Source organism: Mustela erminea, chromosome 3 (genome assembly GCF_009829155.1).
Source record: "Mustela erminea isolate mMusErm1 chromosome 3, mMusErm1.Pri, whole genome shotgun sequence".
NCBI classification, from domain to species: domain Eukaryota; kingdom Metazoa; phylum Chordata; class Mammalia; order Carnivora; family Mustelidae; genus Mustela; species Mustela erminea.
In genome coordinates, this window is record NC_045616.1 from 26,137,578 (window position 1) to 26,281,756 (window position 144,179).

Genomic DNA, 144,179 nt, shown 5'->3' on the forward strand with positions numbered 1-144,179 from the left:
ATAGAGTGGTTGGATTATGGACACTGGGGAGGGCATGTGCTATGCTGAGTGCTATGAAATATGTAAGTCTGACGATTCACAGACCTGTACCCCTGGGGCAAATAATACATTATATGTTAATAAAAATAGTTTAAAAAAAAATGTCAGATGGACTTCCACAGCATTTGATTTGCAAGGGTACCTGATGTACATCTTTTCTTATGGAATTAAGACAGTCTATGTAGAGCATCCATCTACTACCCTAGCTTTACAGCTGGCAATCTTGAGGAAATGAAGTGACTTACCCTGGGCCACAGAGCTAAAACATTTTAATACTAGGACAACTGACCTTGAAAAGCATGGGTTTGAACTGTGAGGGTCTATTTACACACTGATTTTTTTCAATAACTATAGTACCCGTACTGTAAAAGTACTTCCTCTTCCCTACAATTTTCTGAACATTTTCTTTTCTCTAGTTTACTTTATTTTAGGGATACAGTATAAAATACACATAACATAAAAATATGTGTTGACTGTTTATGATATTAGTAAGGCTTCCGGTCAACAAGATACTAGTAGATAAGTTTCTGGGGAGTGAGTTTTAGACATGGGGTTTGAATGTGTGGGGGTTAACCCCCACCCCATGTTATTCAAGGACCAACTTTACTAGATATAGAAGCATTCTTATTTATTTATATGGATCTTAAACCTAGTTAAATAGTGTCTTGGCAGCAGCTAGTTATTCATTAAATTTTAGCTTGCCCAATCTTGGAAAGGTCTCAGTACATCAAATTATAATTCCCATTTTCAGATCTATGTAACACTGAGTCAAAAAGCCAGTTTAACTTAGATTCGTTCTGTATTTCCTTAATTCTGCATTTTTATGAGAATTCATTTAATCCACTACTCAATCTACCTTTATGCTCACACAAATCCAACTTTTTGTTCATCTTCTATTATTAATAATAGTCTTAGCTATTAAGAAAGCCTGCCTTTTTTTTCTACACAGAATGTTATGAATGTAGCCTCATATTCAATCCCACCCTGCACTACTACATAACCCTGGGGCACAAAAATTTCAGACTAGTCTATATTAATAGCCTGGATATTCTGCTAGATGCTGGAGAATAAATAAGAAGCCAAACTACCCCTGGAAAGTGTCAGCCCTGACACTGAGGAGACAGATACTAGACCAGCACAGTAATGGTCATATGATTTTAAAACTTATTTAAAGGAAATAACAAGTCTAGTGAAAGCACACAATAAAGACTTGCAACAAATGTTTATTGAATAAATTTGGAGGCAAAGATCATATACGGTGACCGTGAGGACTGGTAGAAAGAGATGGTCAACTTAAGCTGTACCGCATTGTCCAGGATCTTAAATAGCAGGCTAGGTGCTTACACTTTGCACAACAAAATGTGTAAGTAAAGTGAGCCATTAAAGATGGTAAGTAGAGGAACTACATAATCCTATCTACATTTTGGGAAGAAGACTATGATAACAGTGAGATGGTGACATGCTTAGCTAAAACTAGAAGCAGGAAGATAGGTTTGCTAGTGATTGCAAGAGTTCAGGTAAGAGGTATTGAGGGCCTCAATTTAATAGTGAGACAAGAGGGGCAGGAATGAATTTGAAAGACATTTCATGGATACTTATAACATACTAGTAACTAATACTCTACTAAAATGTCAGGGATAAGAGAGATAAGAGATTATAGTTAACCAAATGTTTCTTGGTTGGATGACTAAGGCTATGGCATTAAATAAGGGAGAACAAAGAGAGATACTATAAAAAGATCAAAGAAAGAAAAAAGTACCTCCTGGTATAGAAGACCTGATCTGAAACACACAGGTTGGCCTGAGTGTTACTAAAAGTCCATCTGATGCCCACAGCTAAACTATAATCTGCTCATGGACACTAAGGATCTCACCAAATATCAACATCGAACAAGGCAACCCTGAGACTATGACTAAGATAAAAATATAACTACTGTGAAACTCACAAAATACCAAAGAGTTCCCTCCCTCAGCTACTACTTATTTACAAATTCCAGTTTATCCTCACTCTAATTGGCCTTCCTCTACATAATTCAAATTTACTGAGCTACCCAATCACAGATATTTCCCTGCTTTCTGAAAGTACCCAATCTATAGCTCTGTCCTTGCTTCCTTAGATCCTCTCCAAAATTACTAAAACTAAACCCAAGTGCAGTAAGTTACTTCTAACATCCTCTTAGTGAGACATACTGCATTTCACTATGTTGTACATTGTCCCTTACTGAAACCAGTAATAGGCCCAAATTTTTAAACAACTAAGTGTACTTCAGTGGCCTTTGACTTGAGTGTACTTGGGCCTAATACTGAACAATAGAGAGGAAATTCTAGGGATATAAGAGAGAGTTGGAAATTCAGTTTTGGGGTTCACATAATAGGAAGGAGCCAATATACATAAATGTATACTGGGGAGTTACCAACTTTTTTGCCAATATTTCCCAACTAGTATATACAGTTTCAGTAGATTTAATAAATGTAACATGATATGACTTGTACTCCAAAGAGGTTGGAGAAAACTAGTTTAAATATGATTGCAAGGGTCTTTTAATTTAGAATTATCATAGGATTTACTTTATATTATAAATGTTACTTTACATTGTGAATCATACAAAATTTCTATTGTATTTCATTATAGAACCATTTTTCTAGCCAGACCGATTACTGCAGTTTTACACAGAATATAATTTGGAAAATGTTTCAAAAGAAAGTTGAAAAAGCAAAACTGAATTATTGGGACTTCATCAAGATAAAAAGCTTATGCACAGCAAAGGAAACATTCAACAAAACTAAAAGACTACCTATGAAGTGGGAGACAATATCTGCAAATGATATATCAGACAAAGGGCTAGAATCCAAGATCTATAAAGAACTTATTAAACTCAACCCTTACAAAACAAATAATCCAGTCAAGAAATGGGCAGAAGACATGAACAGACATTTCTCCAAAGAAGACATACAAATGGCTAACCAACACATTAAAAATGCTCAACATCACTTGTCGCCAAGGAAATACAAATCAAAACCACACTGAGATACCACCTTATACCAGGAAAAATGACTAAAATTAACAAGACAGGAAATAAGAGATGTTGGTAAGGATGAAGAGAAAGGGGAACCCTCTTACACTGTTGGTAGGAATGCAAGCTAGTACAACCACAATGGCAAAGAGTATGGTGGATCCTCAAGAAGTTAAAAATAGAGCTATCCTACAACCCAGCAATTATATTACTAGGTATTTACACCAAAGATACAGATGTAGCAAAACAAAGGGGCATCTGCACCCCAATGTTCATAGCAGCAATGTCCACAATAGCCAAACTGCAGAAAAAGCTGAAATGTCCTTCAACAGATGAACGGATAAAGAAGATGTGGTGTATATATACAATGGAATATTATTCAGCCATCAGAAAAGATGAATACTTACCATTTACATGCAGGTAGATGGAAGTGGAGAGTATTATGTGAATGGAAATAAGTCAGTTGGTGAAAGACAATTATCATATGGTTTCATTCACAGGTGGAACATAAGAAACAGTGCAGAAGACCATAAGGGAAGGGGCAGAAAACTGGATGAGAAGAAATCAGAGAAGGAGACAAACCATGAGACTGTTAACTATTGGAAACAAACTGAGGGTTGAAGGGAAGGTGAGTAGGGGATGGGGTAACTGGGTGATAGCCATTAAGGAGGGCATAGGATGTGATGACCACTGGGTGTCATACACAACTGATGGATTGTTGAACACTGTATCTGAAATTAATGATGTACTATGTGTTGGCTAATTGAATTAAAAAAAAAAAGTTGAAACATTAAGGGTAGATGAGCTCCCTCAATAAGTAAAAATATACCAAAAGGAGAAAAAAACTAAGAATATCTTAGTTTAATATCTTCATATCTTAATCTTCTGTAAAACATAGCCATTGTTAACAGTTAATTAAAATAAAGTTATCAGTAAGCAAACTATAAAAGAAACAAAGGCAACGGATACTCAAAATAAAAATACATACCCTTTATAATTTTTTTTTTTTTTACCACACCACATTATCATCTATGCTTCTGAGATCATGGCTGTCTGATCTACATGGCAGATTCCATAAAACAGTGTGCTACTGCATATCTTTTTTGACTCCCCCCAACTCAGTGATATCTCCTTAGTGGCTTGAAGTGGGTAACAGTGGAGTAACACAGTGAGTAATAGCAAATATCACAAATCAGGGCTTGACTGTTCTATTGACTGACTCTAACTTTATGACAATGAAGCAGAAAAAAATGCAGATTAGAAGTTTGCTGTGTCGGGGAGGAGTCAAGATGGCAGAGAAGTAGCAGGCTGAGACTGCTTCAGCTAGCCGGAGATCAGCTAGATAGCTTATCTAAAGATTGCAAACACCTGAAAATCCATCGGCAGATCGAAGAGAAGAACAGCAGCAATTCTGGAAACAGAAAAACAACCACTTTCTGAAAGGTAGGACCGGCGGAGAAGTGAATCCAAAGCGACGGGAAGATAGACCCCGGGGGGAGAGGCCGGCTCCCGGCAAGCGGCGGAGCAACGGTGCACAAAATCAGGACTTTTAAAAGTCTGTTCCGCTGAGGGACATCGCTCCAGAGGCTAAACCGGGGCGAAGCCCACGCGGGTTCAGCGTGGCCTCAGGTCCCGCAGGGTCACAGAAGGATCAGGGGTGTCTGAGTGTCGCAGACCTTGCGGGTATTGGAACGGGAAAGCCGGCTACAGAGACAGAGCCGACAGTAAGCTCACAGCTCGGTGTTACCTTGAACTGGTCGCAGGCTCGGAGAGCTCGGAGCGCGGCCGGAGGTCAGGCAGACGGGAGTAACTGGGCGCTGTTCTCTGAGGGCGCACTGAGGAGTGCGGCCCTGGGCTCTCGGCTCCTCCGGGCCGGAGACCAGGAGGCCGCCATTTGTATTCCCGTCCTCCGGAACTCTACGGAAAGCGCTCAGGGAACAAAAGCTCCTGAAAGCAAACCCGAGCGGATTACTCACCCCGGCCCCAGGTAAGGGCGGTGTAATTCCGCCTGGGGCAAAGACACTTGAGAATCACTACAACAGGCCCCTCCCCCAGAAGATCAACAAGAAATCCAGCCGAGACCAAGTTCACCTACCAAGGAGTGCGGTTTCAATACCAAGGAGAGCAGCAGAATTCCAGAGGAGGAGAAAGCCAAGCACGGAACTCATGGCTTTTTCCCTGTGATTTTTTTTTAGTCTTGCAGTTAATTTAATTTTTTTCTTTTTCATTTTTTGTTTTTTTTTTTTCTTTTTCTCGCCTTCGGGTAAAATTTTTTTTTTTTTTAACTGTTACCTTTTTCTTTTTTAACGATTTTTTACTAGTTTATCTAATATATATATTTTTTCTTTTTTACATTTTTCTTAGGTGTTTTCCTTTTTTTTTTTAATTCTTTTCTTTTCTTTTTTCTTTTTTTTTTCTTTTTTTTTTTTCTTTTTTTTTCTTTCTTCCTTTTTGAACCTCTTTTTATCCACTTTCTCCCCCCTCACGATTTTGGATCTCTTCTAATTTGGTTAAAGCATTTTTTCCTGGGGTTGTTGCCACCCTTTTAGTATTTTACTTGCCCCTTCATATACTCTTATCTGGACAAAATGACAAGACGGAAAAATTCAACACAAAAAAAAAAACAAGAGGCAGTACCGAAGGCTAGGGACCTAATCAATACAGACATTGGTAATATGTCAGATCTAGAGTTCAGAATGACAATTCTCAAGGTTCTAGCCGGGCTCGAAAAAGGCATGGAAGATATTAGAGAAACCCTCTTGAGAGATATAAAAGCCCTTTCTGGAGAAATAAAAGAACTAAAATCTAACCAAGTTGAAATCAAAAAAGCTATTAATGAAGTGCAATCAAAAATGGAGGCTCTCACTGCTAGGATAAATGAGGCAGAAGAAAGAATTAGTGATATAGAAGACCAAATGACAGAGAATAAAGAAGCTGAGCAAAAGAGGGACAAACAGCTACTGGACCACGAGGGGAGAATTCGAGAGATAAGTGACACCATAAGACGAAACAACATTAGAATAATTGGGATTCCAGAAGAAGAAGAAAGAGAGAGGGGAGCAGAAGGTATACTGGAGAGAATTATTGGGGAGAATTTCCCCAATATGGCAAAGGGAACGAGCATCAAAATTCAGGAGGTTCAGAGAACGCCCCTCAAAATCAATAGGAATAGGCCCACACCCCGTCACCTAATAGTAAAATTTACAAGTCTCAGTGACAAAGAGAAAATCCTGAAAGCAGCCCGGGAAAAGAAGTCTGTAACATACAATGGTAAAAATATTAGATTGGCAGCTGACTTATCCACAGAGACCTGGCAGGCCAGAAAGAGCTGGCATGATATTTTCAGAGCACTAAACGAGAAAAACATGCAGCCAAGAATACTATATCCAGCTAGGCTATCATTGAAAATAGAAGGAGAGATTAAAAGCTTCCAGGACAAACAAAAACTGAAAGAATTTGCAAATACCAAACCAGCTCTACAGGAAATATTGAAAGGGGTCCTCTAAGCAAAGAGAGAGCCTACAAGTGGTAGATCAGAAAGGAACAGAGACCATATACAGTAACAGTCAACTTACAGGCAATACAATAGCACTACATTCATATCTCTCAATAGTTACCCTGAATGTTAATGGGCTAAATGCCCCTGTCAAAAGACACAGGGTATCAGAATGGATAAAAAAACAAAACCCATCTATATGTTGCCTCCAAGAAACTCATTTTAAGCCCGAAGACACCTCCAGATTTAAAGTGAGGGGGTGGAAAAGAATTTACCATGCTAATGGACATCAGAAGAAAGCAGGAGTGGCAATCCTTATATCAGATCAATTAGATTTTAAGCCAAAGACTATAATAAGAGATGAGGAAGCACACTATATCATACTCAAAGGGTCTGTCCAACAAGAAGATTTAACAATTTTAAATATCTATGCCCCCAACGTGGGAGCAGCCAACTATATAAACCAATTAATAACAAAATCAAAGAAACACATCAACAATAATACAATAATAGTAGGGGACTTTAACACTCCCCTCACTGAAATGGACAGATCATCCAAGCAAAAGATCAGCAAGGAAATAAAGGCCTTAAACGACACACTGGACCAGATGGACATCACAGATATATTCAGAATATTTCATCCCAAAGCAACAGAATACACATTCTTCTCTAGTGCACATGGAACATTCTCCAGAATAGATCACATCCTCGGTCCTAAATCAGGACTCAACCGGTATCAAAAGATTGGGATCATTCCCTGCATATTTTCAGACCACAATGCTCTAAAGCTAGAACTCAACCACAAAAGGAAGTTTGGAAAGAACCCAAATACATGGAGACTAAACAGCATCCTTCTAAAGAATGAATGGGTCAACCGGGAAATTAAAGAAGAATTGAAAAAAATCATGGAAACAAATGATAATGAAAATACAACGGTTCAAAATCTGTGGGACACAACAAAGGCAGTCCTGAGAGGAAAATATATAGCGGTACAAGCCTTTCTCAAGAAACAAGAAAGGTCTCAGGTACACAACCTAACCCTACACCTAAAGGAGCTGGAGAAAGAACAAGAAAGAAACCCTAAGCCCAGCAGGAGAAGAGAAATCATAAAGATCAGAGCAGAAATCAATGAAATAGAAACCAAAAAAACAATAGAACAAATCAACGAAACTAGGAGCTGGTTCTTTGAAAGAATTAATAAAATTGATAAACCCCTGGCCCGACTTATCAAAAAGAAAAGAGAAAGGACCCAAATAAATAAAATCATGAATGAAAGAGGAGAGATCACAACTAACACCAAAGAAATACAAAATATTATAAGAACATACTATGAGCAACTCTACGCCAATAAATTTGACAATCTGGAAGAAATGGATGCATTCCTAGAAACATATAAACTACCACAACTGAACCAGGAAGAAATAGAAAGCCTGAACAGACCCATAACCAGTAAGGAGATTGAAACAGTCATTAAAAATCTCCAAACAAACAAAAGCCCAGGGCCAGACGGCTTCCCGGGGGAATTCTACCAAACATTTAAAGAAGAACTAATTCCTATTCTCCTGAAACTGTTCCAAAAAATAGAAATGGAAGGAAAACTTCCAAACTCATTTTATGAGGCCAGCATCACCTTGATCCTAAAACCAGACAAGGATCCCACCAAAAAAGAGAGCTATAGACCGATATCCTTGATGAACACAGATGCGAAAATACTCAACAAAATACTAGCCAATAGGATTCAACAGTACATTAAAAAGATTATTCACCACGACCAAGTGGGATTTATTCCAGGGCTGCAAGGTTGGTTCAACATCCGCAAATCAGTCAATGTGATACAACACATCAATAAAAGAAAGAACAAGAACCATATGATACTCTCAATAGATGCTGAAAAAGCATTTGACAAAGTACAGCATCCCTTCCTGATCAAAACTCTTCAAAGTGTAGGGATAGAGGGCACATACCTCAATATCATCAAAGCCATCTATGAAAAACCCACCGCAAATATCATTCTCAATGGAGAAAACCTGAAAGCTTTTCCGCTAAGGTCAGGAACACGGCAGGGATGTCCATTATCACCACTGCTATTCAACATAGTACTAGAGGTCCTAGCCTCAGCAATCAGACAACAAAAGGAAATTAAAGGCATCCAAATTGGCAAAGAAGAAGTCAAATTATCACTCTTCGCAGATGATATGATACTATATGTGGAAAACCCAAAAGACTCCACTCCAAAACTGCTAGAACTTATACAGGAATTCAGTAAAGTGTCAGGATATAAAATCAATGCACAGAAATGAGTTGCATTTCTCTACACCAACAGCAAGACAGAAGAAAGAGAAATTAAGGAGTCCATCCCATTTACAATTGCACCCAAAACCATAAGATACCTAGGAATAAACCTAACCAAAGAGACACAGAATCTATACTCAGAAAACTATAAAGTACTCATGAAAGAAATTGAGGAAGACACAAAGAAATGGAAAAATGTTCCATGCTCCTGGATTGGAAGAATAAATATTGTGAAAATGTCTATGCTACCTAAAGCAATCTACACATTTAATGCAATTCCTATCAAAGTACCATCCATCTTTTTCAAAGAAATGGAACAAATAATGCTAAAATTTATATGGAACCAGAAAAGACCTCGAATAGCCAAAGGGATATTGAAAAAGAAAGCCACAATTCCGGACTTCAAGCTCTATTACAAAGCTGTCATCATCAAGACAGCATGGTACTGGCACAAAACAGACACATAGATCAATGGAACAGAATAGAGAGCCCAGAAATAGACCCTCAACTCTATGGTCAACTAATCTTCGACAAAGCAGGAAAGAATGTCCAATGGCAAAAAGACAGCCTCTTCAATAAATGGTGCTGGGAAAATTGGACAGCCACATGCAGAAAAATGAAATTGGACCATTTCCTTACACCACACACAAAAATAGACTCAAAATGGATGAAGGACCTCAATGTGCGAAAGGAATCCATCAAAATCCTTGAGGAGAACACAGGCAGCAACCTCTTTGACCTCAACCGCAGCAACATCTTCCTAGGAACAACGCAAAAGGCAAGGGAAGCAAGGGCTAAAATGAACTATTGGGATTTCATCAAGATCAAAAGCTTTTGCACAGCAAAGGAAACAGTTAACAAAATCAAAAGACAACTGACAGAATGGGAGAAGATATTTGCAAATGACATATCAGATAAAGGACTAGTGTCCAGAATCTATAAAGAACTTAGCAAACTCAACACCCAAAGAACAAATAATCCAATCAAGAAATGGGCAGAGGACATGAACAGACATTTCTGCAAAGAAGACATCCAGATGGCCAACAGACACATGAAAAAGTGCTCCATATCACTCGGCATCAGGGAAATACAAATCAAAACCACAATGAGATATCACCTCACACCAGTCAGAATGGCTAAAATAAACAAGTCAGGAAATGACAGATGCTGGCGAGGATGCGGAGAAAGGGGAACCCTCCTACACTGTTGGTGGGAATGCAAGCTGGTGCAGCCACTCTGGAAAACAGCATGGAGGTTCCTCAAAATGTTGAAAATAGAACTGCCCTATGACCCAGCAATTGCACTATTGGGTATTTACCCTAAGGATACAAACGTAGTGATCCAAAGGGGCACATGCACCCAAATGTTTATAGCAGCAATGTCCACAATAGCCAAACTATGGAAAGAACCTAGATGTCCATCAACAGATGAATGGATCAAGAAGATGTGGTATATATACACAATGGAATACTATGCAGCCATCAAAAGAAATGAAATCTTGCCATTTGCGACAACATGGATGGAACTAGAGCGTATCATGCTTAGCGAAATAAGTCAAGCAGAGAAAGACAACTATCATATGATCTCCGTGATATGAGGAAGTGGTGATGCAACATGGGGGCTTAAGTGGGTAGGAGAAGAATAAATGAAACAAGATGGGATTGGGAGGGAGACAAACCATAAGTGACTTAATCTCACAAAACAAACTGAGGGTTGCTGGGGGGAGGGGGTTTGGGAGAAGGGGGTGGGATTATGGACATTGGGGAGGGTATGTGCTTTGGTGAGTGCTGTGAAGTGTGTAAACCTGGTGATTCACAGACCTGTACCCCTGGGGATAGAGTATTATGCCTCCATCAGAAAGGATGAATACCCAACTTTTGTAGCAACATGGACGGGACTGGAAGAGATTATGCTGAGTGAAATAAGTCAAGCAGAGAGTGTCAATTATCATATGGTTTCACTTATTTGTGGAGCATAACAAATAGCATGGAGGACATGGGGACTTAGAGTGGAGAAGGGAGTTGGGGGAAATTGGAAGGGGAGGTGAACCATGAGAGACTATGGACTCTGAAAAACAATCTGAGGGTTTTGAAGGGACGGGGGGTGGGAGGTTGGGGTACCAGGTGGTGGGTATTATAGAGGGCACGGATTGCATGGAGCACGGGGTGTGGTGCAAAAATAATGAATACTGTTATGCTGGAAATAAAAAAAAATTAAAAAAATTAAAAAAAAAACAAATAACAAAAAACAAAAAACAAAAAACAAAAAAAAAAAAAGAAGTTTGCTGTGTCTACAAACACTCATTGTGGATAGCACAATGTTCTTTGGTATTCAAAAATCATATCCGATTCCGCAAAGAAGTGCTCTTGTCATTTCTGAGCAAATGAAGTTCCAGCATTTGTCTTTGGGTTTTCACTTTCATCTACTCATTAATGTAAATTAATATACCAATCAATATTCATGTCAAAATTACACACATTCATCAACTAAAACCATAATACTTTTTAATTATGTTAATGTATTACAAAGGGAAAACTTATTACTAGAATATTGGTCTGTCAGGGCATCCATTGGTAACATTACTATTTGCATTTTCAAGCCTGGACCTCTGCATATTTGTCAAAAACGTCATAAAAAATTTACCTTCATCTATTCATGTTCACTAGGTAACATAGCCAGATTTGTCAACTTCTCTTTACTTCTAGCTCAAGAATGCCTCTAAATAATTTTATCATCTTTCTTACATATGAAGCAACATACATGCTACCACTGGGAAAAAACCTTAAACCTTAGAAAATATATGGTGGTGATTCCCATTCACAATAAATTTTAGAAACTGTAATACTATCCATGTCCTTTTTTCTCCAAGATGTATGCCAGTGGTTTCAGTCAAAATTATTTTCACTAGAATATTTTCACATTTCAATTCATCATTTCTCTAATACTGGTTATGGCTACACATATTTTTTTCTTCTGCAAAAATCAGAGAAAATGGGGGCACGTGGGTGGCAGAGTCAGTTAAGCATCAGACTCTTGGTTTCAGCTCAGGTCGTGATCTCAGTGTCCTGAGATCAAGACCCTCTTCAGGCTCTGTGCTCAGTTTAGAGTCTGCTTGGGATTCTTCTACTCTCTCCCACTGCCCCTCCCACCTTTCTCTTTCTCTCTCTCAAATAAATAAATATTTTTAAAGTTCAGAGAAAATGGCTGAATGATAACCAATTGGGCATTATTTAAATCACTGCTTTAGAACAAGCATCGATTCTTATTGAAAACCACAAAGGCAATCATCTATAGTTACTACAGTTTTTTTTTGGGGGGGGGGTGTAGTGGCAATGTAATACTGGCATCTTGCTGTTGTTTCTTTTGGCATTCTTCTTTGAAACTTTTTTTTCTATGTGAATGTCCACTTTCTTATTTTTTTCATTGTTGATGTTACATGGTATCTTTTCCACATTTCCTATGTGCCTCCCTTCAAGAAATGATTTTAAAGCTTAGTGTTTCACTGTACAATGTTCAAGGATGATTCTAGCTGTCTGCAAACTTTTTATCTGATAAACTTCATCAAAAACTTCACACCAGAAAAAAAAGAGAACTACATAAATCACAAACAGCCATCATTATTTATTTTGAATAGCTGTAAATGCAGGAATATGAACTCTCACAGAGTAGCAAATCAACTCAGTTGAAAAGTGAGCTCCAAGGATTCCAAACAATCACAAACTTCACTGAGGAGGGGTCTCTGAGTCTATGTGTATCACAGGCCAATTATGTAATGAGCAGCCCTCCAATTTACCTCCATATAAAATACAATGTTGGGGCGCCTGGGTGGCTCAGTGGGTTAAAGCCTCTGCCTTCGGCTCAGGTCATGATCCCAGGGTCCTGGGATCGAGCCCCGCATCGTGCTCTCTGCTCGGCGGGGAGCCTGCTTCCTCCTCTCTCTCTGCCTGCCTCTCAGCCTACTTGTAATCTCTGCCTGTCAAATAAATAAATAAAATCTTTAAAAATAAATAAATAAAATAAAATACAATGTTTATTAATGTTAATAACGCTAATTTTGGAGCTTACGTCTATATTTTTATGACTCACTAGTAAAACTGAGGTAATTATTTGGAACTTAAGCTGACAATATATTCATCTGGTGAGGAGAATTTTACCACCAATTTTTTTTTTTTTTAGAATTTCTAATGCAAGGTGATAACAGAAGCAGGTTAACTTTTAGTCAGGATTGCAACTGATTTCAAATTCTCTCCAGAAAAATCCCTGCCCCTCCTTCATTTCTTGCATCCAGAGGTGGCCTCTCCCATAACCTGGCCTTTGCTTGGTACTTCCTGTGCTCTCAGGCAGTTGTTACAGATGTGAGCCTAGAGCAGTTCTCAACCCCAGCACTATCAGCATTTGGGCTGGATAATTTTCTGTTGAGTCAACAGTGTCCATACAGCTAAGGTCAGGTATGAAAAAGTCTGGTAGGAAGCAACACTACAGAGTAAACCTATCTGGTAAGGCTTCTAGATCAGACAAACAGAAATGTGAGGAGACAAAGGAGGAAGAGGGTCACTGGCTCAGCCAACACATTCAGGCGAGTCAATCCTGGCAACAGAAAGGGGTGATACCTCATACCCTGAACACTCTAAGGTATATCTGAGTACCTGGGAGGTCACTGATGACCTTGACAAAGATAGTTTCAGTGGAGGGGTAACAGGAATTCAAAGAGCAGAGCCTTGAGGAATAGGTGAAAAGTGAAGAAGCAGAGATAGCACTTTCAAAATCTCAACTACGAGTTGGGGAAAATAACAGAGATTAAGGAAGCTCTAACCCTAATCCTTACCAGTAAAACAGCACTGATTTCCTTCAAAGAGAAGCTAAACGAGCAGACAAATCTAACTCCCCACTCTATATACCTCATCTCTCTCGGCCCCAATGGACACGTGACCCAAAACATTTGCTACAAATCCCTTGCTCCTTAATGGTCATGATCATATTAAATATATTTTCTCTGAACAGGCTTTTACATCATTCGCTTGATCCTGTCCCAAATTTCCACCTTATTGTTTAAATATAACTGCTGCAAATTTTCCTTTAAAGGCATAAATCCTCAGATGTTTTGAGACCCACTTCTTCTAATATTAAGTTCCAGAATGTTAGATTTTTGCCTTAAAAGATTTTGCTTCACTTTTTAAAACCTTTAGTAACTTAAGGGAACTATCATTTTTGGGGTGTGTCAGGGGGCAATATATTTATGAAACTTAAAAAAGCTCTGGGATGCCTGGGTGGCTCCATCAGTTAAGTCTCTGCCTTCGGCTCAGGTCATGATCCCAGGGTCCTAGGATGGAGTCCTACATCAGGCTCCCTGCTCAGTAGGGAGCCTGCTTCTCCCTCTGCCTGCGGTTCCCCCTGCTTGTATACACATTCTCTTTCTCTCCCTGTCTGACGAATAAATAAAACCTTAAAAAGAAAAAAAAAAAGACATTTAAAGGCTTTTAACTTCCACATCTAACAATGTTTTTAAAAACTTCAAGAATATGTGAAAAATCCTTTATATTACTTTATGAAATAAAATGTCTTTTATTACCTTGTTTTTATATGACAAATTTCCTTAGCTGAGAATTTTCTCCCGATCCTCTATTGCTTTTTTAAGCATCAGCCTTCTTTCAAAAAAAAGAACACAAAACTTATCTCCTCTAGGAAGCCTTCTCATTGATTTGTTCTCTTTCTTCCCTATGATACTCTTTCCACAGCACTTAATACAGTTGGCCTTGGTGTTAGAATTATTAAAGTCATTACTCTGTAAATCCCTGGTGAACATGGACAGGACAACATCTTAATCATTTATCTCCTACTGAAACCACTATAATGCTTTGCAAGGTAATGTTCAAAAATGTTGATTAAAATGAATCAAAGCCATATACTGAAAATTAATATACTGGGCTTTAATAACATTTTCTGGACTTAAATTAGTATAGGCTTTGTTGCATAATCTTGAGCTTATCTTGGGTTAACTGAAGAATAACTAAAAGAAACAAATCATATATAAGAAGGGATATATATTTTATAAAGTGCATTCATTCATTAGTTACTGATCCATAAATAATTAGGTGAATGGGAAAGAACAGCACAGTAATCATAAATTATCAATGTAATTTATACTTTCATATCATGAAATTGTTATAAAATTGCCATCAGTGATTTTATGTCAAGAGACTTGGATTGCCCTCTTATTACCTCTATGACCTCAGGCATATTTGTTATTCCTAAGATATGACTCCCTCTTATGTACTATGCCTATCTCACAAAGTTACTGTTAAGATCAAATGAGGTAATGGAAAATAATAGCAGTTTAAATTATTGAGAGGTAAATATTCACTAAGAACCTACACTGTGTTTTTGTTTAATCATCACAACAATCCTATGAGGTTGATTATCATTCCCATTTTTATAAAGAAAACTTGTCACAGAGCTTACATAATTTGCCCAAGGGTACATAGTTATTAAGAGGTAAATTAAAATTTATCAGATAGTCTGACTCCAGAGCCAAGCCTCTTAGCCAAAATACTACATTGCTAACTGTCAGCTCCATTCCTTCAGATTTTGTAAAACTTGGCTATATAACATTAACTATCTTTTTCAAATCTTTAATATCCAAAATTCCTAGAATGGAAATTTTTCTTTAGCTTTCCTAAAGATATAATAACAAATCTAACCAAAACTCTCACAAAAATTCAAATGAAATTTAGGCAAAAAAAAATCTGTCAGAGGATTAATTTAGTATCTTAGCCTAATGACTTGCCAATTACTGTCTTCTACACAGTAACTAGTTACATTCTTCAGTATGTTATATATACCTTTATATATATATATATAGTTATTTTTTATTTATATATAAATTTATTGAAAGATATAGACTCAAATCTTAAATAAATCCACTGGTAGTTCACCCAGAGGGTTGATTACTGCATAGTAATTCACTCCAAATCAAAAGTTAAAAACTGAGGGGTTAGTCTTAGGCATTAAATAAATACAAAAATCTGATAGATCCAACAATTTTCATGCTATCATAAGCCAATTACTTAGACTACTTTCTTGAACCTTCCAAATTTCAACTGTAATGTGAAATCTGGAGAACAACACTGCCATCCAGGGATAGAGAACTGAAGGTGCAGAGCCGGAAAACGAAACACTTAACACGGTGGTTCTCTGTACTGAAACACTCAGCTGTATAGCTATCTGTTGTGAGGGAATTGCTAACTGTTCAAGTACAAGAGATTACGAATGACACCATGGGCTTAAAAAAATGACAAGACTCCCCAAAGCTTCTCTTTCACCGACTCATTCAGTTAATAGAATGGTGTAGAACTATAATCACTTTATTAATACCAGCCCATAACTTGCCTTTTAAAAGCACTTTACTGAGGTAAGAATGATATACAAAAAGCTATACACAATTAATATACTCAACCTAATAACTTTGGAGGGAACTATATATCAGGAAACCATAACCACAATCTAGGCCATTAGTATATCCATCACCTCCCAATTTTTTCCTGCTCTTTCCTACTGCATACTGCTTTTCTCTCTCTCTCTCTCTCTCTCTCTCTCTCTCTCGGATAAAAACACTCAACATAAGGGGCTCCAAGGTGGCTCAGTCCTTAAGCGTCTGCCTTTGGCTCAGGTCATGAACCCAGGGTCCTGGGATCTAGCCTCGTGTTGGGCTCCCTGCTCCACAGGAAGTCAGCTTCTCTCTCTCTCACTCCCCCTGCTTGTGTTCTCTCTCTCTCTCTCTCTCTCTGTTAAATAAATAAATAAAATCTTAGAAAAAAACCCACACTCAACATAAGAGCTATCCTCTTGGCAAATTTTTAAGTACACAGTATTGTTAACTATAAGCACTATGCTGTGCAGTAGATCTCTAGGATTTACTCAACCAAATAGCTGAAACTCCTTACCCTTTGACTAATACCTCCCCATTTTTCCCTCAATGGCAACCACCATTCTACTCCTTCCTTCTCTGAATTTGACTGCCTTAGATTCATGTAAGTGTTTAAGTAGTATTTGTCTTTCTGTATCTCATTATTTCACTTAGTGTAAGGTCCTAATATCAATTGATAACTTCATATCTAAAAATAGAAATGGCAGTCATCAGGAATGTTAGATAAAGAAAAGATTATTTTTGAGATAATTTTCTTTTCTCAAAGAAAGTGTCCTGAATTGTGGGTCCTCCCCTCAATCCTTATACTGAAGCTAAAATCCCCAATGTGATGGTATTTGGAGATAAAGTCTTAGAAAGGTAATTAAGATGAAGTTATAAAGGTAGAGCCTAAATCCAAAAGAATCATTATTTTTAAATGAAAATCAACGGACATCAGAGAGAGAGAGAGAAACCAGAGAATTCTCTCTTTAGGTGTATACACTGTAAAGGCCATCTGAGGACACAAGAAGAAGGCTATGTCTGCACACCAGGACGAGAACCTTCACCAGAAGCAAACATGATGGTACCCTGAACTCGGACTTCCACACTTCAGAACTATAAGAAAAAAATTTCTGTTGTTTGAGCCACCCAGTATGTGGTATTTTGTTTTGGCAGCCTGAGTAGCCAAATAGATTGGGATCTGACAAACTCTTGAGAAACCTGAAACTGGAAAACTGGATTCCCATTCAACATAATGGATCCTTATTTTCACTAAAAGAACACTGTAATAAGGAGGAAAGAGGTGTTACTCTTAATGATAATAAACTTGTTGTTTCTTATATCTGACACCATTTAACTGATCCAGGTTAACCCTTAAGAAGGAAAAGGTAAAGGTGGTTTGATGCGTTGCTTTCGAGAGAAACCTATAGTTCCTTTTTTTTTTTTTAAGATTTTATTTATTTATTTATTTATTTATTTGACAGAGAGAAATCACAAGTAGGTAGAGAGGCAGGCAGAGAGAGGGGGAAGCAGGCTCTATCCCAGGAACTTGAGTTCATGACCTGAGCTGAAGGCAGAGGCTTTAACCCACTGAGCCACCCAGGAGCCCCCCTATAGTTTCTTTAATACAAAAACATTGTTATTACTAGAGGAAATGTGAATAGCTTAATAAGAGCAGGTTAATAGAATCATCTTTGCAAAGAATCAAGATAACAAGATATCAGGGACAACGGAAAATTACTCTTCACTTTTAAAATAAGCATCTAAGTTTGCCAAGAGCTTATATTATAAAAGAACAGTCTTTACAAAAAAAAAAAACCCAAAATTAAAGTTAAGCTATTTTAAATAATATAAAAATGAGATCTGCTGATGAGAAATTAACTTCTGTTGAGAGCTACAGAAAGGATTCTTTAAAAGGATGGCTGGAACTTAACCTAATCTTAAAAAGTAGCCATTGAGAAAGCAGAGCTGGCAGTGGGAAAGGCCAAGAAGAGAGCCTGGGCTAAGAAAAGATAGAAAACAAACCCTGACCTGAGAAGACTGTGCTGGCTGGAGAAGTGAGGTATTGGATAAGAGGGGTGGTCCACAGAAAACACTACAGAGACTTTAAGAGCCACAGACAAATATCACATTAAGAACACATTTACTGAAGTATCATGGAATCATAACAACTTTCTCCCCAGTGAGAGGACACATTTTCCATAAAGCTCTCCGCTTATCTTTAAGGTGCCCTTTCCCACGTATCTATGAATGGAGTGTCTACCACCTACCTGAGTTGAAGAAGCCATTACAGTCCAGAAGCTCAGCTTTAAGAAGGAGAGGTAAATGAATAAGAAGACAATTACAATGCAGTGCATGGCTTGTTAGTGGCAAAACTACTTTTGTGCAACATTCTTCAAATAGGAAGTCAACTATCAAGGCATTTGTGCCCAAATCACACATTAAACTAAAAGAATACCAACCCAAATGCAAGTATGATTTAAAGTAATTTAACTACAGAATCATGACTTACGAAAATGGGCTCTGGGTATGACTGATAGAGGCTCATAATGAGGCCTAGCTTAAATGTTCTTTCATCGGTCCTGAAATTATTCATTTTATCTGTGAATCTGAGTTTTGTATGTGAAGTCCAGAGAGACAATGAAGCTTATTTCAAGGGTTCAGTCTCGGGTCATCTTTGGCCCTGCCTCCTACATCCTCCACTTGAGTACTCTGCCTTCTTATTTTCTTGTCTTTGCCCAGCAATTGCTGACATCTTGTTCCAAAACACGCATTCACACTGAGTCCTGGGGTGCAGGTCCCCGGTACCTGTAAGGGTCTGCAGTAGACCCACCCACATCCCTGTGCTTGAGAGACCACATTAAACACCAAATAAAAACACATGGCATGTCAAGGGACACCACGGAAGAAACAAAACAAAACAAAACAAAAAACTCTTTCCTACTTTTTGAGTGAGGGGTCTTGCAATTTCACTTTGCACTGGGCTCTGCAGATTTGTGTCACCAATCCCGCAGTCCTGTGGCAGTGGTTGGCCTCAGCTGGACAATTACTGGTGAGACACCTGCCTCCTGGCAAGTCAGTTTCCCCATCTGTAAAATAAGAATAGTTCCTATGTCCTTACATTTCTGTGAATATTTTGGAGATAATCATGCAGAGTTTCTGCCCCAGACTTTGATCCATTTTAACGATCAACACTACTGGTGTTAACTATTAATTAAAAGATTACCTAATGCAGATTTACTCCCAAATGTCTCCTCTTTCTACAGGCTAATACTTCAAAGCAGCTATTCCCATAGGCAGTTGCAAATGTGCTTTAAACGTTTTTGCTTTAAAGGTTCTACTTTTAAACCTTGGTTTTCCCCTATTTTTTTAAGATTTTATTTATTTATTTGACAGGGATCACAAGTAGGCAGAGAGGGAAGCAGGCTCCCTGATCAGCAGAGAGCCTGAGGAGGGGCCGGATCCTAGGACTCTGAGATCATGACCTGAGCCAAAGGCAGAGGTTTACCCCCACTGAGCCACCCAGGAGCCCCCTTGGTTTTTCTTTAAATTTAAACATTGATTACCTAAATTTAAACCTTATTACATTGTGCAGAAAAAAATATGTTCGTGCTTCAGCTACAACGGAAGCCTAGAGAGAAAAAGCTGTATCCAACAAGGACTGCTTGTTAAAAGCACAGGAATCTTCACAAACGCTAGATTAAAAATTCAGAGCAAAATGTGGTCACTCAACTCTACTTTCCTAAAAGGGCTTTCACCTCCCCAATGGCACACAAAAACATGGTCCTTACAGAGCCGGGCCACGCCTACAAACGAGTATAATAAAATCAGCATCTTAAAGAACTTCTAAACTTGGCAACAGCTACGGGGCGCCCTCCGGGCCACCAGCCCGCGCCTGGTTTCCACAGGAACGCGCAGTTCCATCTCCTAACACTCTCCTCCGGAAGTTGTTCTCATTCACTTCCGTTCTCGATCTCCTTATGGCTCAAGCATCGGCCCGAACGCGCCGCGGATGAGTTTTGGGCCGCAAAGGCTGCCGTAGAGGGGCGTGGTGACGGAGCCGCGATTTCCCGGTTCACGTGCCTGCTGCCGCGGGGTCTTCTCAGACGCACCATGGCTCAGCCGGGGACTCTCAACCTCAATAACGAGGTAGGCGCCGAGGCCCGGGGGAACCTGTGGGGCTGCCCTTCAGGACCGCCACAATGGCTTCTGTGTGTCTTTCTGACAAGCCCGTGGTGTCCTGAGGGCGAGGGTGGGGAGTGCGGCTGGGGCAGCTTCTGGGTGGGCCCGGGCGGCTTTCGCGGAACTCGGAACCTGGCCACAGTGACTTCGCCTCACGGCTCCCAGGTGGCTGCAGCAAAACACCTGTGTCTGGTCCTCGCGCCGCGTGAATTTTTATGTGTGGGATGTTGGGAAGATCATGTAATCTTAATATTCAGTGCCCTCGTCTGTAGAACGAAGCTCCTCAGAGTAGCCTCTTTGCAAGGTTGTTGTGAGATTTAAGTTAATTGGACTATGGGAAGCGTTTGCACAGTGCCAGACCGCTAATAAACTCTCTACGCGTTTCCTGCCTTTTGTTGGTTGCGGGAGGTGAAGCGGAGGGCTTGAGAGCTCTTTACTAAGGGACTGCTCATCTTCAGTGCGGTCGTGTCGCTTCTAAGATGGACGCCCGCGTTTCTTACTCCAGCTACTCTCCCATTTCTTTCTTCCATGGACGCAAAGTTTTTAGAAAGAGTTGTTTATACTTTCCCCTCCCTAATGCCTCTTCTCTCCTTCTTTCTTAAATTCGGTCTGAAATCAGGTGTTTCCCCTTATCACTGCTAGCAAAATGTCGGTGTCACTAGGGTACCATTTCTGCCTCTGTCCCCTTTCCACTTTGTGGTTCTGTTTACGGAAGTCATTAGACACCTGAAGACTTAAAGTAAGCTGAAAAAGCAAGAATCAGATGAGGCCCTCGCAGCTACTGCAAAGGAAGTTCTTTATCTTCTTTATTCGGTGGCTTTTCAAGTGTTTGCCGTGACCAGGACATACTGTTCTTGTCGTACAGTTGTGTGGAGACCTACTTTCTGTTTCCAAGCAACCTATGCTCACTTAGTTGCAGTCCGTGATTTAGTGGAGGAATAGAAAGCATTCCAGACAGGGACTGGTATAAGGCAGGAAGAGGTGGTAGGAGGAAACCCGTTGGGTGGTATAGGGTTAGATAACTCTCCATTGATGAGAACTTCTGGGATTCAGTAGAAAATGAACTAAATGGTGTTCCTGCCTTGGTGCCAAGTTAAATAGTCTGAATTTCACTTGAAAGTGGAGTACAGAATATAGAGAACGGGGGAATTCTGAAGTTTTTTAACATACGTGCGTCAACACAGATTAAGTGTGTGCTACTTCCAGAAAACATTTGGTGGGCTTTTTCTCATTAGTTTGCCTAGAACGTAAAATACAGCTTCTTTGGAGTGAATTCTTAGGCATTCTTTGAAATACGAGGGAGCGTCCTATTCAATTTTGAAATTGCCGTGAGAGTACTAATGAGAATCCTTTAGCCCTCTTCACTTAAGGTGTTTTCTTTTTCCGCTTAGCTAATTCTCAGTCCTCTTTTTAAAGCAGTTAAAATTTGATCTTCAGGAATTCCTCACAAATTCACCTCAGTCTGGGTTGCATGTCTGTTCTTTGTGCAACCACTTTCTACTCTTTTTTTTTTTAGATTTTATTTATTTATTTGACAGAGAAATCACAAGTAGGCAGAGAGGCAGGCTCCCTGCTGAGCAGAGAGCCCAATGCAGGCCTTGATCTAAGGACCCTAAGATCATGACCAGAGCTGAAGGCAGAGGCTTAACTCACTGAACCACCCAGGCGCCCCACTTTCTACTCTTGAAACATTTGTCTACCTCTTTCTCTGTTTTTACACATCTGTCTACCAATGTATGTGCTTCATGGTAATGTTTTCTGGCGACTAGATGAGCTTATCAAATTAGGAAGCGTATATATCCCATGTTAAAGTAAATCTTACACGTTCTCATATGAAGGTAGGGAAAGGACAGCAAAAGTGGAAATGATGGAAGGTGTTATAATGGGAGAAAAATGACTACAAAGGGAAAAACAAATATAGATTTGTCTACATAAAAACTGTGAAACATCCCCAAATTTTAAAAAGACAGTCAATTAGAAAGAAATATATAGCAAATATGACAGATAAGTGGCAAATGCCATTACTATAAAATAGTAATTGAGAGAAACTGCCTCTTAGAACATTGGTAAAAGAAATGAATTAACAACTTCTCCAAGGAAGAAATGTATCTGCAAAAAAGTTCACATTTATTTATTTAGTTGACAAAAGGAATGGATCCATTCCTTTTTCATTATTGTCCCATCCTAGTCCAAGCTACGACGCTCATCAGCACTACGCTGCTGGCCTTCCAACTACTGTCCTGACTCCTCTCTCTCTCTCCAGTCTGATGTCCACCCTGCAGCTGGAGTTCTGTCTTCAAAAGAGAAATCTAATCTTATGACTCCCTTGCTTACAGCCTTTTTGATGGTTTCCTGTTGCTTTTGGTAAAGACCAGTCTAAACAAGGCCAGTCTCGTCTCCCCCTTAAGGTATACTCCTGCTTCCCGCCCTCCCTCCCCACTTTTGATGCTCACTGGCCTTCTCCACCAGGTAGCATAGCACTGTTACACCTCCTTTGCACAAGTTCTTCCTTCTACCCAGAACCCCTTTTTCTTTCAGTCCATTTCATATTTCTCCTTTACTTGTTATTTTCTCAGGGAAACTGGGTTTGGCTTTCATTTTACCCCTTCTACAAGCTTCTGTAACACCTTTTACTTATTTTTAGCACTTCAAAGAGTTGCTGAGAGTATGTGTGTGGTGTGTGGATGTGAGACATTCCGTCTTTCGTCCACCTGTCTTTAAACTTTTGCTCAGTATCATATCCTCAATACTGATGTGTTCAGTGAGAAACTTGAGAAACTTTAGCCATCATTTTATGATCCTTAATAACTTAAATTAGCTCTCCTTAACTGGGATTTAGGAATTCTGGGATCCTGTAACTACCTGATATTATCTGTAAATTGGTGTTTGTGTGTGTGCCTCTTGGGGGAAAAGAGTCCATAGGTTTCATCAGATCCTCAGACATTTATAAACCTCTGATATTACCTTTGGAATATTGGTACTCATTATCTGTGCTGATTTTTAATTATGGCTTTTTCTTTTAAATAGTTCTGTGGCCATCTACTTTATAGCACATTTAATTTCCCAAAATGTCTGTTTTGAACATAAAAAGCCTGCCTGCACAGGCACCTATTACATTGTGCTAATTTTCAGTATCTTTTACCTTTAATATTTTTATTCTTCTCGAAAAATTTCCAAGGAGAAAACCTGACATTTACAGATGACTTCCTGATTCTAAGTTCCTAAAGTAACATTTATTCTTGAGTATATAAAATCTTACCTTTCTAATTTTGCCTTTATTTTTCTTAAAAAAAAAAAAAAGATCATGTTCACTTCACCTTATGATTATTTATTGCATTTTCTTATTTTGACCAGTACTTTACCTGGACTTTGAAGTGAGAATATTTAACTGACTTATAGCATGTTCCCTAGTCTCAAGCATGGGATCTTGTTTACAGGTAATAATGAGTAAATAGCGTTGGGTAGATGAAACTATGGACAGCTCATCTTGAGTTACTTTATGTTCACATGGTGGAGGGAAATCTCCTAACTGTACGGTCTCTTTTTCTCCCTTGCCGTTAGAATTAGGGAAAGGATGCAGAATTGGAAACAACAGCACCATAGCATCTAGTAAATAAAGAATTTGTTAAACCAGAGCTGAATTTGCTCCGGTCATGTTTCGTTAGGCAGCAGTGAAATGCAAAATCAGCACTGGGGAGTGAACCCGTCTAAACATGTACTTTAATTCTGTAGGAGGGCCAAGGACCTTTATATGAAATAGACATTGCTAATAGCAAATTACGAAGAAGCCCACTCGCTTTCCACTTTCTATAAGATAGTAAAGGTAGAATCTAAAGTGCTGGAGAAGGTCACCTGGGTGGCTCAGTGGTTAAGCCTCTGCCTTCCGCTCAGGTCATGATCTCAGGGTCCTGGAATTGAGCCCCACATCGCGCTCTCTGCTCAGCAGGAACCTGCTTCCCCCTCACTCTCTGCCTGCCTCTCTGACTACTTGTGATCTCTGTAAAATAAATAAACAAAATCTTAAAAAATAAATAAATAAAGTGCCGGAGAACAAAATGATTTGCCTCCACATATTGTAAAAGATAAGAATGTCAAGAACTATATTTGTGTGTGCTTTTGAAGTTACATAGCTCCTATTTCATAGTTGAGTATGTAATACTTTTTAATATTTTTTTCCCCAAAGTAATAAATCAGGGCCTATCCTTAAGAAGAGAACCATTTTCTCTTTGATTGTGAAATTATTCTGGGAAGTTTTGCTAGGTGGCAGCATATGCTCAATAATGATTAAGTTGTAGTTAATCACCAAGCATTCTAGCATTTTTTAAAAAAGATTTTATTTATTTAGTTGACAAACAGAGATCACAAGTAGGCAGAGGCAGGCAGAGAGAGAGAGGGAGAGGCAGGCTTTTCGCCAAGCAGGGAGCCCAGTGTGGGGCTTGATCCCAGGACCCTGAGATCATGACCTGAGCCCAAGGCAAAGGCTTAATTCACTGAGCCACCCAGGTGCCCCACATTCTAGCATTTTTAAATTGCTGCTCATCAAAAGTAAAAAAATATAAGTCAACAGTAAGTTATCATCCAAATGGCCAAATTAGAATCCTTCTCTATAATTAATACCACAATAATTAATAATAAGTAATTATACAATAATTAATTTTGTCAACTGTGATGTAGTTCAATCATATAAAAAATAATATAACAAATGTCTTTATGATCTACTTCTTGTATTTATCAAGTGTCAATATTTTGCTATATTGTAATGCTTAATTCCACCCACCTTCTCTGTCTCGGAAGTAATTCTTACTCATTCAGTGTAATTTTCTCATCCACAATTTTTTTGTAATTTAGTAACGTATATCAGCATTTATTATGTTATGTATGCCCATAGTATTATGCTGTATGTGCATATGTTACTGTATTAATGACAGTGTTATACCACAAGTATCATTATAAAAGTTACTTTTCAGGGCACCAGGGTAGCTCAGTCCATTAAGCTTCAGACGTTGGCTTAGGTCATGATCTTAGGGTGCTGCAGTTGAGCCCCACATTGGGCTCCATCTTCAGTGGGAGTCTGCTTGTCCCTCTACATCCCTTCTCCTGCATGTGTGCATGCTCTCTCTCTCAAGTCAATAAATGAAAGCTTTAAAAAAAATCCTTAAAAGTTACTTTTCACCACACAATTTTAGGGTTTACTCATGATAATACATGCATATCTCCTGCATTGATTCTAGAATACCACATTGCTTGTGCTTTATTTATATGCATTATTGTATCTCTTGTGCAGTGTTTTATAAAACTCCGCAGTGAACAGTTTTATTCATAGTCCTTCCCTGTTGCTGGAGGTATAGCTTCTGGGTGGATTCCTAGAAGTAGGAATTTTGTTAGATGTTGCCAGAGTTTCCCAGAAGGAGTATACCAATTTGTATTTCTATAAGCAGTATGTGAAGAATGCCTGTTTTGTAACAGCCTCATGGACAGAATGTTGTCTTTTTTTTTTTTATTTCAATCGGATTGATGAGTAATAAGCAACTAGAAGTTTTAATGTACTCCAAGAAACTTAGGTACACTCAGGTTTTTTTTAGCACTCTAAGCTAAAGGTCTTGGAAGAATTGTTTTCTAACAACTATGGGATTTTTTTAGAGATTAATTTAAATGCATGGCAGAGTCAATGAATTACCAAAAGTGGCTATCTAGTTGACTGGCTCTTAGATCGTTAACTGTCAGTTCAAAGTAGTATTTACTTTTGTCATTGGACCATAGTTTGCTCTCAGCTTCATAGATCAGAAACTTGCCATCCTTGTCACCCCCAAAACATAGCTCATTCTTTCAAAGTCAAATTCACATTAACCATAGCTTATAAGAGACTATAAAAATGAGGAAGCTAGTTTATTAAATATATCTAATGTAACACAGTAATGCTTACATTGTAAAATATTCTTTTACTGAATACTGATCTACCTTGACTACTTGAAATGTAGAACCATAGAAAGGGGTTTTAGTTATATAGTTCGTTGTTGGGCTGTGATACATTTGTCCTCATAATTGAGTTACTCCAGTACAAACTGGATTTCTCATCTCTGAACTGGGGAACAGTTCTTACTCAAAAGGCTTGAATCAGACAGTGCCAGCTTTTGCTCTTGTGACTCCCTTTCCTGTGTTTATATTGACCCTTCCCCAGATGCCCACATGGTCTTTTCCCAAGCAGGTATATTAGCTTTCCACTTAATTTAGATATGATCATATTTTTGTACTGTCTACCCAAGAGGTGATCCAGGTTACATTACTGGGTTGAGATTTTACCCTTACAGAGGGCATCTGCTTATGTAGGTTCTCAATGACCCCTCACTTTCAGCACATGTGTTGTGTGTCTGTGTGTCTTTTTTTTCTGCTCTTATAGATTAAATGCATTATTTTGCTACTTGGAAGCCCTCAGCTTGGGTTTGGCAGTCTTACTAATGACTTGAGATTTGTCCTTCATTTTCTTCTTCAAACTCCCTTTCACTTTTTTTTTCATTTTTTTTTTCATTTTGTTTGTCAGCACATTTCATTATGTTATTATACCTCTGTTTTCTCCTTGCTGTCTTTTCTCTTTCCCTCCTTCCTTCCTTCCCAGACAGTATCCTACCCATTTCACATTTCTAACAATGGTAGTTCTCTTTGCTTTTGGTTGGGAAACCAAAGCACATTGCCCCTAAGTAGTACATTGGCCTTCTGACAGTATTGAATGTTTTAGGCCTGTTTGTTGACTTGTGGGTTTTCTGTCAACCTACTTCCTAATTCCTAAGTGCAAATGAATTTTGAAACCTAACTGAGAGGCTCTTGATACCTGTTTGTCAGTTTTGCAAAAATAAAGTTAAATGCTTGAAGAAAGGTAAGTGCTTGGGGTGAGCAGTTGTGAGAAAAATAAAATATTTCCATTGTTACATAAAATGAATGTACTTATTTTTCTAATATATTAAACTTAATCAAATTTTCTTAATGCCTGCACACAAATACTGGAAAAGTCAAAAAAGTTGAAAAGGATTTTTTTGGTTTTGGCATGGAACTACATACATAAAGCATTCCCTTTTCTTTTAGAATTCCCTTATGCAGTAATGACAAACATAGTACTTCTTAAATTGGAATTTTAAAATTGGAGTTTAGCTTTCCCATGATTGGAATGCAACTGAGGAACAGCTCTGCTAACTGCAGTTTATTAGTTCAGTTCAGTTGACAGCACTTAACAAATATCATATCATCATCTTATGTACCTGTGGGCTACAGCAATTAGAAACAGTTGCTAATATATTTTAGTGCATACTTTATAACTCACTATTAATTTATCTCATAAGTGACCCTCAAGAAAAATGTGTTATAAATCCCCATTTTGCTGCATATGAAGTGTAGCAATTTTGGTACGTGGGTGGCTCAGTCAGTTAAGGTCTGTCTTCAGCTCAGGTCATGATCTTGGTGTCCTAGGATTGAACCCTATGTCTGGCTCCCTGCTCAGCAGAGATCCTGCTTCTCTCCCTGCTTGTGTGTGCGGGCTCTCTCGCTCTCTCTCTCTCTCTCTCTCTCTCAAATAAACAAATTTTTTAAAATGTTACAGTTTGTTTGTTTGTTTCCAGTTAAAATCTAGTCTGAATGGCTTTTTATTATGCAAGTATGAATTTTTTTTCTAAACCGAACTTCAAAATAAATTCCAAACAGGTTAGTATATCTGGTAGGAAAGAAACCTGATCACTCTGCACTTTGTTAATATATTAGGCATTTGAAAAAGTGAATGAACAAGTGAGTATTACAATCTTTCTGGTCATTTATTTAACAAATACTTATTGAAAACTCATACTGTACCATCACTATGTTAGGTGTTACGATGTAATGTTGAGTAAAACCAGACACTTGACCTTCATGGAATTTATAACCTACTGGGAAGAAGACACATCAGATTGTATTCAGATTACAAATAAAATGTTTAACTTAAAATAATTGTCATGACAAGTTCTAGAAGCACTCCTAAGTACTTATAAAGGGGAATTTTAACACTGTCTGAAGACAGAAAAGATTTCACTGAGAAGTGGCATTTGATCCAAAATCAGAAGGATGAGAATAAAGAGTGTTTAAAAGCGCATTCCTACCAGAGAGAACAGCAAGTGTAAAGACTTGGTGTAGGTGGAAGCATGGTGGAGATAAAGGATTAAAAGTAGGCCCATGTGGCCATCCTAAGACAAACTGCAAACAAAGAGAATTAAGTAAAGGTCTGTCATCAGACCTTTGTATTAAAAAATGTATTCTAGGGCGCCTTGTGGTTCAGTTACCAAAAGTGTCTGCTTTTGGCACAGATCATAATCCTGGAGTACTGGGATTGAGTCCTGAATTGGACTCCCTGCCTACTGGAGAGTCTGCTTCTCTCTCTCCCTCTGGTGCGTGTATGCACACTAACTCCCTTTCTCTTTCTCTCCCTTTCTGTCAAATAAAATCATAGGAAAAAAGTATTCTGAGTTGTGAATAACTGGTTGGAGAGGGGCAAGAATGGATGTAGACAAACCAGTTACCAGTAACTCACCCACGAGAATGAGGAGGTCAAGATAGGGGGAAAAGTGGTACAATTTGGGATATAATTGGAGGTAAAATTGACACAACTTGGTAACAGATTGATTGTGAGGGATTTAGAAAAGAAAGCTACTTAAAATGAGCCCTAGGTTTATAATTGAACAAAAGGATTGTTCTTTTCCCTGAAATATAAAACAACAAAAAAGGAATCCATTTGGGAGTGAAGAACATGGGTTCAAGTGTGTGTGGTAGATGATTTTAAGCCTGCTGAAAAGGAAATACCAAGTAGACAGTTGCACATTTAGGTCTGGAGCTAAAAGAGAGTCTTAGCTGAAAGCAAGAAACTATTGAGTCATCTTGTTTAGGTGGGAAATTACAATATACACAGGTAAGATCACTTAGGTCTAAAAAATATGTTGTGAAAAGAAGAGTTGGCTCAGGACCGCCTTTGAACTTAAAACTGGCTAGGGGTGAAGGAGTCTTCAGAGAAGAGCAAGGTAGAGTGACTAGAGAGGATGGAGGAAATCCTGGAGAGTATTCTAAGTGTTCTTTAGAAGGAGAAAGTGGTCAACAGTGTCAGATGCTGCCGAGATTGCAAGTAAAGTGAATCCTGAAAAATTCCTGTTGGATTTGAGGTACTTTTGGAAATCATTGATGTCTTGTGTAATAGCTTTTAGTGGAGTGATGAGAATGGAAATCCAACGGGATTATGTGGTAAGTAGAAATGGAGTTAGGGACTTTGAGCCTCTCTGTAAGCTTGGCTCTGAGGCAGTTGTAGAGAGAGGGTACTCCTAGTGATCTTCATAGTGAGAATGTTTGTCTTGTCTCTAGTGAAAATGAATTAAGCACGATTAAAAATCAGTAGAAACAACCATGTAAAAGATCGACAGTGCAAGAGTAAAGGGGTAGTGTGTAGTAAGGGTTCTAAGAAAGCAGAAAAAGTGAGATCCAGAATACAACTAGAAGATGAATGTCACACATTGGGTAGGAGAATAGGTTAATAGAGGAGAGGAGGTGATAAAAGTAAATTTGCATTCATTGTAGTGGAAAGATGATGGTTCCCCTTTGATGTTCATTTTCTCCATAAAATTGGAAAGAGAAAAGAGGAAGGTCAGGTGTTTTAGAAGGCAGGCACAGGTTTAAAGTAGTCATTGTAGAAGGAATTGAAAAAAAATATATAATGGGTTTCCTAAGAGTGTATAGAAGCCCATTTCGTGTTAGTTATAATGAATTTAATGTAGATAGAATGTCTCAAGTATTTCCCAGCTCTTGCGGGCTGCAATAAAGAACTCAGGATGAGGGGTTCCTGGGTGGCTCAGTTCGTTGGGTGGCTGATACTTGGTTTCAGCTCAGGTCATGATGTCAGGATCCTGGGATTGAGCCCCTCATCTGGCTCTGTGCTTAGCACAGAGTGTGCTTGAGGATCCTCTCTCTCCTCCTGCCCCTCCCCCTGCTGGCTTTCTCTCTAAAATAAATAAACGAATCTTTGGGGAGGGGGCAAAAAAAAAAAAACCCTCAGGATGATTATTTCATCCAGGATTAGCTAGAGTAATTGCTAACAGGAAGGATAGGACGGTTTAAGGTATTAGCAAGTATTGATCATGTACATAAACTGAATAAAAGGAAAATGGAAAAGAACACGACCAATCATTTGAGAGAAAGTATGGGGTCAGTGAACTATTGGTCCCAGTGAAGTAAAAAATGGTGGTGGTGTGTTAAGTTGAAAAAGGAAATAGGCATTTTGATCTCAATGTAGACTATTTATATTAATGGTTATAAAAATGGATCCCTTATGAGTGATAACAAGGACCACAGTGTTACCTTGGACGTGGGTGCTGAGACTGAATAGATAAGGTGATGAACACAGGACGTCAACAAGTGAGGATATGATAATGGATAGGTTATATTACATGAATATTACATGGACATCTACGTCACTCACAATGGTGGGAAAAGTTAGGACGGAGGTAAATTGTAAGCCGATTGACAGTATCTTCACTGAATAAGGGGGTGAAATAGACTGAGGGTAAGAGACAGGATTATAGCCAAATACAAGAGCCTTGAAGAAACAGGATGATGTTGATGTTGCTATTTTGGCAAGGAGAATTTGAGGGATCGTATGTGCCAGACACTCCAGCAATGCTCAGAAAAAATGATTTCGGTACCACAAGGTCCCGTCCTCTAGGAGTGCCCAGACTATAAAAAAAGATGGCTACATGAGCAGTCAGAGACTACAGTAAGATAGATACTGCCTGTAAAGTATAGTGGGAGTGTGAAGGTTGGAGGAGTTATCTCCATCTGAAGAAGTCACTGAAGACTTCTCAGGAATATCTTAATCTGAATTTTATGTGGTCCTTAAAGTGGAGAAGGGGAAGAAGAACATTCCAGGAGGAAGGATGAGATATTTGACTAGTAATAGCAACAGACAAAATATAAACTCAAAATGATAGCATCCTGATGTACTAAGTACTGTTATAATATGTAGTTCTTCATCATTCGATTATTTCCATTTTTTGGACAGTCTTTCTGGGGTTTTTTGGTCTCAGAGTTCAGCACTGTTGTCTAACAGGATGATTTAAAGCATCTGTCAGTGTGCGTGCGTGTACGCATGCACCCTGGTGTTTCTCACATCTCTTTTAAAGTTAGGCTTGAAATTTATTACTAGAAACAAATGGAAGGGTTGCTGTGTAAATAAGTAAAATATTATCACTTTCACACATTTGCTTTTGGTAACGTAAACGTTCAGTAAATTACTGCCATTATGGGTAAAGCTCTGTTTTAAATTGCAAGGGTACAAAGATGAATGTGATGCTCTCTCATCGCAGGGAATGCAACCGTTTATTATGTTCAGGCACAAAATATAAGTGCACTATTAAAATACTAATCACTGAGAATGCTGTGACCTTTTAAAAAAATCATAGCTTGTTTCTCTTAAGTCTTCAGGCACATTTTTAGAATGTTGATTTATTCTCTTACAGAAGAAGTTTGGTTTCATCAAACTGAATATGGTTGAAAATTTGGTTGAAGTGATTATGACTTAACCTGTTAATATTAAGACTCAAAATAAAGTGATTTTCATCTCAAATTAAGAGAGAACCTTTCTAATTTTGGTTTTATTCCTCAAAGGTTGTGAAGATGAGAAAAGAAGTGAAGAGAATCCGGGTGTTGGTTATCCGAAAACTTGTCAGAAGTGTTGGCAGACTGAAGTCAAAAAAGTTAGTCACTTGAAGTCATGGTCCTATGACTAATAGAATGTCAGAAGTTGTTTTTATTCAGTATTTACAAAATCTGAGGGTGGGACCAGGAGGAATAATTATCTTACTCATATAACACTTTTTTTTTTATATGGAGAGAGGATCTGAGTGGGTTACAGTGTGCTGTGTCAGCATGTCCTTGCATAGTTTGGGCCACATTTGCTTAAAAATCACAATGATTCTGCTGTTTTTTCAGAACTCTCCTTCTGGTCTTTTCAGAATGAAAGTCCTTCAGAGTTATTTGTGTATTTTGTGTTATTGGAAGTTATTTTAAGATGTTGAAAATACTGTAATAAATCTAGTAATACCTTGAATAAGTTAGAAAGATTTTATATCAGTTTATTCCTTAAATTGCTAAATCATTGGAAATCTTCATTACCTTGTGGAAGTGTTTATGAAAACATTATGTTCCATCTATTTTTAATAATATTTTGTAATTTCCTTATCACTAGGATTAGAGTAAGCATGTTGTAGCTTTTACACTTTCAGCATACTTAGTTTTCACATATATTTTGTTCCTGATTAATTTCTTGTTCTATCATAAATAACCTTTCTCTCATATAATCAGATATTTCTTTTTAGGTATTCCTTTAAACCAGAGAACAAAATTTTATTTAATAAAATTACATCTGACCTTTAACTATAGCTTATGAAGTTACATTAAATGCAGTGTGCCATTAAGCAGTTGATTAAAATCTATTATTTGGCTATCCACTAAGGGATTTGAAGGCCCGCTGTGTCTCAGTAGTAATCATCATTAATATAATGCCAGGTAATGCTTCTGTGTGCCAAAAACTTGGGTTTGTTGATGGAATTGGTGTTGGACAGTGGGGTTGTTCAAGGCAGTGCAGGATGACAGTGTTTGTTATTTACACATTATGCTTTTCTAAAAGAAATGAAGAGACTTTTAATTATGATTGGACTCTAAAATACATGCTTTTCCTGGCTGTATATTTTCACGTATTTTTTACAGGGGTACCGAAGATGCACTGTTAAAAAACCAGAGGCGGGCACAACGACTGCTTGAAGAAATTCATGCTATGAAGGTAGGCCTTGTGTGGGTGTGTATACATAGGTGTGTTTCCGTGTCTCCTCTCAGCTGTGTGTGTGTGTGTGGTGTTAGTTATTTGAATATTATTGCCTGTGTGTGTGTGTGTGTGTGTGTGTGTGTGTGTGTGTGGTGTTAGTTATTTGAATATTATTGCCAGTTGACTAAGATTTAATTTTATGGATCTGTTTGGTGAAGAATGTAGCACATTTAGAAAATTGTAATGTGTTTAAGCTTGCATTTTTTTCTATGTCTTTTACTGAATTTGTTGAAGCTCTAGAATAATTTACATGGAAACTATGCCAAACTAAACTCATCTGTGTTTAATAATGCCTCATGCCTGAGATTTTTATTTTTACTCTAACTTCATACATAAAAAGTCTACGTTAAGTTCGAGAATGAAAGCGTTCTTGCTATTTGGTAATGCGGACGGTGATATTGGTGGCTGACATCATGCTTTTCCTACTGCCAACTCAATAAATTTTTGTGTGGTGGTGTCAGAGTTTTATTCAGCTCTGTAGTAACTTGAAATAAAATTAGTGCTGGACCAAAAAGATCCATATTTTTGTTTCTTTCAGCCAGACTCTTCACTAGCATAATTTTTAGGTCTTCTCACTGCTCTTACTTTGTGGAAACTTTCATTTACCAAATGACATACTATTAAATGTCTGGGAGACTGTTTTATTGCAGAACTTAAAAACAACATTTGGTACCAGCAATTACCTTAATTGCAGGGTCATTTTGCATGTATGTTTAACTATTACATTTTGGTATAACTTCCAAGTTTTGAGATAGATAAAAGGGCAAGAGAATTCCCTAACAATATTTTAATTGAGTTAGATCATCAAAGCTTTTCACCATTTTTTTCCTTTGGAAGGGATGATACAGTGTTTTATAGGACAAAGTTATCACAGTTAATCTGAGTAGAAATAGAGGTGGACATGATTCTTTGTGTGAGTTTTTTGTTGGGTCTTTTTGTTTTATGTTCCCAGATCTGCAAAATTCACAGAATCCATTCAATGTATCTTTTCTTTCTCAAGGATTTAATCCCCTTTTATCTAGTCATTCGGTCAAAATATTTGTGAGTCTTTATTATTGTTTGTGTCAGTATGGATCACACATAATGTGGGCTTTTTCATGTACCTTTTTTTCTGTGAAATTCCTCTGAGAAATACAATCTTTATAGAGATTTCTGTTTTGAGTGCAGCACTGATGTAGAAAATTACGATTTATCCCATTTTTTCTTTCACTTTCTCTTAACCAAGGTCCGTCCTTAATTACATTCCTTACCTAAATTTTTCCCTGTAATTTCTTCTGAATAGTCATTTTTGCAGCCCTAAATTATTCATATGCTTTGAACTACTGTGTAACTGCTGATTTTCTCTTACCCTAGAAAGGATATATTATATACAATAAGCCTATATACAAAGAGTTTGAAGTTAAAATATATTTGTTACCTTTCTATAGCTCTTTATAGTGAATTTGATTTAATTCGAAAGAAAGTCCTGTTTGATCTGTATGTGAAAGTTGTTTTCTCTTATTCTTAAACCTCATCAGCAACAGGAAAGCAGGCTGAATGATAATTAAAGTTTATAGGTTCATAAGATTGCAGTGTTGTGACCTTGTTTGTTTGTTTTCCTAGTTTACTATGATTATTTAAGACCATTATGGGATTATTGCCTCATAGAAAGCTAAAATTTGTAACCTGTATATTCCTTGCATTTAAAATTAATAGTATATATATATGTGTATATATATACATATATATACTTTGAATTCTTTTTAGTAGTGATGTAGATTGGATACTTTTATATCAACTTCTTTCATAGTGCTATTTAAAAACTGGATTACATTTAAATGTAAAAGCCAGAATAAAAAGTATACTAAAAAGACTGTACACTTTTCTTACATTTGAAATTTTATTTCTCATTCATGATTCTTTTACAAAATTAAGCTACTTTTCTAGAAGAATCAAATGCATCGAGGATTTTTGAAAATTGAAAGGTCATTTGTGATTTCTTAATGAAGTGTTCATCATCTACATGGGAGTATCAAAGAAATAGTCACAAACAGAGCAGTCTCAAATAAATTTGGAGAAGAACCTCTACTTATTTGTTTTTCCAGATGATTTTTTTCTTTGGCCCATATACCACTAGATTTTTACAGAGTTGTTCATGACATATTGTCCTATACTTGTTTTCTATGATAATAGGGTATTCTGTTGCAAGCTGACTTCCTCAAGAAAAACTTGAGATATTTTTAGAAATGGGAGTTGGTGTTTTCTGACCAAGAAAAAAAATGCCCTGATCTTTACGATACTATAAAATCATAGGTTCTAATTTTATAGACTGTAATGTATGAATACCAAGTCTTTGCTGCCTTTTCTAATAGTATTCATGCTTTTTACTTTGATGTTAGTATAAATACTGTCTTCCTAAACAGTTCTTTTTTCTTTGGAAATTAATGTAGCTTATCAATTTTTACTGATTCCTTTTAGCTACAGAAGGAGATGGTAAAATTGAGACATACACTGAAGTCAATCTAAATGTTTAAGAAATTCCTTCTTAAATAGTAAATAAAATGACTGGCTTTTAGTAAGCATTTACTATGTGCCAGGTAGTATATTGTGTGTTTTATATTCACGATCTTGGGAAGTTGGTATCATTCTTGTCCCAATCTTAGAAAATACGAAAATACAAAAACAAATACAAAATACAAATACGAAATAGAAACTTCTTAGAGAAGTCAAACAGCTTTCCCAAGGTCAAATAGTTACTGGGTGGTGGGCTTCCAAATAGATTATGAAGTGAATGTAACTAACTACTTAATTGTGCTGCTTCAGTAAGGCAAGAATTTCCTAAAATGTACCTAGATTCTAGTGTCCTAGAGATTGGATGAGAGAATATAATAATGAACAGGATACTTATCCTACAGGGGACAAAGGCCTAGAGAGTTACAACACGTTTTCAAATTCTTTAATTCCTCGCATCTAAGTATATTCAGTTACCTCTCTCTGCTTACTTTTCCTTACTTATTCCTCACTGAGGCTATTACTCTTCCATATGTTGGTTTTCCTGTGCACTGAGAGTGTATGGGTTCTGTGAGACCTTGCTCTGCTTGCTACCCTTACATCTCTATTTTAAATCTTCCTAATTTTGTTTCCATCTTCCTTTCTATTGATGTGCTCAGATCTCCTACTCAAAGCGAACTTTGAGCTTGCATCAGCTGTTAGGATTGTCTGCTCTCATGCCCCTTCATAAACTATTTCTAAGTAGTTCGCATTAGTGGAGTACAAATAGGAAAAACGGTTTAGTTTATGATAATATTTATATCCCGTCATTTGAATTTCACCCCAACTCTGTAAATTACACAGATTCTTATTTCACAGGACATGTTTAGAAGAGTTCTGGGCTGCATATAACCACTGGGTTATATGTTTATCATCATATATTTTCATATATTAATTAACATTTTGTGCATTTCTGGTTGTATTTGCTTTTTAAAAATTTGCTGAGAAATTTCTCTGTAATTTCATATGCTTTTGGTTGTTTTCTCCTACGAATTCCATAGGGTAAAAGATGCCTTATTTTTCCTGGAAGGATACTGTGCTAGTTAGTTGTATCAAATTTACAGTTAGTTCACTTATCCTGCTAAACTAACAGTATTAAGTTCGTCCTAGATCATAATTGTTTTTGACAGTTTCATCTTTTGCCTGTATGCCAATACAAAAAATCAAATCAGACACATATTAGAGATCTTACCTACAGTCCAGCTTTGCTGATAGTTTCAGGGCTCTGCTATGAAATGCACGTGAAGCAAGGAGAGAGATCCAGGAATCTGGGTGATTCCACATGTCCTTTTTACATCAGACAGGCACTTTCTGGGCAAGAGTAAATGATTAGGTCTCTAAATGAGGAAGTGTAGTTATTTTCGTAGCAAATAGCATTTAGGTTTTGAAACTTCTCCGTTCTGTTCCCCAGGGTTAGATGGCTTAAATGATTTTCTCCGGTGGGTCATGCCTCATAAGTCTGCAGATTTTTAAGTTTGTTTACTGTAGGCATCCTTACAAGGGACAGCTTCCTAAGAGCATTTTTCAGATAAGGACTTTCCTCCTAATAAAAATCATTAGTCGGTTCACCAGGAGGACCAGTTAACAACATATATATATATATATTTTTAAAGATTTCATTTATTTATTTGACACAGAGAGAGTTCGCAAGTAGGCAGAAAGGCAGGCAGAGAGAGGGGGGAAGCAGGCTCCCTACTGAGCAGAGAGCCCAATGCAGGGCTTGACCCCAGGATCCTGAGATCATGACCTGTGCCAAAGGCAGAGGTTTTAACCCACTAAGCCACCCAGGCGCCCCAAGATTTGTATTTTTAATATAGCATATACTTTCCAAGTTTTATGGTTGTTGCTGGGGCAAGTGAGGGACAATGGGGTTAATTGTATGATCTGTTAGTATCTTAGTCTCTCATACCCAGAAAACAAAGTGTGCAGAGTTGGAATTAACTGCATGTAGCCAAGGAAAGAGGCCTGATCACCCCAAGACACTGTAGATTTAGATCTTAGCAAGATGAAGAAGAATAAGTCAAAGAGATTGAAAAAGTGTAGCCAGAAGAAGAAAAAGAGCCAAGAAAGTGTAATGTCTAGGAAACCAAGAGACTGCTTCAAGAAGGGAGTGACGAACTAGGTGGCTTTGGTGGTGGTAGTGTTTTCAAAGGTAGCAGTATTATTTTCAATGGGCAAACCCCTTTCTTTGATCATAATGATTGATGGCTTTTTAAAGTTGTAGTTCCTCTGTGCCCTCGCCTTATGTGCTGAAAGGACCAAAATGGTTTTTGTTCTTATGCATTTGATCCTAAGCATGCCTTCCCTCCTCCCCATCCCCATCCTGTTTCTTATCACTAAGAAGGTGTCTGACAAACGCTGAAGGCTCAATTTGTTTCAAAGTCCCGTTTTCTTTCTTTGTCTCTAAAACCTAGAAGCTGCAGACAGTGGTCCAAGTACAGAAGAGGTGTAATATTTCTCTTACTCGTCTAGTTCCCAGATTCCATGAGCATATGTGCATTGTGATCTTTTATGGCTGTAGGATCCTCAAGAATCCATACTATGACTTACAAGTCCCTTTCATAAATCTCTACTCTTTATTTAGATTATTTTTCTCTAGTGCATTCAAGAAATCAAGTAGTAAATAATTAATTGAAACCTTTAAGTTATCTTTAAAGATGCCCAGTAGAAACTCAGCATGGTATTTTTACCAAGAGGGTAAAAAACAAGTAATGCCCTTCTCTGGAAGAGTGGAGTCATCAAGGTACCCAGGAGGGTGGTACCACCTGCATGACTATTGAATTTTTTTCCTTTATTTCTACTTGTCCTATCACATTTTCTCTTCTCTTTTCTCTCCCTTTTCACTTTTCTCTACTATAGTTACTGGTAATACCTATTTTGGTGGATACTTTATTAAATCAAATTAAATTATTTATTTATTAAATAATTATTAAATTAATAGCTCATACAACAGGTGAAGGGATAGACTGAGCAATGTAAAAATCACTGGCCCTTAGACTAAGATGAATCTGAAAAATATATCTTGTTGGAGAGGACGTCCTGACATGGCAGGCAGTCTTACTCACTGTTGGTGGGCATAAAAGGTCAAATGCCCTTTGACGCAGACATTTGACAAAATGTCTAATGTGTTTACTCTGTCTTTTAATTGCAAGGCTACAGTTGACAAGTTTTTATATATTATTATAATATTACTTACACTTCCTAAATTCTTACTTTACTAAATTGCCAGTTACTTATTTATTTTGTATTTTTGGTAGAGTAAGGCCCTTCTAGACATTTACCCCTTTAGCATCTAACATTTAGTAATGTTAATAATTGTTTTCAATACGATCTTCCTTGTATTTTGGTATTTTAAGAGTGAGATGTGGTGAAACTCTCTAAGGTTTAAGTCTTTGTTTCTTCGGAAACTAAACCTAGACTGTTATTTTTATTCTTACTGGTCGCCGGGGGAGGGGGGTATGTAGGGGACGGGGCTGGTTTTTCCTTTCCCCTGCTATTCAAGGCCAGTCCCTCTTGATTTGCCATGTTCCTTTCTTTTGTCTCTTTTATTACTTATGCCTTATCTCACTGATAGCTTCAGACTTTTTCTTAATGTGGGTGTTCCTCAGCTGATAAACTTGTTTAGTTTGTGCCTGAACACCCATCATCCTCCTTTAACTGACTCTCACAGTCTCCTTTTCCTTACTGGAATAGCTTCTTTGTTCCTAATAGTATAGCCACTGCGATCTTGACTTCCTCATTTGCCATTCCCTTCGCAAGGCTGAGTTTAGCTCCTCCCTATCTGTTCATCAATATCCTTGAATAGGATTAACTCTTACCTGTACGCTGGTGTTCCCCTTCAGTTAGTTCTTTAGCTTCTCACACTGTACTCTCCATTCTGGCCACTCAAAGTTTAACTACTATCACTATTCTGGACACTGTAATCTCTCTCTAAGGCAGATCTTTCCCATAAGATGTGCTCTCTTAGATTTAGCTCCACTTATGTGTTTGCACGTGCACCTGAAACTGAGCATTTTTACCTGACTCACTCAGCTAAGCTGCGGAGGACTGTAGGGTTTCTTAGGTCTAAGTGCAGGACCTCAGTTTAACCTTGCCTGCAGATGGTCAGGATGTAGAGAGCTCTCAGAAACTTAGCTGGTTCGTTTAGGTGTTTCCTTCTTGTTCCTTTTCTCTTCCTTTTGTGCTCCTCTCTGCTTTTCTTCAGTTTCCACCCCAGCCCCTCTTCTCCCTCTCTTTCTCTCCAGCTCCCCAGACAGCTTTCACTCCCTAGATGTGTCCAGGGCCACCTTACAGTGGCAGCCTTGACTCTGTAATTCTTGCATCTTCTGTTCAAGGGAAGACCTGTGCTGGTTGAAGTCCTCAGCCTGTCCTGGATTAATGTCCATCACCAGTCTACCACCTGGGGCGCTGGCTGTATGGTACAATAGAGAAGAGATAGTGAACGAGCAGTTATTCTGAAAGATACCAGTATCTGAGTATTGGCCCTAACATTTTATAACTCACCACGACCCTCTTTTTCACATGGTCTTTTCTTCTCTTCCTGGTTTTGGTTTTGACACTATTTATCTAGTTTCCTAACCCAGAAAACTAGGAATCACTTTGCATTCCCTTCTTCCTTAGCTACCTGCTACTCCAAAATTTTGTTTGCCAAATCTATTAATTCTTTCTTCTAAATATGTAACCACGTATAGTATAGGTGCTGTTTCTTTTTAACATGCATCTGATCAGGAATCCCTCTGGCATGGCATACAAAGCCCTGTGTGATCTGTACTCTGGCTCCTCCCCTCTACTTCTCTCTTCCATCAACCACATACTTTCTGTGCCAGCTTTACTGAACCCCAGACATATCAACCTATTTCCTGCCTCCTTGCTGTTGATCAGGCTTTTTATATATGTCTGTCACCTGAACAAAGACTTACTCTTCACTTCAAAAACCCTTATAAGTTACTTGCTTTTGGAAACTTTCCCTCATACCATCACTCTGACCCCAGACTTGTTCTCCGCCTCCTCTGAGCAGTCCCTTACCTTGCATCAATTTCTTCTGTCATATAGCAGTCTCCTTTCATGCCATTCCTTCCTACTATTTAGACCTTCTTTAGAAAATTGGTGGTTTTACTCAAGTCTCTGTCCCCGGCACTTAGTAATGTGTCAGGTACATAGTGGATGTTGTCTAGCTAGCTGACTGAGTGAATTTTAAGCAATTTTTATTTTGTTTTATTTTTTACTTTTATTGGCCTTATTTAGAAGATCAAGGTTGTGGGGCACCTGGGTGGCTCAGTCGGTTAAACTTCTGTCTTCAGCTCAGGTCATGATCCCAGGGACCTGGGATTGAGCCCCGCATGGGCAAAGCCTGCTTTTCCCTCTCTCTCTGCCTGCTGCTCCCCCTGCTTGTGTGCTCCCTCTCTTTCTCTCAAATAAATAAATAAAATATTAAAAAAAAAAAAAAGAATGTCGAGGTTGCTCTGCATCTCCACAGATAAGTGGACTACTGACCCGTGACTGACTGAGGAGAGTCTAAAACCAGTCATCGTTTTTAATGTTAAATGTCAGCAACTGAAGATGAATAGGCTCTTCATTTCACACTCACCTTAGCCATTGCTCTTAGACCATTTGCCTTCTAATTTACTTTTTTTAAAGGCAGAACTCTTACTGCTTCTAAAGCAGAGTAGGATGCCCAGATTTAATAGCCTTCTGTACTCAACTTTTGACATTTGAAATGATAAACAGGAAGTCCTAGCAGTGTTTTAGAAGATCAGTATATACTGCTCTCCTCACACTCATGAAACAGCATTTAGAAACAGATCATCACATAGGAATTTCAGTTTGCTTCCCAGCATGTGGTTTCTGTGGCTTTAAGCCAGCATTCTGAATAAGTTATATTCCTGAAGCCCTTAACGGTATTGCATTATTAAGCTGTGTTGATATGAAGATATTTTATCAAGTCTCTGGTAGCCTTAAAATACTTTCATCTATTCAGTAAGAGCATTTGTGGCAGATGAAAGTAGTACCCATCCTCGCTTTGAACCTGTGTGCTTCTGTGTGAAAACAAAGGATGAGTTAGAGGTCCTGGTTGGCCCAAGTGATGAAAATGGGATTAGCATTTACTGATTCATTACATACACAATAAAAAAACTGACTTTGGAATTGTTTCAGTTGAGATCAGCCTAGTTCAAAGAGAAGTGAATGTGTAAACAAGATTGAGGGGTAGGAAGTAAAAAAGGAGTATCACATGGCCTTTTAAAAAATATTTTGTATTTCTTTTTGTATTGTTTTTATTTAATTTTTTAAGTTTTGTAATTCTGGAAATTTGAACTTAAACCTTGGCAGAACATTCCTACTAACTGTGAAAGTACCCAAAGCCCTTTTCAACTATTAATTTTAAAAATTTGGACAGCCAATACCACTATCGTAATTCCAGTACAAAATAATGTGGTGTTTGAGAAAAGAGGCAAATATTACAACATACTTTGTTGGAAATCCACAATGGGAGAGAACAGGCCCTAGGGAAAACAGCAATAACAACCGTAAATAACTGGTCTTGCAAAATAGGATTTTCTTTTTTATTTAACTGAATGTCACCTGAATTTTGGTTAAATGGAGACAAATTACATTGAAACATTTACAGTTATTAACTTGAACACATAGCCTACATTATTAGATTCCTGTTGTAATGGAATCCATGTATGCTTTCTGTTCTTTCCTGTATGTTGGAATAGCTAGTATTAGTGTTTAGGCTACTCAAAGAATTATTTCTTGATAACAAAGCTTAACAGTTTCTGTTAAGGCTCAGTATATTAAAATAGAACTTGTGGGTTTGGGTTTAGTAACCAGTAAAAATTATTCTACCGTTCATCAAAATCTACAATAGCATCCTAGTTTATCCGTGGTCTTCTTAAAATCCATAAGCTTTTCAACCAGAAAAGAAAAACAAGAAGTTAGAAGTGAAAAAAAAAAAAATTAGGAATTTCCAGAACAGCTATTATAAATTATTACATGCTCAGGTTAGTTAAATACATTTTAATTTAGAACTTACTGCTATGTATATAGATAAACCAGTTTCTCCTGTCAGGGAACATACTGTTCTGTGGGAAACAAACAAGCATATGAATCTATTTAGGATACATCCTATACCAGTATTATAACCACATAGTGGTAGAAACCCAGGACGGGATCAGTTAGTATAATTACTTATAGGACTTAGGGAAGACCTTAGTGAATGGGGGATACTGAATTGCGGCTCTAGGAATAGATATGATTCTGCTTTGGAAAAGGCAGTCTCTGTAAAGAGAGCACACCAAGAACAAAGCATACAGGTCTGAAAGTACGTAGTGCGATTGGGAAGGAGAGCTCAGTTCTCTTTTCTTTTATGGTATATAGCACATTGAACTGTGATTATTTCTTTATATGTCACCTTTTTTGAGAATATGTTATTACCCAGTGCTAGTGCATTAATTGGCAAAAAGCAGACATTCAGCTAATATTTCCTTGGTGAATTAATAGCCTGGGTGGAATATGGTATGAATGGAATCACAAACAGTTGACGATAGTGACCAAAATGGTAAATGAAATTAGACTTGAAAGCCTTTTAGGAAGTGTAGATGGTCAAAGGTTTTTCAGTCATCATATTTGTTTTCTGGCAAGGTAAATCTGAAGGACTGTGGAAGATTGATTTAGAGGGGAAAAGGCAAGATAACTAGATAGGAAGCAGTGACTGACTTAATTTTTTTCCTGCACGTTTATTAAACTTGTCTCTGTGGCAGGTCGTATACCATATGTCTCGTTGTTCCTGCTCTGGAAAAATCTGACAGTATCAGAGAAAGAAGCTGGTACACACAGTTTTAAAAAGAAACTGGTTTTAGCTAGTAATCAGGGAAGGTTTCCTGGGAAGAGTGACCAGTTTAATAAAAAATATTAATGTTATTTACCAAATTGAGTATTTCCTCTTTATTTTCTAGTTGTATTCCAGTTAGATAGCAGGATACAATGCAACAACTTCACATCCCAGACTTACATATTATTTCTAGCCCAAGGAAATTCAACCTCGTATCTTAGAACACTGCGGCTCATAAACAACTTAATTAATAATCTTAGTGGTTGTTGAGCGCCTCCTCTGTGCCAGACACTCTGCTGCAGCCTACTTGTATTCTTCCTAATCTGCATAGGAGCTCTCCAAGGTTCCTCTTTAGCTGCGTTTTACTGATGTGTAAACTGGGGGTTTACGGGATAATGGCTTTGCTTAAAGTCACATACCCTTGATCGATAAAACCAGAATTTAGTGCAAATCTATCTGAATCAGTGGTCCATATTCTTTACTAACCTTAACCCCTTTAAGTATTAAATGTATAATTTTATCAAGAATAACTGGGTATTATGAAGAATGGTGCTTTTGCATTATAATTTTAATGATCACTATTAATAGAAAAGCGAAAACAGTGATCAAATAACCTATCACCATTGCTTCTTGGGGAAAAAAGTAGAATCTGTTCATAATTTGACATAATTAGAGTAGTTGGGTCTTTCTAAAAGATAAGAGTGCCTTATTATCTATAGAAGATTTTGTGTGTGATTTTAGTATTTAGAAGTATTAAACACCAAAATAATTGCCTTGGAACCTGAATTACAAGCAGTGATAAGGTTTCAAAAAATTTCCATTTCTTGGAAAATTTGGTATTATATTTTAAACACATTCGAATGTAATGTGATTCTAATATTAATTGATAAAGACTTTTTAAATTGTTAACACACGGAGATATGATCAAGAAACAAATATGGGGGGCGCCTGGGTGGCTCAGTGGGTTAAGCCGCTGCCTTCGGCTCAGGTCATGATCTCAGGGTCCTGGGATCGAGTCCCGCATCGGGCTCTCTGCTCAGCAGGGGCCTGCTTCCTTCCCTTCCCCTCTCTCTGCCTGCCTCTCTGCCTACTGTGATCTCTCTCTGTCAAATAAATAAATAAAATCTTTAAAAAAAAAAAAAAAAAAGAAAGAAACAAATATGGATTTTATTATATGCCCTTAAAAAAGATTATAGAAACTTGAAGATTGTAGAGAAAATACTTTGAAGGAATAACAGTTTGTCTTCCTTGGGACTTTGGAATATTTTCTTTTACATTTTTTAGCTAAAGACCACTCTCAGCACATTCCTATATTCCTCTTAGCACATCTCTATATCTTAGTCATATTTCCAGAATTACAGGAAAAAACTGGCTCAGTCACGTAGTGTAATTTCCCTGAGGCTTTATGATGTATTCCCAAGTTGATTCACTGTGAGGGGAAAAAAATGTGCTATGGGCTTAGGTAATTGTCCATTAATTTTGAGGGTTTGTTTCTGGTTGTAGTTGGGCAGAGAAAACTAGTAAATATATGTAGTTGAAATATTTTAGGAATAAAAATGCAAATATAGTATTTCAGACCGAGCTGTAATTTTGTCCTCTTTTTATTTGATGTACTCAGTAATAAACTAATACCTCTATACCTGCCACCTCCACTAATTTTTTTTGTTCTTAACATGTTATCCTGAAAAAACATAAAAATTAAGTGGTTTCAAGCCTTTCATTTGCTCCTTATAAATTCGCCACAGTATGTTTTTTTAAACAAATGCTTAGGTTCTGCATCAGATACAGTAAACTTTTCTCCCCAAGGCCAGCCATTTCTTTAAGAGATTCTCTAGAATGAAGAAACCTGTCCCCACTGACTTCTCAGAATCTTCAGGTTGAAGTAAATGCTGGACCTTATCTCTGCCTACCTCTTTAGAGTTAATAGAAGTGCCAGGAACAGTGTAGATTTCTTTTTTTTAAATGATGAAAAAATGTAATTCAGTTTAATCAGTTGGGCTAAACAAGCAATTTTATCTTGTTTTCTGAAAGGTATTTTTACTGTGAAAGGTGGGGCTATATAATGACACGATGGTTTTGGAGCTTCATGTGGCTGAATTATTTGAAATCTCCCGTGAGGTGAAATCCAGACTTCGAAATACTGAATTATGTAAGTTGTGTTCAGTGTTTGCCCATTGAGATTATAATCATTTTCATATCAGTAATTGTCTTCACCAAGATTTGATGTGAAAATAATTTATAGTAGAAAAATGTTCACAGTTTAGTTGTTAGAATATGAAGATGTAATTTTAAACATGAAAGTCAACTTGGAACTGAAGTGAGACAGTGCTATTTTTAGACATTTAGTAATTGCCTAACTGGCTGCCAGCAAAAACCTGACACTAGTAAAATTTCCTAGTAGTAAAACTACTTCGCTTTATTATATCACTCTCCTGCTCAAGAGCCTAAATTCGCTTCCTATTGTCTCCTACACCCAGTCTAATTCCTCATGAGTATTAAAAGCTTTTTTGTCACTTGGCATCTCTCATACTGAGCAGCTTTCTCTTTGATCCCTATTTTCGTCTGAATACTACAGGCAACATTATATTTCTTGCATGTAAATATGGATTCCTGTTTTTATGATCCTCTAGCTCTATCTGATTAGGCAGCAGTCACCACCACTTCATGTATACTCTTAGAAAACTAGAGTGAATCATTGTTCTAGCCTTCATGAACCTTTAAAACAGTGGTTTTGTTGGGGGAGGCAGGGGGGGTAAGTGCATGAAAATTCATGCCTGGGGGCATAGATCATAATGGATGGGAGGTATATGTGCAATTTGAGAAAAGTCCTGTGGTAATTTGTATCTTTTTATTGTACCCACCATTGAGAAGTACAGCACTAAATAGAAGTTGCCTTGCTTATTACTTCATCTTCAAATATATATTCTTAGCTAATGAATTTTTAACAGTCTGTTGCATTATATCTTCCTTTGTGTTATTAGGAGGATTATTTTGAAAATTAAACTCTACTCTTTTGGGTTTTTTTGTTTGTTTTTTGATGGAAGTATAGTTGATGTACCTTATATTAGTTTCAGGTATACAACAGAGAGATTCAACATTTGTACATATTATGACACAATCACCATGGTAAATCTAGTTACCATCTCTTGGCATACAAAATTATGACAAGTTTATTGGCTATATTTCCTATGTTAAACTTTTCTTCCCTGTGACTTCTTTATTGTATGACTGGAAATTTATACCTCTTTTTGTCCCTCCACATTTCCTTTATCCATTCATCTCTCAGTGGATACCTACACTATTGGTCTTGGTTATTTTAAATAATGCTCTGATGAACATAGGGTGCATGTGGCTTTTCAAATTAGGTTTTCATTTTCTGAGCGTAAATACCTAGAAGTGGAATTGCTGGATCATATGGTATTTCTGTTTTTAATTTTTTGAGAAGCATCCATCTGTTTTTCACAGTTGCTGTACCAGTTACATTTTCACCAAGAGTGCACGAGGGTTCCCTTTTCTCCAGATCCTCCTTAACACACTCCTTATTTTTATCTTGATAATAGCCAATCTGACAGGTATGAGATGGTATCTCCTGGTGGTTTGATTGTCATTTTCCTGATGGTTAATGATTTTGAGCATTTTTTTATGTACCTTTTCGTACCTTAGGGGAAAATCTCTCAGTTTTTTCCCATTGAGGATGATTTTTTTTTTTTTTAAGATTTATTTATTTATTTGTCAGAGAGAGAGAGAGAGCTCATGAGCACAGACAGACAGAATGGCAGGCAGAGGCAGAGGGAGAAGCAGCCTCCCTGCTAATATTGTTTAAAATCTGGGAGTGTGATACCTCCTGTCTTTGGCTAATTGGGGTCTTTTGTAGTTCCATTCAGATTTTAGAATTATTTGTTCTAATTCTGTGAAACGTGCTATCTGTATTTGGATAAGGATTATGTTGAATCTTGGATTGCATTGGGTAGCATAGACATTTTAATAGATTCTTCCAATCCATGATGATGCTCTAATTTTCCTTTTATTTGTTCTATCTTCCATTTTTTTCATCAATGTCATAGTTTTTCAGAGAAGATCTTTCACTTCCTTGATTGAATTTATTCTTAAGTTATTTTCTTCTTTTTGGTACGATTGCAAATGGCATTGTTTTCTTAATTTTTCTTTCTGATCATTGTTATTAGCATGAAGAAATGCAACAGATTTATTATATAGGCATACCTTGTTTTATTGTGCTTCTCTTTATTGCATTTCACACATACTACATTTTTTACAAATTGAAGGTTTGTGGTAAACCTGTGTTAAGCAAGCCTATTGGCACCATTTTCCAGTAGCATTTTCTCACTTCATGTCTCTATGCCACATGTTGATAATACTTTTGAGATTTCAGACTTTTTCATTATTATATTTGTGATGATGATCTGCATTCAGTGAATACAACTTGCTGAAAGCTTAGATAATGGTTAGCAATTTTTAGCAGTGGCTTTTCTAAATTAAGCTATGTACATTATATTTTAGATACAATCTTCTTGCACACTTAGTAGATCACAGCTTAGTATAAAGATAACTTTTATATGTGCTGGAAAACTAAACTATTTATTTGACTCCCTTTATTGAGATACTCATTTTATTTCAGTAGTCTGGAACCAAATCTACAATATTTCTGAAGTAAGCCTATATTGATTTTGTATCCTGCAACTTAAAGGTTTCATTTAGTATCAATATTTATATCAGACTTTAAAACAATAGCTGTAAGAAGAAAAAAAGGGGCATTACAACTAACAGTGAAAATACAGAAAGCGAAATTAGAGAATCAGTTCCATTTACTATAGAACCAAGAACCTTAAGATACCTGGTAATAAACCTAACTAAAGAGGTAAAGGATCTGTACTCGAGGAACTACAGAACATTCCTGAAAGAAACTGAAGAAGACACAAAAAGATGGAAGACCATTCCATGCTTTTGGATCAGAAGAATAATATTGTTAAAATGTCTATACTGTCTAGAGCAATCTATACTTTTAATGCCATTCCGGTCAAAACTCCACTGGTATTCTTCAAAGAGCTGGAGCAAATAATCCTAAAATTTGTATGGAATCAGAAGAGACCCCGAATTGCTAAGGAAATGTTTAAAAACAAAAATAAAACTGGAGGCATCACGTTACCTGATTTCAAGCTTTACTACAAAGCTGGGATCACCAAGACAGCATGGTACTGGCTTAAAAACAGACACATAGACCAGTGGAACAGAGTAGAGAGCCCAGATATGGATCCTCAACTCTGTGGTCAAATAATCTTCGACAAAACAGGAAAAAATGTACAGTGGAAAAAAGACAGTCTCTTCAATAAATGGTGCTGGGAAAACTGGACAGCTATATGTAGAAGAATGAAACTCGACCATTCTCTTAAGATAAACTCGAAAAGGATAAAAGACCTCAACGTGAGGCAGGAATTTATCAGAATCCTAGAGGAGAACATAGGCAGTAACCTCTTTGATATCGACCACAACAACTTCTTTCAAGATATGTCTCCAAAGGCAAAGGAAACAAAAGCAAAAATGAATTTTGGAGACTTCATCAAGATCAAAAGCTTCTCCACTTGAAACAGTCAACAAAACAAAGAGGGAAACCACAGAATGGGGGAAGATATTTGCAAATGACAGTATAGACAAAAGGCTGATATCCAGGATCTATAAAGAATTCCTCAAACTCAACACACTCAAACAGATACTCATGTCAAACAATGGGCAGAAGACATGAACAGACACTTCTCTAAAGAAGACATACAAATGGCTAACAGACCCATGAAAAAATGTTCATCATCACTGGCCATCAGGAAGGTTCAAATCAAAACCACATTGAGATACCACCTTACACCAGTTAGGATGGCCAAAATTAACAAGACAGTAAATAACGTGTGTTGGAGAGGATGTGGAGAAAGGGGAACTCTCTTAACACTGTTGGTGAGAATGCAAGATGGTGCAGCCACTGTGGAGAACAGTGTGGAGATTCCTTAAGAAATTAAAAATAGAGCTTCCCTATGACCCTGCAATTGTACTACTGGGTATTTACCCCGAAGATACAGATAGAGTGAAAAGAAGGGCCTTTTGTACCCCAGTGTTCATAATAGCAATGGCCACAGTCACCAAACTGTGGAAAGAACCAAGATGCCCTTCAATAGACAAATGGATAAAGAAGATGTAGTCCATATACGCTGGAGTATTATGCCTCCATCAGAAAGGATGAATACCCAACTTTTGTATCAACATGAATGGAACTGGAAGAGATTATGCTGAGTGAAATAAATCAAGCAGAGAGAGTCATTTATCATATGGTTTCACTTACTTGTGGAGCATGAGAAATAACACGGAGGACATGGGGAGATAGAGAGGAGAAGTGAGTTGGGGGAAATTGGAGGGGGAGACAAACCATGAGAGCCTGTGGACTCTGAGAAATAACCCGAGGATTTTGAAGGGGCGGGGAGTGGGAGGTTAGGTGAGCCTGGTGGTGGGTATTATGTAGGGCAGGTATTGCATGGAACATGGGTGTGGTACATAAACAATGAATTCTGGTACATTGAAAAGAAGTTAAAAAAAGTAAAAAGAAAAGGGTATTACATAGTGGTAAGGAAGTCAACCCAACAAGAAGATAGAACACTTGTAAATATGTATGCACCTGACATAGGAGCACCTAAATATATAAAGCAAATATTAACTCACACAAATGGAAAAATTGACAGTAATATGATAACAGTAGGGGACTTTAATATACCACTTACACCAATGGATAGATCAGGCAGAAAATTAATAAGGAAACATTGGCCTAGAGTGACACATCAGAGCAGATGGACTTAATAGATTAAGCAGAACATTCTATCCAAAACAAAAGAGTTCACATTCTTTTCAAGTTCACATGGAACATTCTCCAGGACAGATTGTATGTTAGGCCACATAACAAGTCCCAATTAATTCAAGAGAATGAAATCACATCAGTCATATTTTTCAACTATAGTTGTTTGAAATTATAAATAACTATGAGAAGAAAACCGGAAAAAAAAAAACCACACAAATATATGGAGACTAGATAACATGCTATTGAGCAACCAATGGGTAAAGCAAGAAATCAAAGAAGAAATTTAAAAAAAATACCTTTAGACAAATGAAAATTGAAACACAGTGCTCCAAAATCTATAGGATACAAGGGAACGCAGTTTTAAGAGGCAAGTTGATAACAATACATTCCTACCTCAGGAAGCAAGGAAAATCTCAGAAAAGCTAACCTTCGCGAGAGCAAGGAAGAGGAGGAGGAGGCGGCGGCGCCACTGCTCCCCCAGAAAAACTAACCTTAACACCTAAAGTACCTAGAAAAAAAACAAAGCCTAGAGTTTGTAGAAAGGAGGAAATAATAGGGATCATAGTAGAAATAAACAAAACAGAGACACAGTAGAAAAGATTAATGAAACTAAGAGGTGGTTCTTTCAAAAGATAAATAAAATAGATAAATCATTACCAAGACTTACCACCAAAAAAAGGGACAACACCCAAATAAAATAAGAAGTGGAAGAGAAATATAAAATGCAAAGATCATAAGACTGCTGTGAACATTTCTATGCCAACAAATTTGACAGCCTATAGGAAATGGATAAATTCCTAGAAACATATAATCTTTCAAGACTGAGGAAGAAATAGAATATCTGGACAGACTAATTGCTAATAGTGAAATTGAATCAGTAATCAAAAAACTCCCATCATGCAAAGTCCAGGATCAGATGGCTTCACAGTTGAGTTCTAAACATTTAAAGAAGAGATACTTCCTGTCCTCCTCAAACTACTCTAAAAAATTGAAGAGAAAGGAACTCTTCCAAAGTCATTCTATAGGACCAACCTTACTCTTTTGCCTAAACAAAGACACTGTGTAAAAACATACAGGCCAATATCCCTGATGAAGAAATAGTTGATTCAAAATATTAGGGAACCAGGGGTACCTGTGTGGCTCAGTGGGTTAAACCTCTGCCTTCGGCTCAGGTCATGATCCCACGGTCCTGTGATCAAGCCCACATTGGGCTCTCTGCTCAGCGGGGAGCCTGCTTCCCCCCATCTCTGCCTGTCTCTCTGCCTAGTTGTGATCCGTCAAATAAATGTCTGTCAAATAAATCTTAAAAAAATATGTTAGGGAACCGAATTCAACAGTACAGTGAAAGAACTATACATCATGGTCAAGTGGGACTTATTCAAGGGATGAAAGGGTGGTTCAATATCTGCAAATCATTCAGCATGATATACCACATAAGTAAAATGAAGAATAAAAAGCATGGTCATCTCAAGAGATGCACAAAAAGCATTTGACAAAATTCAGCATCCACCTGTGACAAAAGCTATCAGGTGGGTAAAGAGGGAAATGTACCTCAACATAATGAAAGCCATATATGATAAATCCACAACTAACATCATACTCATTGGTGAAAATTTGAAACTTTTCCCTCTAAGATCAGAATAAGACAAGGATGCCCACTCTCACCACTTTTATTCAACATGGTACTAGACAAGAAAAAGGAAAGGCATCCAGATTGCAAAGGAAGAAGTACAAATTGTCACTGATTATTGTTGTTATGGTACTATATGTAGAAAACCCTGAATCCTCTAGCTTGTGTTTTAAAGTCTATTTTACCAAGTTTTGCTACCCCAGATTTCCTTTCGTTTCTCTTTGCATGGATTATCCTTTTCTATCCCTTCACTCCATCTATAGGCCTAAAGTAAGTCTCTCCTATGCAGCTTATAGGGGGGTCTTATTTATTTTTTTTTTATCCATTCATTCATCCTCTATCTGTTCATTGGTGTATTTAGTCTGTTTACATTTAAAACAATTATTCGTAGGTATGTACCATCAATAACTTTTTATTGGGATATTTGTCTTTTTACACAGTGCCTGGTGTTCTGCACAGTGGAAAGCTCTCAGTAACATGTTTCAAATATTAATATGTACATCTAAATAAATAAGTTTTTAAGAGATTATATAGTAAAGAACCATTAGATTTTTCTAATCAGATTGACGATAAATCTTTATCATAGTTACTGGTGAATTTTTTAGTTTACTTTTTTTAATCCTTCGTCTAACAGTAATGCTTGAGACTTTGTTGTTCATTTTTCATTTCAGGTTTAAGAATTTGAATTTCAAAATAAGTTCAGTGTGTTGATATATTTTAAGATACAGAAGAGTGCAATTAAAAAAGCAAAGAAGAATAAAGCTACTTGTGTCACATCCTAAGGTTTACAAGTCGGGTTGATAACCTTTTTTGTACTCTGCAATTGTGTGTTAGTCTGTTCCTTTATCTTAAAACTGGAAATATTTCCTATTTGACCTCCTTGCTGTGGGGATTATATCCATAATGGAATCCTGAACCTTCAGGTAGGGTAATGGCTGTCCACAGGAGGGAACCAAATTCAATAGACAGTACAGGAGAAAAAGCAAAATGGGGATAGAAACATAACAGAAGCATGACGAAGAGGCCCACAGTGTTGGATGACTCTGAGCTGTCTCCTCTGAGCAGCAGAGGCTGGAGATGCCATTAGTTGCAATAGGGAACACAGAAATAGGTAAAGGAGGAAGACAGAGATATTTTATTTGGAAAAAAAAAAAAATCCCTTGGCAGTATGATGACAGAGTATACCTTATTGAAGTTCCATCTGGTAGAACTGTATTTAGGAAACAGTAGAACAATATTTAAGAACAGTTTTGTTGTCACTGTAGGGTAACCATAATGAGATTTCCATCTGTGGAAAAAGCATGAAGATTTGCATGTCTGTAGCTCTCTCACGAGCTATTTCAGATTCTGTATTTCAGAGAAATACATTTCTTGCCTCATTTCCAAGTAGACCGCCCCCCAAAAAAAATCTCTAAGAATTCAGACTTCTGTCACCCTTTAATTCTTTGTATCTGGTTTTACCCCTCATAACCTAAACATACTCCAATTTTAGTCACATTTTGTCTTCTATTTTATGAAGTTAAAAGCTCTACCTTAATGAGAGCCTCTTGGAATTAAAAAAGTCAGGGACGCCTGGGTGGCTCAGTTGGTTGGACGACTTCCTTCGGCTTGGGTCATGATCCCGGAGTCCCAGGATCGAGTCCCGCATCGGGCTCCCAGCTCCATGGGGAGTCTGCTTCTCCCTCTGACCTTCTCCTTGCTCATGCTCTCTCTCACTGTCTCTCTCTCAAATAAATAAATAAAATCTTTGGGGAAAAAAAAAAAAGTCAGCATGATTACTGCCTCCAAGTTACTTTTTGTCTTGACTCAGTCTCCCTGCCCACAGTGTGATTTGGAACGGTTTGATTGCAAACATACTTTGCCCACTGACTCAGAGACAACACTACAGTGGTTATCTAGTCACGAGTCAGAAGATATGGGTCTCAAAAGCCTCTGGAAAAAAGGAAAGAGAGATAGCCCAATAATCACAATTGGGATTACCTCATTCCAATTAAATTCACCATTTTGAATATAAGCAAAGCAGTAGTATCCAGCATAATGTGGAATAAAGGAACTGGAATATTCTGATGAGTCTTGCTATTAGTGAATGACTACTTTTCATGTAGGAAACTTGAACAACTTTACTTGAATGTGATAAGGAAGGAATGAAAACCATTTCTGATTTATCATGACTGACAACAGAATATGGCAAAAAGCACAATGTGGGGTTTCTAGGCCCAGCCTTGTCATAATACCTTGAATGGATCTCTTAAACTTTCTTGGGTTAACATTTCCTTTTAGGCTCATTGGTTCACTGGAAGGATTCACAATACTCAAAAAAAGCTTTTATTCTCACAGTAATATTTTATTACTGTTCAAGGATACACAAAACAAACTGAGGGTTGCTGGGGAGAGGGGGGTTGGGAGAATGGGGGTGGGGTTATGGACATTGGGGAGGGTATGTGCTTTGGTGAGTGCTGTGAAGTGTGTAAACCTGGCGATTCACAGACCTGTACCCCTGGGGATAAAAATACATGTTTATAAAAAATAAAAAATTAAAAAAAATAAAATGACAATAGTGACTGTTAAAAAAAAAATCAGCAAAAGGAGGGGCACGTGGGTGGCTCAGTGGATTAAGCCTCTGGCTTTGGCTCGGGTCATGGTCTCAGGGTCCTGGGATTGAGCCCTGAGTTGGGCTCTCTGCTCAGCAGGGAGCCTGCCTCCCCCTCTCCTTTTGCCTGCCTCTCTGCCTGTTTGTGATTTCTTTCTTTCTCTGCCAAATAAGTAAATAAAATCTTAAAAAAAAAAAAATCAACATGGCTGTCCTCATCAGTGACTCAGACTTAACCCTTCCAGAGCATAGACATAGCCACCCTAAGTCACGTTGTTAGCTCAACTATCTGATCAAATTGGTATCCTGTGTTCGAGGGCTCAGAACTCATCTCCAGAAGCTGGCCAATGGCCAGTCCTAAAGATACACCTTTTTCAGTTATGTGCAGAGTTTGAGCAACCCAGGCCTGCTGAGTTAACCCTTTTCTGCATGGGGGTAGAATTACATAATAGCTTAAGTGTCTTGCAATTTTAATGTTTTAGCGAATGGAGTGCAATTCCTCTCATATAAATTATAAGGAATTTAATGCTTTGTTTCATCTTTGAGATGGATTGGATAATTCTGATTATTTGAAAGCTTAAATAAAAAAATAAATTATACTGATGCTAGAAAGTAAAGCTGGATTGCATCTCTAACAATGAAAGTTGTGTTTTACACAAGTCAACACAGAGCCCTGCTCACTGATGAGTAAACTCCCAAATGAAAAAAATCCCAAGATTAAGATTTTCAGACTTGAGTCATAAGGAAGTCAAGGAAAAGAAACTAAGCCCGGTTTCAGAAGCTCAGTCAGCATTTAATTAGTAAATTACTGTTATTTTTCTATTTTCCTTGCATTGGTGATAACTTTTTTTTTAAGTGAAAAACACTTTATAGGATTTCTCTACAATTGAATAAAATTGCTCAGGTTTTACTTGTCTAATTTAGCATGAATCTTTTTTAGAGTTGTTTAGTGCAGTATTCCATATTTCGCATCTGTAATTTAACTCTGGTATTTTCGTTTTCCTATTGTTTATCCTTGATTCATGGTTTTGTAGTTGCGAATGGCTTTGTGTTTTTGCTACTTATCTTTTTTTTGTTGTCACTTAATGTGTTTGCTCATATTTATTGGATTTTAAAATGTTAAAAAATTTCTTTTCCTAAATTGAAATGTATCTAGGTAGTTTTTTCCCTACATCGATAATGTACAACTTTGGTATAAAATTTGCAAATTACCACATGGAAAAATGCTAATTGTTCTACATTTGAAATTGTTGAATATTTGACATAGTTATATTCAGTTTATTTTTTTTTAAGACTTTATTTATTTATTTGACAGGCAGAGATCACAAGTAGGCATAGAGGCAGGCAGATAGAGAGAGAGGTGGAAGCAGGCTCCCTGCTGAGCAGAGAGCCCAATGCAGGACTTGATCCCAGGATCCTGAGATCATGACCTGAGCCTAAGGCAGAGGCTTTAACCCACTGAGCCACCCAGGCGCCCCAAGTTATATTCAATTTAAAATAGTGAAAAACCTTTCTAAGATTTAAGAGAACTACTTTTATGTGGAAAAAGGCTTTAGAATTAATTTTATATAAAAGAAAACTGAGTGTTCCTGTCTGGTTAGTCGTTTTATTTAGAATTAACTCCATACACTAGAAATTGCGAAATGCGCGGTTATCCCACAAGCCCTGAACTAGTAGTGTCTTTTCTCTCACATTGTTAATGGATATTTTCTTAAGCAGGTGCATGAGGGGACCAGATAACCTTTCAAAAGTAGGTACTTATAAAATGACTTTGGAATGAATAAATAGCTGCTATGTAAAATGTCTGCTGCAGGGTCTAGAAATGGACCTTAGTTTTCCATTTGGCTTAAAATCTTTTCTGAGAGGGAATAAAGTCTTACCTTTTAGCTGCCACCTGCCTAACTTATTAGCTAATGTGGTTCCTACCCATTCACAACATAAATGTATGTTTCAGTGACTCCTTAAGTAGTAGTATTTTACCTTCTCTGGTTCCTTTTTTTTATTTTTTTTTTTAAGGAAGTATATTAATGTACAATACTTTAGAACAGTAAATGCTCCACCTTGCAAAACCCTAGTCGTCCTCCTTGCCATCCTTTCCAGAATTTGTTCTCTTCAGCTTTGCTTCATAAAGAAAAAGCCCACATTTGCAACTAAATAGTTGTTGGCAAATCCTGAATTTGACTTTTCTATTGATGAGAGACTTTACTGATCTCTTTTAGGTTTTCTCCTTTCACACTTAGAAATAGGCATTTTAAATTTCTTTAGTCTGATCCAGTTCTGTTCAGTAAATGTTTTGTACTGGGGTCTAATAGGCAGAGGTAGATAAAACACCTTTCTTACCCTTGAAGAAACTACACTCGAGGCTTTTCATCCCATTTCTATATCAAGAAAATGGAAGGCAAAGGTTAACATAATCATAAATTATTCTGAGACTTTTATATTGTACCTTAGGCCATTTCAGTTTGACTAGATAGCTTACTGCCTGACCATGTTCAGGTTTGTTTCCTTCCCATGCTCTTGAAACAAAACTATCCCCAACAAGCTGGTTGGTTATAGTGTACCTCCACTTCTGAATTGTTAGGCAGAAAACTGAAATTGTTGGAACTCTTTATGGTTCAAGCCTCTCAGTACCATTTGTCTTTCAGAGTTCTTTCCTTTTTACCTAAATTAAGGCTTTTTGGAGTTTTATCCGCAAACCTTGCAATTTTACTTGCTTTTAGAACTCTTGCAGGGAACCATTCATTTATAACAAAGATAATAGATGCATTCAGGTAAGATAGTACAGCTGGAAATCATATGAGCTATCAATCATCCCAAGTATTCTTTGAAAATTGTGAATTACTTCATGTTTTAAAAAAAAAAAAAAAAAGTCCATTCCTAGTATCCCTAGTGAACCTTAATGAATCTTGGTATAGCAGCTAACTTTCATAACCCATTTGCAGGGTAATTTATTCTTAAAATATGACTAAAATTGTACAGCCAAATTATAACCCATTGTTTAGTTTTTCACTCAATCCAAGAAAAATGAAAATGTTTTTTAAAACTTCTTCCTTTGAAATTATATTAGATATCCTGAGTCAGAATGTACATAAATCTAGAATATAGAGAAATAAGAGACAGTTTGTGAATTCTGAAAGTTAGCGTGAACTTCCCAAGTGGACTCCACAGTGGACTCTTAGAAGGATTCAGAAAGGCTGTGGGTTAAATTTCCTCTTGCCTCCTGAAGGGAATACTAACATTTGAGTTGCTTTCGATTCACTTATGACAGTATATCAGGAGTCTTATTCTGAAAGCAGTACCTGATCCCTTATGAGTAAACATACAGGGAAGGAGGAATAACTTCATAATATACTGTATTTATTTCCGTTTTTGCATTGTCTAAAAAGACATTTGATTTATTAGCTTCTCACTGTCTACTTATGTTAGCACTTGGTATAGCATTCCTAGCTGTACAGTTTTGCTACTTAAATACTATTTAAAAGTATTGTATGAACTAAACTTAGGAGATAGCATCCCCTGTGCTGTCATGTGCTTATATTTAAAACAAAGGCAATAAACAAGCTGGCTCCAAAATATCCAAGAATGAGTGTTGTCATAAGGAATGCTTAAGTCATTCATCTGCATCTAAATCTTATTTTGATAATATAAGGTAAATATTTTACTCTAGGCATTATGGTACAGAGTGCTTGTCCAAATAATACAGCATAATGAATAATATGAAGATTGGTAGGAGATAGAAAGTATTTTAGCTTCTTAGTGCTGCTCTAAAAAATTATCATAAATTTAATGGCTTAAAACAGCAAGGATATAGTATCTTAGAGTTCTAGCAGTCAGAAGCCTTAAAATCAGAGTGTCATCAAGGTTGTATACCTTCTGGAGAGTCTAGAAGAGAATCAATCTCCTGCCATCTTCAGCTTTTAGAGGCCACTGGGATTCCTTTGCTCATGGCCCCTCCTTTCATCTTCAAGGCCACCAGGGTAGCATCTTCAGGTTTCAGTCTCCTGCTCTTGCTCATTTCCTTTCTCCCTCCCCCACTGCCACCCTGTTCTCTTTATCTAACTCCTATTCTCTGCCCGTCTCCCATGAAGACTCTTGGTTACTTTAGGACCATCTGGATAATTCAGGATAATACACATATCTTAAAATCCTTAATTTAGTTAAATCTGCAAGATCCCTTTGGCCCTGTAAGGTAGCACACTCACAGGCTCTGGGAATTGGGACATGGACATATTTGGAAAGCCATTCAACCTAGTAACCTAGTACGTAATGTGCAAATAATAGTTACTTATGTTGTAAAAGTAGAGGTTATTATAATCCTAATTTGTGTTGCTGGTTATACTGCCAAAGTAAGAATGTAAACAGATGCTTTTCCCTTCTTCAGTTTAAGAATATGTTCCCTGCTTAGTAGCCATTTTTCAGAGGTATTACATTCCTTAAAGGCTTCTTTAGTTTTGATTGTGTGGATAATTTAAGTTTATTGTCTACTGTGTGTCTAGGGTTTTTGAGTTTTTTCAGAAAGAACAGATGAGATAGAGAGCAGGTACTCTGGCACTTGAGTAGTAAACCACTCTTTATCTCAGGCCCAAGAGTTTTATGTCTTCTGCTTGCATCTTTACTTTCTTACAGTAAGTAAACCACATGTCAGGCTTACTAACTTTCAAACCCTTCACAGATCTTGACGGTGCCTCCTGCTTGTAGTTTACCCAAGAAATGCCCAGCCTTTTTTATTGGCACTCATGTTTCTTTAAATATTCTCAACCTCATTGAAGTCAGATCAATTTCAGTTTCCCTGTTAAACGTATTCTGTATTTTGAACCTTTATAACATTTTCCCAATGTTATTTCTGAAAGACCACATAAGTTGCCAGAATTAGGTGCTGGGGTTGCTTAGTGCCTCACACTTGTTAAAAAACACCTATTTTTTGTTTGTTTTGAAAGGTATAATAAATAAGCTTCTATAAATCATTTCTACCTACTTTAAAACTAGAAGGTTCTGGGGCACCTGGGTGGCTCGTGGGTTAAAGCCTCTGCCTTCGGCTCAGGTCATGATCCCAGGGTCCTGGGATCGAGCCCCGCATCGGGCTCTCTGCTCCGTGGGGAGCCTGCTTTCTCCCCTCTCTCTGCCTGCCTCTCTGCCTACTTGTGATTTCTCTCTCTCTGTCAAATAAATAAAATCTTTAAAAAAAAAAACAAACTGGAAGGTTCTTATACCTAGAAGATTCTGAACATGTTCAGTGCACATGACATTGTGAACCATGAGATAGAGTTTAACTTTTGTGTCAGTTTTTATATCAATGCTTTAAATATGGTGGAAATCTTTTGGATTATATCAAAGTGGCAATAAAATAGATTATGATCCAGTAGATCATTAATTAGGTCAGTTATTAATTAATTAATTAATCTTTAATTAATTAGGTCAGTCTTACCACCTACTAACAATAGGACCTTGGAAAAATCACATGATGTGAGTCTTCCTTTCCATTTGAGAAATGAAGAATAAAGACAATTTAGGTTCCTTTTAGTTGACTATTCATTTACTTTCGTTGCCTTATTTATATACTTGTCTCAAAAATCAAGAAATGGGCAGAGGACATGAACAGACATTTCTGCAAAGAAGACATCCAGATGGCCAACAGACACATGAAAAAGTGCTCCATATCACTCGGCATCAGGGAAATACAAATCAAAACCACAATGAGATATCACCTCACACCAGTCAGAATGGCTAAAATAAACAAGTCAGGAAATGACAGATGCTGGCGAGGATGCGGAGAAAGGGGAACCCTCCTACACTGTTGGTGGGAATGCAAGCTGGTGCAGCCACTCTGGAAAACAGCATGGAGGTTCCTCAAAATGTTGAAAATAGAACTGCCCTATGACCCAGCAATTGCACTATTGGGTATTTACCCTAAGGATATAAATAAAAACCACTTTCAATGTGTCCCACAGATTATGAAATGCAGTGTTGCCTTATTAATTTTCAGAAACCCTGAAATTTCTGTTTATATTTTTCCTTTCCCAAGAGTTGTTTGAAGTTTTTGTTGTTTTGTTTTGTTTTAAAAATTCTGGGTAGATAAGCCTTTTTGTCTGTTGGTTTTCTTTAATTCCTGCTTTTTCACTGGGATCAGGGAATGTTGTTTTTAGCATTTTACTTGATGAACTTACTAATACCTACTTTGACTTACTATACGATAAATTTTTTAATGTTCAAAATAAATATAAGACAGATAAAATGTTCAAAATAAATCTGTAGGATAGATTCAACTTATTAATTATGTTAAGCTTTTCTAATGCTTTCCCCCCTGTTTTCACTGAACTGCTGTATAAAAGTCTTCTGTTAATAGTATGTTTCCGTTTTTCCATATCTTGGAAATCTCCTGTGTCTTATTTCATTTTTTTCTTTAATTATTCTTCCTCTGATACATGACCTCAACTCCTGTTTTCTTTTTTTTAAGATTTTATTTATTTATTTGACAGAGAAAGATCACAAGTAGACAGAGAGGCAGGCAGAGAGAGAAAGAGGAGGAAGCAGGCTCCCTGCTGAGCAGAGAGGGACTCCATCCCAGGACCCTGAGATCATGACCTGACCCGAAGGCAGAGGCTTTAACCCACTGAGCCACCCAGGTGCCCCTCAATTCCTGCTTTCTTACTGTTACTATTTGCCTCATATATCTCGGTGAATTTCTTTATTTTTAGCCTTTTTGAATTGCTGTGTTTTTTGGGTATCATATATATAGTGTAGACTTAAGTTTTGCTTTTAGATCCAGTTTGGAGGTCTTTTTCTAGTTATCAACTTCCCCAGTATCTTAATCTTCTACTCCCTGTTTCTCTGTGCAAGTTTGTAATGCAGTGAGTGCTAGGTTGAGTTGGTGTTAGTTTCTCATCTTGGAGATACTTTGAAGTTTATTGTATCCTCTATCCCCTCATAATGATGAAGGCACGGTTCACATAGTCCTTGTTGAGTTTATTCTTTTGGAGGGAGTATGAGGATTGGTTGAAATTTAAGCAGCATTATCTTCTGTACATATTAATTTCATATTTGCAATAACACTAAACTGATTTACTCTTAGAATGATTTTTTTTTACTTACAGAGTAGAAAAAGATACTTATAGCCAGCCAACAAAAAAAAATTGGACTTTAAAGATTTTTTCATTTATTTATTTGACAGACAGAGATCACAAGTAGGCAGAGAAGCAGGCAGAGAGGTGGCCGTGGGGCGGGGGGTTGGGGGGTAGGCTCCCCGCTGAGCAGAGAGCCCAATGCGGGACTTGATCCAGGACCCTGGAATCATGACCTGAGCTGAAGGCAGAGGCTTTAACCCACTGAGCCACCCAGGTGCCCCAAATTTGGATGTTTTTAATTATAAATAGTTTTAGTGACTTTAAACTGACAGGGAGGCCATCTTTCAAATTAGCTCATTAGTTTCTAAAGAGATACTACACACACAAACACATTTTAAAGAGTCCATTATTTTCATGCTCTTTATATACATTTGTTTTACATACACAGTTTTTCCCAGTTGTATTTCTGTATACAAAATATTCTGTATTCTCAGAAACTGTGCTTTCTGATCTGTCTGACATTGGACCATTAATATCAGTATTGCTTTTTTTTTTTTTTTTAATTCAGTTCATCTTCCAAAAGCATAGTATAGCTCTTTACTACAGAACATGTGGTAATTTTTCAGGAGTTATACAAATCAGCATATACAAGGATAGTTACTCCATTCTTATTTATAAAAAGATTTAAAAAATCAGAAAACATACTAATGTCCAATAATAGGTTGGTTAAATAAATAAGGACCGCTATGTAAGAGAATAGAAAGAAAATGGATAGATATTTGCTCTGTCATTAAATGATAAAACTAGTTTACAAAATGCTATGGTCCTGGTGTGTTTTTTTTGTTTTGTTGTTGTTTTTTTAAGATGCATTTGTTTATTTGAGAAGGAGAGAGAGAGAGAGTATGGCTGCAAGTATGTGAGTGGGGAGAGGGACCGAGGTAGAAAGAAAGAGAGCAGACACCCCGCTGAGAGGGAGCCCTAGGCAGGGCTTGATCTCATGACCCCTTAACAGGGACTGAGCCAAAACCAAGAGTTGGAGGCTCCACCAACTCAGCTCAATCCTATTTTTGTTTAAAATATAATTTGGGGTCACCTTAGTGACACAGTCAGTTAAGCCTCCAACCCTTGGTTTTGGCTCAGGTTGTGATCCCAGTGTTGTGAGTCTGAGCACTGTGGTGAGCTTCATGCTCAGTGTGGAGTCTGCTTCATACTCTCTCTCCTTTTTTCTCTGTCTCTGTGTCTCTCTCTCTGTCTCTAAATAAATCTTAAAACTATATATAATTTAAATAATTTTCACAGAATAGTTTCTTTTTTTTTTTTTTTTTACCATATCACACATTTATCTAACTTACTGTCACTCGGTGTTATTTTAAAACGAACTATCTGATTTTATTTACCTTTCTTCCAAATAGTATTTTGAAAAAAATACACAAATGTCTATTGTAGTTTTTCATGCATGGTAGCATAACTTGATAACTGTTAAGAGAAATTTCATTTTTGTGGGATCTAAAGCTCTCATTCTTTAGTGAACTATATTATCAAACTTAATTCTCTTAAAGAAGCATATAAAAGGGTGTATATTGAAATTACAACCATGTAAACACTGTTAGTAATTTTACTTATTTTTCTCTGCTTTTCTGGTTTTAATTTTCTAAAATAAATTTGGATTAATTCTTTGCACAATGTAAAAGTCTTTTGTAGGTTAGATTTTTTTTTTTTAAGATTTTATTTATTTATTTGACACAGAGAAATCACAAGTAGACGGAGAGGCAGGCAGAGAGAGAGAGGGAAGCAGCCTCCCTGCTGAGCAGAGAGCCCGATGCGGGACTCTATCCCAGGACCCTGAGATCATGACCTGAGCCGAAGGCAGCAGCTTAACCCACTGAGCCACCCATGCGCCCCATAGGTTAGATTATCTAATCATTAATTAAAAGTATGCATTTCTCCGGGTGCCTGGGTGGCTCAGTGGGTTAAAGCCTCTGCCTTCAGCTCAGGTCATGATCCCAGGGTCCTGGGATCAAGCCCAGCATCAGGATCTCTTGCTCAGCGGGGTGCCTGCTACCTCTCTCTCTCTCTGCCTGCCTCTCTGCCTACTTGTGATCTCTGTCTGTCAAAAAAAAAATAAAAATAAAAGTATGCATTTCTTTATAAATCTTTACATTTCTCTATAAAATGATATAATTGCTAATGTCCTGAAATGTCATTAAAATAAGGTAATACTTTCTTTGAAATGTAGAAGTTTTAAATTAATATTTTGAGTAATATTAATCTTATTTCCATTAAAGAACTGTTACTAAGCTGGAAATTTCATGGCACATGAAATTTGCTGGCTTCCATGGAATCTGATTGTACTTGTCCTAGGAGGATTAGCTCTTAAATTCATTTTGCTGTGGTTTTTCATAGTATGATAATTTCATACTATGTGATTGAAGTTGTTCTCATCTAAAATTAAGAACTTATTTAATATCAGATTTCATAAAAGCAAAACATGGGAAGTATTAAAATAATGAATGATGCATTAAATACTGAATGGTGCATTAAAATTAGACGCATAACTGCGTGCCTGGGTGGCTCAGTCGGTTAAGCATCCTACTCTTGATTCTGTTTGAGGTCATGATCCTCAGGGTCGTGATAGAGCCCCACTTAGGGCTCCATGCTGCACATGAAACCTGCTTAAGATTCTCTCTTACCTCTCCCTATGCTCCTCTCCCACAAAAATAAATAGGTAAGTAAGATTAAACTCATAACTAAAATCCCCCCCCCTTTTTTTTTTAACAGGAATTGAAACCTGATGTAGTAACTAAATCTGCGCTCGGTGATGATATCAGCTTTGAAAAAATCTGCAAAAAGGTGTGTCTGCAATGGATTGACTTTCTTTTAAAAAAAGTTACCTCTTTATATGGTTGACCAACTTTTTCTTACCACCTTTTTCCTTGAAGAAAAAAACTTAACCCAGTTACTATTAGAATATGATGATTTTCCCCACTTAAGCTCTGTTATTGCCGTCAAAAAAAATTTTTGTGGTAATTTACGAATTTTGCTTTGCTTATGATAGCACACCTTCAAGGTCCGTAAATGTATGTTGAACTTAATGTGGCATTTGTGTGTTAGTAACAATTCATTTGTTAATTTTAATAATCATAGCAAGGAATATTTTTATTTTTTCCAAATAATTTTTATGACTATTTTATTTAATCTCTGTACTTAGTACTTGTGAAAGATTATTTTTACCCTCTTTTTACAAATGAGGGAACTGTAGGTCAGAAAGAATGAAGTGAGCTGAGTAAAAGTATACCAAATGGCAGTTGGGACTTTTACCCAGTTCTCCTGCTCCTACTATTTCCCTTTTTTCATTTCTGCCTGCTTTGCTAATGTCTACATAGGACAGTTCCAGCCTAAGAGCGGATTTTGGATTAATGGATGTTTCTGTGTTGCTTCTCTGTTTTCACATTCATTGGCATTTGCTCTAATGTATATTACTTCATGTTTCTTGCATTTATGTCCACTTTGCTTTTTTTTCTAGTTTCTTAATGTGGAAACTTCAGTTACTGATTTTAGAGATTGCTTCTTTTCTAACAAGCATTTAGTGTTGCAAAGTTGCTTTATGTAAGCACTCCTTTAGCTGCACCCTTAAATTTGATAGGTTGTATTTTCATTTTCTTTTCTTTTCTTTTTTTTTTTGTATTTTCATTTTCTTTGAGTTCACAGTATTTTAAATTTCCCTTGAAACTTTCTATTTCACCATGGTGTAGTTAGAAGTATGTTGTTTAATTTCTGAACAGTTAAGGGGTCTTCTAGGTATGTTTTCATGACTCTTTCCTTTGTGATCCATGAGCAGACTTTTTATGATTTTTGTTTGTTTTGTAGTCCAGAATGGCTTATATTGGTGACTATTTCATATGCACTTGAAAACAGTATGTTTTCTCTTGGCATCAGTGTCCTAAAAATGTCAAGTAGATCTCTTAGTTTTTGGTGTTGTTTAGGTGATTTATATCTTTACTGATTTTCTGCCTATTTATTTTATTGATTATCCAGAGCCTTATGTTAGAATATCCAACTATAAATGTCAGTTTGCCTATTCCCGCCCTGAGGAAAGGATGCTCTGATTCTTTGTTTTTATAGACTAGCACTGACTTTTCTGCAAGTGATATGAGACATGTTAGATTTTAAAACATTTTAAGAAAGCCAGAATATGAAAGGTTTTTATTTGTTTGAGAGAAGGGAGAACTTGTTGGTGCCATTGTCCTGATGAGAAAAGCCACACTAAATCCCTGAACGTGATTTTACAACAGTTTCTTTATTTTGTACTAGAATAATTCTACAGTAAATATTCTTATTTCAAGGGATTTTTTCATAAAGAGAGGAAAAACTAAACTAAAACTAAACTGGTTTGGTCTGTATCTCAGACAAAATAATGATATGTTAAATATAATAGTGGTAATGGAATAAAAATGTTATAGAATTTTTTTATCTTGAGAGTTAAAAAAAAATAATAATAATCAGGGGCACCTGGGTGGCTCAGTGGGTTAAAGCCTCTGCTTTCAGCTCAGGTCGTGATCTCAGGGTCCTGGGATCGAGCCCCCATTAGGCTCTCTGCTTAGCAGGGAACCTACCCCCCCCCCGCCTCCGCCTGTCTCTCTGCCTACTTGTGATCTCTGCCTGTCAAAATAAATAAATAAAATATTTTTTTAAAAATCAGTTTTCCATAATAAATTTTTGAGCTTTCTAAAGGTTGCTAAATTTTAAAAGTATTCATTAATGTTTAATTTATGGTTCAAGTGAAAAGCATCTTCTCTGCCAGATTGTTTTCACTTTGGAAGATTAACATTAGTGTATGTGTAATATTTATAAAATCTGTTTTTTAGGGTATCTTCTTCCATTTACACCCCTTCCTTCAACTTTCCAGTGTGTGGAATGTCATTTATCCAGAAAAAAAATGGGCAACAAACATCTGTATTAGCTTATCATCATTATTTTATATTAGTAAATTCATTTGCATATGACAGGATTTGTAGTCATGAAAATTTTTTTAATGAATTTATTTTAGGGAAACAGTGCTCGGGTGCCTGAGCAGGGCCTGAGAGGCAGTGGGGGGCGGAGAAGAGGGACAAGCAGACTCCCTGCTAAGTACAGAGCCTAGAGGGCTAGATCTCAGAACCCTGCGATCTGAGCTGAAATCCAGTTGGACACTTAACTGACTGAGCCACTGAAGTCCCCCTATAGGGGTGAGATTTTTAATACTAATTCAGATAAAAAGTTTAGGATCTTGGAGCGCTTTGGTAGCTCATCCAGTTACTCAGCTGCCTTGGGCTCAGATCATGAACCCAGGGTTCTGGGATCCAGCCCCATGTTGGGCTCCCTGCTGAGCAGGGAGCCTGCTTCTCCCTCTGGCTCTCCCCCTGCCTCTTCCTGTGCTCATGCTTACTCGCATGCTGGTGTGCTCTTGCTCTCGGAAAATAAATAAATAAAAATCTTTTTTTATAAAAGGAAGTTTAGGATCTCACTGTCAAGGGTCAAGTGAAACCTGGTTACATTTCTGCTGTTTATACCTTCCTCTAAACAAAAGCAAGGAAGGAAGGGAAGCTGGAGAGGGAGGAAGGAGAAACAGTTCTGTTTCATCCAAGTTCTTGAGGGAACCCTGGAGGAATTTAAAGCCAAAGGAAACTGCCCTGCTTAAAAAATCATTTCAGATTCCTCCAAAGCTATTTGATTTCACCTATTTTGTTGGTGTTTTATTTCATTTGGGATATTCTCCCATTGGATTCAGGTTCTTCTGTTTGAAAACCTGTTAATAAATTAAACCTCTAAAAAATGGTGCAGGCAACAGTGTTGTTGTGAAGAAAGGATTGATGGCTCTTCAGTGTGTCATAGGAAGTGAGCTCAGTGAAAGATAACCTCACAGAAATGAAGCCTGTTACATAGAGCTCTGTACATTTGAGGCTGTCTGTTGATCAGATCAGAGCAGAGCAAAATAATTTATGTAATATCTTACAGCTTGCACAGTTCTTCCATACACATTCTTATCTCAGTTGATCTTACAACAGTGATCTCATCTAGAAAGCATTCATTTGCACATATGTGCACACAGTGTGTGTGTGTGTAGTATTTTCAAATGCAGAAAAGGGGTAGAAAGGTTAAGTAGGCAGCATTATAATATGTGTATGATGAAAGTTGAAAGCTAGAGAGTGGAAGAATGAGAATTTTGACATTTCCAGACAGCTGGGGCCAGGATTTCAGAAACTTCTCAATTCAAAACGTGTTGCACACGAAGCACTCAGCTAGGCGGTGGACGATAACAAAGGGAATAGGAAACTCAATATTTTCCAGAGGAATATATAATCTAGTAGGGAGTATAAGACAGGTATATTAAACAACTGCTGGATAAGGGGAAGCAAATTAATATTTGTGAACATCTGTTAACAGTTGCTGACTCAATTAGGTGCTTTATGTATGTTAGCTTTCTCAGGGAAGATGATAACTCCATTTAACGAAGCACATATTGGCCCAGAAAGGTCAAAAATATACCTATAGGCAGACGTTAGCAGATAACAGATCTAAGGTCTAAACCCTGGTCTCAGCCTACAAAACAAAGGTTTAGGAGAAAAGGCTCGAGTGGGTCCCTATTTTGTAAGACTCCATTTTAGAATCCTGGTGTCTCAGGGATTACAAGAACCCAACCAATGCAAAAAGGTCTCCTGTTGCCTTTAGTGTGGGTTCTAAGCCATAGGTTGCCAGAGTTCTTCTAATCCAGCTGAATGGACTGTTTCTTATTACCTGCCTACTTATTTTTAGTAAATGGACACATATATCTTTAGGTGAAACTAGAATTGAAGTTAAGTATAAAAATTAAGAATACTCTGAGTGCTGTGAAGTGTGTAAACCTGGTGATTCACAGACCTGTACCCCTGGGGATAGAGTATTATGCCTCCATCAGAAAGGATGAATACCCAACTTTTGTAGCAACATGGACGGGACTGGAAGAGATTATGCTGAGTGAAATAAGTCAAGCAGAGAGAGTCAATTATCATATGATTTCACTTATTTGTGGAGCATAACAAATAGCATGGAGGACATGGGGACTTAGAGTGGAGAAGGGAGTTGGGGGAAATTGGAAGGGGAGGTGAACCATGAGAGACTATGGACTCTGAAAAACAATCTGAGGGTTTTGAAGGGACGGGGGGTGGGAGGTTGGGGTACCAGGTGGTGGGTATTATAGAGGGCACGGATTGCATGGAGCACGGGGTGTGGTGCAAAAATAATGAATACTGTTATGCTGGAAATAAAAAAAAAAAAAAAAAAAAAAAATTAAGAATACTCCTCCCAGCATTCTGCCTCTACCAGTTCACTCTGAGTCAGGTTGTTGTAGGCGGCTTTTCACAGGAAGGAACACTGCATGTAAGAGAGCTTTTTCATTTTTAGACTGTTGTTTGTATTCACATGTACATTCTCAAGATTCTTTTCAGAATTGAACACCCAATGCTTGTGTTCATAAAAAATACCCATATACCAAAATAAAATTTTTCCATAAAAAGATGAGGTGTTTTCCTCTTTTTTACTTAATTTATTTGAAATGGAAGAAACTGGAGGTGTGTGAAAACCACAATTTCCTGAGAATTTTCCATGGCAAATGTTGTGTCAATGTTAAATAAGGAAAGCTGTGGTTCCCTCATACCCTCTAATATTATGAAGACTTTTTTCATGCAGGTGTAAAAAGTGTTCATAGAGAATGCTTAGCCTTTAGTCAATTTTTGTTAATTTCAGGTATATGACTATATTCAGATTTCTGTAAACCTCTGTAACATTTTTCATCTTTTTTTTTTTAAGATTTTATATATTTATTTGACACACAGAGAGAGATCACAAGTAGGCAGAGAGGCAGGCAGGGAGAGAGGGAGAAGCAGGCTCCCTGCTTAGCAGAGAGCCTGATCTGGGGCTCGATCCCAGGACCCTGAGATCATGACCCGAAGCAGAGGCTTAACTCACTGAGCCACCCAGGTGCCCCCATTTTTCATCTTTCCAGTGAAGTTTATCACATTCTGTCTTGGATGAATTCATTGTTCATTTCTCAACCTTTTAAATTAGAGCAAGATTGTGAGCCTAAAAAGATGATGTTCATGTCCTTCTGTGAAGACCGTGTGTGTCCTTATGTGTAAGACCATTTATTTAGGCATGTTTATATAAGTATGAACATCAGTGAATACAAAGTGGGAAAAAGTGAGTGAGGCAGGAAGGTGAGCAGTAGTGAAATAAGGAGGAGTAAAGAATTTGAAAGGTCTCTTGACCGGTTCTGCTCTGCTTACTCTTGTGTGTTCTTACCCTCTGCCCAAAGACTTAAGCAAACTGTAGACACAGCAGACAGCTGCCGAAACCCAAAGCACAGCCAAAGCTTCAGACCTCCTCCCACTTACTTTACAAGGCTCTCTTTTATGCTTATATTTCATTTCTCTCCAAAGAGATTTGAAAGGGAGGGCTTGGAGATGAGTCACAGAATGAGAGAAAGTTATCTCAAATAATTTTAGAAGAAAACTGCTTGAGAAAGACTGAATTCAGAAACCCGTCTGTCATTTGTCACTTCTGTTCCCAGATGGCTAGGTAATCTGGAAATAAGACTGTTAGTCTAATTATTAGATAAAATCGATGGTCTGTATTCCCCTTTACCTCTTGTTAAAATTTGAAGTAAAAAAATGCATTCAATGATTTCAAATTGCTTTGTTAAGAAAAAAATCAAGCAAGTTGAAAATATTTTATTTGACATTGTTTACTTAGGAGAAATAAGGGTTATTTAAATGATTGTTGTCATTTATAAAACATGATATTTTAAACTAAAACTTCCATTAAATCAAACATTTTAAGAAATACATGTGTACTTTTTTTTGGTCCTTGAAGAATGAAAGCTGAAATCCTTAGTATTTGTAAAGCATGCCATTAACAGTTTTTCCATTTGCAGCTTTTCCCCATTAGAATATTTTTTTCTAGTCCGCAAATCCTAAATTACTCAGATTTGCAAATTAGTAACTGACCATCAAGAACAGATAAAAATTAACTTAAAAAACTAGCAATTAAGCATCAAACAAAGTTTGAAGAACTAGATGTATCTTAAGAAGATCTGTACAGTGCATTCTATTTGCAAAGATTGCTGGTTAGCAAAGGAAAGAGGGCTTAAATTTCTAGGAGTTTCTGCATTCAGATTAGTGTTGCTTTGCCATTAGCTGCCTGACTTCAAGCAGTTCACCTACTGTCTCTGGCTCTTGCTTTTTTTTTTTTTTTTTTTTTCCATTTCTCTAATAAACTCTTGAAGATCAAACATTCTGGTAATGTATTTTTGACCCCCTTCAAAGGCCTTATTGTAGCAGATGTAAAAATAACACGGCTTATCCTTTCCGTGTTCAATTTCATTTTGCCAAAAAATGGTTTTGTGCGCCCTCGCATACTCAAGTTTTATGGCATTTATTTGCTGTATTATCTGTTGATGTTTTAGTTTTCTTAAAAGACTATGACATTTTTCATGTTTCAGTATAACAAGAATAGTTGTTCTCTAAGACTTTGGTGATGGTGTTGAGTAGCCAACTTTAACAAAATTTCCAGTTTATAAAAATTAGAAGCAATAAGGACATGCAGTAATATGTATTCGCAAATATCATAATGCTACAAAGTAGGTTTGTCACATATCTGTAAGACCACATTATTGTTAAATAGATTGCCAGCTGAATGCTGAATGAATGATAATTTGAGAAGCTATTTCTTTGCTTTTTGGCCCTAACGATGCTGATATATTAAGTATTTTGGTAAAAATTTTTGTGTTTTTTGTTTCTAGTTTTATTGAAATATAATTGACATACAACAAACATTGTGTGAGTTTAAGTTATTATATAGCTTTATGGTTTGATACACGTATATGTTATGAAATATTACCATAATCTTAATTATCACATCTATCACCATATGTATAATTACAATTTTTTGTGGTGAGTGCCTATGAGATGTACTGTCTTAGGTGCTTTCAAGTATTTAATGAAGTATTGGTGTCTATAATCACCAGACTGAATGTTCGATCTCTAGAACTTACTCATCTTTTAGTTGAAAATTTGTACCCTTTGACCAAAATCTTTGTATTTCCTCCACTACCACCTCAAGTCTCTGGCAACCACCATTCTGCTCTTGCCTCTGTGAGTTTGGTTTTTTTAGATTCCATGTATAAATCATACTATGCAGTATTTGTCTTTCTCTCTCTGTTTCTTTCACTCATAGTAATACCTACCAGATTCATCCATGTTGAGGATGGAAGGATTTTTTTCTTTCTCGTGGCTAAATAATACTCTTTTACACGAAAGTATTTGTGTATACACCTTGTTTTCTTTTTTCATTTCATCTGTCTGTGGGCTCTTGGTTGTTTCTGGGTCTTGGATATCATGAATAATACTGCAGTGAGTGTGGTATCTCTTTAAGATAGTGATTTCATTTGCTTCAGGTGTATACCTGGAAGTGAGATTGCTAGATCATATGTAGCTCTAGTTATAATTTGTTGAGGAACCTCATCTTTTTTCCCTCTTGTCTACTTGTCTGCATTCTCACCAGCAGTGCTGCAGGGCTCCCTTTTCTCCACATACTCGCCAAACTTGTTAGTTCTTGTTTGAGAGTAACCATTTTAACAAGTGTAAATAGTGTCTCACTGTGGTTTTGATTTACATTTCTCTAGTGATTAGTAATGTTGCACTTCTTTTCGTGTATCTTTTGGCCATTTCTTCTTTTGAAAAATAACTGCTCAAGACCGCCATCCATTTTTAATCAGATTTTATATTTTTGTAGTAGATAATAAATGGTAACTTTATTAATGATAAGAAAGAGAATAAGTCTCTTCTACATAGTCACCATTGAGATTTTATATTTACTTGCTGTTGACTTGTATGCGTTCCTTCCATATTGTGGATATTAGCCCCTTATCTGAGATACGGTTTCCAACTATTTTCTCTGATTCTATAGATTGCCTTTTCACTTTGTTGTTGTTTCTTTTGTTTTGCAATAAAGTTGTAGTTTGATGTAGCCTCACTTCTTTACTTTTGCTTTTGTTGCTTGTGCTGTCGGTGTCAACATCCAAAAAAACATTCCCAAGACCAGTGTCAGGGAATTTTTTTCCCTAAGTGTTCTAGGAGTTTTCTCTCACATTTAAGTTTTTTAGTCCAGTTCAAGCTGATTTCACTGAGTCATGTAAGATATGGATCTAGTTTCATTCTTTGACATACCAGTGTCCAGTTTTTCCAATACCATTTATTGAAAAGACTCTCTTTTCCCCTTCGAGTATTCTTGGCCTTCTTGTCAAATAGCAGTTTACTGTATATGCATTTGTTTATTCCTGGACTCTCAGTTCTATTCCATTGCTGTGTATGTCTGTTTTAATGTCAGTGCCATACTATTTTTATTAGTATAGCTTTGTACTATCATTTGAAATTAGGAAGTGTAATGCCTCCAGCTTTGTTCCTTCTCAGGATTGGTGTTGTGGCTATTTGGAGTCTTTTGTAGTTCCATACAAATTTGAGGAATTTTTTTTAATAATGTGTGAAAAATGCCATTGTGATTTTGATAGGGATAATTTTCAATTTATAGATAACTTTGGGTATTATGGATATTTTAACTATATCAGCTTTTCCAATCCATAATCATGAGATCCCTTTTTGATTTTTTGTGCCCTCTTCAATTTCTGTCATTAAAGTATTACAGTTTTCAGTGTACAGATCTCTCTTTGTTGTATTTATCCCTAAGCATTTTATTGGTTTTGATGATATTGCTTCTCCATCTCCCTCTGCCTCTCCCCACCATTCTTGTTCTTGCTCATTCTGTTCTCTCTCTCTCTCTCAAATAAATAAATAAATAATCTTAAAAAAAAAAAAAAGGCTTTGTTGGGGGAGGGGAAGTACTCTTAGCAATAAAACACTTTGAACAGAATAATATAATTTTTATTTACTGATGACATTTACTGCTTTTTTAAACACACACACACACACAAATTGCATTTAATTACAAAAGTAAAGCTGGGGTTTATATAATTCTTGATATTAAATTATTAAGTAATTATACCTGATTAGTAACTGCTTAATTGTATATATCTGTATAGCTTGTAAATTCAGGCCTTTTATGTTCTTTGAACTCAGTACTGTTACATATGGATGCATAAGCTCTGTGCTGCACACTCCCATTGTGATGGCACCCCTGGTGTTATGCAATGCAATGACCTTTTTTTTTTTTTAAGATTTTATTTATTTATTTGACAGACAGAGATCACAAGTAGGCAGAGAGGCAGGCAGAGAGAAAGGAGGAAGCAGGCTTCCTAATGAGCAGAGAGCCCGATGTGGGGCTCAATCCCAGGATCCTGGGACCATGACCTGAGCCAAAGGCAGAGGCTTTAACCCACTGAGCCACCCAGGCGCCCTGCAATGACCTTTTTTTAAAAATCAATCTTAACTTCTTGTTAACCTGATATTCTCTTCAAGTTAAGTCCTCCATGAAGGTTGCAGTATGAAAGCACAGTTATAAGGGAAGGCATACAACATCCAAGGATAATGATGTCTTCATTTATTAGAGTAATAACATAATTTTAGAATTATAAATCCTATTCTAGGGCCTTTTTTTAAAAAATAGAATTTATTGAAGTCAGAGCCCTGAGTCACAGTTACTCTGGGATATCTTACAGGGCATTGCTAAGTAAACTTGATGATAAAATGATTTTTAACAAAATAGTTTTTACTTAGAGTCAGCACTAAACATGCAAGTATTATCAGTGGTCTTCTAAACCTTCTTACATCTAGGATGATGGGATGTAATTAGCTCTGGGAAAAAGAATACACAGTTCATCAGAGCTTTTAATATCTTGTCAAAGAAGGGGCGCCTGGATGGCTCAGTTGGTTCAGCGACGGCCTTCAGCTCAAGTAATGATCTTGGAGTCCCGGGATCAAGTCCTGCACCAGGCTTCCAGCTCCATGGGGAGTCTGCTCCTCTCTGACCTCCCCTCTCATGCTGTCTCTCTCTCTCTCTAAAATAAATAAAGAAAATCCTTTAAAAAATAAAATAATAATAATAATAAGTTGTCAAAGCAGAGATTTGGAACAATAGTAGTTATGTTTTCAAACAATTTTTTATGAACACAGTCAAATTATTTAGGATTCCCATAACTTCTTATCCAAAAGATATGAAATCAGCTTATGATTAGAACAGTTATTTTCTAGTTTATCTGTTTTACAAATACAGTTCATATTTTAGGGATTATCTCTGAGGTGAGTTATTAGTAGCTACAAAGTGGAAGTACAGTCAGTGAAAGAAGCAGTTACGGAGTAACAGCTGCTGTTGGAGGGTCTTCTTTTTCCTTGTAAGGTGGGGGGTGGGCAAGCTCTTGGGACTTGTATATTTCTCAGAACTAATTGGTATTGTTGTCATTATTTTTACATTTAAGTCTACTGAGATAAGTAAGTCCTGGCAATTAAAACATTCTGCTTTTTCACTGAATACCAAATTTTATCTATTAAGCCAAAATCTCAAGCTGTGTCACCATTTAGGAAAAACAGTTAATGCTTTAAGACTATAACTTGTTGCTTTGATATGGCAACAAAAGTCTGTTGTGATAGTGTTTTGTTTTATTTCTTTTTTCTTCTTAAGATTTTATTTTATTTATTTAGAGAGCACATCTGAGGAAGGGTAGGGGCAGAGGGAGTGGGGGAGAGAATCTCAAGCAGACTTCATGTGAAGCACAGAGCCTGACAAGGGACCCAGTCTCATAACCCCATACCATGACCTGAGCCAAAACCAAGAGTTGGAGGCTCAACTGACTGAGCCACCCAGGTGCCCCTGTTTTGTGTTTGTTTGTTTTTTGGTTTTGGGGTTTTTTGAGGGTTTTTAAAAATTTCTTTTCACTGTTTCAGAATTCATTGTTTGTGCACCACACCCAGTGCTGCATGCAATATGTGCCCTCCTTAATACTCACCACCAGGCTCACCCAACCTCCCACTCCCCTCCCTTCCAAAACCCTGATTGTTTCTCAGAGCCCAAAGTCTCTCATGGTTCGTCTCCCCCTCCAATTTCCCCCAACTCCCTTCTCCTCTCCAGCACCCCATGTGTTTGTTTTAAATTTAACTTTAGAACATCATGAACCTGCCAGAAATTTACTTCGTATTTTTTCCTAATTTTTTAGTTTACGCCCACCAGGGATTCTATTTGTATATTATTAGAGCAGGTGTCACACTTTTTCTGTAAAGTAATTCTGTATATAATAAGTATTTTAGGCTTTGCAGGCCATATATTCTCTGTCACCTCTATTCAGCTCTGCTGTGTGACATAGTAGAGCTGTAGACAGTATGTAAATGAATGAATTTTGCTGTGTTTCGCTGAAACCTTATTTTAAAAAACAGGCAGCAGGTGAGAACTGGCCCATGAGCCAGTTTGCGAACCACCGGTTTTGAGAGTCAAGTATTTCTACAAGACTTTTTTGTGAAAATGACAGTTCTCCATTAGTACTTCCTGACTTTGAACTTCAGTTGGTTTTCAGGGGATTTTACTCCACACATTAATAGGTCACTATTAGTATATTTTAAGTATTAGCTATTAACTTCCTATGATGGTTTATAAGCATTTAGATCTCTTTCCTCTTCCGGACCTTTTGTCATGTATGTACCTTCCTTACCCCTTCCATCCTCCTAAGGCACTTGGGTCAAATTCAGATTAGATGAGCATTTAGTGATTTTGTCATTTTGACTAGGAGTCATGTCGTGAGTGATGATTATTTTTCCTTTTCTGCACAATATTTGTTTCCTATAGTTTATTTTTCCTTGGTAGTTTCCTGTCTTCTCTCTAGTGTAAAACCAAACTGCTCTTCAGTTACTGAAATCTCTGAAGATGTTTAATACACCATGGATGCTTGGGTGGCGCAGTTGGTTAAGGGTCTGACTTCAGCTCAGGTCATGATCTCCGGATCCTGGGATCAAGCCCCACATGGGGCTCTCTGCTCAAGGAAGAGCCCACTTTTCCCTCTCTCTTTGCCCCTCACCCCACTCGTGCATGTTTGTGCTCTCTCTCTCAAATAAATAAAATCTTGGGGCACCTGGGTGGCTCAGTGGCTTAAAGCCTCTGCCTTCAGCTCAGGTTATGTTCCCAGGGTCCTGGATGGAGCCCCGTATCAGGCTCTCTGCTCAGCAGGGAGCCTGCTTCCCTTCCTCTCTCTCTGCCTGCCTCTCTGCTTGTGATCTCTGTCAAATAAATAAAATCTTTTAAAAAATAGTAAAATAAAATAAAATCTTAAAAAAAAAGAAAAGTTGTTTAATACACCAGGTATTCTAAATCTCCTTATCATCATGCATCTCCCATTTCTTATATCCCATACATTCCTCGTCCTTTATATCCTTCTTTACTTTATGGAGCTAGTACCTTCTAAGGAGAAAGGCTCAACAGATGTAAGCTTTTTTAAACCTTGCATGTCGGGAAGTATTTTTTATTCTTCCCTAATTTAGGGATCATTTTCCTACAGAATTTTTATTCAATTATCTTTGACCTCCAATTTTGATTCCTGATTTTTTTATTTATTTATTTTTTAGTAAATTTTTTCTCTCTCTGGAAGCATGTAGACTCTAGTATTCTGGTGTGATTCTCAATTTTCTCTCTTTTTTTTAAGTAAAATTTTACTTATTTATTTGACAGAGAGAAAGGTCACAAGTAGGCAGAGAGACGGGGCCGGGGGGCAGGCTCCCCGCTGAGCAGAGAGCCCGATGCGAGCTTGATCCCAGGACCCTGGGATCATGACCTGAGCCAAAGGCAGAGGTTTAACCCACTGAGCCACCCAGGCGCTCCTAATCCTTGATTTTCATTATCATGTTGGCCTTTCCAGCATGAAAAGTAATGTCCCTCATCAGGGGTTCTGTGTTACAGCTTTTAATATACAGCCTATAAAACTAAATCATACATATTTGACTTACATGTTCAGCAGCCCATCTTGTTACTGAGTGACTTAGGGTACCCGCACTAGGTTTTCTTCCCAGATTTTCTCATGTATCTCCAAGGGAGATGAAATAGGTAAGAAGTCCCGTATTAGACTTCAGGAAACCCCACAAGGTATTGAAGAAGCAAAGGCTTATCTTAATCCTGTGTATAATGAATAGTCTCCAGATGGCCTACGTTTCTTGGACAAGATTAAACAGAGGCAATATCGAAGAGCCTAATTGGTGTTCCTGGGTGGCTCAATGGGTTGAATATATTCCTTGGACTCAGGTCATGATCTCAGGGTCCTGGGATTGAGCCCTGCATCGGGCTTTCTTCTCAGTGGGGAGCGTGCTTCCCCCTCTCTCTCTGCCTGCCTCTCTGCTTACTTGTGATCTCTCTCTCTCTCTCTCGCTCTGTTAAATAAATAAATAAAATCTTTAAAAAATATATATCTAAGAGCCTAAGAAAATCAAAGTTTATAGTTACCCTAAGGCTGCTAAAGTACCACTAGGTGCTTTAAAACAACAAAATGTATTCTGTCATGTTTCAGGAGGCTAGAAATCTGAAATCAAGATGACAATAGGGCTAAGATCCTCGAAAGTTTCTAGGGAAGAACCCTTCCTTGCTTCTTCCAACTTGTGGTGAACCATGGCTTTTGGCAAGATAACTGCAGTCTCTGCCTCAGCCTTCTTCCCTCCCTGTGCCTATATCCAAGTGTCCCCCTGATGAGGACATCAGTCATATTAGATTGATGGCCACACTAATCCAGCATATCTGCCTTTTAATTATCTCTGCAAAGACCCTGTTTCCATGTAAGGTACATTCTGAGTTTGTAGTTGGATATAAATTTTAGAGGGATATTCTTTAATATACAAGGTAATTAGACCACAGATATAATTTAAAAAAGTTATTCTCTGGGTAACATTGCCTAGATAAGCCCTCCAAACACAGTAAACTTCAGACAACTGTCATCTTGTATTTACTAATGTCCTCACGTTTGTATTACTAGGAGGGAAAAAAGTTTTATAGTGGGCTATTAACAGTGAAGAGAAATTTAAAATAAAGACACTTGAAGCTGACAGCTCTATTTTCACACACACTGACATGTATTCATTTGTTTTATGGGATATTTATTGAATGCAGATTGTTACCATTTATTGTTCCAAGCCCTAGGTCTATAGGAATGAGGAAAACAGAGCCCCTGCCTCATAGATGGGAAAGTATCTGTGCTGGCATGCGATGTTAAGTGATAAGTAGATAAAGAGTTATGGGAAGTGTTGTTCAGATACCATGTGAGGATATATGTGAATAATAAGAGATGATCGATCATGTATATATTGGGGAGTACAGTGTGGAAAGAAGAGCTTACAGTGACATAGCCTAAACATCAGAAGGCAGTAAAGCTTAAAGAAGAACAGAGAATGGCATATCTTAATCTGGCTACCTTTTTAAAAACTCATTGTGATGCTCTATGGAAAATCAGGAGTGGGGGAGCAAGTGACCAAGTTTGAATGTAACACATAGGTGCTGCGGGTGAGACATGTTAGTGAATTGGTCAGAAGTTCTAAGAGTAGAAGTCGTAAGAAATGACTGGTCCTGAACATAGTTTTGCATTTAGATCCACAAGATTTGCTAAAGGACTGATAGTGAGCCATGAAGGAGGAGAAATGTGATAGAAGAATTCTTAAAAGTTTTAGTCCTCAGCAACCAACAAATGTGAAATTACACATAGTAATATAGGAAAGACTAAAGAAGTAAGTTTGAGAGAATATCAGAGAATTCTCGGGGTGAGTGGCTCAGTGGGTTAAGCATCCAACTCTTGATCTCAGCTCAGGTCTCCATCTCTGGGTCATGAGTTAAAGTCCCTTGTTGGACTCCACACTGGGCATGAAGCCTACTAAAAAAAAAAAAAATTTGTTTTTAGTATGTCAAGTAGGAGGTTCATATACGAGCCTTGAGCTCAAGTTAGAGTAGCGATTAGAAATTTAGAAGTTGTCAGCCCACAGAAGATACTTAAGGAAATTATCCCAAATCAAGAATTTTCTATATTCATAAATATAATAAATACATAATCAGTCCCATCAGATATTTATGAAGTGTTCGCTCTTAGCCAAGCGTTGGTAGAAGGTTCTGAAAATACAGTAGAGATACTAGACTTTCAAAATACAAATATTTAACACCAGATAATTTACATCTCTATTAACTGGAATTTCAAACATTACAGTAGTTACCAATTGTATCACCCAGCTGAGCACTCTCATGTTTTTTGATTCATATTAATTTAGTCTTTTTAACTAGATAATTTAACCTCTTTGAAAACACAAGCTATATTGCATTTTTTATATATCTCACAGGGCGCCTTCCAGAGTTCTGGAAAGATACTAAGACCCTGAAGAATATTTGTCGGTTGATTACATGACAAATTAATTTATTTCAGGGGCAGTTGTATTTTGCATTATGAGTTTTCTTTTTCTTTATCATAGATTATACAAGTGACTTATCTAATGAGAATAGTATCAAACTCCTGTTTCCTAACTCTCATTTTTAAAAATTATGATACATTTTCTTTTATTCACTTAATAGCACTCTTTTGTTTTTATTCCCATGTTTGTTGTTTCAATTTGCAGCCTGATTCCACTGCAGCTGAAAGAGCAGTTGCCAGACTAGCAATGCATCCTCTTCTGAAGAAAAAAATAGATGTGCTAAAAGGTTTGTATTAAATGACTTTTAAGGCATGTACTTAAATGCACTTGTGTATATGACTTTGAATACATGGCTACTTTATTTCTTTGGGAGTTTTTTTGTTTGTTTTGAGAACCTTTTATAAATACCTCCTTCAAATATTTTTAAATGTGGCAAGGTGCCTAAAAATATGGAAGTTATATGAAGTCTAATTAAATCTGTGTTCTTAGAGCCTATTAGAACCTAAGTTTTAATATCTGAAAACATTTATATTATATATAACACATTCATGGTAATATTGAATATAATTGATTTGCTAAATATTGATGTAATGCATGTATTGCTTTTTATATTGCCACTTAGTCACATAATTTTCATGTGTGAAAATAATCTGTGTTGAAAGAATTAAATGTTACTGTCACAGATTAGAATATGTTTTTATGTCTGAAAACATAGTTTATAATGTACCATAATCATATCACTATGTTATTGCTAAAGAAATTAAAGTTGCCATTTAATTTTATTTATTTATATTCAAGTGAAGGTTTTTTTTTTTAAGATGTGTCCATTTTTCTTTCCTTTTTTTTTTTAAGACTTTTATTTATTTATTTGATAGGCAGAGAGGCAGGTGGGGTGGGGGGGAAGGGGCTGAGCCGGCTCCCTGCCTAGCAGAGAACCCGATGTGGGACTCGATCCCAGGACCGTGGGATCATGACCTGAGCTGAAGGCAAAGGCTTTAACCCACTGACCCACCCAGACGCCCCTCAAGTGAAGTTTTTACTATTTTTCGTAGCTTCAAGGCCTGAAAGGATGGTTAATTTTAAGAGTTTTAAGTTGAAAACTTCTGAGCATTTCTTCCAAGTTCGGTTTTTGAAGTCAGTAAAATTCTTTTGTGAGTTCAGACCTGTGATATATATTTAATCTAATTGTAGTTATCCTCTTAAGTGTTTGCAAATAATTTAATAAATACTGTACTGAAGTGGTGATGTTTTGTATTATTTGTTTTAATGATGAAACAAATCATGTGCTTTTCTGTTGTAGCTGCTGTCAAAGCCTTTAAAGATGCAAGACAAAATGTTGTTGAAGTTAAATCATCAGAGACTGCTTTAGAAGAAAATCATTCCAAGGACACTTTGTGTTCAAATGATGATGCCAGTAAGTTACAGCATGAAGGAACTATTATCAGTGAGCAAAAAGAGAAAGAAGCCAAAATATTGGCAAAGAAACCAATAAATTCAAAAGAAAAAAGAACCAAGGTGGAACATGGACCCAATGCTGTAGACCTTCCCAATTCTCCATCAAAGCCTTCTGAAAGGGCTGGTATAGTTTCTTGTGAGCCCCAGAAGATACCTGCTGACCCAAAAATGAAAACCTTAAGTAAAACCAAAAAAGGGAAAGAGTCCAGTAGCTCCCTTGATGATAACAGTGATGGAGAAGAATTGCAAGAAGAAGAAAAGGAGTATTTTGATGATAGCACAGAGGAAAGGTTTTACAAACAGTCCTCCATGTCTGAGGAGAGTGACAGTGGTGATGACTTCTTCATTGGGAAAGTCAGGAGGACACGAAAGAAGGAAAGTAGTTGCCATTCTTCAGTTAAGGAACAAAAGCCTCCACAAAAAGTGTTACCTGAGGAAGATAGACTCGAAACCCATCAGAGTATGAGAAATGACATAAACAAGCCAAGTACAGAATCAAGGAAGTTTGAGTCTGTGTTTTTCCATTCTTTATCAGGATCTAAAAATTCTAGAAGGTAAGAGTTGTTTTTTTCTATCCTGAAATAATTGTTCGTTTTTAAGTTTTTTTTGAAGATAAGAAATATCTGCACATCCTAGTAATGGCAGAAGAGAATCTCTCCCATATGTACATGTAGTTTATACAACACATCCTGTGTTTAGACTTGGTCCTTTCAAACTTTATACTCAGATAGTATATGCAAATACACATATAGCAGTGCCACATCAGTCCTGTAGTTAAATAATTTGTCTAGCAAATTTCAGTTTATTCTTCTGATTGTCAAAGTTTTCAAACTTTGAGTTTGCTTTTGCTGAAAACCTTTTGAAAACATCTCATATCTTACTCTTTAAACAGAACTTTCTGAAAAGAATGGTGGTTCTTTTTTTTTTTTCCTTTTCTTGATAACTGCTGGCCATTATTGTAAACATCAGTCATTTCCTTGTGATTGCTGTTTCAGTATATACTGAATATATATATTCAGTATATACAGTATGTATACAATATGTACAGTATATTCAGTGTATACTGTATATAAACAGTATATACAGTTTGCTCTAACCGCAAGTTTCTCCAAACTCCTTTATATCTGGTAATGTTGCCGTCTCTGTCCCTGTTGTTAACCACCACCTTTTTTTTTTTTTAAGAATTTATTTATTTATTTGTCAGAGAGAGAGAGTATGCGCACAAGCAGGCAGAGGCAGACAGAGAAGCAGGCTCCCCACCTGGCAAGGAGCCCGATACAGGACTCGATCCTAGGACCCTGGGATCATGACCTGAGCTGAAGGCAGCGGCTCAACCAACTGAGCCACCCAGGCGTCCCTAACTACCACCTTCCTCAGCTCTTCTGTTAAAAACCAGTAGGTTTCATTTCATTTGTAGCTCTAATCTGGGAGGGAATATTTTCACATTTTAGGATAAATATGGTTAGCTAATTTCTTCAGTAATAGCTACCTTCTTCAGAAAACTTTTTTCTATTTATGTGTAAGTCAGGGATAATTTTTAATAGAATAGAAACACATGATGTATACATTTTCCAAAGAGTATGGAAAAGATGCAAACCATATCTGAAACCTTAAAATTAATTTAAAAAATTTTTATGTCTCCCAAACATGCTTCAGAAGGCTCCATTTTTTTTCCTCACTTGAGAATAACACACCATTTTGCTCTCTATCTCCCACAAAATGAATTTGTGTAATATGTGACTCTTCCTCCTTTAAGAAGACTTGAAATTCTTTGTCTGTATAGTCCTCGAGAGTAGACACAAGTAACCAAGATAGGATATTTTATGACCAGAAGTCCCTGTAAGGATGGTGAGAAGCAAAGTCCCATGTTTCTACAGTATTGTTGGAGTCTCACAGACTTTGATACAACTAAAACCTCGGGTTTTATAATTTTTTATTGATTGCTGGTGGGATGAGGGAGTTCATTAGTCCTTTGAGTGAGTTTTATCCCTGTTTTGTTTTTTTTTTGTTTGTTTGTTTGTTTTTAACGTTATCTTCTTAAGGTCAATTATCTTTTTCAAGTTCTAATGATCTTTTTCTTTTTTTAGAAATTACAGAGAACAGGCTCCAAAAAACAAAACCCCAGGTATGTATTAATAGCTGCCTGACCTTGATAAGAAATTGACTAATGCTTTGCCAGACTAGAAGGATGAAAAGTTTTGGTTGCTAAATAGCCTGAATGAAATATGTACCCATAGGAAGGGGACAAGAAGATCTTTCAATTATCAGTATAATTTTTAAATTTTAATTGCTTGCGTATTTGTTTTTACCTGTCTACTACTAGTATGAAAGACATAAGCAAAACTTACCAGGAAATATTGGGTCTATTTGATTTATCTTTAACTAAACTAGTACATTTCTTACATTTTAAATACAACTTTAAGTTATATCTTAGCATCATGCCATTAAATACTCAGTAACAAGTATGTTACTTTCTAAGTTCAGTATAAAATCAAAGGATTTTCACATTCATTCATAACAAATCACATTACATATATTTGGGTAGGCTGACTTCTATACAGAATTCCAAACTCTCACTGGCTTAAAATAATAAAAATATATTTTTCATGCACATCACAGTCCACTGTGAGTTGACAAAGGGGATGTGTTTCATGTAGTAATTCAGGAATCAGGCTCCTTTCATCTTTTAGCTCCTTCCTCCTACAGTTTCCAGATAGTCCTCCAGAAGGGAATAGTACATGGACAATTTTGCAGGAGGTTTTCATGGGCCAGGTCTGAATGTGGCAGGAATCAGTTCTGCCCACTCACGTTTTATTAGCTAGAATTCAATTATATGACATCATCTAGCCACAGAGGAGCTAAGAAATGCAATCTAAGTGTGTGGTTAGAAGGAAAAAGGAATTTGAATTACTTAAACACATAACTCTCTGCCAGTGACTATCCTTTCTCTCACCAGGTGCTCATTTCACTGTCCCTCCCACACAAAGCACATTTTTATCTCCTTCCCAAGGAAGCCAGCTCATAGTCCCACCCAGTCCCTGCATCCAAGCTCAAAGCCCAGCATCATCCACCAATGATGTGATACTTAAACCATCCAGTCTCCCAGATGTGACTGCTCAAAATTTGATGACCTGGTCACTAAGACAGACTGCCTGTCCCCAGCTCATATCAAATATTTATTTAGTGGCAGATCAGAGACAAGGTAACCATAATACAAACTCCCATTCAGTTAAGGGAAAATTGGGAGGTACATAACATGTCTGCTACCTGAACGAAAGTGTGAACAATCTGCAGGAACTTCGTTATCCCTTGTTCTTTGTGTTTTCAGACTGTGATCTGGGGAGGTCTGTGTTCCATGGGCACATCTTAAGTGGACATTTGGTATAATTTCCTTTGGAGTTTCCCCAAGTGACTGGTAAAAACACATGGTCCTAAAGATAGTTCGAAGTCTTTAATAGTCAAGAGAGTTTTTCAGCCCAGATGTAGAATTTCTTCCACAACACAGGTCTCTCAGAAATGTAATGGATTTCTGACTTCTTGGTTTCCGTTTAGTCCATCCATGAGCTAGTGACCACACCAACAATTTTCCTATAGAGCTGTTCTCAAACTTGCCTTCTTTGTGTTTGAGGGTATTTCTTTCCTATCCCCACCATCATTCAATATCTGCTGTATTAAGATTCTCAGGTTTGGTTGAGAAGACTATACTTGACTTGTAACTCTGCTTAGAGGTTGGATCTCCATAGACCTTTCCTGCTTAAAATCTTTCTCAGTCTTATCTCTTACTGTTTGAAGTCCAGAGGCTTTTTGAACCTTACTTCCCAAATATCTGGACACCCTGTTCCCTTCAGTTTCTGCCTGTGCGCTGGCCAGTTCTTTCTCTGATTTTAGTCCATTGCCAAAGAGCCATCAGTACACTAATTTTTTTATTTTTTCCATCCGCTTATTCTCATGCTGCAAACTCCATAGGCTCATAGCCTGCTCCCCAAATTCTTACTGGCCACCCAGTTTTTTAGCATAAGAGGCATGTACACTTTGCAACCTAAAGTGTCCATTTCCTTACCACCTACCACTGAACTGTGAAGCCACTGCCAAATTTGTATGCTGTTTTTATGGCTGTATCCTCCTTCCAAGTACCACTTTGGTATTCTCTGTAGTAGATGGCATGCTTTAACAAGTAACTACCACATCCTACTGATGCATTTCTCATTCCTCACTGTTTGTCAGCTCCTTGTACTTCTTCCATCTTTTGCCTCCAGGAGTTTGCTGTCGTCCCTATCAGCAGAGAGAGAGGATTAAAGGATCAAGCCTGAGGTGTTTATAGGCAGGTCTTTTGTTCTTATGCGATTAGCTGGAACTCAGTTATGTGGCCTCATCTAACTGTAGTCAGGATGGGCAATGCATCCAGGTTGTGCACCAAGTAGGAAAAGAAAACTAGGTCTGGCAGACACATGGCAGTCTGCCTCACTGACCTATATTCATCAGCTGGAAAACTGTAAACTTCAGGCATTCCCATGTTTTTCCTGTAAGGAGACCCAAGTGATAAAAGGGTTTTTGTTTTTTGCTTAGCTTATATATTTATAGTATTTATCAGTTTGTTTGCACATATCAGTTTACTTTCCATAATTATATAAAATATATTAATTTAGAATCCTGCCTTATTTGAATCCTATTTTTTATGCGACAGATTCATTTAACATTTAAATTCTTGGTTCTTCATTACTAGAACCGTCCTGAGTATTATATGAGGTTTGTAGACCACGTGTGATTTGTACAAGATTCAGGACATTTTTAATTCCTTGTACAATAATATTTTGGAAATGTTATCCCAAACCGTGTGCATTTGTTTGTATAACATTATGACATTGGCTTTTTAAGAAGATTGTCAAAAGACTTTTGACAGTGAGTGTCACTCTAACCTGCAGTGGAGAACGTATGCATACCTAGGACTACTTCAAAAAAAAAATCTATATTTTTGTCTCCCCTTTTTCCCCCTGATTCTATAAATGTGTATTGTTTCATGTGTTTTCTGGCTGGTGTGCCTCTCCCAAACACTATTTCATTGTTCAAAATAACGTAGTGTAAAGTATCTTATAACATCCAATTCTGATCTGGTAGATAATTTTGTGATTGGAAAAGAACCTTGTCTTCTATTTGAGTAAATTTGGTAATTTATGATAATTTTATGTTTAGTAATAGAAGGCAATGGACTTAATTAGTAGCCCTTTAAAAATACATCTCTCCCATCAGTGTCGTCAAATCCATTTGTAAATACATGTTAATTTTCTGGCTACATCTGCTCCATATACAGTTATCTTAAGCTAATGATGATATTCCTTTGAAAATATAAGATGCCCTTTTGGGACTTTTTTGGCCTCCCATGTCGTCTGCATTCTTTCTTTCTTACTGCAAATGTAAATAAGATAGCACAAAATATATTAGGAGACAGACAACAAACATCTGTTTAAAAGATTGGGAAGAAAGATGATAGAATAGAAAGCATGTGTCCCAGAATTGTCTATTGATAAGTATATTTCAATTTTACAGTGTTCCCTGTTGGACTTAGATTTTTAAACTGGGATGTATTCAGTTTAAGTAAAACTAAATTCCTTCCTTAAATACTGATGTGAGAAAATGAAGTCTGTTTCTCTTACATGCTCTGTAGGTATATGGTTCTTCCTCACTGCTGTTGCTTTCTCCTCCCAGGTTTTCAGCAGAATGAACCTCAGCTCAAGAATCTGTTTAATAAGAGTACACAAAAAGGATTTCCAGATACAAAACAGCAATCACAGCTGCCTCTTCATCCTTCGTGGGAAGCAAGCAGGAGGCGAAAAGAACAGCAATCTAAAATTGCTGTGTTTCAGGGGAAAAAAATTACATTTGATGATTGATTAGTATAGTACCTCATTTTGTGAACCAGCCCATTATTAAAGTTATGTTTCCATAAGCCTACTTCAAATCAAGTATTAATATACCCATGCTGTTACCTGTGTGAAAGAATTTTTAGATTATAGCTATCTCAGATTTCCTCATTCTTGTTTAACATGAAGGGTATTTCACAGGTTTAACTCTGTCTTGCCTTGAAAATAAATTTTGAGAAGACACATTAAAATAATAATGGAAAATATGAGGAAATTGTAGTAATTTAAAAGAGATCACCTTTGCTGAAAGTTATTCTTAGCAAAACTAAGATAGTAACTTTTATATGGGTATAGAGATAATAAATTAACAAATATTTTTATTTTATTTGTAATTATTTATGGTCTACTTTTTGTCTATCTTAAAATAGATGCCAGGCAGTTTTTGATTTCAGAATTATGTCTCTGTCTTTTAGGCAACATGCGGCAACATGTAACAACACAACCAGTAATTTGTTATAAATGTCACTGCATAGAAATATTTATTTAAATCAAGAATGTATAACATACAGTTACTTGACCATGTACTTATAGAAACATTTTTTTGTGGAATCATGGATTAGAATTCAAAAGGGTGAACTCTGAAGGAGGTATGATTGAAGAAGCATTTCCAGATAACTGAATGCTGTGATGAGATGACTCACTGAGGAAGGAAATACCCTCTATGGAGTACTGTTATTTCAAAGGAAAATGGGATTTTAAAAATCCTTGCAGATGTTTCGCTTTCACTTCTCTGGAAGAAATTAAGTGTTCTTGGTTAACTAAACAAAGATAACTAAATTCCATCTTACTGTTAATAGCAGGGAAACCCCCCTTGTTTGCAGGAATTCATAAGCTGTGGAGAGTCATTTCTGTCATTTTCAAGAGCTTCAGAATATAGATAACCAGAGCAATGGAATTCAAGAGATTATACAGAAGAAATTATTTTTACTGTGTTGAAAGCAGAATTTTTTTTCTACTTTTGTCTTTTAAATTATGCAAAATTAATTTCAATTAAATTTTAATTATGAAAAATTATTTACAGGAAAAGTGAAAGAAAAATGGCTCCATGGCTATCCAGATTTAGCCAGACTGCGAGGTTGAGAGCAGTGTCCTCCAGACCAAGTCTGGCCAAGGCTTCTTACCCTACTGCATGGAGATAGGGTCCAGCTACAGAGTTAGAAGAGCCCCCACAAGACCACTGTCACTTCTGACAGCAGCTGCAGGTTTGGAGATGGAGTTGGTCAGGGGTGGGTTTCTCAAACACCCTCAGGTTCTCAAGTTTGCTAGAAAACCCCTGGAACTTACTGAAACCTACTTGGAAGTCATTGTTTATTACAGGGAAAGGGTACAAATTAAAACCTGTCAAAGAGATGCATAGACCATGGAGGCTTCTAACACAAAGCCTCTGTTGTCCTCGGGACGCCTTAACCATCTGGCATTGATGTGCATTGGGTATTGCCAGTCTCAGAAGCTCACTGAAGTTTTGGTGTGCAGATTTTTTGTTGTGGCTGCAGTATGTAAGCATCAGCATACATTTGATTGCTCAAATGATTGTTCCACATGACTGCTAACACGTGATGACCTCAAGTCCCCCATCCTCGGTTACATGGTTTGTCTTTTTTAGTGTAGCTAGCTCCTGTCCTAAACAAACGTACTTCTATCAGGTATTACACAGATGCCTCCAAGAAACCAAAGGCAAAGGCAGTTCTCTCTTTGGGCAAAGCCAAATTCTTTATCACACAAAATCCTTCACCCAGGTTCTCCAGTCGATAACATTTTATGGCATTTGCTTTATCCTCAGCTCTCATCCTCCTACCTCTACCTTCCTCCTCCTCATCCTCATTCTCCTACTCTTCTCTTTTCCCCCTCTCTCTTTGCTGTTGTTTCTGTTGTAATATTGCGTATGTCTTCTTACCATGTTGAGGTTTTTCTTTACTTCCTTGAACATAGGGAATATTAATAGCTATTTTAATGACCTTGTCTGCAACCGTTTTCTATTTGGGGCAGTTTTACCCTTAGGGTACATTTGGCAATGTCTGCAGACATTGTGTGTCCTATCTAGTGGATATAGGCCAGGGGTGCTATTAAACATTCTACATTACATACAACAAAGAATTAAGTACAAAGGGTCTGCAATGCCGAGATTGGGAAAGCTTAGCCCAGGGCTCGTTTGAATCCAGAGGCATTACTGTTTTAAGCACTCGGCCTAATGCTTTTTCTACTGTCAGATCTTTCTGTTACATCCAGTGAGATGAGAATACAAACTATACCTGGCCCAGTGTCAGTTGCTTCACAAACTGCTTTCTAGTGAATTTTTTCCCCTGGCCTTGGTAGATGCCTCACACACATTGCACAGATCAGTCTTACGCCATAGACTTAAAGGGGATCCTTCCAAAGATCACCAGATCTCCAGCTTTTCTTTCTGTTCCTCTCATCCTCTCTTACATTTTGCCTCACAAATTCTAGTCACAGTAGCCTATGCAAACCCTAAACTCTGTCTCTTCAGGAAAGCCACGGAGTTACCTGGGATTCCTTCCCTCTGTAGCATAGTTTGGAAACTTCATGCAGTAAGCTTAAAACACTCAACTGGTTTTCACTCTCTCAGGTATTACTGTGCTCTACTGCTTTTTGTCCATTGTCTGAAAACCTAAGTCATATTTTTAATCCTTTGTTCTAGTTATTTAATCTAGAATGGGAAATCTAATTCCTATCACTATAGAAGTAGAAATCTATTATTTATTTTGATGCTCAGATTGTCCTTAATTTGGCCAGTGGGGGCCAACTCAAGCTGTGTCTTGTGTCCTTTTGCCATCTAACAGTGAGAAAGATGGTTCCCATTATCCACAGTATGTTTACTTGTTTTCTCAACCCTAGAATACCAGAAGTTAGTTTCAGAGTTTCTGACTGATGCAGAATACAAGTCTACTAGCTGAAGTTCAGTATATGTTTAAGAATTCTTTTTTCTTTAGCTTGAGGACATACTGTCTCAAAACTAAGTTTGAAAGTTACCTGGGGCGATGTCAGCAAAAATGGTGTAGTGAAGACGTATAGAAATTATTTTCCCCATAAAAAGCAGTGAGGAAACTGTCTATATTATCACAATCAACTTTTTTGGAACTCTGGAGTTAAGCACAGGTTTACTGCAATCCAGGGAGTATTTTTCAAGAAAAAGGGATGAATCGTGATAAAAACAGTGATCTTTGTCACATTTTAACTTTCCCTACTTGCATCTTTCACTCTTCAGATCCATGGTAGTTTTGAAAACCAGCAGCCCCATAATTACTGTGAAAACCAGCAGCCTGGCAGTCACTAGGAGAAGCAGAACAGGGTTGGATCTTCAACAATATATTCACTGAGAATTATCATTATGTGACCAAAGTGGTAGTTCACTGAAAGACCCCACTGGACTGAGAACTGGCTCAGTGTGAAAGCCTTTTCCTGATACCACTTTTCAAAAACAATCAGAGGTAATTTTTTGGCATCACAGTTGCTTGGGACAGTGACTAACAGTTGAGGCAAACATTTGTCAAAAAGCTTAAAAGGGAAAAATAATAAATAAATAAATGAATGAAATAAAATTTAAAAAAAAGCTTAAAAGGAAATCTGGGGAATTCGGTATCTTTAGGGATTTTAGTAAGTTCTGATATATATTGGAATTAAGCAAGTCATGTATGCTTGCATAGTGCTGTGTGTATGTTCAAGGAAGAGCTGAGAAGGCCCTAAAATGTCACTTCAGCTGACCTTGAGGTTCTGCTCCAGCAGGAAATGAAGGCTCAGGTGGAATCATCAACTTCCTGGCTATGTTGAAGGTGTGCCATAGCGCGCGCACGTGCATGCATGCGCACACAGTCTCAGAAAAATCACAGAGGTGCTCTAGGCATTTAAGGAAATCCTGTCTTGTTATTAGTGGGCCACTAAACTAATGGAGCAGAAACTTGAATGGCCACACACAACAAAGAATAAAGACTTCAAAGTTCAAAACAGTGCACTAAACAAAAACAAAAAACAACAAGCCCTGGGAAGGGGCAGTATCTGATTTTTAGATACGCACTAGATATATAATTACATTACTTAAAATGACCAGTTTTCGGGGTGCCTGCATGGCTCAGTGGGTTAAGCTTCTGCCTTCGGCTCAGGTCATGATCCCAGGGTCCTGGGATCGAGCCCCACATCACGCTCTCTAGTCAGCGGGGAGCCTGCTTCCTCCTCTCTCGCTGCCTGTCTCTCTGCCCACTTGTGATCTGTCTGTTAAATAAATAAATAAAATATATTTTTTTTAAAGACCAGTTTTCAAGAATATGCTGTAAGACATATCCAGAAACAAAGTATGCCTCATACACAGAGGGAAAGAAAAGCAAACTGTCCCCAAAGAATTCCAGACTTTGGGTTTACTCAATGAAGACATTAAATAAGCCATTTTGAGAATATGTGCAAAGAACTATGGAAACAATATTTAAAGAACTAAAAGTCTGAGAATAATGCTTCACCATATAGAGAATATCAATAATGAAATAGAAATTATAAAGAAGATACAAAAAGAAATTAAGGAATTGAAAAAAATGATAGAGTAAATTCAACATAAGCGATTAACAGCAGATTGAAGCAGGCAGAAGAAAGATTTGGTGAAACTAAAGATAAGTCAATTGAGATTAACCAATCTTGGGGGGGTGGGAAATGAACAACCAATAGATCCTCAAAGACTCATGGGATACCATCAAGTGTACCGGCATGAACACAGAGTCTCATATGACCTGCCTTTTCACTAGTAGCTGTAGACCCTTAAAGAAAACATGTTCCAACAGAAACTTGATTGTGAATGTTCATAGTAGCATTACTCATAATATCCAAAAAGAAGCGAAATATCCATGCATTGGTGACTGAATAAGCAATAATGGTATATACATACAATGGAATATTATCTAGCCATAAAAATGGAGTATTGGTATGTATTATAACACGAATAAACTTTGAAAGCATTAGGTTAAGAAAGAAGCCAAACACAAAATATGGTTCAACTTATATGAAATACCCAAAATAGGTGAATCCATAGAAATCAATTAGTAAATTAGTGATTGCTAAGGTCTAAGGGAGGGAGGAATAATGAGTGCCTGCTAATAGGTACGGATGGCATTTTTTTGGGGGGGAGGGGGGGTTGATGAATGTTGTGAAATTGGATGGTGGTGTTGGTGGCAGAACTTTGTAAATATACAAAAATCCACTGAATTTTGTACTTTGTAAGAGTGAATATTGTGGTATGTGAATTATGTCTCAATTTTTAGAGTAATAATAACAAAAAGTGACCTCGGTTAGTGCTTTTTCCCTGCCTCCCTTCCATGTAGTACTTCATTTAAAATGCACTTTAATTCACATTTCTGATGTGTTTTACTTAAAGAATTTTCCTTCCATCCCTGGTAATTTTATTTATATTTTTTCTTTACACATGTGAAACTATGTACATTATTCCATGAATCAGAACTGCACAAAATGGTATAGTTTAAGAGGTGGCAACTCCTGCTTCAAATTGTTTCTTTTCTTTTTACCCCTTTACCCCCCATACCCCGTAGATAATCCATCTCATTAGTCTGTTTGCATAGGTGAATACATGTCTATATATTATTTCCTGCTCTTAATACAAAAATTAATATTCCTGGCCATTTTATAAACTTTTTGTGGGGGGGCGGCACCTGTGTGGCTCAGTTGGTTGAGTGAGTGTCTGACTCTTGATTTCAGCTCAGGTCATGATCTCAGGGTGATGGGATCGGAGCCCTGCATCAGGCTCCACACTGAGCATGGAGCCTGCTTAATATTCTGTTTCCCTTTCCGTCAGCACTCCACTCCTACTGTGCCTCCCTCTGTCTCTCAAAACCAAACCGAACCAAACTTTTTTTTTTTTCCATTTAAAAATATATCCTGGAATCACTGCACATATGTCCATAAGGATTTTCCTTATTTAAAACAAAAAAAAAAATCACACACAAAAAAAACTTTCTAGTACCTCATTAGGTAGACCTGTCAATTTATTCAGCAGCTCATCTGTGTCTGGGCATACAAGTTATTTTCCATATCCTGTAGTTACAAAAACTACAGCAAAGAAAATGTTTTCATATTATTGGAGTTAGGTCTTTGGGGTAAGTTGCTAGAGTAGAAATGTTAAGTCAGAATTTAAGTGCATATGTAGTTTTGTTTAATGCTAAATTTTCCACCGTGAAGGTTCAGCTTAACACCAGCCATACAAGAGAGAATCCTGTGATCCACAGCCTCTGCAATAGAGTAAGGTGTTCTACATTTTAAATTCTGTCCATTGGTTAGTTGAGAAATGTTACCTTGGGGTAGTTTTACAATGTATTTTTCTAATTACAGGTATAGTAGAATACTCATTAAAAATATTTGTGTCTTTTATATCTATTTTTGTGAATTTTTTCATGTCTTGCCCATTTTTCTATCAGTGAGTTTTGTTTTTTACTTTTTCTTATAATTTTAAGATTTATTTATATATTATATATATTAGACCTATATCGGTTATGTGTATTACAAATATTTATCAATTTGTCAGCTGTCTTTTGATTTTATTTGTTACTCACTTTTTTATCATGTTTTTCTGTCACTTATTGTATATCGTTAGATGGCTTCCCTTTTTTAGTTTCCTTTTATTTCATTCTTGCATGTGAATTTGAAATCATAGTTAGAAAAATCTTTCCCTACTGTATTGTTTGCTTTCTACTTGATCTAACATCAGTGTTGCTCTCCTGGCTTTTTTAGTGCTCCCATTTACCTGGTATACATTTGACTCTCCTGCCCTTCTGAATCAGTCTCTTTTAGGTGTTTCTTGAATAGAGTATCAGTTATGTCTTTATGAACCAACCTGAAAATCTTTCCATTTAATAGGCAAATTCAACCCTTGCACATTTGTTGATAAGTGAATATGTTTGCTTTCAATTCTGTCAGAATGTTATAATTACTGTATTTATTATATTTACTATTTCTCTTCAAACTGTATTTGCCATGCTGTCTCAACAAATTATATTTGTTGTGTGGGAAGATTAATATTTCTGTTCTAATGGTTATACCATTTTTAATGCCTATTGTCCCTAATTCTTTTAATCACCATCAATATTGTCCATTTTTTTTAATATTGTCCATTTTTAATGACATTCTCTTTCACCTAACTTAATTTTTTAACAAATTTATTCATCTGTTAGAGCATATGTGCAAAAGTGGGGTGAGGTGTGGAGGGAAAGAAACTTCAAGCAGAGCCCACCCAACTGATCATGGAGCCCAACATGGGACTCAATCCCACAACCTATGAGTTCACAACCTGAGCTGAAATCAAGAGCCAGCTCAACCAACTGAGCCACCCAGGTGCCCCTCACCTAAATTATATTTAATGAGTTTATTCTACTCCTCTCATTTCATTGAGTTTATTCTCCTCCCATATTTGGTTGCATTACTTTTACTTCATTGGAATTTCTGTCATACCCCCCCCCAAAAAAAAAGAAAGAAAAGAAAAAAAGTAAAAAGAATGGGAAAATCATTGCTTCTATTTCCAAATGATAAGAGATCATGCACAAAGGTCCATTAAGACTTCAGGCTCCAGCACAGATCTGAATAAAATTGTATTTCCACCCAAAAATGATAGCTTTAAGACTAGGTGAAAGATGGAAAAAGTCAACCTTGAGAATATAGAATACAGAGCATGTCCCCCTTACTGCACTTTCGTTTTCATCTCAGATTTTTTGAAGAAGTATATATTAGAGCTGAATTGCTGAAGCTTTCCCAGTCATTTTTTTGTTTGGATGAGGTTTATTCTCTGGTAGAGTCCTCAAAGAAAGGACTCATGGGAAGAATTCTTTGAGTTCTTGATGCTCAAAATCTTTGGTGGTTTTCATACTTAAAGGACTGCAGATGGATCCCATAATTCTGCTGCTCTTCTTTGTGACAACTAAACTCTTCTTTGCATCTTTGGTGAATCTTGTTTGGAAGACTTTCTTGCCCCGCCCCAAGTTAGGAGATCTGGCTCATAGTCTGGGCACAGGATAGCTTCCTTACCCTCCCCAGGTATCCAATTTTTGTTTTGTTTTTTTCTATTTACCCTTCCCCAAGCCACAATGAGTTTTCACCTGTGCTCTCTTGACAGTGTTTGGTGACCTACAGTGACAGGGAACAAGAGTGTTTTTTATTTTATTTTATTTTTTTTTTTTCAGTAGGGAACAAGAATCCTCATGGGTATTTGTGTCTCCTGAAGTAGTAACATCTCTTTTGAGGTGTGTACCATCAGTGAAAACTTTCTCTGCTCTGTCCCCCATCTGTCTCCTGAGTGCCCAGCGTAGTCCCATGAAACCCCCATATCCTGCAAAGTTCTTGACATAAACAGTTGTACTCTTTTTTTCCTTTAGTACTCTATAGGTTTATGTTATGTTTAGCCTTTAATCTATTTGGAAATTAACCCTATCTATTCTGAAAGATTGGCATGCCTAATCAAATCAATTACTACACAACCAATCTCTATAATTCTCAACATCTCTTGAAGTTAGGTTGAGGTCCTCTGACTTAAGAATTGCTTAGTGGAATATGGGCCAAAATTGTGTTAACCACTTCCAGGTCTAGCCCATAAAATCCTCTTGTATCCTCCACTCTTCTTGAATCTCTCTGCTGGATGTCAGTTCACAGCAAGATATTAGAAGACACCCGCCCCCCTTTTAAGATGTAACAACAATGATCAGCCTGGAAACAAAAGTAACAGAATCATAGTCCTCTACTTATTCCTACACTTAAGCCAACTGGATCTAAGTTATCAAAACAAACACCAATCATTGTTAAACCAATGAAATTAGGGATTTTTTGTTTTAAGATTTTATTTATTTGACAGAGATCACAAGTAGGCAGAGAGGCAGGCAGAGAGAGAGGGGAGGAAGCAGGCTCCCTGTGGAGCAGAGATCCCTGATGTGGGGCTCGATCCCAGGCCCCTGGGATCATGACCCGAGCCGAAGGCAGCGGCTTTAACCCACTGAGCCACCCAGGCGCCCCTAGGGATTTTTTGATACACATGTACTGTTACTCTGGTTCAGAAGTTGGTGGTGGAAGGAGGATGCTACTGTAAAAATAAATCCAAAGTACATGACATTCATTGGTCCAGCAGTCAATCAAGATGAGAACAAATATCTGCTATTAGAAAATGAGATTTGTGTAATACAACAATGAAACAGTTTTTAAAAGTTCATTTGTAATTACTTGGAATGTGAATCCGTGCCCTGTGGTTCCAAGGAAAGGCTAGAAAATGTAATGTTGGTAGTGAGTGTTGACTTTTACTACCTGTGTTTATCAAGTTGATAGAAGAAAAGAGATGGTATGTGACAAGAATTTGTTACCTTGCAAGTTTAAAAAAAAAAAAAAAGGAAAAAAGGTGAGAAAATCATTGCTTCTAGTTCCAAATGATAAGAGATTGTGCACAGAGGTCCGTTAAGTCTTTTGGCTTCAGTACAGATCTGAATAGAATTGTGGTATTTCCTCCTAAACATGATAGCTTTAAGACAGGAGACAACGTTTGGAAAAAGGCAACCTTGAGAATTATATTTAGGAAAGAACTTTGGGAGTTGCTACTAGCATATGTAGCTGAATAGATACCTCTCTCTCTCTCTCAAAAACAGAGTTTACTTATTTATAATGCCAAAAAAAAAAAAAAAAAAAAGGCAGGCCTCTTCTTTAACAGCTTTTGGATGTTCTGTCATTAGAAGTATTTGTGGGCTCCCAAACTTGCTCAGGGAGGAAATGGGTTGCAAAACTTTGGAGGTTTCTGAGGAGGGTCAGTCCCCATCATTTATTTCAAATGTGCTTATAGACAAAAAACCTGCTAAAGAGTAGAGTAGAGCTATGAAGAACGTTGAATAAGTAGTTCGTTCCAGATAGCAAAATTGAAATCAAGGATATATTCTTACTGCCAGGTTGAAAGGACCTCAAAATTCCTGCCAGTTTTATCATAACTGCAATAGACCAGTGCCTTCTGCATTCCTCTGATGTACCTTTTCCCAGATGCAGTTTTTAAAACAAATTTATCCTTACTTGACTGTCAGATGTTGGGCCAGGTGGCAGGAGGAAGATTTCTGTAACTGGTGTTGTTTGTGCAAATACCACTGAATATCAAGGAGCTGTATCCATATATGAACCATGTCATCATTCAGAGATCTTGAACTTGAAGCTGGTTGCAATAACTGGATGGAATTTGGGGTTGTCTCACTTGGGGAATGAGGAAGCATGCTTTACTTGCGGTAGGATACTCGGTAACCAGAAAGATATAACTCTATTAGAGACACTAACCAAGTGCTCACTTCATCTATTTCTTCTTTCTCTCAGGTACCTGGCTAACTTACATTTCCCAGCTTCTTGCAATTAGGCAAATGCTGACTAATGCTACCTACATTAGGTAAAATGACTACATGATGTTCACCTCCCCACAATGTTCCAGGCAATTCTCTGCATTTCTTCCCTTGTTTTCCATCAGGATGTTGGCAACCTGGACTCCCTTGCAAAATAGCTTTTGAAGACGAAGTTTCTGCTAGCCAGGGCCCTTGCATGATTGCATGGAGCAGATCCCCTCAATCCGATCCTGCCACCTGTTGGGCTTTCCATGAGCAACAAGTAAGTAATTGGTTAAGTCATTGAGTTTTAGGGTGGTTATCCATTACTGAGCTGGGATTATTTTAATACATATATGATAAGTGGTGATGATCTAACCATTCTGTTTTTTATGGTACGTATATGGTGCTAATGCTGCTTTTGAGTCATTGGGTCATCCCTTCTCTACTGTCACCGTACAATCACAGGAATGTTCCTAGGCTCTCTTCTCTATTTCTCTGACCTACTATTACATGCTAAATTATTATAGCTGATGATAAATATGCTAAATATTATAGCTGAATGGATAAAAAAAGATGTGGTATATACGCAGTAGAATGTTGCTGAGCCACACAAAAAAAGAATGAAACCCTGCCAGTGGTTACAAGAGGGGAGGCAGGTGGGGGGATTAGAGAACTAGGTGAGGGGTGTTAAGGAGGGCTTTTGCCATGATGAGCACTAGGTGTCGTATGTAAATGATGGATCACTATTAAGTGTAAATTAATATTACACTGCATGTTAACCAACTGGAATTTAAATAAACCCTAAGAAATAAAACAAACAAACAAAAAATTTATTATAGCTTTATATTTTCCTTAGATACCCACTAGCCTGGTTTACTCATAAGTTGTTTTTTTTTTCCCTCAACATTTTCTTGGCTATCCTTAGGTCTTTTCCTTATATACATTTTAAAATTAGCTAGTAAATTTTATTTTCAAAAATTATGTTGCAGTATCCATTTTGATTACTCTGAGAAATTATCTGTGACCTGGGAAGTCCTTGTTTCTCCCACAGAGTTGCATAGAACGATAGGTCTGCTTCCATGAATGGGCCTAAGTTTTAGAATAATTGTAGAAGAAATGATATGTACATGAACATGTTCAGTAGCCTAAGTATGACATCATCATGGAGAAACTAAGGAGCCTTAAGTCAGACTCTGGAATGTTGTTTGTACTTTGAACATGTGTTTCTCTTCAAGGGAAAACTTGTTTTGAAAGAAAGTCATTCTCCATGTTGTTTTCAGGATTAAATTAAAAGGATGTTTTTTAATAAAGACAGCCAAAACTTAGAGGGTGAGTGAAGGAAAGAGGGTTATTTGTGTTTATTTTTAAACTAAGCATGGTATAAAAAAATTCAGTGTTTGCCTCTCTTTCCCTATTATGGACAAAAGTTCATAGTCCTCACATATACCAACAACGACCAATTTGTTTTATGTCTGAAATAGGTGTGGGCTTGTTCTGAATTTTCTTTTTTTTTAGTCATTGGCACTGCTTGTGGTCAAGGAGAAGTTTTTAGGCCCTATCAAATTTTTAGAGATTTTGTAAACACTACAATTGCACTATCAATGCATAGAATTTACTTTATTTAGTGCTTGAATTAATGTTCTTCACATTGATATCTGCATTGTTCCTTCCCTCAGTTTCCCAGGTCTCTCTGCTCAGATGTCATCCTGTCAGGGAGAGCTTCTTTGAACTTCCTTCAAAAATATCAACTGGTTATTCCTCCCTCCTTGCTTGATTTTTCTTCTTTGACATTCAGCACCTGACATACATGTATTTATTTATATAGCTGTCAGCCTTCCCATCTAGAATATAAGCTTTGTGAGTGCAAAGACTCTTTCCTTCTCTGCCATGTCCCAAACTTGTATATAGTAGGTGCTCAGGCAAATATTTGCCTTTTGAATACATATGCTGTAAATATTTGGATAAATGTTAGTTTGAATAAATAGTCATGGATATATACAGGTTTCCTTGGTTTATTAATGACTTCTATAATTGAGTAGCTGCAGCTCCCAGTTAGGAATCTATCAGAGTAATCCGAGTAAGAGAGAGGACAGCTTGGACTTGGGCAGTAACAGGGGAGAATACGAATGGGAGAGAAGATAATGTCTGATTATAGAGGAGAAGCTATGAATTAATTATCTACCAAAAGCATGAGAATAATTGAAGGAAGAAACTGACATGAGTCCTGAGCAGCATTAGGAGCCCACTGCCACTAATTTAAAGTGAGAGCAGTCAGCACAGTTTTAATTTTCTTTTCTGGGACCTGTTTTTTGGTCATATTTATTTGGGACTCTTAGTATTTTTGTTACTAATTTGTAGGGGCTCTTCATATGTTAGAGCAAAAAGCCCTTTGCCTATCATGATTTGCAAAAATTTTCATTTTATCATTTGTCTTTTGACTTTGTTTAATTTTTTCTAAACATAATATTTGATTTTGTTCATGTTAAAAATGATATACTTTGCACCTTCTAACTAGTTATGGTGCATATATGTGAAGACTGTCACTTCTGTATACCATCAGTTTCTTCAGCCACAGGTTATCAAACTCTCATTGTTTTTATTTTTTTAAAGATTTTATTTATTTATTTGACAGAGAAAGTGCGCACATGGTAGCACAAGATGGGGAGGGGCAGAGGGAGAGGGAGAAGCAGGCTCTAGGCTAAGCAGAGGTCCCAGGACCCTGAGATCATGACCGAACCGAAGGCAGGTGCTTAACCAACTGAGCCATCCAGATGCCCCTTATAACTCCATTTCTCTTACCTAATTAGAATGGCTACTACCTCCAGTATAACATAAAATAACAGCACTGAAAGTAGATCTCCTGTCAATTCCCGACATTAATAGTAATACTTCTGGTGCTTCATCTTAAGTATGAAGTTGACTTGTAGATGTAAATAGATATATTTTATTATATTAAGGTCTATTCTATTATTCTATTATTTGGTGTATTTTTATAAATCAAGAATGCATGTGAATTTTATCAAATACCTTTTAAACATTTATGAAAATGGTCTGTGTGATTTCTCTCTTTTGTTCTTTGAAGACTTAGTGGAGAATAACTCTGAAAAAAATATTTCAAGCTGGTGCATTTTGACAACTTTGTCTATTTTTTCTATGTTAACTTGTTTAGATTTTCACCTGAACTCAATTTATATGTATATAAACTAAGAATATAATTAAATATCTTTATAAATTAATAATAAATATAGAAATATGAAATATATATATATTGAAATTATTTCATTCATGATATATTTGCAGAACAAAACAATATAATCTCTTGGTTTTTAAAATTACCTCTTCAAGTTTGGGGTACTTCACCATCAACCTTCAAAAGTAGAACAGCCAATTATTTTATCCGTGAAATGGGTTTATTTGAGAGTGACAGAAGATTTGCACATCCAGACACGCAAGCTATCGCAAGCCATAGGCAAGTCCAGAGATCAAAGGAGAGGGACATTACTTTATAGAGAAAAGGAGAAAATTGAGAGGGGCTGTTTTGTACTCAAGTCCTTTGGAAAGAAGTGAGAATTCAGTGTGGTGAAGGCTTTTCACTTACTGAGTTGCTGTCTGAAATTGTTGCTGGTGGAGGAGAGATCCTTCTTTCCTCCTGGGGAGCATAAAGTAGGCTTCTTCCTGTGGGGGATGGTAAGGTAGGTCTCTACTGTTGAAGGCTGGAGTTTATGATTAAGGAGGCATGGTAGGGCATGAGAGCTCCCCCTTCTGTCCTCCAACTGTTTCTTTTTTTTTTTTTTTTTTTTGGTTTCCTCTACAACAGCCTGCACTAAGAAGTTTGGCTTTTTTTTTTTTTTTAATTTTTTATTTTTTATAAACATGTTTTTATCCCCAGGGGTACAGGTCTGTGAATCACCAGATTTACACACTTCACAGCACTCACCAAAGCACATACCCTCCCCAATGTCCATAATCCCACCCCCTTCTCCCAAAACCCCTCCCCCCAGTAACCCTCAGTTTGTTTTGTGAGATTAAGAGTCACTTATGGTTTGTCTCCCTCCCAATCCCATCTTGTTTCATTTATTCTTCTCCTACCCACTTAAGCCCCCATGTTGCATCACCACTTCCTCATATCAGGGAGATCATATGATAGTTGTCTTTCTCTGCTTGACTTATTTCGCTAAGCATGATACGCTCTAGTTCCATCCATGTTGTCGCAAATGGCAAGATTTCATTTGTTTTGATGGCTGCATAGTATTCCATTGTGTATATATACCACATCTTCTTGATCCATTCATCTGTTGATGGACATCTAGGTTCTTTCCATAGTTTGGCTATTGTGGACATTGCTGCTATAAACATTCGGGTGCTCGTGCCCCTTTGGATCACTACGTTTGTATCTTTAGGGTAAATTCCCAATAGTGCAATTGCTGGGTCATAGGGCAGTTCTATTTTCAACATTTTGAGGAACCTCCATGCTGTTTTCCAGAGTGGCTGCACCAGCTTGCATTCCCACCAACAGTGTAGGAGGGTTCCCCTTTCTCCGCATCCTCGCCAGCATCTGTCATTTCCTGACTTGATGATTTTAGCCATTCTGACTGGTGTGAGGTGATATCTCATTGTGGTTTTGATTTGTATTTCCCTGATGCCGAGTGATATGGAGCACTTTTTCATGTGTCTGTTGGCCATCTGGATGTCTTCTTTGCAGAAATGTCTGTTCATGTCCTCTGCCCATTTCTTGATTGGATTATTTGTTCTTTGGGTGTTGAGTTTGCTAAGTTCTTTATAGATTCTGGACACTAGTCCTTTATCTGATATGTTGTTTGCAAATATCTTCTCCCATTCTGTCGGTTGTCTTTTGATTTTGTTAACTGTTTCCTTTGCTGTGCAAAAGCTTTTGATCTTGATGAAATCCCAATAGTTCATTTTTGCCCTTGCTTCCCTTGCCTTTGGCGTTGTTCCTAGGAAGATGTTGCTGCGGCTGATTTCGAAGAGGTTGCTGCCTGTGTTCTCCTCAAGGATTTTGATGGATTCCTTTCGCACATTGAGGCCCTTTATCCATTTTGAGTCTATTTTTGTGTGTGGTGTAAGGAAATGGTCCATTTCATTTTTCTGCATGTGGCTGTCCAATTTTCCCAGCACCATTTATTGAAGAGGCTGTCTTTTTTCCATTGGACATTCTTTCCTGCTTTGTTGAAGATTAGTTAACCATAGAGTTGAGGGTCTATTTCTGGGCTCTCTATTCTGTTCCATTGATCTATGTGTCTGTTTTTGTGCCAGTACCACGCTGTCTTGATGATGACAGCTTTGTAATAGAGCTTGAAGTCCGGAATTGTGATGCCACCAACGTTGGCTTTCTTTTTCAATATCCCTTTGGCTATTCGAGGTCTTTTCTGGTTCCATATAAATTTTGAATTATTTGTTCCATTTCTTTGAAAAAGATGGATGGTACTTTGATAGGAATTGCATTAAATGTGTAGATTGCTTTAGGTAGCATAGACATTTTCACAATATTTATTCTTCCAATCCAGGAGCATGGAACATTTTTCCATTTCTTTGTGTCTTCCTCAATTTCTTTCATGAGTACTTTATAGTTTTCTGAGTATAGATTCTTTGCCTCTTTGGTTAGGCTTATTCCTAGGTATCTTATGGTTTTGGGTGCAATTGTAAATGGGATTGACTCCTTAATTTCTCTTTCTTCTGTCTTGCTGTTGGTGTAGAGAAATGCAACTCATTTCTGTGCATTGATTTTATATCCTGACACTTTACTGAATTCCTGTATAAGTTCTAGCAGTTTTGGAGTGGAGTCTTTTGGGTTTTCCACATATAGTATCATATCATCTGCGAAGAGTGATAATTTGACTTCTTCTTTGCCGATTTGGATGCCTTTAATTTCCTTTTGTTGTCTGATTGCTGAGGCTAGGACCTCTAGTACTATGTTGAATAGCAGTGGTGATAATGGACATCCCTGCCGTGTTCCTGACCTTAGCGGAAAAGCTTTCAGTTTTTCTCCATTGAGAATGATATTTGCGGTGGGTTGTTCATAGATGGCTTTGATGATATTGAGGTATGTGCCCTCTATCCCTACACTTTGAAGAGTTTTGATCAGGAAGGGATGCTGTACCTTGTCAAATGCTTTTTCAGCATCTATTGAGAGTATCATATGGTTCTTGTTCTTTCTTTTATTGATGTGTTGTATCACATTGACTGATTTGCGGATGTTGAACCAACCTTGCAGCCCTGGAATAAATCCCACTTGGTCGTGGTGAATAATCCTTTTAATGTACTGTTGAATCCTATTGGCTAGTATTTTGTTGAGTATTTTCGCATCTGTGTTCATCAAGGATATTGGTCTATAGCTCTCTTTTTTGATGGGATCCTTGTCTGGTTTTGGGATCAAGGTGATGCTGGCCTCATAAAATGAGTTTGGAAGTTTTCCTTCCATTTCTATTTTTTGGAACAGTTTCAGGAGAATAGGAATTAGTTCTTCTTTAAATGTTTGGTAGAATTCCCCCGGGAAGCCGTCTGGCCCTGGGCTTTTGTTTGTTTGGAGATTTTTAATGACTGTTTCAATCTCCTTACTGGTTATGGGTCTGTTCAGGCTTTCTATTTCTTCCTGGTTCAGTTGTGGTAGTTTATATGTTTCTAGGAATGCATCCATTTCTTCCAGATTGTCAAATTTATTGGCGTAGAGTTGCTCATAGTATGTTCTTATAATAGTTTGTATTTCTTTGGTGTTAGTTGTGATCTCTCCTCTTTCATTCATGATTTTATTTATTTGGGCCCTTTCTCTTTTCTTTTTGATAAGTCGGGCCAGGGGTTTATCAATTTTATTAATTCTTTCAAAGAACCAGCTCCTAGTTTCATTGATTTGTTCTATTGTTTTTTTGGTTTCTATATCATTGATTTCTGCTCTGATCTTTATGATTTCTCTTCTCCTGCTGGGCTTAGGGTTTCTTTCTTGTTCTTTCTCCAGCTCCTTTAGGTGTGGGGTTAGGTTGTGTACCTGAGACCTTTCTTGTTTCTTGAGAAAGGCTTGAACCGCTATATATTTTCCTCTCAGGACTGCCTTTGTTGTGTCCCACAGATTTTGAACCATTGTATTTTCATTATCATTTATTTCCATTATTTTTTTCAATTCTTCTTTAATTTCCTGGTTGACCCATTCATTCTTTAGAAGGATGCTGTTTAGTCTCCATGTATTTGGGTTCTTTCCAAACTTCCTTTTGTGGTTGAGTTCTAGCTTTAGAGCATTGTGGTCTGAAAATATGCAGGGAATGATCCCAATCTTTTGATACCGGTTGAGTCCTGATTTAGGACCGAGGATGTGATCTATTCTGGAGAATGTTCCATGTGCACTAGAGAAGAATGTGTATTCTGTTGCTTTGGGATGAAGTGTTCTGAATATATCTGTGATGGCCATCTGGTCCAGTGTGTCGTTTAAGGCCTTTATTTCCTTGCTGATCTTTTGCTTGGATGACCTGTCCATTTCAGTGAGGGGAGTGTTAAAGTCCCCTACTATTATTGTATTATTGTTTATGTGTTTCTTTGATTTTGTTATTAATTGATTTATATAGTTGGCTGCTCCCACGTTGGGGGCATAGATATTTAAAATTGTTAGATCTTCTTGTTGGACAGACCCTTTGATATGATATAGTGTCCTTCCTCATCTCTTATTATAGTCTTTGGCTTAAAATCTAATTGATCTGATATAAGGATTGCCACTCCTGCTTTCTTCTGATGTCCATTAGCATGGTAAATTCTTTTCCACCCCCTCACTTTAAATCTGGAGGTGTCTTTGGGCTTAAAATGAGTTTCTTGGAGGCAACATAGAGATGGGTTTTGTTTTTTTATCCATTCTGATACCCTGTGTCTTTTGACAGGGGCATTTAGCCCATTAACATTCAGGGTAACTATTGAGAGATATGAATTTAGTGTCATTGTATTGCCTGTAAGGTGACTGTTACTGTATATGGTCTCTGTTCCTTTCTGATCTACCACTTGTAGGCTCTCTCTTTGCTTAGAGGACCCCTTTCAATATTTCCTGTAGAGCTGGTTTGGTGTTTGCAAATTCTTTCAGTTTTTGTTTGTCCTGGAAGCTTTTAATCTCTCCTTCTATTTTCAATGATAGCCTGGCTGGATATAGTATTCTTGGCTGCATGTTTTTCTCGTTTAGTGCTCTGAAAATATCATGCCAGCTCTTTCTGGCCTGCCAGGTCTCTGTGGATAAGTCAGCTGCCAATCTAATATTTTTACCATTGTATGTTACAGACTTCTTTTCCCGGGCTGCTTTCAGGATTTTCTCTTTGTCACTGAGACTTGTAAATTTTACTATTAGGTGAAGGGGTGTGGACCTATTCTTATTGATTTTGAGGGGCGTTCTCTGAACCTCCTGAATTTTGATGCTCGTTCCCTTTGCCATATTGGGGAAATTCTCCCCAATAATTCTCTCCAGTATACCTTCTGCTCCCCTCTGTCTTTCTTCTTCTTCTGGAATCCCAATTATTCTAATGTTGTTTTGTCTTATGGTGTCACTTATCTCTCGAATTCTCCCCTCGTGGTCCAGTAGCTGTTTTTCCCTCTTTTGCTCAGCTTCTTTATTCTCTGTCATTTGGTCTTCAATATCACTAATTCTTTCCTCTGCCTCACTTATCCTAGCAGTGAGAGCCTCCATTTTTGATTGCACCTCACTAATAGCTTTTTTGATTTCAACTTGGTTAGATTTTAGTTCTTTTATTTCTCCAGAAAGGGCTTTTATATCTCTCGAGAGGGTTTCTCTAATATCTTCCATGCCTTTTCGAGCCCGGCTAGAACCTTGAGAATTGTCATTCTGAACTCTAGATCTGACATATTAACAATGTCTGTATTGATTAGGTCCCTAGCCTTCGGTACTGCCTCTTGTTCTTTTTTTTTGTGTTGAATTTTTCCTTCTTGTCATTTTGTCCAGATGAGAGTATATGAAGGAGCAAGTAAAATACTAAAAGGGTGGCAACAACCCCAGAAAAATATGCTTTAACCAAATTAGAAGAGATCCCAAATCGTGAGGGGGGAGAAAGGGGATAAAAAGAGGTTCAAAAAGGAAGAAAGAAAAAAAAAGAAAAAAGAAAAAAAAAAGAAAAGAATTTAAAAAAAATAAGAAAAATATAAAAAAGAAAAAATATATATATTAGATAAACTGGTTAAAAAATGTTAAAAAAAGAAAAGGGTAAAAGTTAAAAAAAAAAATTTACCAGAAGGCGAGAAAAAAAACAAAAAATGAAAAAGAAAAAAAATTAAATTAACTGCAAGACTAAAAAAAATCACAGGGAAAAAGCCATGAGTTCTGTGCTTTGCTTTTTCCTCCTCTGGAATTCTGCTGCTCTCCTTGGTATTGAAACCGCACTCCTTGGTAGGTGAACTTGGTCTCAGCTGGATTTCTTGATGATCTTCTGGGGGAGGGGCCTGTTGTAGTTATTCTCAAGTGTCTTTGCCCCAGGCAGAATTGCACCGCCCTTATCAGGGGCCGGGGTGAGTAATCTGCTCGGGGTTGCTTTCAGGAGCTTTTGTTCCCTGAGTGCTTTCCGTAGAGTTCCGGAGGACGGGAATACAAATGGCAGCCTCCTGGTCTCCGGCCCGGCCCGGAGGAGCCGAGAGCCCAGGGCCCCACTCCTCAGTGCGCCCTCAGAGAACAGCGCCCAGTTACTCCCTTCTGCCTGACCTCCAACCGCGCTCCGAGCTCACCGAGCCTGCGACCGGTTCAAGGTAACACCGAGCTGTGAGCTTACTGTCGGCTCTGTCTCTGTAGCCGGCTTTCCCGGTCCAATACCCGCAAGCTCTGCGACACTCAGACACCCCTGATCCTTCTGTGACCCTGCGGGACCTGAGGCCACGCTGACCCCGTGTGGGCTTCGCCCGGGTTTAGCCTCTGGAGCGATGTCCCTCAGCGGAACAGACTTTTAAAAGTCCTGATTTTGTGCTCCGTTGCTCCGCCGCTTGCGGGAGCTGGCCCCTCCCCCCGGGGTCTATCTTCCCGTCGCTTTGGATTCACTTCTCCGCCGGTCCTACCTTTCAGAAAGTGGTTGTTTTTCTGTTTCCAGAATTGCTGTTCTTCTTCTCTTCGATCTGCCGATGGATTTTCAGGTGTTTGCAATCTTTAGATAAGCTATCTAGCTGATCTCCGGCTAGCTGAAGTAGTCTCAGCCTGCTACTTCTCCGCCATCTTGACTCCTCCTCCCCTCCAACTGTATCTTAAATGAGGACTCCTATTCAGTTTCGCAAGTCTTCTGTCTTATTTTGCATGTCTGTGTTTTACACTTTTTTTCTAGATTAGATAGTTAATGGTGTGCCTAAGTAAGACACACAATTTTTTCTTTGTATTCTCTTTTAGCCATATCCCATGGATTCTGATACATTGTGATTTCTATGCTACTGATTTTTGCTCTTTCTTTTTTCAGGTGCATTTCACTTTTTTTCCCCCCTCTCATTTTCCTTCTCAGCTATCTTAGAATTTCTTTTGGCAGTTATCCTTTAAATTTTAAACTGATTGTTTCCTTAAAATCTAAATTAATTTGAGTAAGTCTATCTGCCAACACATAGGTTTCATGGCTCTTAGTTCACTTTTCTTTCTTGCATGCCTTTGTATCAAATATTTTAGTTCTTTTAATTTTATCTCCAAATTAGATAATATCATTATTGGTTTTTATAGTATTTATGTTGATCTCCTCACACGATTACCAGTTTCTTTGTTCATCAATTTTTCTTTTTCTCTGACCTCATTTCTCCTATTATTTGCCTATTTTCTTAAGTACATATTTTTAAATATTGAAGACCTCTTAGGTGGTGTGCTTTCTTAGTTTTTATCTGTCAGAATCAAGGATAGTCTAGAAGGGTGACTAATCTTGCTAATTTTTTTTTCATTGCTGTGAAAATATATCATTGTTCTCTGACTTAGTTTCTGTTGAAAAGACAATTGTCAGTTACACTGTCATTCTTTTTAGGCAATTTTTGTGTGTCGGTGATTTTTTATAACATCAAATGTTTCTATTTTTTCATAGAAGCTATATTTATCCTTGTAATTGTATATACTATACTTGATACTCTGTTACTTTAGAGCAAGTGTCTGCAAACATTTTCTGCAGCAGAAGAGACAGCAAATATTCTAGGTTTTCCAGCTTAGCTCTGGGAGCTGCCAGACTTCAGTGTTGTAGCATAAAATCAGCCATACATAATATGTAAACAAATGGCTGTATTTCATTAGCCTTTATCTGCCAAAAGGCCTGATTTAGCCAGTGATTCTTATATGTCAGCCCCTGCTTTAGGTAGTCTGTTTGGAAAAATGATTAAATTAATCTATTTCATCTTCCTTTCAATATCCTTTCCTTAACTGCTAAATATGAGTTTAGGGTTTATCTTTATAGTAATAAATCTAAGAACAGGGATATGGATTTATTTATCAACTTTAAATTATGTATTTTGACCCAAGCTATAAAAATACAAAGTAGCAAACTTGCCTTTTCTTTTCCATCCCTTCTCAATGTTACTTAATTGTGCCATTTTAACTTTAAGAAGGTTTAGAACAATTACATTCTGTTCTGTCACCCTAATCTTTGTCGTTCAGGTGACATGTTGAAGGTCACACAGCAAGTAAGTGGTTGAAGCTGGGATACTCCATGAACTCATTGACAGTGAACTTAGATGGCCATGTTGTCAACAACTATGTCATGCTGCTGTATTTTTTCTGAAGCTTAGCTCATCTTCATAATAAATCTAAGTTTATGCTAGCAACCATCTTTAAAAAGAACAATCAAGAGAAAAGGTTTCCTCCCTGGTCCTAAACAGACACATCTTGGTGGGACTGGGAGTGGCCCTGCAGTCCCCGTGGAGCCAGAATGGGCCCTGGCTGGGTCTTGCCTCCCAGTCCCATGGGGCTTCAGGGTCAAGGGTGTGCCAAGCCACCTGTCAGACCCCCAGTCCCCTAACTGCCAGAGGCCTTGGCTGTGGCCTCTAGCTCAGCCTCCAGGAGAATGGAACCCTCTGGGTTATATGTGGTTTTAACCAACTGAGCCACCCAGGCGCCCCTATATGTGGTTTTAAATGGCTGTTTCTGTGCTGGTGTCTAGATTCAGGTCCTATTGGGATTCCTCAGTGCCCAACGGTGGGTTTGCACTTGTGCCCCCATCTGCCTACACTGTGTCTTAGAGGTCATTCACTGAGTGCCTGATGTGAGCTCAGTCACCAAAAAGAGGCAGAGCATGAGAGCAAGAACTAAGATACAGGAGTCCCGCTCCAGGGCTCTCCTGGAACTCACGATGACCCTGACCTCCTGACTCACTTCTTTCCTATTGTGGTGTAGCAGACATATAACTGACACTGTTAAGCATGTTTTAGGGTCAGTTCAGTGGCAATAAGTTCAGTTTAGGGTGATGACTAAGTTGTGGAAATGGATGGAGGTGGTAGGTCCAGAAGGATGAAGTGGCAATAAGTACATTCATCCTTCTGGACCTACCACCTCCATCCATTTCCACAACTTAGTCATCACCCTAAACTGAACTCTACTCACCCTAACCCTAACCCTCCATTTCCTCTCCCCAGCCCTGGCACCCACTAGGTCCTTCCACCTCTATGAATCAGTGCTCTCTGTCCCTCATAAGTGAGGTCCTTCAGTATCAGTCCTTTGGGGACTAGCTTATTTCATGTAGCATAATGGTCTCAAGGTCTGTACCCATGAGCCTGGAGTTGACCTACTTTTTCCCCCAAAGGAATGGCTCAGCCCTTTCCTGTCTAAGCTGAGCCTCCTCAGTCCCTTCCACCCCCCTTATCTTCCTCTCAGCCTGAAGATGATCCCAACCAATCTGCAGCTTTGAAGAGCTGCAGAAAGCGAGGGTACCGCTGAGGGCATGTTTCAGAAAGCTTTCCATTTTCAGTTTTTGAATCAAAGCCCTGAGATCCTCAAAATGCCAGCACTGTTACAGTATGGGCCAGAAAATCACATGTCTCTGTGCACCCAGCACCACCTTAACTATTGGCCTTTTCTTGTCACTTGAGCTGAATACAAAGGATTGGGAGTAGGAGCTTGAGGGGAGGTCCTGAGTCAGGCTTTGTGTTTGGGGAACAAAGGCCATTCAGACAAGCTTGTGCCAAACCTGAGGAGGGGGTCTGTGTGGAGACCCCAGCTGCAGACACTGCTATCTCCTGATGTCCCCCCAGTCCACCCCAGTGCACCTGCTGCTGGAAGAGCCTCTGCCCCCTCCTCTCTGCAGAAAGCTCTCTCCTGCTCCAGTGGTGCCTCCTCCCCTGCCAGTCACTGCCAGCCTGCAGCATGGGAGGGTAGATACCCCGATGACCTCCAGCCCTGGGGACAGAGCCAGTGCGGGTGGGGTGTGGTCTCCCAGTTGTCATGAGTGCCAGGCCCCCATGGTGCTCACTCTCCTATGGGCTCACTGTGCTACGTCCTCCCTCAGGCTCCCTAGGCCCTAGTTGCCCTCTGCTTGGGGACCATTCTTTGCCCAGGCTCCACACACTGGGATTGGGAGCGGGTCATCTGGACCTTCTGGACTTGTGCTTCCATGCCCATGGCATGGGCATAGGCTGGCCTCACAGACTCGTCAGAGGAGTCCCAGTGCAGGAAGATGCAGGCCACTACATGGGAGATGCCAAGTGACTCCAGAGGGAGCACACATGCCCTTCACAAAGCACTGGGCTCAAGGGACCCAGCACAGGATCTCAACACCAGGCCACAGGGTATGGGGCGTCGTGGTGGGGGAGGCCCTGATGTGGGAGTAGGAGTCCATGGAAGTATCCCAGAAGAGGCAGAAGACAAGGAAAGCAACAGGACTGAGCTTCCCCACGAAGTTGATGGAAGAGTCAGAGGACCACAGAGACCTTTGGGTAAACTCAGAGGTCATGGAGATGTTGGCCGAAATGCTGTCATTTGGTCAGAAATGTTGTGTCACAAACCCCCAGTCAACACTGAATGATTTACTCTTTGTTGCTTCTAGGAATCAGTGTATATGGGCCATTAGAACTCACATTGCATGAAGTCTAGGGCAGATTTACTTTTCATCATTTTTCAGGACTAGATTTTTCTTGAGGAAATGCTAAGCATGTGTCTTTCCATTCTTTTCTTTGTGAAATGGGCCTCTGTTTTCAGGAGCAGATTCCTGGTTCCCATCACCCCTGCAAGCTCTGAGGATTACCTCCTGTCACCTCCCACAGTTGATGTGACCACATGGGTTGAGGGGGTGCTCACTGATGAAGCCCCAGTGCTCAGTACAGAGCAGGGACCCCAGATCCTCCGCTGAATGAGGGAGGATGGGAGTGAGAGAGAGAGAGAGAGAGGGAGGGAGGAGGGGAGAGGAGGAGGAGGAGGAAAGGGAGGATAGGAGGGGGGGAGGGTGACGGGGACGGGCAGGATGAGAGAGAGGGAAGTAGGATGAGAGGGGAGGGAGAGAGGAAGAGAGGGAGGCAGAGAGGGAGGAGGATGGAGTCAGGGAGGGGAGAGAGGGGTAGAAGGGAGGGAGAGAGGGGGAAATGAATGATATGGAGTGAATAAATGAGGTAGGGAGGGAGGGAGGGAGACCGCAGAAGCCAGTCTATACATCAGGAGCCATTTTTGGGGGTGAGGTCTGAGGAAATCACAGCTCAGGCCCTGGATGGTGGCTCGGGGCACGTCCGTCTGTCCTTCCAGTGCTGACCTTCCTTCTCCTTGGTCCTCTGTCATCCTGGATCCTCTCCATCTCCTCCTCCTCAAACAATTCTGAATGTTCCCAGGAGCAGGATGGCAGGAGTGGGTTCTCAGGAGGGGCTCCCTGATCCTGTGCCCCAGACAACACTGAGATAGTAGCTACAGGACATTCTGTCACGAGGACTGGGACCAAGGATCCCATCCATCTCCTTGGTCATTAACATTGTTCCATTCCTTGCTGTCTCCACCACTGCTGTGCCAAATACTTCTGGAAATACATCTGTGAAAAACCGAGCCAGAGTTTCTGGGGGTAAGTCCCAGGCTGAGCACTGCTAGGTGATGGGTGCACCTGTGGCCTGGGATGGGTGCTGCTTATTGTTTTCCCAGACGGAGGTGCCTGTCACCCTTCTCTCCAGGGGACCAATGCAGGTCCCTGCTTCCTCATGTTCTCCCCAGGGCTGCTGGTCCCCAGACCAGATACCTGCTGGTCTGAGGGTGACCAGCACTGCCTCCCCAGGGATTCCTTTGCCTGAGTCCTTCCGTAGGAGCTCCTGCATCTCCTGACACATACTCCTTGTGTGCCTATCCCCCCACCTTGAACTTGCACGTGTTTGGTCTCTGTCCTTGTGGGACCCAGTGACTTGGAACATGGATTGGAGCAGAACCATGGGAAACCTTTCTCTGGTCTTGGTTGTGAGCGATGCTTTTGCCTTCTGTGGTGTGTGTTCCAACTTTCTGCATTTCCCTGCTTTCTGTGTGGGCCACAGGAGGAAACAGCCATGTCCTGTCTGGGTTCAGACTGTGGTGTCCCAGCAGGAACAGGGGTCTTGACCCTGAATTATGCCCATAATTCCTAAAGGGGCCCCTATGACTACATCTCATCTGTAATCCATTGGGCATTTCAACATCAAATAAGGGAAATTCTAGGTCAAACAGAGAAAAAAAAAAATGAGCGCCCCTTGAAAATAGGTGGGCAGACACAAAGGCACCTATTGAGTGATTCCACTTACAGAAACTTCCAGAACACGTGAAGGAACAGAAAGAGAAAGCAGCTTAGGGGTTGCGAGGGGCCAGGCTGGGGGAGCAATGGCCAGGGAAGACTTGGGCTCAGGGTCTCCTTTGGGGAAGGAGATATCCTGCAGCGATGTTCTGTGGTGTGGTGGCACAGCGTTGGGAATGTACTTCATGCTCATGATGTGTTCAAGTGAAAACAAGTAATTTTATTTAAAATAAATAATAGACAGCATACAGGACATGGAAAGCTACTTTAACAGTGACTATGTACCAGAGAGAAAGAACATAGGGGGAAGGGATGAAACATTCTGGCAGGACGTCAGGGTCAGGGGATGGAACTGTGGGTAATTGTACAGGAAGCTCTCCCCACAGAGCTCCTGCTCTGGATGTGGCTCTGGGAGCCCTGCAGGAGCAGTTGTAGGGGCAGGGGTTGGGATAGGGGCGGGGACAGGGTCGGCAGTAGTGGCCAGTGCAGGATCCAGAGCAGGAACTGGGTCAGAGACAGAAACAGGAGCACAGGCAAGGGCAGGGAAAGGAGCAGGAGCAAGGGATAGGGGCTGGGGCTGGAGCAGGAACAGGGGCATAGGCAAGGGCAAGGGAAGGGGCAGTGATCCTGGCAGGGGCAGGGGAAGGGACGGGGGCAGTTGAAGAGGAAGAAGCAGGGGCAGGGTCTGGGTATGGGGCAGGAACAGGGGCACAGACAGGGGATGGGGAGGCTGTCCTGGCAGGGGCAGAGGAAGGGGCAAGGGAAGGGGCAGGAACAGGGGTAGGACCTGGGGCAGGTGCAGGGGCAGGTGCAGAGGCAGTGGCCCTGGAAGGGAAAGGAGAAGGGACAGGGGAAGGGGCAGGAGTAGGAGTTGGGGCAAGTGCAGTGGTGATGGCCGGTGCAGGGTCAAGGGCAGGAGCTGAGTCTGGGGCAGGAACAGGGGCACAGTGAGGGGCCGGGGAAAGGGTGAGACCAAGGGAGGATCTGGGTGAGGGGCAAGAACAGGAGCACAGCAGGGGCAGGGGAGGCGGGAGTAGCTCTGGCAAGGGCAGGGGAAGGGGGAGCGGCAGGAGCAGGGGTGGGGGCAGGAGCAGGAGCCAGCTCTTCCCGGACAGCATCAGCATCTCCGTGGGCAGGTGCCTGGTCACCTGTCGGCTCCTGGTCTGCTGCTGAAGTCTGTACAGTCACCATCTCCCCCTCCAGAGTTGCTGAAGTTGAGACTGGGTCTAGCTCCTCAGCTGGAGTAGCTGTGAGAGGAGAAAAGCTCACCCACGTGCCTGCCACCCCCTGTAGCTTTGCAGAGACAGAGCACAGCGCAGGGCCTCCCAGAGAAGCCGCAGCCAGGAAGGAACCCTCACTGGGAAGTCTCCCCAACTGCAGTCCACCCTTTGGGTGTTCTGAGCCAAGTCAATGCTCCTGGCCCCATACCGGCCTGTGGGGGCCAGGACCGCAGTCCAGTGTGGTACCAGGGGCAGTGGTCTGGGAGGTACTGGAGGCCTTCCCAGGACTGGGGACTCCTGTGTCAGGGAGGAGTGTGTGTCTTCCAGCCTCCTTCCTATTTCATCTGTGTCCTGCAAAGACAGAGAGGGGTAGTGTGCAAGAGGCATCAGAGCCCTGCCTGGCCATACCACCGTCCTCCTGCCCAGTCCCCCCGCTTCTTCCCAGATCACATGCAGAGCTGTGCGTGCACAGCCCTGCACCTGGGTCAGTGACCCGTCCCTGCAGGGTCTCAGGATAAACCCTGGGCAGAAGGGTGTAGCCCCCACACCCCATCCCACCTAGGCAGCCTTAACCTGGGGTGTGAACATTACCTGCCCACCAGGCATTTGACCCCTCATCAGCCCGCTCCTGCTCAGGGCATCTCCACCCTACATGAACTCTCTTTACACACACACACACACACACACACACGGGGAGGAGACCTGGGGCTACACAGGTCGATCAGAAGGTGTGGGGCTGACTCTGAGCCTCCTGATGTCACCTTTTGATTCTTCTTGCCAAATGGCCAGAGGCCTCGGGGAGCCCTGACATGACCTCCCGAGTGAGGGGAAGTGTTTGCTGGGCATGCTTTCCTCTGCTTGCATCCTCTGGACTTTGGTATGCAACACAAGAACATCTTGCTTGTTTGAGGATCTCCAAAGAAATGAGCTGGGCAGGGGTTTGTCTCTGGAATGTGGGTGCCTGGATACATGGGTTCCAGTTTCTGTTGGGCTCTGTTGTCAGGGAAGTGAGGTCACCACTGCCTGGGGGCTCCTTACCTGACTTCCTCCTCACACCAGAGCTCCCTGAGAGCCCCCCACCCCCAGCTGCTCAATGCTCACCCTCCACCCCATGCCCTGTCTATACAGTGACACCCACACAGCCTACCCACAGCCCCTGGGAGGCCTGGGTGCAGCTGTTGTCCCCACTGTGAGAGCACAGAGCTGGGTTCAGACCGGGCTCCTGCTCCTGCCCAAGACTGTGACCCCAGACACACCCTGTAGCTCTCAGGGCCTCCCCAGTCTCCCCATCGGCATATTGGGGGTGTTCTGGCTTCTACTTCTAGGGATGCCATCAGGGGTAGGACCTCTACATACGTTCCATACCCACTATCACAGGATACACACTTGGCAATGCAAGGGTAAGCCAGGGGCTGGGCAGGGCATGGAACACAGCCCAGAGAAGTAAAAGGAGCCAAATAATTTATAAATGTGCATCTGAAAATGTCAATCCTGCAAACCAAATTCTCTGTATTTTTTTAAAGTTGTTCAGCATGGCCATGGTTAATTAAATTTTAGGAGCTGTACTTGATTAAAAAGATCACTGTAGTGAGACCAATAAAAAAATCTTTTTTCATCCCAGTAAAGACTCAATATATCCATTTCTAAGCAAAGCACTTAAAAATATAGGAATAGCAGGATAATTCCTCATCATGCAAACGGGCATCTTAGACTAATAGCCAACATTGTATTTAGTGAAGAAATATTAAAAGTTAGAAACATAACAAGGGTGGCTGTTATTACATCATTAGTACATTTTTGCTTAAAAGTGTACTAGAAGTTGAAGCCATTACAGTTTGAAATAAAAAAAACTAATAGGTGTAGCTAACTGGAAAGAAAGGAATAAAATTAACATTGGTTTTAGCACTGCCTCATCTGTAGGGAAATTTCCCATGGATTTTACTCAGTTTGATTGTGGTCACACCAAGAGTTTTGTTCAGTTTGCTCTTTTAACGCCACCATATTCATAGAAAGGATCCAAGTTTCCTTATCCCTTTCTTCAGGAGAACCCACAAGTGTCCAGGAGTAGGGAGTGATAGGTTCTTCATAGGAGGAAAATCAGAAAAACTTCCACTCTGGTCCCAAAACCTCTGAAAGTTTACGTCCTTCTTCCTGCTGACCATTTCCTTCTCCATCTTGGCTTCCCACTCCACTCTGTCTCTCCTCTTTCCAGTTCCAGTTTTAGTTGTTCTTTTGAGGTCAGAGAAGACAGCCCTTCAAGTATGCCTGTAGGAACTCACCTGATACTCCAGGGCTACGGTTTGCTTGAGTCTTGGTTCCCGAGTGAATATGAACTAGGAGTAGAGAAATAACCTGAGTGTAAGTGAGAAAGACGAGTGGGTGAGAAATACACTGAACACCACAAACTAAACAGAGACACGGTTCTGCCACATTTACAAATAGAATTCTGTACACAGCCCATAGGGTTCTTTGACAAGCACTCCGCGAATATTAGCTATTCTTGAAAAACTCACCTGGCTGCCAAGTAATCATTTCTAAACATAAGTAGCCTTTTAACGACTTTGCTTTTAATTTAAATTTTATGATGGAAGTATATAGAGAGGTAAAACTCCTGTGTGTCCAAAGGGCAAGTAATTTACACCTTGAGGGGCAAGAGGTCTAAGGGGAATAGTGAATTGTGTAGTTTGACTAGAAGGGAAATGCACAAAAATGGTAGGGTACAGAACTGATGAAGTCGGGGGAAGGGGGCCAGATAAAGGCAGGCCTTGAATATAGTTAGGATTCTTGAGATTTAGTTTACACTCAGGATACAGGAAATTGAGAAACCAATTTTAAAATTGAAAAGTCTGAGGAAGAAGAAAGCTACGTACTTGTGTAGAGACTTAAAGTATGTAATATATCCACCTTGCCAAGTGTCCTTAGCTTTCTTGTGTTTCCAGTAACCTCTTTGAAAATGTTCTAGGTCAAAGTTTTCCCATGATATTTCAAATCAACATATCATTTGTGTGAGGTTAAAATTCCACTTGACAATAATGGAGGAAAAACACACACACACACGATGAAAACAGCTCCAAAAACAACGTCTTGGCGTTTCTTGTGAAAGAGCGTAGCACCTTAAATGTCTTTGATAAGGTTCCAGAATTATCTCAGATTACTCAAAGGAGGGGGCGAGAAAGGTTAGTTATCAAGTTTCATGAAGTACATTAATGAAATAAACAAGTAGTTCACTTCAAATGAAAAACCATATAGCCATTATGGAATACTCTCAGTTCTTAAAAAAAAAAAAAAACAAAAACAAACAAACAAAAAAAAAACAGTGATTCTTAGCATTTGAAAGTAGATCTGGCAGTGATCATTAATGGCTGCTGAAATGAGTAGCTAAAACTGTGCTGGGGTATTTTACAGTGGGTGGATCAGATTGACAGCACCGAACCCATGATCGAAGTTAACTTCACAAAAAGACAGCAGGAGGCACCCTGGGCTTCCTCATATAATGCAGATATGAAGGAGGTACCACCACCTAACAAGTCTTCGTGGTCTCCCAAATCAAACCTAACTTGCATCTGGAGGTCAAGCCTCCAGATCTGAGTTTCTATAGGAAATACAAGAAACAGAGAAGTTGGTTAAGTGACACCACTAGGATACAGACTCCAAAATCTAGAATGTGGAAAATTCTGAGACAATAAGTATTCTATAAAAACCCCTATTTTTTCTATACACATTCATAACAAGACAAAGGAAAAATGATGAAAGGGAAATAAATATTTTCTAAAGAGATGGAAAACAGGGGCACCTGGGTGGCTCAGTGAGTTAACCTTCTGCCTTCGGCTCAGGTCATGATCTCAGAGTCGTGGGATCGAGTCCCACATCGGGCTCTCTGCTCAGCAGGGAGCCTGCTTCCCCCTCTCTCTCTGCCTGCCTCTCTGCCTACTTGTGATCTCTCTCTGTCAAATAAATAAATAAAATCTTTTTAAAAAGAGAGATGGAGGGGCGCCTGGGTGGCTCAGTGGGTTAGGCCGCTGCCTTCGGCTCAGGTCATGATCTCAGAGTCCTGGGATCGAGTCCCGCATCGGGCTCTCTGCTCAGCAGAGAGCCTGCTTCCCTCTCTCTCTCTCTGCCTGCCTCTCCATCTACTTGTGATTTCTCTCTGTCAAATAAATAAATAAAATCTTTAAAAATAAATAAATAAATAAATAAAAAGAGAGATGGAAAGCATATAATAACCAAATTCAATGTGACATCCTTGTTTGATCCTGTTTAAATGCGCCAATTAAAAAAAAAAAGTTATGAGACAGTTTCCGAAGTTTGAATACTAACTAGATTTTTGCTGATATTAAAAAACTATTACCTTAGTGATTACCTCCGTGGGTTTTATTGATTGATGACCACCAACTTAAATAATTTAAGTGGAAACAGGATGGAAATACTGATTTTGAGTAAAGATCTAAAGTGTTCTGATAGGGTAAAGTCCAAGTCTTGGATTCTTGGGTTTTGGTGGGGGCTTTAGTTTTTGTTTTTTGTTTTTCCTAGCAGATTCAATGAGACCAGTGTCTGAGGTTAAAGTGTTCAGGCTGACCTCTTGTTGATTACTGAGAAAGAATCCCGGAGGACCCCCTGTAGCTAAATTGTGAAATCCTGTGCATGGGGAGAGAGAAAAGGAGAATGTATCATTTTTTTCCCACAACGCTAATACTCAGAGTATTCTCCTGAGGAAACTGGGGTCGTAGGGGTTGAGAATAAAGCCACGTGTGCCTTGCTCCTGTTGACCCTTCTCAAATTCCAGAACAATAACAGGACAGCTCCCCGGAGACTAAAAAGCATCCCTGGTCAGCCTGAACCTCAGATACAATCTTGGCTTGGCAGGGCATTTTCCAGAGAGCAGTTGCCTAAATTGGGGAAGAAGCCTTACCACGTGTATGTTTTTGTTCTCATCCCTCTGACCTCATCTGCTTAGATCACTGATCTGCAAAGCACATTCAGCCCAAGCACCGACACTCTCAGACTCAGGTTCAGACACCTCTGAGATGAGTTGTCCTACCTGTGCACCACCCCTGCCTCACCCCAGCATCAACCACATGTCCATTTTTCTGTACCCTAGATTTAGAAGATCAGTGTGAACACTAGAATATTAAGAGCGAGATGAGCATAACTGACGGCTAGTTACTCTCACCCAAACCTCTCATTACCACTGCAGTTGTTTCTGGAATTTTGTCCTACTTTTCTCTGAGTTTTCCTTCTGTCTTTTTGCTACCATTGAACTGTACCCATGCTATAGGGACTGTAACTGCCTTAAAAGCACAATGTAACTCATGGAAATAAAGAATGCAATGCCCTCTCCCCAAAGTATACCTGCCAGAGAAAGCCTCTAACTGATGCTCAAGAGTTATCAACAGATGGAACGATGGGAGAGGGGTCAGCAGGAATGGGTAGAAACTGGAGGAGCAAAACCTAAAAACAATGGCTTTTCCTCTTGTTCTTTTCCCTTTTTCTCTCTGGGTTGACCCTCCTTTTTGCAATTCCAGTGTGGTTGTCTTCTCAGTCGTAGAGTCTTCTCACTAGTAAGGATAAAGCCAACTGCAGTCACGTGTCTGGGTGGGAGCAGCCATTCTCTTACTTGACCCTGTATCCTTGACTTTGGTGATTGAACAAGAATGAGCACTTGACTCAGTCTAGATTCATTGTAATAGCCACATGGGTCTGGATTTGGCACACCTGAGTCTGAGCCGATGAAATGCTGTCCCCTGGATCTTCACACTTCCGTGATAGAGAATGCTGTTCTCTTTCTGATCAACAGCCAGGTGGATGAGCACTCAGATGTGTTATCTCTAGACAAGATTTTTTTTTTCCCGTCCTCATGGAGAAACTAAACCATGAGAAGGAAACTGACACACAAACGGAGAAAAGGCAGTAAGAATGGGACCTTGATGGTGTTTGATTTTTCCTGATAACATCTGCTCCTTAGGCAAACCCTAACTTTGCCATTCCTCTCTTTGGTTAGATGAGCTTATGAATTCTTTTTTAGACTAAGCAAGTTTAGGATGTATTTCTGTTACCAAAAACCAAAGAGCCTTAAAACAAAAATGAAGTGAAAAATTACCAGGTTGTTGGTATATCCATGAATGTTAGTTCCAGCAGCAACCCAAATATAGATTGTTATAAAAGTTTTTTTTTCCCTAATACTATTCCTCTAAAAAAAAAAAAATTAATGTCATTATAGTAACCAAAAGTAGTTGACTCTGATGTTTGCTAATAGTAGTATAATTCACCTGTTTGCAAACGACGGGTTGCGGGATTGGTAATATTGGCACCACATTTGTCAGGCTCCAAATTTCTGCGTCAGTTCCATAAAGAGAAGTGCGATGAAGATCCAATATTATTTAAATAATTTGTGAAAAAAAAGAGTTGTTTCTTATCAGTCTCTATCATTACTCTTGTCCTTAGTTCTTGTTATATACACTTGTCATAAACTCCGGCTTGATTTGGTATTTTAGAAATCGGGAACTAGCAATATTCTCTTTCTTTATTTTTTTTTTAAGATTTTATTTCTTTATTTGAGAGAGAGAGAAACAGACAGAGATAATGAGAAAGAGCACAAGTGGGAAGGTGAGGGAGAAGCAGGCTCCCCACTGAGCAAGGAGCCCAGTGCAGGGCTTGATCCTAGGACCCTGGGATCATGAGCCGAGCTGAAGGCAGGTGCCCAACCGACTGAGCCACTAGGTGCCCTGCAATGTTCTCTTTCTAACAGTGGCATAAGCACATCCTTTGTCCTTGAATTGATGGTTCACCTTTTGGTTTGTGACTTTATTTTTCCTCTCCCTCCTGATTTGGTGCCTATTCCCTTAGTTAAGCAGCAAATTATTGGCAGCTAATTATAAATATATGCATATATCCTTCCAAGTCATTCATTTCCAACCTTGTTTCTTCCTGCCCACTGTGGGGAGTATTAACGTTTACTTGAAATTTACTTAAATTACACTATTACATATTACAAAATTATTTCAGTTACACAAGATGAATGAAGAAAATGAATGACTTACCCTGAGTTTTATAAACAACTAATATCTGGGAGAGGAGAGATTTTAGTAAGGAGTACATAAAGCATTCAAGTTATTTGACAAATAGGAAAGATCTATTTTTCCTTCTAAACTAGCACATGGTTTAGAGACTAAAATGATTGTTTCCCTGAAAGGATCCCATTTAACCATTAGGTTTTTAGAATGCAAGGCAAGCAGTAAGTTAGTGGGTTTTAGGCATTTCTGTGTCCCACAGCCCCAATACTACCACTATCATATATTTGTTTTAATTAATTTATAAATGATTTCATTTTTATGAACTGATAATTAGTATGTCATATCCCAAAGTCTTCCAAGATAAATGGTTTAACAGAATAATGAGTGTCATTAAAAAAAAGGGAGAGAGATTTTTGTAGTAAAACAAGTTTGAAAACACTGGATAACACAGACAAGGTGGTTCGGGGGTTCTGAGATTCTTTAACATGGGAATATGTATTGGGAATCTCCACCATAGAGGTAAGGTCTCCCATATCAATTTTTCTATGGGATTCTTTCTAGCAGCATATCTTGCGAAATGGGAATTCCTGCACACGTGCTTTAAGTGAGTATTCAGACTCTGTGTTAATCCTCTACTAATATCTTTGGCAAGGATTAGAAATACTAAAAAATCATAGGGCCCCTGGGTGGCTCGGTTGGTAGTTGGTGTCTGCCTTTGGCTCAGGTCATGATCTCAAGTCCTGGGTTGGAGCCCCGCACTGGGCTCCTTGCTCAGTGGGGAGCCTTTTTCTCCCTCTCCTGCTGCTCACCCTGCTTGTGCTCTCTCTTGATATTCTCCCTCTGTGTTTCAAATAAATAAGTAAATAAAATCTTTACATAAATAAGTAAGTAACCTAAGGCAGTCAAATTTTCTAGTAGAAGGAAAGATCCTCCCTACCCTGTCTTTGGTTCATGAGCTTTTGGTTGAATGAACAGTGCTTGAAACACTGACCACTGATGAGACAAAAGAAATCATCTTTTCATTAGTAACGGAAGTATGTTTGGGCACTTGGCCTTGAGCAGGTGAGGGAAGCATGGAATCGGTACTGTCACAGATACTGTACAACTCAGATTGGCAGAATTCCATTGACAACCCTTACATCCATTTTACCTGCAAGAGCTTGTTAAAAGTAAATTGCTTTTGTGAAGTAATTTAGCAAATTGTCCCCCCGAAGCACTTGCCCACAGTTTGGGGCCTCTTTGCCCTTCCAGGTTACCAGCTTCCAGGCTAATCTGGTACACATTTAATTAAGGATTACTGCTATCACAGTAATCCTTAATTATTTTAAAAGGTTTTATTTATTTATTTGACAGAGATCCCAGGTAGGCAGAGGGGCAGGCAGAGAGAGGGTGGGGGGAAGCAGGCTCCCTGCCAAGCAGAGAGCCCGATGCGGGGCTCGATCCCAGGTCCCTGGGATCATGACCTGAGCCGAAGGCAGAGGCTCAACCCACTGAGCCACCCAGGCACCCCAGCATTGGTTCTCTTTTTATAAATAACTGCTTATAATGAACTGCTTATAATAACTATAAGTCTGCTTATAATAACTGCTTATAATAACTATAAGTCTGCTGAGTATTTAGGCTCAGGTATATTTCTTATAAACTTTGCGCAGTGTGGTTCTTTTCTTAATGCCTGCTCTCCATCCCTAGATGTTGTTGGTAATGGTGACTAAGGTTAGGATCCGTTCATATATGAGTTTCTTTTTAAAACATCAACTAGAGGGGTGTCTGGGTGGCTCAGTCGGTTATGCATCCAACTCCTGATGTCAGCCCAGGTCATGGTCTTAGGGTTGTGAGATTGAGCCCCACATCCCGCTCAACATCTTAGGGTTCTCTCTTTCCTTCTTTACCTTCCACTCCCTCTCTTAAAAAGAAAAAAAAAGAAGAAAGAAACATCAGCTAGATTCTTACCCATCAAAAACAAGTTTCGAGTTATGTGAGCTCATTAAACAATTTATTGATACAAAAAGCAGTTAAGCAAAACCACCAACCATAGACGTGGTTTTAAGAGTTTAACCTAAAATGAAAGTCCTATCATTTATTTATACTTAACAACAAATGACCACTACAGACACTTGAAATCATTTATTCAAGGCATTTTTACATATCTTGCAATCCATAATATAAGCATATAATAAAAGAATGTGAGCGTGTAAAGAAGAATATAAAGCCAGTGTCTGGGCATTTAAAATAAGAGCTCTTCAAAGAAGTTACATATGTTTTACAAATAGGTTACCTGAAAATTTTGGAAGAAAGTAAAACTTCATTAAAAACACTACAATACCAGATCACATGTCACTTAGTTTGTAGCAAGCAGTTATATATTGCTTAAAAGTTTATAACCTGTGAGCTAAGACTTAATACATTTTACATTCAAGTTGAAATATCTCAGCACCATTTTGGTTTGAAGGATAAACGAAATGCTTTAAGTGTTCAAAAGTGGCCCAGGACTTTTGGTAGTTGGGAATGAAATTGAGCTATTGATTGAATATGTTGATTGTGAATATGAATTCTAAACATAAAAAGTATAGAAAAGGGGTAATTTTTACTTATCAGTGACAGTACGGTTAATATCAAAACAAGTTATGTTTAAACAAAATATTGTCTACATTTTCAGAAAGTTTGCTGGAGATGAATTCTCATCTGCCACAGTCATTTTAGTGCACTGCATTTGTTCCATAATCTGAATATTGGGGATGTTTATAAGTGTGAATTTCCTAAAAGATTTCAGAGAGAGAAAAAAATGTTCATTATTACGAATAATACTTAGTGAATAATTAGATGATAGAGATTGTGAAAAAAATTACTATGTAAAAAAATAAAGATTTCCTGGAAATGGGCAATGAATTCTTGTGGATAGTTGTGGATTCGCACATTATAGTACTATTGGGAGACTGAATCCTAGCCTCAGAGACATCTTTAATCCAGACTACAGTCTGAATAGTTATGAAACTGCTAAAATGGCATATGGAAGGAGTCAATAAATTACTTTCCTATTTATCCCATTTTTTTCAGAGTCTTTGTTAGTCTAAAAGCCAGTCCCTTTTCAGTACTCAACATTCTTAGGTTTACTTCTACTTCCTATTATAAAAATATCTTATGTGGAATTTGGTAAGACTGGATTAGGGTTTTTATTTAAATTTTATTAATGGATGACTTTTACCAGTTAATCATTATATGCGAGTTTTTATGGTTATTCAGAGGAGAGATCCCTTGAGGTTCAAAAATATCAAGTGTTAAATCAATACCTGTGAGTTGTTTGGGATTGTTTAGGGGTAGTGGAAGGAAGGAATATTTACATAAGGAATAAGAAAGAATCTTTAGCCTCCTAATTGAATTTTTTTTTCAAAATCAACCCAATAGTAGGTGTTATATTTAAGAGGCAGACATTTCAAGGATTGAAAACATAGTTTTAATTATTAGTAACACATACATGCATATAACTATTTATTTTAACTTATTTTTTAAAATAAAATATGGTCATGAAAAACAATAGTGCTAAAAATAGAAAATTTTTAGACATGTACTTATAACTGTTAAAAATGACATAAGGTGAATCTAAAGGGTAAGAATGACATTTTTTTATACTTACTGAGGTTAGGAGATGGGGTGTTTTTTTGTGTGTTTTGTTGTTGTTGTTGTTTTTGCTTTTTTTAAATATCCCAAGACCTACCATATAAGTGCCTGACATGTATCAGACCCTCAAATGTTGATGGGTGGACAGACAGATGGAAGGCTCAGTGAATGATAGCAAATGTCTTCTCAGATGTGTCCCAAGGCCGTAATAGCGTTTTTACAAGGGTAAGAATCTCAATGAAATGATAGGCCTTAATATGTAGATACCAGTCTGGCTCAGTATTAATACTGACAGTAGTTTTGTTTTTGTTTTTGTTTTTGTTTTTAAGGAAGTATATTAAAATATCTCTATGAGGAAAGAATATGACTTGAAAGGATCATTCTACAGTCTTAAAACTAAATAAGCAACTTAAGGCAAAGAGGTACATCAAAGAAGTTACTCCATAGCTCAGATACTAGCTCAGTGGAAGTTCTGGGTCTCTATCAAGTTGCATTCTCCATTGGTCAGTATGTGCCCCAGCAGATGAGGTTGACTTCCACCCCGGATGACTGTCCGTCTCTAGCCCCCCTTGCTGCACTAGGCACTAGTGCGAAACGACTCCTCGTAGTTGGTGTGGACTTCACAACTCTGTGATGTATGATACCAGCTTACCAACTCAATTTTAAATTCTACCAAACTAGAAATCTCTCACTTGAGATTTTTATACTGGGTAATGTAGTAAGACTTCTGCCTAAGCACCACTAACTTAAAAGTGTCATTTGATTTCTCTCTGCACCTTTTGGAACTAGGGGAAAATAAAAAAGGCAATTTTCCAAATTTTGTTGTGGCACGTGGTTTCACAGTTTTAAAATAAAATCACAGCTGTCTCATTATGCAGCATAGTTGTTTGTTTTACAGAAAGTTATTTTTTCCCCCTTATTCACCAACACCTCAACTATGTAATGTTACATGGTTTTTGGTTTATACTTCAGACAACACAGAAAAAATACATATATATTACTGAGTCCTGGATGACCTGATAATGTTCCTATATCCAGATATTATGTTATATATTCTGGATTATTCAAATATTTTTAGCATTCTTCATTTAAAAAGAGGAACATTAAAAAAAAATGTAGACAAGTTGAAAATCCCAAGGTATTTTTCATTAATGTTTTAAAGTATTTGAGAGACAGCTGTGGTTTGGGGGACTTGTTTGTATGATTTTTATGTCAACCAGGAAAATTTTTCAGTACTTACTTAAGCGCATATATGGTTTCTCTAAATATATTGCATCTATCATCAGAATGACTTCCCGTAGACAAAACTGTCCTCCGTACACCAGTCCCCAGAATGGTGATTTTAAGAATGCCACTTACAAGGTCTCTGCCCATAGGAAAATTAAAGAATTGAGAGAGCATCAACGAATGTCAGACGGGAGTTGGGCAGCTCAGTTTCTTAATTTGTTCCGAAACAAAAGCTGACTTAAGTCAGACTGAAATTGTACATTAAACAGAAAGACAGGAGTTTACTAACTTTAAAATGTAAACATAAAAATTTATATAGGGATGTAACTATCTGAGTACATATATTGCGATTTCTCTGCTATATAGTAATATTTCTTGACACCAATGGTAATGTTTGTTCCTTCCTCAGCACCAGATGTGTCTGTATCTACTTGAACAGTAGGAGCCTCCTTTCTAAATTAATCTATGCGAAGACAAATACAAGCAGTTATTGTTATGGTTCACTGAAGTTAAGAAAATTTTCAGTTAATGGTAATTTTGGCTCATTCGCTAAAATGTTATTTTCCCCTTTACACCATAATTTCCAAAGGAGCATAAGAAATTTGGATATCCGTCAAAGAGCCAAAGTGTGCATCTACAGAATGGAAACACTGTTCATTCACAAAGTAATATGAATAATATTAAAAATTTCCCAAGTAAGGCCAATTTAAATGTTCAAAATCCAGTTATGTGCTTTGTTATAAAACAGTCCAAACAAAAATTCCTTTGTTGTTTTCTGTTCTTTCAAAATATATAAATCCTACTGAAGTTAATCTATTTTTTTCCCACTTCAGAACACGAGGCACTGATTGATCCATTGGGAGTTTTGGCTTGCTTTCTAATACCTAGATTAAGAAAACAAAATAAGACAAATTAATAACTTGATAATATTATGAATGAGTACAGTAGACAAGTTTAACGTGGACCCTTTAAAAAAAAAATCTCTAGCAGTTTTCCTCCACCTATGCAGTAGTCACCCTATGAAATTACCCACTAATACATTATTTTAACGATGATTTGAAGGAAGTGACTCTGTTAGCTACAGAAAGTGTATGCCTGATACCTACAGACTTAATGTTTAGAGTTAAAAGAAATAGCCTCTGAAGTAATCAAGAGTAAATCAGGACTTAAAGGAACAGCAGCCCCGTCCAGAGGAGTTCACTCCATGGAGCATGTTTACTCCATGGTTTGGGGCGTATCCATCTAGAAGCAGGTCCCTGGCCTCTGTGCCATCTCAAGTTACTCCTTTCCCAGGGCGATTTTGGACCTAGATGGATGCCTTAATAGGCAGAGACTGAGTCAAAGCCAGCCAATCCAATACGGTTTTTATACTGTGATCATAGATCCCCATGTAAAAAAACTAAGCACTCCAAATCATAAACCAGTGATTTCCAAATATTAAGTTTTGTGAGAGGAGAATTTAAATCATAAGGTCATAAAACTGAACTGGGTCACAGTCCCTCAGTTCATACGTTTTGTTGACAATGAGGAAAAAGAGGGAGAGAGCTGGGGCTCCTGGGTGGTTAAACATCCAGCTCTTGCTTTCCGCTAAGGTCGTGATCTCAGGGTCCTGAAATCCCTCCCCTGCACTGGGTTTTGTGTGTGTGTGTTTTTAAGGAGAGACAGCGAGAGAGGGAACACAGGCAGGGGGAGTGCGAGAGGGAGAATCAGGTTTCCTGCTAAGCAGGGACCCTGATGAGGGCTCTATCTCAGGATCCTGGGATCATGACCTGAGCCAGAGGTAGAGGCTTAATGACTGAGCACTGGGTTCTATGTGTGGAGTCAGCTTGACATTCTCTGGATCCCTCTGCTCCTCTCCCAGCGCACATGCACGCGTACCAGGCACTCACTCGTGCTCACTCTTTCTTTCTCTCTCTAATAAATAAATCTTTAAAAAAAGAAAAAAAAAAGAGGCAGAGTAGATCTATCAAAGATATACGCTGTCCTCCTGGGTAGTTTTTACACACCAGTGGAATGTTCTCCAGTACGTGATTAGCATGAAAACATTAAGCGAACTGAGGTATGATAGATCTTGAAGGCTTAAAAAGGTACAATAACATCACCAAGGGAATCATATGCTGGCTGCTGTCAGAGCCACCAGACTGACCACACAGCTTTAGGCAAGCTACTCTCCTTGCTCAAGGAGCTTCAAAGACTCCCCATGGCCTTCAGACTGAAGTTCAGACTTCTTAGCCTGCTCGTCAGTGCTTCCTTTTGATCAGGTCCCAACTTACTCTTCCATCCTTTTCACCCAAATCTTAACTCCTTAGCCACACTAGAAGTTTGGGTTTTCCAAGTATGCCTTGCAGTTTCTCGCTGCCGGTGGTACTGACTCCTCCTGGCATTCCCTTCCTGAGCTGCTCCCCCTGCCACCCTCCGTGCAGTCCTCCTCAGCCTTCAAGGCCCAGCTCACATGCTGCCCTAGAGCCACTCCCGAATGTCAGCCAGAGGAGACGTCTCCTTCCTCTGAATGCTGATCCTTAGCAAGGGAGACCAGAAGTGAAGGTCAGAATAAAGGAGGCAGGCATCATTCTCCTGAAGGCGAGGGTTCCCCTCTCAAGGTCTCTGCACATCTCTCATTATTTTTTCCCACCTCATAAAGTGGTTCTTGTTATTTGATTACAAATCACTATGGGTCCTTTCATTTCCATATTTCCATCTGATCCATATGGCTTATTAAAATGTTACCTCAACCCCTCTTACAATATAGTTACAGTCAGTAACAACTGGTTTCAAAACAAAAAGAACAACTTTGTGCTGGAGTAATGTAACCATTTTTATTTATTCTAAATACCTGGCGATATCCAATTCAGTAGATTCCATTCAGAAACATTCTATGCCACAAGAGTCACATCTCCAGACTTGTTCTCAGCCATTGGACCGGGGGCTCACCTAGAGGTCCTTCTGTTTCCCCTGCATTTTATCTTACCAATCATGGAATTTTCATAGTGTCTCTCTATTACAGTTTTATGTGTATTTCTCTCAGCCCCTCAGTTTTCCTCATCCTAAGTTCCCCCGAAGGAGAGGGTCATTTGTCTCCTGTTGGAGTGTTGAATAAGAGACTACACGGTGGCCAGCCTAAACCCAGGGTTGCAGTGATAGACAAGAGTCTGGGTGTAATACAGCTACAAGGGACAGGGAGGGGTCAGAAATCATATTTATCTTCGCCTCACTCTCGAATACCTCATGTAGGACCTCAATAAATACATAGCTCAAAAGTGAGAAAGCCAATGAATAAAGAGAATGAGTGAATAAGGAATCCTAAAAATTAAGAGAAATTAATTAATCCATGTATTTGACATTATTTTCATTTATTTTAGCTTCAATGACACTGATGTGCTGAGGATTTGCATTTCTACTTTGATCAGCTCCACACAATAGGGGCCATAAACCCAGCCAGGTTTTCTGCATGGTGTGCACGTTCAGAAGGATATATGTGGTCATATTTTTTCGATGCTGTCCCTTTGCCGTCATAGGCTGCGTCTATCCCTAAAGCTGTGATAACACTTGCCGAGCACAGGCTCAGCTCCTTTATGGAAGAAGGAAAGGGCTCCCTCCGAGGTGAATGCAGCCCAAGCCACAGTGCATGGCCGTGTCTGTGGAAAAGGGACTGCTCTATGGAAGCCTCACCTACCCCCAGCCAGGAGCCCAGGGGTGGGGAAGAACCTGCACAACCAGGCTGAGGTGAGTTTGGGCAGTCCCACAAACTACAGATTGACGTGTGGCCAACCAGTGTCCTGGGTTGTGTATCCAGGAGAAATGTGTATTAAGTTGCTGGTGTAGCTTTGTGCCAAGTCCCCACGTGACCCCAGAGGCGCTGGTGCTCCTCCCATGTTGATGTATATTCAGTGTCATTCTAAAGGTGTTTTCATGGTTGGTCTCAGTCACAGGGGACACAGGTGGTTAGGCTCGCTAATCCCGCAACACTAGAGCAGACAGGGCTTCAAGGATGGAGGAGCACAGAGACAAGCCAATTAAACTACCTAACTTTGCTCCATTACTTTCATCCCAGCATCACCCCTGTTAATATTCACATGCTGGGATTCCCTCCGAGATTTTATTCCCAGAAGGGTCTCAGGGCTAAGCAAACGGTGGAGGGACCTCCACACACCCCTCCTTTGTATAGGGTATTTTTCTAGTACTTGTGATTTTGGAACTTGAATTTGTAAAATCTTGGTTCCTACGGAATGGGCGGTCTGACCTCTTCAGTAGAGTACTTTAAGGCAGTGATTTTCAAAAGACACTTTAAAGAACTCTAGGAATGTCTTCAGAGCTGCTTCATGGACGCTGGCAGAGAGACAGGAAATCCAACTGTTTGGGATCCCACAAGGTCATCCACACTGCGTATCGCATGCTTTACATATTCAGCAACCACACAGGCTTTTTGGGGTAAACAGTGTGTTCTGTGTGTATGTCTTATCTTAGAAGCTAAGCTTTAGATTGATAAAAACCTGAGTACATCTCCCCACCCCCTTTTCTAGCATCAGCAAAGAAAGATCGGCTCTAATTATGTGATAGCACAGACCATTTTACAAGAAACTGCAGTAATAATGGAAACAGACACAGGTAGGGGTTCCTGGGCAGCTCAGGCAGTTAAGCATCTGCCCCCATCAGGTCATGATCTCAGGGTCCTGGGATCAAATCCTGAGTCAGGTTCCCTGCTCAGTCAGGAGTCTGCTTCTCCCTCTCCTTCTGCCCCCTCCTGCTTCTGCTCTCTCTCTTGCTTTCAAATAAATAAAAATAAAAATATTAACTTAAAAAAAGAAAAAAGAGGGGCTCCTGAGTGGCTCAGTTGGTTTAACAGCTGCCTTCGGCTCAGGTCGTGATCCCGGAGTCCCGGGATTGAGTCCCGCATCTGGCTCCCAGCTCCACGGGGAGTCTGCTTCTCCCTCTGACCCTCTCGTCTCTCACTGTCTCTCTCTCAGATAAATGAATAAATAAAATCTTTAAAAAAAAAAAAAGAAAAAAGAAAAGAAACAGACATATATATAACGCCTGTCAGTGAACTAAAACCCTTTGAGAAGAGAATGACTAAGCTAGGAGAATAGGACTCACGGTGAAATTGTGCAGCCCGAGGCATACGCATGGTGTCCCGTGTAGCGGATTTCACAGCGCACGACATTGTTAGAATAGTCCGATTCAGGCACCAGGTAGCTGGGGTTCACACTGACCTAGGCAATGTAAACATCATCCACATTTCAGATTTCATCAGCAGTGTTTCGCTGGTTAATTTCTTCCCATTTCCACAGGGCTAGAACAAGGAAATGCTTCAACTAGATGAAGCAGGGAGGGGATTTTAAAGGTAAGGGAAGTGGTGAAATTCTGGAGAACTTATAGAAGGAGGGTCTACATTCTCCCCCAAGTTCCTTAAAATATCTTTTTCCTATAGGTAGGTTGGTTTAGAAATATTTCTAGGGAGACATAGAATTGCTTGCAGGATCGTGATTATTGAAAAGTGAATTCAGAAGGGGGAGCCCATTGAGTTGCAGTCAAAATAAATGAAAGGTTTCTATTTTCAAAGGTCTCTACCTTTAAAATGTAGTTTCCAGGTTTTACATCCGTAATATCAATCCACTGGCAGTCTATGTCTGCATTATAGGTATCATAGCAGCCAGGACTCAACCCCTAAAACAAATAAAATTTGAAAATGTAAAAAGGTGGCATATGGTTAGAATATATTAATAAATATGATTATCATTTGCAAATTAAACTTTAAGTTAGTACTTATAAGAGTCTGACATAAAACTATACTTATATTGCATCTCCTTTGAGAAGTATATATTACTCAGCCTTATAGCACCTCCAGCTAAAAAAATACAGGACTAATATAAGTAGTAGTACATCTAGCTTCTTAAAAGTGTCATCAACCACCAGTGAGAAATATAATCTTAAGGGACAGAATAGGCCTCCATCAAAATTCTAGAATATCACCAGTTCAGGAATAAAGGCCCTGTAATAATCCACCTGTCTCTCATGACCTCAGTACGATCCTCCCCACTTTCTCTTGGAAATCACCTTCCTTTTACTCTGAATGCCCCGATTTTTTAGTGTTTGTTCTCTAATGCTCTGTATTATAATGTTACCGTCTAAGAATCTATCTTGCTAGAGATTAGAAACTCCCTGAGGGTGGCGTCTTTGTTGCATTTTTGAGTCGCTAATGTTGATAAAGTAGGCAGCATGTGCCAGGTGCAGTTTTAAACATGCTACATCTATAAATTCATTTTTCACAAGTACATTAAATTGGTGCTATTCTTATCCCCATTTTGCAGGTGAGGAAAACGAGTCACTTTGAGGTCAATCAGGTCACTCAAGGATATTATAGCTAGTAAGTGGCTGAGCTGGCTTTCCATTTAGATGTTCAGGGCCCAGGGTCCCTGGGTCCCAGCCACACTATTCTCTCTCTCTCACATTGCCACTGAAAGACATTATTGAATTAAAGGGATGAATGTATGCCTCAGAAAATGAATACCACCACATCACTCCATTTGCTAAGATATTCACTTCAGTAAGGAAATTAGTGCCTTCTACAGGCAGGTAAGAGAAAAATTCCAGTAAGATAGGGTCCTTGTTCTCCAGAAAGTTACAATCTGGGGAAATGTGCTCAAATTGGAGTCTGTAGGTATCTTCTTGATTCCAATAGTTCTTCTGGAGAAGTTTGAATTGTTGTATTTTCATTTGAATACTAACCTAAAGTAAATTTAAAAGCATATGCTAGAATCATTTTAAGTCTTACTGCTATTTCATTTTGGCTCCCAAAATTTCTTTGGCATTTAAGATCACTTTGGTCACCAAAGAGAAGGCAAAATCCTCTGAGCATATTCTAGTGATGCTTGTGTGGATCTTGCTGGATTGGGGAAGAATGGCACAGCCCTGTGCTCTCACACAACACACAATAACACAGACAGGCCAACCTCAAAAGTACCTGTGCTTCAGTGGGGAGAACCATATAAAGATTTTTCAATTTCTGGGCCCAGCACATTAATTCTGATTCTGGCACATATTAGATACTCAGTAAGCATTAGCTATCTTAAATGTTGCTACTTGTGGCTAACAAGAAGTCCTACGGCCTCCCATGGCTTTGTAATACCTCCATTGGATGAGCTACTATGTGTTTAAGACTTTAAAGAACACCACAATGCTGATCTTACCTTCAAGTGAACAAAAGAGCTTTAAAGAGTGCTGAAATTGGTACTCCAGCTGGCAGGATTTAAGTTAAGTTTTAACTTTGATTATTTGAACTAGCGAACAAGTAATGGGAATTTTTAAGGCTGTTAAAATATCAGGCATGTCCTATATTCAAGGTCAAACTTTATTTTTATTTTTTCTTTAAAGATTTTATTTATTTATTTGACAGACAGAGATCAGAAGCAGGTAGAGAGGCTGGCAGGGGTGAGGGAGGGGGTGGAAGAAGGAGTGGGGAAGGGGGAAGCAGGCTCCCCGCTGAGCAAAGAGCCCCGATGCAGGACTTGATCCCAGGACCCTGAGATCATGACCTGAGCTGAAGGCAGAGGCCTTAACCCACTGAGCCACCCAGGCGCCCCAAGGTCAAACTTTAAAAACAGATGAAATGTAGAACCTTGGGGCACCTGGTTGGCTCAGCCAGTTAAGCTCTGCCTTTGGCTCAGGTCATGATCTCAGGGTCGTCGGATCGGGCCCCATGTCAGGCTCCCTGCTCAGTGGGGAACCTGTTTCTCCCTCTGCCCACCTGCCACTCATGTCTCTCAAATAAATAAAATCTTAAAAAAAAAAAAAAAAAGAAAAGAAAAAGAAAAGAAATGTAGAGCCTTAGCCAATGCCATCTAAATTAGCTGTTTTAGCAAAAGAGAACTGATGTTTACATTAAATTAGTGAGGTCACTGTAACTGTTTCCAGTTTCACATATGTTGAAAATGTCAATTTTTTAGCTCAGAACTTAGGAGTTTTATGGAAGTGTAGATATTAAGGAAGTTATATCTACTTTTCTGTTTGGATACATTCTAACAACCTTGTAATACAACTATTCTAAGTCAACACTGGGGCTTTGTGAGAGTGGTTTTGCCCCTTTAAATGAAGTCCATGTTCAAGAACCACCAGTCTAGTGAAAAACATAAATACGCCAACCACTTGTAATGCAAGACCTGGTGAACAGTGGTTAAACGGGACATGCATGGAAGATGATTAATAAGGAAGGAAATGAGATGGGGTCTCCCTGGAAGACCAGAAGTGCCATAAATACCTATAGACAGAAAGTCAAATATTTCAACAAAAAGCTGCCTAGATTGCCTTTTTTTCTAAATGGAGAGAATAAACTCCAGGGCCCCTGCCCAGGCGGGTGACCACTATGGAGATCGCTGAGCGGAAAGGGAATCTCTCTGCCCACATATGTGTAATGTGTGGGTAGTTTGCATCAACTTTTAGTTAGAGAGTAAGTGCTGCCCCCAGAGCATGTGGAATTGAACCTTGCCCCCTCCAATTGCTCTGATGTTTTTAAGTTCAGAGAAAGAAGCAGTGGTAACATTTAGGTCACTAAAAAGCTTCCTGCCACAGCCCTGGAATGTGCTGCCCGAGCTGCCAGCTGCTGCTCCCCTCGTGCCCTGCCTTATGTATGTTCACTGCTCCTTGCCAAGATTTCGGCTGGACAAAAATTATAATGTCCTCTTACAAATGAAGGTTTCTTATGGAAATACTGGCATAGCTTTTAACTGACACACATTTTCCCATTATAAGACATACACACTGCTTAGGTCAGCACTATTTTTTTAAAAATCCATCCAAAGGACATCTGACATCAATTATACTGTAGGTTTAACTACATATGCGTGGAGAAAGAAATTGTGTCCTTCTGCTCCCATTTGCATGCTTAAAAGAAACCGGTTTTAAAGTGCTTTTTAAGAAACTTAGTTTCTCTCTTTGGCTAACCCCAATCACCATTCTCTCTCTAGCTTAAGATTGGAGGCAAGAATGGTTTTGAAGGTGAGAAAGCAGAAGTGTCTTCACCATTATTTACCAAGCCAGTTAAAGAGTACAGAATGAGTGCAGATACTGGAAACCAGTCCAATTGACTCAGGCACTAAACCTCTGCTTTTCACTGTAGAACACAATGATTATGCACATTGACCTTCTATGATGATGAAATTCTTTAAAAATAATTTGAGTTTGGGGTGCCTGGGTAACTCAGTCACTTTTAAATGTCCAACTCTTGATTTCAGTTCAGGTCATGATCTCAGGGTTGTGAGATCACGCCCCAGGTCGGGCTCCACTCTGGGCTTGGAGCCTGGTTGAGGTTCCCTCTCTCCCTCTTCTTCTGCCCCTCCCTGTCCTTTCTCACCCTTTCTAAAAATAAATACTTTAATGATAATAATTTGAGTCATCAAGCAACCAGCTTCCTTTTCCCAATTATTTTCCATCTTGATAGATGACCCCCTACATCAAACAGTTTATAAAGGACTGGCAGGAGGAAAGAAAAAGAGAAGACCATACTGTTTTCTCTCTGAAGCCTGTGGGTTCCTGAGGTCAGGGAGCCAACCCACCTGTGTATGAGCAGTACATGCAAATCGCCTGTGGTAGCCATAGTCACAGGATGTGTCCTCAAGACAGAAACTTGCTTTGTGGCCTTCAGCCACTCTCCTCTGGGTGCTGGCATCAAGGAGGTCATAGTGGCTGAATTCATCCATGCTGTGATAATGTCTGATGTCCCACACAACACAGAGACACAGGTCAAGAACACACAGAGAAAGTCATGAGGACTTTAGATGACTTCCCCACGGCCTCCCACACTTGTTTCCACATTACAAGTGAGATCCCACTTACCTTCTTAAAGCCAGATTCATGCTGGCTTTTTCCCCCCAGGACCATCTATCAAACCTGTAAGCCTTTAACTTTGCTTATAAGAAAAAAGGACTTATTTTGAGTATTTTGTTTTCCTATTCCACCCTGTTTTATCTTTGAATATTAAGTAGAAATAGACACTAAATGATCTGTGTTTAAGTAAAACCTGCCATATGCTCTCTAGTCTGTTTCTTTTGGCTGGCGGTCCTGATGTTTTATTCCAAATAAAAGAAGAGCACATGACTCTTGGGACGTTTCTGTGAGATTTTTAAAAAATGTAAAACCATTACTAAAATGCAAAGGAAAAGTACTGCTATGTTTTCCCCACATCGTTTATACTAATATAAACTTTTTAGTATAAACTTCTATTTAGATACAAAATAATTCTATTTTATCAGAAAATTAGGTGTTCATATCTGCCTTTCTCATTTCATTTAAGGTCCTGAGATGTGTATCTTCTCACATGAGGGAAGAACAAGAAAAAATTGGCTCCAGTTGCAGAAGGTTTCTGGACATCCATCAGTATTTCCCGACATTACCGGGATTCCTAGGCAAGTTACCAAGGCAAATTATAGAATCACTTTATATAGAGATCATTAAATTTAGGATAGAACAGACAATTACCCTGGGTTTGACACAGGCATTTTAAAATATAGAGGTAGGTTCTTCTCAGCTCATGGAGTATATCATCTCTCTCTTTCTTTGAGACTGGTGTATGAATCCTTCTGATAAGTACTTGTGGTTTTTATTACATGCTAAGTAGGGCAGCTGCATAGCTCAGTTGGTTAAGCATCTGCTTTCAGCTAGGATTATGATCTCGGGGTTCTGGGATTGAGCCTCATGTTGGGCTCCCTTCTCTGTGGAGTCTGCTTCTCCCTCTGCCCCTCCTCCCACTGGTTCCCTCAACTCTCTCTCTCTTTCAAATCAATAATTTTTTTTAAAAAAATGCTAGCTAACTATAGATGATTTTTGTCTATAACAAGCTTTTTTAGAAATCTTACCTGTAGTACATTGGAATAAAATTCTAGTGAAGCCAATTGCTGTATCCTATCAGCGGTTTTAATAAGCTGAACGTAGAAGATTTTAAAAACAGGATCTGGTAGTTGATGTATGTTCTTAAAAATAGACTCCGTTGATATTGTCACATTACACAGAGAAAATTCTAGAAATAAGACTTTGCATTTATGCATCAAGAACTCTCTGAAAAAGGAAAACACTCAGAAGTACCCAGAATGCCCATCCACTTACTGGTGACAACTGTGCCATTCCCAGGAATATCTCGGTCGGCTTGGTAAGAAATCTGATGTCCCTTGGTTTTTCACTCTTTGGGGGAATCTTAGCAGCACCCTGTGATCATAATCTCTAACATCTGCTCTGTATGCTGAGCTGTGATTTTGAAAAAGAAGACATTATTACTTTCACAGGATATTAACTGAAGACTAAAGCAAAACCTTTTCCATTTTTTAATGGCAACTACCTCCCACCTTCAACTAGACTATCAGTTGCAAGAGGCATTCTGCTTATTTTGTTTATTGCTGAATTTCCAGGTACTAGAACAGCACCTGGCAAGTGGCCAGAGTACAGTGAATATTTGCAGAATGAGTGAATGAACGACAACTATGGAAATCTGCAATTAAAACGTGAAAAAGCGTAATAAAATTGGCATTAGAAATGTACATGTGATAAGTAAATTCTGTATTTATAATAATTTCTTGTTTAACCACATGAATGAGTAGAAAGTATCCCAAATAATAAAAAAATCCTATGTGCTTAATAAGAACTTTGAATTCAGCAATAGGTTTCTTTTTAAACACTTTCCTAATATAAAGTGGGGAAATAATTCTAGAAGTGTACACCCAGATTAGATAAATAATGTTGTAACTTAGCTATCTTGAAAACAATGGCATGACTGTAAAAATATCCTAGGGAGCGAGTGATGCAAGGAATAAAAATGGTAAGTTCAGCTTTCTTCTCTTCCTTCGGCCTGACAGTTATAAAGGGTCAGAGTGGGAGAACTATACAGCTGAACAGATAAACATTACTCTGTCCCTTCTAAAATATTTTGTGTGAATATATATTCACATGCTGTTGAGTATTTTCACTTTCCACTTGAAAAATTTTTATGAGACCTATCAAAACATCTTTTGCTCCCTCTGCTGGTTTCCCAGGAGCAAAGTCAGAGAATTCCATCCCCCAAACTGCTATGATTTTATTTTAGGACTGATTGAAAAACAAAGCTCTTGCTTATGTTCGTATTCCAGCTGAAGTAATATCAAAACAACGAAGTTAAATTGTGGCCTCAAACAAAAGAAGAAAACCTAACCTTTGCTGAAGAGGGGTGCCCCACTGGCAAGTTAGCCCTCTTTTTTTTAAGGGGTCATTAACAAGCTCTCCTATTACAATATTTTTTTCCACCTTATTGTACAGTTCTTTATTAGAAAGTTATGGGAAACCATTGGTTCCAAGGTTTGAGGATCTTGGAAAAAGAGCATGAGATCCCAGTTCTCCAGGATAAGGGTTTGCCCCCATCTCCCTGATTTGTGTCACAGTTTGAAAGAAAGAACCCACAGAAATCTTCAGAATGTTAACTCTCCATCCAGGTCCGCAAGCCCAGGAGACCACATTCCACTTCGCAGCTCTTGCCCCACTTCCCAACTCCTGTCTCCGTGGAACAAGAGCGATCAGAACCAGGCACAGGAACGGCGCCTGAAGCGAGATGGGGCAGCCAGGCCGCGGAGATCCCCGCCGGTACCTGGCCAAGCAGTTTTCCTCTGCAGCGCATCTCAGGTTGTACATGGACATCTTCTGCACGTACGTGGACGCCTGGATGTAGTACGGGTCTGGCACCAGGTCCGGGAGACCTAAATGTCAGAAGGCGATGGGGAGAGGTGGCTGTGAGACAACCCAGTGCCCCCTCCCCCAGCTCCGGGTCCCTTCATGTCCCTTACTTTTCACCCTTCACGCAACCCGGCTACAGAAAGCAGGAGACCGGGGGAGGCCCAGGGCTGCGGAGCAAAGTAGAAAGAGAGCAGGAGGGGCCAGGCGCGCGGTTTGCACCAGATTCCAGGGCTGCCTCGGCAGGCGCAGGGGGAGGGATCGGATCAGCGGGGACTAAGGCCTGCCGCGCCCATGCAGCCACGTTGGGGAGCCACAATGTTGGGGAAGGGGTGCGCGGCTGCCTCCTGCAACTTGGGGGTGCTTACCGTACTGGAAGTAGCCGGTGCCGTATCCGGGCCGGTACCTGCTCCCAGGCCGGGGCCTTTCGTACGTGTCATAGTAGTTGTAATAGGGGTTGTCGTCGGAGTACTTGTAGGGGTTGTACGGGTCGTCGCCCACCATGCCGTCTACGCGGCTGGGTGGCTGCAGGTTACTGAGCGCCGGGCGCTCTCCCAGCGCCGTCCGGTTGCCGTCTCTCGAGTCCCCAGCATCGCGGGCCCCGGACGGCGAGTAGCCAGCTTGGAACCAATGGCGGGCGGCGGGTCTGGGTCGGCCGGCGACCCCCGACGAGCCTGCAGCTTGCTCGCGTGCTGCCGCCGTGCGGTTGCGGAGCAGCAGGATGGGCATGCGCGGCTGCGGGGCTGCGGCGTTGGCCGCGCCCGGGGCGGTGGTGCCCGGGTCCCGTCGGCGCTGCGGCTGGTACTGCGAGCCCAGGCTCAGCAGGCTGAACACCTGCCCGTTGTTCTCCCATTGGATCCTCTGGCGCCAGGCGGCCGGAGCCGCCGGCTGCTGGCGAGGGGGCTGCTGCTGGCCAGCGGCCGGTGGGGCGCAGCGCAGGAGCGCGCAGAGCTGCAGGGGCCCGAGCAGGAGCGCGGTCCAAGCGAAGCGCATCGCTGCCTTTTGCCTGATTGTCCCCACTCCGGGAGGTCGTTGGTCGGAGAAAAGGAAAACGGGGCCCAAATCACGTGAGGGAGGGAGAAATCTTCAAGCGGGGAGGCGGGCGGAGCGCGGGTATCTCAGTCCCTACAAGCAACACCGAGGGTGGGCTGCAGACCCTCGTCCAGTCAAGGCAGCTGCTGGGACGTGGCACCCGCCTGTCTCCTCTTTCCCAGTCCTTCTGGAAGGCGACGGGGAGCGGCGCGGTGGCCCCGGCGAGCGGGCAGCGTCTGGAGCGAAGGAAGGAGGAGAGATTTTAAACTTTCTGGCACGTTTGCAAAGTTACACAAGCAGTTCTGGCCCGGCAGCCCCTCCGCTATTTGTTCACGTAATGCGATTGGAAACGTGCAAGGCGGACAGCTCCTCGCCTCTGCCCCTCCCTCCCTGTCCTGTCCTCCTCCCCCCAGACACGTTGCACAGGGAGCGTTAAGGGGAAAGAACAAAACGGAACACACATCCTGAGACACACTCGGCTTAATCTGGGGCGAACATGCAGGAATTTCAAAAGACTCAGACAGGCGAAGGCAGCCAGGCCATGGGGCGACGCCAAAATATGCATGAAGAAAAATGCTATTAGGTCACCAGCCCTGGAGAGGCGGGAAGTCGGGAGGTGGGGAGGGTGCTGGGGGCGAGAGTCGGGGAGGGGGGCGGGGAGGGATGCTTGTGACTAACGTTTATCCATAAGGAGTTAACCAGACAAATTTCCCAATGCATACTCACTCGCTTTTATGGGAAGCGCCCTCAGCAAATAAACCCCAGGATATCAAATTTTGTTTTTGTGTGTGTAGGTAATATGAGAAATGGGTTACAAATTTGTTTGCTACAGTGAATATTTTAATAACCAAAAGTGAAATTTTACAGGGAACAAAGCCATCTAACACTGAAGGGATGGATAAACCTGTCTCTTTTTCAAAATGCTGGCCTGATTTGGACTCTGAGTGGAAGAGGAGAACTCTCTTTCATCTGCACATTATCTACAGGGACATTTCAATAAAGGAGGCTATACCAGGTCTGCTAGGATCACACTCAGAGGACAGCTTCAAAGGAGCATTTAACATGACTTTTCTCATTGTACATCCAAGGAGGAGGTTTACCTTCGGATTAAAACACACACACACACACACACTTAAATCATTCTTTGTTAAATTTTTGAGAAGTTAGTAAAACATCCTGTGGTGTTTGAGTGATCTTCTGATGTAAGCAGCCTGGGGGTTCAGTTTCTGGTGAGGACAAGGGAGTGGGAGGGGCCAGAGGAGAATCAGGGGGCCAAGATGGGTAGGAGGCAGGTAATGCTGACTGCAAAAAGATGCTTAATGGACCCATTTTTCACATACCAGTTGGGGCAGTGTTGGAAGCATTTCAAAGAAGAAAAAAAAATCTTTAGCCTGATTTAAAACCATGACTCAGAACCAGATTTTAATAACCTTTTTATTGGTCTCATCATTGGGCTGTTGTCTTTAAAGAGACTTCATTATTCACCTCTCTGTGTTGACCTCCGTCTCCCCACATTTAATCACCCCCTTTTGATGATGTGGTGGACAGCTGCTGATTTGAATGCCTACCACCCATTTTCCCTTTTTTCTAGCGAGAACAACGTATTTTGGGAAAATTCCCCTACCCAGCTGCATGGTGGGACTGACTGAGCATTCATGAGACTTCTGTCACTTCAAGCAGTGGCAATGTGATCCCAGCTAGGCTCATCAAACCATCTCCCTACCATTGGAATCATGAGCAGATGGACACCGGGCTCAGAAATGTTGGAGCCTGTGCTTCCTGCCCCTGAAAAAAGTTTCTATGAGTTCTTGCTACACACATTCCCCCTACACTGTTTCAGATCCATACCTTTCAAGACCTGATGGCCCAGCTTTTCCTTCCTTTTCTCCACTGCATTCCTTTGCGGCTTGACATGGTCAAAGTCAATTGCTGTTGGTTGCACTTTAAGAACCCAGACTGATACTGAGGGGGTTTGTGATTGGTTATCTCACTTAATCAGATCTTGTGTTTCTGCATGTGATACCATGGGTTTGGCCCTTTTTGAGTCAAGTTAGATTTGCTCTCCCCATGACCGCACAGCTTCCTAGAAACAGAAGAGTTGCAGACGGAAGCTTGCCAGTAGATTGACAAATCTGTTGCTTATATGGTGAAGGCAAAATCCAAGTGCACATCTCACTGATGGCCGGTGAATAGTGCCCCATCTCTGTCTGAAAGTCAGAGACATGGGGCGCCTGGGTGGTTCAGTGGGTTAAGCCTGTGCCTTCGGCTCAGGTCATGATCTCAGGGTCCTGGGATCAAGCCCTGCATCAGGCTCTCTGCCTGGCGGGGAGCCTGCTTCCCCCTCTCTCTCTCTCTGCCTGCTGCTCTGCCTACTTGTGATTTCTCTCTTTGTCAAATAAATAAATACAATCTTAAAAAAAAAAAGAAAGAGACATTTTATAGAGTTGCCATGTAATTTAAAATTCAAGTATTCAATGTCTCCAAACCCACTAAGAGAAGATAGAGCAAAAAAGAAGCAGGTGTATATAATTTGGATGGACAGGCCAAATGATAGGGGAAGCAGGAAAGGAGAGAATGTAATTATCTCTCATCTCTCCTCTGCCCATGAACAGCTCATTCCCCAGAAAGAGAATCCCGTAACTGCTAGTGCTTGACCACACATTACTAAGGGACGGTCTCTCTGTGGAGATGACACTGTCAGATTGGCAGACCAGAGCAGCCCCTAATGGGAGGGTAGAAAGTTTATGCTGGATGCTAGATAGAATACCATTGTTTCCCACCCTGGTGCTCAAATTAAAAAAAAAAAAAAAATAGCTGTGCATCTTTGAACAGCTGATTTACCTTCCCTCGCTCTTTGTTATCTGTAAGATTCAAGGATTAATTCAAATTATTTCCAAACTGTTTTTCCTAGTTTTAAAGCTGCTGATTTTTGTGAATGGCTTAGTAATTCCAGCAACTTTCCATTTATTCACTATAATGTTGCATTATGATCATTAATATTTCATTAAATAATGTCTTTAGTTGGACTTTAAAAATCTGTTTTTATTTTATGTGTGAGTTAGAGTCTGTGGACTGCTATTTTCCCTTTTTACATACTTATTTTCAGTGAAATTCAGTGTACATTTTGCTTTACACGTGTCTCTTGATTACACTTATGCTCTGAAATGTAGTACATCAATCATCCTGTTGATTTACATGCATGAACACTCAATGAATGTCAACCGATTCCCTCACTTGCAGAATTTATAGCTGAATGAGGTTTATCATTTGTTTTAGATTTGCTCTGACGGACTTAAAAATGTGTTATCAGAGTATAAATTACTAGAACAGTAGTGGTATGCAGTATGTATTTTCTTTCAAGCACATACACAGTACTTCAGGGGAGAAAACACATTACCCTTTGTCACCCATCCTAATGAGATGTTTAGTTGGTTTTCTCTCTCCTCCACTTTCTCTAAACTCTCTCTGGCCTAAGACTTAGCCAGCTGAAACAAACATATGGCTACCACACGGGGGGATTGTAGGAGATGCTCACTGGAGCCACACATCATGCTGTCTGTGCAATGACAAAACTATTGTTCACAAAACAGGAGAAATCGTACTTCCTTCTAATCGACACTAAGATAACAACAACAATGGCAGCTGTGTCAAAATACCTTTAGCTTTTTAACTTTGGTAAGAGTCAGAGCTGATTCCACTTTGACCTGGAGATTTTCTTTTCATGGACAGTTCTGCAGTATAGACCATATTGAAGAAGAGTGTTGAAATGAGACTAATTCTCTTTTTTAGGTTGTGGACTATTGTTATCAAAAGTTTTTTTAATTAAAAAAATTTTTTTAAAGATTTTATTTATTTCTCTGAGAGAGAG

At 38.9% G+C, this 144,179-nt stretch overlaps 2 protein-coding genes and 1 long non-coding RNA gene across 5 annotated transcripts; 2 read left to right on the plus strand and 1 right to left on the minus strand.

Moving 5' to 3' along the window:
- Positions 1-20,203: 20,203 nt before the first annotated feature.
- SRFBP1 (serum response factor binding protein 1) lies at positions 20,204-91,517 on the plus strand. The gene is made up of 8 exons (XM_032335444.1): positions 20,204-20,391; positions 32,083-32,171; positions 33,184-33,256; positions 64,568-64,639; positions 80,371-80,452; positions 81,467-82,175; positions 83,709-83,746; positions 87,325-91,517. Exons 1-8 carry the CDS (start codon positions 20,356-20,358, stop codon positions 87,507-87,509), a joined length of 1,284 nt encoding a protein of 427 aa, XP_032191335.1. The 5' UTR covers positions 20,204-20,355; the 3' UTR covers positions 87,510-91,517.
- Positions 91,518-96,455: 4,938 nt separating this feature from the next.
- On the plus strand, positions 96,456-100,528 carry LOC116586004. Its single transcript, XR_004283846.1, has 3 exons — positions 96,456-97,935; positions 98,014-98,150; positions 99,547-100,528. It is a non-coding gene; the product is annotated as an uncharacterized LOC116586004 (long non-coding RNA).
- A 24,030-nt stretch (positions 100,529-124,558) lies between these two features.
- LOX (lysyl oxidase) lies at positions 124,559-140,859 on the minus strand. 3 transcript variants are annotated; one of them, XM_032335464.1, is made up of 8 exons: positions 140,773-140,859; positions 139,648-140,547; positions 139,197-139,305; positions 137,693-137,830; positions 136,147-136,303; positions 132,167-132,262; positions 131,693-131,808; positions 124,559-127,482 (listed from the first exon to the last, which is right to left on the minus strand). In XM_032335464.1, the coding sequence occupies exons 2-8, from the start codon at positions 140,270-140,272 to the stop codon at positions 127,476-127,478; spliced, it is 1,248 nt and encodes a 415-aa protein (XP_032191355.1). In that variant the 5' UTR covers positions 140,273-140,547; positions 140,773-140,859; the 3' UTR covers positions 124,559-127,475. The 3 variants fall into 3 exon arrangements, with proteins under 3 accessions (XP_032191355.1, XP_032191354.1, XP_032191356.1); XM_032335463.1 differs by lacking the exon at positions 140,773-140,859 and having other exon boundaries at positions 139,648-140,689; XM_032335465.1 differs by lacking the exons at positions 124,559-127,482; positions 140,773-140,859 and having other exon boundaries at positions 131,689-131,808; positions 139,648-140,692.
- Between the last annotated feature and the right edge of the window lie 3,320 nt (positions 140,860-144,179).

What these genes read in the sequence shown, in the direction of transcription:
- SRFBP1 (XM_032335444.1), top strand. Translation starts at nt 20,356, where the DNA reads ATGGCTCAGCCGGGGACTCTCAACCTCAATAACGAG. An exon ending in GGATCTAAAAATTCTAGAAG is followed by an intron (nt 82,176 to 83,708) that starts GTAAGAGTTGTT and finishes TTCTTTTTTTAG; the next exon opens with AAATTACAGAGAACAGGCTC. An exon ending in TCCAAAAAACAAAACCCCAG is followed by an intron (nt 83,747 to 87,324) that starts GTATGTATTAAT and finishes TTCTCCTCCCAG; the next exon opens with GTTTTCAGCAGAATGAACCT.
- LOX (XM_032335464.1), bottom strand. Translation starts at nt 140,272, where the DNA reads ATGCGCTTCGCTTGGACCGCGCTCCTGCTCGGGCCCCTGCAGCTCTGC. An exon ending in CACCGGCTACTTCCAGTACG is followed by an intron (nt 139,306 to 139,647) that starts GTAAGCACCCCC and finishes TCTGACATTTAG; the next exon opens with GTCTCCCGGACCTGGTGCCA. An exon ending in CATGTACTGCTCATACACAG is followed by an intron (nt 132,263 to 136,146) that starts GTGGGTTGGCTC and finishes TATTTGTTTTAG; the next exon opens with GGGTTGAGTCCTGGCTGCTA.